Below are 144,179 nucleotides of genomic sequence, written 5' to 3'. Positions count from 1 at the left end.
AAAACAAAGTCCATTCCTTTGATAAATTGATCCAAGAGAAAAATGAATAATCCTGACAAAATAAATCTCAAAGAACCGAACCAAATATCAAGCTCTACGGCTTGGGATATCTCACTCTCAACGTCGGATCATCACTCATACAAACTGGTGCTATGCATCCATGATATGATACCATGAGGTGTATCCATGCAAGTCTAAATATGACCATCATGCTCAAAATAAATATTCAGCAAAAATCAGCAACGTGAACGTGTGAAGACAACTCTTTTCATGATTTCCTTTTCTATGCGAATGCTTCATTGCTAAGGGCTAGCACCAAGTTTCCTCGTGCTACTAGTCCCTTTAATTTAAACAACCACAAACTCTATATAAGATACAACATCAAACATCAGTATTTAACATACTTCAACCACTCAACAAACCCCTTACTCCCTACTGTTTAAGATTTTGCTTTTGTTGATAGGTGTACATTTGGTTTTTTATGTATTTTGCTTTATTAAAAGCCATAAAAATGTACTCTAACAAAGAAATGGGATTGAACTAAGGCTTAACCTCATGCTTCAAGCTCCATCATATGTCCACACACATTAATCTTTTTTTTAAGTTTTTATGATGTGAAAAACTTAAACTTTTTTTTCTCTCTATTTATTTATAGACAATTACAAAAAATGTACTGATTTCTAGATGTAGACTGATTACTCATATAGAAAATGTTTTTCTTAGCATATTTCATTCCATGGAAACGGAAAATGCACACCAAAAATCCAAAAATCGTATATTTTTTCTTAAACTGTCTAGTCTCGAGTCTTGCATGTTTTACATACAATTATTATAAGACTAGTTTTTTAATGATTCTTTCAATATGACTGATCAAATAGAGAATCAGCAATCAAATTTAAGCATTAGTTACCATTTCAAACAAGAATCCATCATAAAACGGTAAAATCTACATTTTTCTCATAAAACTACTCATTATGACGTACGTATCTCGATGTTGGAGGCCCACTAATGCTCTTCCATGACCATTGATGATCGCTCCAACTCCAAATCACAAGTCTCTCTAGTTTTGCTTCATCGTTTGATAAAAACTGTCCATCTAAGCCCATCCCCCTCTCTTTTACATTGATCCATAAGAACAATCCACAAGAGGAGAGAGAAGGGAGGAAAGAGAAAGACTAAAAACAAATGTATTTCTTTAATGCATCAAATCAAGTGATTTCAATGGTGATGAATAGTGAAAAAATAGTGGATCTCACATCCAAGAGCAATCCTCATGAGGTTGCTGATTAAAAAAATGGATTTTAAATTATTGGAGAGGGTGCTATGATGACGCTACGCATCCACCACTATGAACCTGAAGGTAGAGTTTTTTACTAAGAATTTGAACACAATTACATGGTGCATTGAATAGAATCTGAGAAAGAGATAGAGAGTACACAACAGATAATAGTAGATTTTTTTAAAAAAATTGATCCAAAGATGGCTCTATCCACCCATGAGCTTCCACTGTGAAGCTTAGATGGCAATCTAGATAGAAGATAAGTGAAGAGCTTAAGGCCAACTTGAGCAACTCTAAATGGGTGAAAGATAGATAATGGATGGTTGTGAAGGGGTTTAGCTTTTATATCCTATGAAGGCGATTGGGTCGGCCTGACCGACCTACCATATGAGCCTCCACTAGTTGGCCAAGGAATATTCCAGAGAATCTTCATTCAAGAGAATATTCCCTTTATCGTCAAGCTGGGGGCACTGCCCTTGGACCCCCACTAGGGGGGTCATTGGTCCCCCCAGGCTCCCCTAGCTAGGGGCCGCTTTCGCACGCCCCTAGACCCCAAAATAGGGGCACGTGATAACTCCCTTACCCGCAACTCGATGCAATGTGCCTCAAGTTGCTACCAACTTAACTAATCCATCTAACCCAAAGATTAGATCCACAATGGTCACCTTTTTGCCATTCAATCACATATACCTCATCTGACATATAAGTTAGGACTCAACCAATATCCAGGCTCACATACGGATTCTCCTCATAATGAGGGCATGTAAACAACTTTGAGCATCATGGATCATTGGTGGCACGTTATAAGGGTGGGCATTGAGCATCTAACACCCCCCCTCAATGTCCACCCACAAGTGAACTATCTCATTGGCCCAATGTCGAATCTCTAAAGATGAGAACTTGAAGTAGATGCTTCGTAAGTACTTTGGTGAAGATATCTGCTCCATTCTCCTTTGTTGGACAGTAGACCAGTTCCATTATCCCATCCTCGATCAAATCATGCACATAGTGATATTGGATCTCTATATGTTTAGTGCATGCATGAAACACTAGATATTTGGCAATGGCGATGCAACTCTAATTGTCACATCTTAGTACAATTGGTTCGTCATCCTGCACTCCCATATGCCATAGGATCTTCTCAACCATACTACTTCACATGCAGCAAAACAAGCTACCTTGTACTTTGCTTAGTTAGAAGAAAATGCTAGTGTTGGCTGCTTCTTTCTAATCCAAGAGAAAATTCCTAAACCCAAAGAGAAACAATAACCAGAAATTGACTTCTTAGAATCATTGTCTCCTACCCAATCCAAGTCATAGTTTCCCACAAGAAAAGTTCTGGAATTGTATGTGATACCATAGTCAAGAGTTTTCTTCAAGTATTTGAGCACTCGCATCCCAGCTTTCCAATGACTCTCATGAGGTTTGTTTGAGAACCTGCTCAAAACACCAACAAAAAATTTGATATCTAGTCTGGTGTTACACAAGGAGATCAAAGTGCCAACCAACTCCTTGTACCTTCCAATGTTTGCTAGTGCTAATGTATCCTCAATAGATAACTTTGCATTCACCTCCATAGGTGTAGCTATCTCCTTGCACTCGGTCATGCCAAATGCCTTCAAGATCTTCCATGCATACTTCTTTTGAGAGTTGAAGATCTTTCATGGCTCTTACCAGACTTCAATCCCCAAACAATAGTGTAGCAAGCCCAAGTCTGTCATTTCAAACTCAAAACTCAAAGCCTTTTGAGTTTGGTTGATCATATCTTCATAGTCACTTGTAATAAGAAGGTCATCCACATATAGGATAATCACTACAGACTTTTCACCATCCCTATAAACATAAAAGTTAGCATCTGAGGCACATCTTTTGAAGTTTAAGCTTAAAAAGAACTTATCTATCCGCTGGTACCATGCTTTGGGGGATTGTTTCGGCCCATTAAATGCCTTCTTTAGATTAAACACTTTGTTATTCAAATGGGAGGCCTCAAATCCTGGTGGCTAAGCCACATATATCTCCTCCTTGAGGTCACCATTTAAGAATGCTGACTTAACATCCATTTGGTAAATTGGCCACTGCAAGTACTGTGTGAATAGTGGTCATTCTGGCAATTGGGGAAAATGACTCTTAATAATCAAACCCTTCAACCTATAAAAATCCTTGGGCAACTAGTCTCACTTTGTACTTTTCTAAGGTACCATCAGCCTTGTGCTTTATCTTCAAGATCCACTTAGTGCCAATAACATTCCGCTTTCCTGGCCAATCCACTACTCCCAAATGTCATTCTTCATTATGCTATCATACTCGGCTTGCACAGCTTCCTTCCATGCTGGATTTGCTAGTGCTTCTTCTAAGTCAGTTGGCTTCTTTACTTCTCTCATAATCTCATCCATCAAGGCCATATTCACAACGTGAGCAGAAGTCCTCCTTTGCTTCTTTATTCTTTGAGACCTCATTGGTTTGCCATCTGCCTTCTCCTCAACAAATGTAGGCATAGGATTATTGTGGTCATAGAGCTGCTTCACCCAATGTGACAATGGCTTTTCCAGTGGGGTGATGTCAGATTGGTGAACTCTTTCCTCAGCATCTGAAGATGATGATTCCTCCTCCTTAAGGATAGAGACACTTCTCAAGCTCGGGTAAGTTACTCATGAATATATGTGTGCATCACTTGGATTCAAAATAATGTATTTTTAAAATACTATTTTTATACATTTTTTACATATATAAGGGTGCAATATAAAGGGTTTATTTACAAATTGAATAGAAAGGGTTATGTTTTATTCAAGAAAATTTCACAGATAAGGATATTTATAAATAGGCCTTGAATGCACATGATGTAGAGGATATACATAAAGTAACTTCCTCGAGCTCTCGAGAGACAGGTTCATAGTGGACTACTTCTTCACTTGATAATAAAGTGGAAGAACTTACCTTCTCCTCCTCCACTGTATGTGCTACTCCTTGAACACCATATCACAGCTCTCGATGATCTTCTTTACCTCTTGGTCATATAATTTGTAAGCCTTCTAGTCATCATTATAACCCAAGAAGATATGTTTTCTGCTTTTTGGTTTGAACTTGTTTCTCTTATCATCTAGAACATGTGCATAATACTCACATCCAAAAAATTTAAAATGTGAGATAGATGGTTTATTACGAGTGTAAGCCTCATGAGGTGTTTTTTCCTTGAGAGCCTTTATGTAGCTTTGATTTGGAATGTAGACTGTAGTATTAATAGCTTCAACAAAAAATGGTTAGGAAATCCCTTGCCCTTTAGCATGCATCTTGCCATCTCCACAAAGGTGCGATTCATGCGTTCCACAACACCGTACTACTGAGGTGTGTGAGGCATTGTCAATTGGCGCTTGATCCCTTTACTCTTGCAAAAGTCCTTAAATTCCTTTGAGTTGAACTCACCACCACCATCTGTTCTAAATTTATTCACACTTTTCCCTGTTCATTCTTTAAACTTACCAAAATCTTGAGCCTTATCACGAAGGAAGTAAGCCCACATCTTCCTTCGACATTTGTTGGCAATCAACATAAAATAAGAAAATCTCCCCAAGGCCTGTGTAGGCATCTTACCGCACAAGTCAGGATGCACCAACTCTAGAGGAGCCTGTGCCCTATTTTCGGCCATGTAAAAAAGGGGATAAGGGGATGACCACCCAAAAGGGATTTAGGATTTTGTATATAAATTTGAAAAGTGAATGAGAAGCTCATTCTTGTGTGTGACCAAAAGTGGGTCTCTTCTTCTTCTTCTTCTTCTTACTTACTTGAGCTTGTGTTTGAGAAAGGGAGTGTGAGAGTGTGAGGGAGTGAGTATGTGAGGGTGAGGAACCGGGAGGAGAAGCTCTCCATCTTCTCCTCTCTTCTTCTCTTCTCTTCTCTTCTCTTGTCTAGCTCGCGCCAATGGACCTTGGAGCGTGGAGCTTGAGGATGGAGCTTGCTTGAAGCTTGCACTTGAATCGTGGAGCTACCAAAATGCACAGGAGAGGAGGTAACTCGATCAGCATGGAGATAAGCTCACTACACCCGTAGATATGAATGGCACGTCGGCTATGTGAGAGGTAGCCATTAGCGCTCGGCTTAGAATGCTTGAAATAATAAGCGGTCCATGGGACTTGGCGGTTGAGCGAAAGCTCCCACATTTTGGTTCCGTTGCCGGGACCTACGAATTCAATCCTTGAGCACTTGTGCACTTGGAATCGAGCATCGAAGTAGGATTTTCCCCGAACCGGTGCTTGAGGTAGATAGGTAGGAATAGAGGGAGTTTGAAGAGTATTCAATCTCCTTAGCAAGTAGGTTTTTAGTTTTTGGACTTGGAAAAGCATGATGGACTAGTGTAGGTATTTTCCTTGTGATTTTTTCTTGCATTTAGGAAAGACATGAGCAAAACATTAGAGTACATAATAGGGTTTTCTATTGTTGTATAATAGATTGAAACAAGGAAAAGAATGGCAAAAAATGAAATTTTGGGTTAAACGTTGGTGAAGGGAGCAAGACCAAGGTGAGTGCAGGCCTGGGCAGGGTGATAAGGGGCTAGGAGTGGCAAGAAAGACCACATTTTGCATTGTAGGGTTTCAGGAGAGCAAGAGAGAGAGAGAGAGCTTCATCGCGTGGGCCTGCTTCGATCTAGTCATCTAGGAGTTATTTGCCAAGCCCAAGTAATTCCACACCTTCTTCTATATGAGTAGCTTGGATCTGGAGGTGCTTAGCAGGTACGAAGCCCTCGATCGCTCGGTGCAAAGAATTCTTTGAAGTCCGGCAAAAAATTGCATTGCGCTCGGCCCGTCCAAGTGACGGCGATTCTGGGCTGAGTCCTTGAATCGGCCCTCGGACCACTCGGCCAATCGGCCCTCGAACCATTCAGCCATGCGGCCCACTAACACCGGGCGCCTCTCGCTCAGCCCTCCGAGTGAAGCATTCGGACCAACTTTGAAATTCGACCCTCGGCCCACCTGACTTGGCCCACTTGACTCAACCCTCAGCGCACTCGGCCACTGGGCCATTGAACAACCACACTCAGACTGGCCGAATTTGACATTCGGCCCATTTACATTTGGCCCTCGGCCTTCGGACGGGCCAAATCAGGCATTCGGTCCCTATAATTCGAACCTATTGGGCCGAATTTGGATTTTTTCAAATTTTAACCTGTAGAATCTAAAACTGACCGAGAGACCTTATAGACCCAAAACCATGTCATAGATTTATCACTGGGCTAAAATTTAGAGCAAGTAGTTCAAATTTTGGCTACGAACGATCCTTCAAATTGCACATGGCATTTACTGTAATGGCCCTACGAGCTGGGGAAGACTGCCCCCTCGGACCCCCACAGAGATTCCATCCAAGGCTAAATATGGGCAAGAGACCGATAGCGAACAAGTACCGCGAGGGAAAGATGAAAAGGACTTTGAAAAGAGAGTTAAAAAGTGCTTGAAATTGCTGGGAGGGAAGCGAATGGAGGCTGCGAGTGCGCCACGGTCGAATGCGGAACGGTGCAAACTGGTCCGCCGCTCGACGCGGGGCGCTGGTCAGCGTGGGCCGGTGTGGCAGGACAAGAGTGGGCTTTAGATGGCTCGCCGATGCCGTCACGTCGGCCGAGGAATGAAGCGTGCTCTACCCCCTCCACACCTTTCCCAAGTAGGTTGGAGAGAAAATGCACACCATGACAGGTCCTCCAAATTAGATCCTAGTGTAGTCATAGCTCTACACAAGCATAGACTCGCACCTGCAAGAGAGCAACCAAAAGCCCGTACCCGAACAAAGACAAACAGAAAACCCTAGAACCTCAATGGGCCAATCTAGCCAACAAGGGCAAAAAGAACACACTGCAAAAACACATATGTGTTGCATTCGGACTGCATCTAGTCAAAGTGGAAATCAACAACATCAAGCTACAACTACAAGGATGACTAGGTATGACAGTTCTGATGATAGATGCTCCTTGAATAGCACTACACAGACGATCCAAGACATCAGTGGAGAATCCACATCTGGTCGTGCAGTTGGGGACTCAAGGGCATTTTTCAGAAGGCTTAAATTTACAAGCGAAGACCCAGAAGACGAAGACATTGTACCATCTGCTTATCTTAGGGTCAAACTCACTGCAAAAAGAGAGCACACTATCAATGCTCTGATCGATGAAGGAGCAGATTTTAATATCTTGACCTATGAGGCATAGACCCTACTAGGCCAACTAGAGCTCACACTGACTAATACAACTCTTAGTCCTTACGAGGGACACCCACAAGCACTTATAGGGAAGTACAAAATCCTCGTGACAATTGAAACTGAGAGCGTGCCTATCCTATTTCACGTTCCTCCAAATAGTGCTAATTGCGAAAAGGAAGCCCTCCTAGGAAGACCCTTCAAAAGGGCGACCAAGTGTGAGGCCGACTATGTAGCACAAAGGATACACTTGACACTACCTGGTGTGAGGATAGCCACAACCTTTAGCAAGGGTGACCTTATCAAACCTCAAGGGAAAGGCAAGGAAGGTGCTGACATAACAAGCAAGCCTATTAACGAGAGCAAGGAGCTGTTGATGGAGTTGCTACAAGCACATGTTGAACAGAGAGGACCAGTGAGCAAGGCCATGCTTGAAACAAGAAGGTCAGGAGCCAATGCCAAGGACAAGCTTTGGACTTACAAATATCATAGAAGACCACAAAAGAAGCCCAAGCCTTATAGACGAAGACATTGATGGAGAGCCAGCACAACACCGAGATGTATATCCAAAGCGTTGCTATGTGCTTAAGGGTATTACGCAGGTAACCGATGGATTTGGGTGTCAAAACCCCCTACTAAACCTCCTTTGTCGGCCGAAGGCCCGAACGTATCAAGAGCAAAGAAGCATAGGAGGAAGTCTAAATGAAAAACCAAGTCTCGAGTAAAAATCATTGGAGTGATCAAGCCCCTCACAATCGAAATCAAGAAACCAAAAGGGACTAATTGGAGGGTAGATCCTCCGCCTAGCGTGCTTGACAAGCAGATATCAGATCTAATCATTGACGATATGCAAAAGCCGCTAGTGCCCAAGGAGCCTTTGATTTCCCAAGAGGATAACAAGCATCATAGGCACAACATTGCTCATGGCAAGGCTAAATGCTCAACAAGGAAAAGGGAAAAATCATCTAACAGCCACGGGAAAATCTTCCAGCCAGTGTCAAGCCCACCTAAGAGTTCGAGATCTCCTACACCCTCTTTTCCTAAACAGACACAGGAAGCACAACAGCAGTCATCAAGTGCAGCTTCTCAATCCCAATCTCTATCTCTAGCTAAGCTTCCAAATGCCCAAGAGGTGGAACATGATACCACCCATGGCTCTCGACCCAAGGATATGCCTATGCAATCCACCATATCTAGCCCACAAGTTAATGCTCAAAGGGCAACAAAAGACACAATCACTTCCAATCGGCCTAAGGACTTGACATCGCAACCCACTGATGCTCGATCTACACAAGTTAATGCTCAAAGGGCAACAAAAGACACAATCACTTCCAATCGGCCTAAGGACTTGACATCGCAACCCACTAACCATAGCCAGTCCATTGAACTACCTGCTACTACTTCCAATCAGGGATCACAACAGTCATCACAGCCTTTGGCCGTGACGACACCCCTTGCTGAATACGTCCTTAGCAATTCACCCATGGAAGAGGCATCCCAACCAACATCCTTGACATCTCTAGCACTTCCAAAGCACCTAAAGCCTAGGCTTAAGGAGAAATCTCTCAAAGAGGTGGCCAAGGAGAGGACGCATCAAACCAATCAACCTAGCAAGGCCATTCAGCAGGTCACAGCTAAGTCCCATGAGAGCACACCAGAGAAAGAGAGTGCTAAGGCCCAACCAAGCACATCATTAATTGACCTACTTCACAGTCCTGAGTCCTTAAGGGAGACACCATAATTGACCAAGAAAAAGAGGACAAAATAACAAAAACAACGGCAGTTGCAAGTGGTGGTAGACGCCAAGACAATCGAGACCAAGAGCACGGAAGAACTTGTGAATAAAGCATTGAGTCCACCCACTAAGGAACCCAGTGCCATCTCCCCTAATAGCAGTGAAACCTCAGACACATCTGTGTATTCTGAAAAATCAAAGTAGTCATTACTATCAACGGTTTCTTCTTGCAACACTCAATCCACTGACAACAGAACTTGCATTGACCAATCAAGAGTGGATACAACAATGTCACAACATGGTGAAAAATTTATACCAGTCACATCCAAGGAGAACCATGACGCAATAACAAAGCCTCGGGAGAAACATGGAAACCCCAAGAGCATAAGCAATCCTAGCATTGACCAATATTGCTCATCTAGGCTGGAGCCCCCAGCTATGCTAAAGCCTAGGGAAACTCCTAGAACCTTGCATGAGATAGCAACCAAGCAAGCCCTCGTTGAACATAGAAGTGTTGCAAAATGCTTAACTCAGTTGGATGCTAAACTCAGGGTATTTGCACGTGTCTACATCCTTGCAAACATGGGCGCATTTTCTAGAGAGCAGCTTGAAGAATACTTGTGGTCCCCCTATCCTGGGGGAAGAGCAAGAACATCTTGAAGAACACTATGACAGGCTCCTGCATGAATGCATGCAACTCACCTCTGATGAGGAAGCCGACGAACTACGCTTAACTGTAACATTCAATGATGTGCTCTGCCAACCAAATCTCTTAGAGATGGACAAACTAAAGCAACAATCAGAGAGTCGAAGTCAATTTGAAAAACGTTGGTTTGAAAACCACATTGCAATGGCCGAACTAGGAGCCTAGATTATGACAGTCTCAGAGGAGCGATTGGCCAAATGGTAGTCTCAACGAGACCCAACCTATGTGGCACCAACTTCCTTTCGAGTGTTGACTGCCATTCGGGGTATGGACTTAGCTTAACCTAGCCAAGAGAACTCTCTGTTTGATAAGGTTCATACTGAGGAGGAGTTACATGTTGCCAGTAGACTCGAACAAGGTTCCATGCTACTCGATGTTGCAAAATATCTATCGGTATTGAGTAAGCTACCACGAATACTAGATGCATGTGCCACACTCCAGTACAATTTGGAGTTCTACAATTGGTTTTTGTCCTCGTGAAGTGACATGGATCCGTAAATATATACATAAATAAACAATGAATTTTGTGGCCCTGTATAGATAATATCAACACACACAAGAAATGATAGTCAAGCGCAGGGAGAAGAGTTGGCCCTTTCACAGAGCTCCTTAGGTCCTCCTCTCACCACACATTTAGAAGTCGTGTGACCATTCCTGCCTCCAGGTGGAGGGCATGCAACCCTCGTTACCGCCATAGGAAGACCTGACCAACATCTCTTATGGTATAGATGGGGCACCATCCCTTTCTATACACCTTTTCCCTTTCTGGTCTATCCTTCCGGGGATGAGCCCTGCCCCACTCCATGACAACCAGTCCACGCAACTTAGCATAAGCCAAGATCTGCTAATGGCTGGAGGCAAAATGAACATCATTACGAGGGTCGTCCCTCTACAACAAATACTACATGCCTCACCTCTCCCCTCCTCATCATATGTGCTTAATAACCCACTCTATAATCCCTCCCATGCGAATAGTTTTATCATGCCTCAGGGCCTAACCCTTGGTTCGCAATTTGCAAGTTTCCCTACGGTAGTAGTCATGGAGAACCACATAGTGCACTTGGCCTACAAGGAAGCTCTCCACCGTCGGAGGGAGCATAAGGCACTAGCGCCCCCACCAAAATGCTATGAGCCTTCTCTAAAGAGGTACATGTGGAAAAGAGACCCCAAACGACACCACCCAAGACACAAGCCGAAAACTACCCAAGCCAAGAGGACAGGGGCTCAAGGGAGCACATGGGGCATGGCAACACCGGTCGTGTAGGCCCCCACTAGACGCTCGGGCACCAGGTACTCGAAAGAGGAGAGGGCAACTCGAGACAATCAGGAATTTGATGTATGGTTCAAAAGCATTCTGGAAACAGTTGCAGCCAAGGACTACACCGTTTAGGTCACGACTGACATCTTTCCCGCCCAGCCTCACAGGAGCCCCTCACCGGCATAGCCTCAGTCGCCCAACCACCCAGACTCGCCCCGCCTCGTACAAATAGAGTAGCCCCTATGATGTATAAGTTGTTTAACAAAGGCCATCCTGCCAAAACTTTTTGTCTTTAAATGGTTAAAGGGGCATGCTCCCGACCTGTATACACTTTCCTTGCCTACTACTAATATATGCCATGTCTTTAACAAGCACCGGAATATGCAACACGCTCAGCATCATACAAAGTAATATCGTGTCGTGATTGCATCTGCTCGTTGTACTTGATGCATGTAACTTGCATATACTCTCATGAATTGACGAGTGGATGTAGGACGACGCAGGTCTTCATGCAAAAGCGTTCAACGCCCAAGTCACCGCAAGACCACCAACCTCACAAGAGCCATGACGGAAGCCTCACCGCCGAAAGCAAAAATCACCCTTGCAATTGTCCACATCGCATGGCCCACAACGTGATCAGTGGCAGCTCTCTCCTTTTTGGTCAAATTCTACACCTAGCACTCATGGCACGTGTCACCTCAATTGCACCAACAATCGCATGTTCCAAAGATGGTTACAAAATCTCAAGTGTATCTCCCCATCTCAACAACTATTTCTCTAATAACGAGGCTAGAGCACAATCATCAATGTATTATCCATTTCCTAAGCCTTCAAATCTCGATATTTTCCAACCCATTGAAAGGCTGATAGCCTCAAAATATTGCAACTCAGGCAAGTCCACAAAAAAAAGTGAGGAAAAGAAAAAGCAAAATAAAAGAAAAGAAAAGAAAATCCAAGAAACGAAAAGCTAAGAAGCACCCCGATCTCAGCACAACACGTAGGGGTCCTCAAATTAGGTACGTTGAGTGACCTTTGTCGGCTGGCTCCGTCCCTAGTCCCCTAGCCCTCTAGCATCACCTACAATTGTTCAGGGCATATCAAGGGCAGGACATACCTAGGAAACTTATCTCGCCTATGGTTAGACCTGTCACCCTGACCCATTTGCACGATTCTTTTTTTGCACTCTGCCTTAATACCGTTGCAATCCATCATGGTAAATAACGCACGAACAGCCATGGAAAGTACACCGTACTCGTCGAGCAATACAAGTAGCTACCAGCTACCCCAAGTGCGGTGTCCTTGTGTTCAATTATGCTATGTCCTGCAGTCACAACGCAAAGGATTTCTTGTACACCTTCACATGTACTTCTTCTCAACATGGACAACTTTGCTTCATCCACATGTTGTTACGAGAAACAAGCCCGCGGTCTTCTAGCTATGTAATATCTAAGTATGCACGAGCACTCACATAATATCTGCACCAAAATATATACACTGTTTGGGTCCTCAAGTACAGGACAATACTCTCAGCTTGCTTAGAGCTCGCGACCTGTCTCCCAAACTAAGTGAACTACGTCTTGTGCACGATCAAGAAGATTAGCACTACCCCTAGGAAGAGACCACATATGAGAGGTTTTCAATTGTAGGTATTGAAGACTCCAACGAAAGTGTCGTTAGCTCTTCATTGACACTCAACTCTGAATTCTTATCCTTTATCATCGTGCAAGCCCGCCCAGAATCGTCAGGTGCAGAATCCCCAAAAACCAATACATGTGCCAACCTAGTGCAATTCCAACAGCGAACAGCCCTACCCCCAACTCCAACCACCATCCACCCATGCCAACAATGTGGCCCCAACAACCTTCCTCTGCCCACCACCAGAAATCCTCCAAGACAACCACAGATGTCCTCGCCACCCACGTCTTCGATGCAGCCTAAAGCCTGCTATCTACGACTATGTGTGCCATGGGACTGGCACTCGTCTAGGAAGGGGGTAATGTTAACCCTCAAACGAACATGGAAAAGCTTGAAAATCTAAAGCAGAAGACAAGGCCAAGGCAAAAGTGAAACAGAAGATGAAGGCACGCCAAGAAGAATGTGGAAATACAATAAGTGCAGAAAAGTCCTAAATCAAGGAAAAAGGTGCATGAGAAAAAGCACAAGTCTATACTGTTGTAAAAAAGCGCAAGGCACACCATGGTTTAAATTAAGAGTGCCGAGCTCTCACCCGTGCAATTTGTAAAGGTAGATAGGTGGTAGGAAGGAAGCTAGGAAGATAGGAGGACAATGGGAAAAAGGGCCTAGGCCATGGCCGGCCATGTAAAAAAAGGGATAAGGGGATGACCACCCAAAAGGGATTTAGGGTTTTGTATATAAAGTTGAAAAGTGAATAAGAAGCTCATTCTTGTGTGTGGCCAAAAGTGGGTCTCTTCTTCTTCTTCTTCTTCTTATTCTTCTTCTTCTTCTTGCTTGCCTGAGCTTGTGCTTGAGAGAGGGAGTGTGAGAGTGTGAGGGAGTGAGTATGTGAGGGTGAGGGACCAAGGAGGACAAGCTCTCCATCTTCTCCTCTCTTCTTCTCTTCTCTTCTCTTCTCTTGTCTAGCTCACACCAATGGACCTTGGAGCATGGAGCTTGAGGATGGAGGTTGCTTGAAGCTTGCAATTGGATCATGGAGCTACCGGAGTGCGCGGGAGAGGAGCTAACTCGATCGGCATGGAGGTAAGCTCACTACACCCATAGATATGGATGGCGCGTCGGCTATGTGAGAGGTAGCCATTAGTGCTCGGCTTGGAACGCTTGAAACAATAAGCGGTCCGTGGGTCTTAGCGGTTGAGCGAAAGCTCCCACAGAAGTCAAGCTGGAATTGAAGCAAGTTTCTACCTATATGAAGAAGTAGTTGATCTAGCAAAGGAAAAATATTGGAAGATTTTTCCCACCTAGAGCAACTGTGAAGGGAGATGTAACAAGGTAATAAAGAAAAGGAGCAAAGATGATTATGCCTCCTACACCTGACAACACGAAAAATGGCTGAGGATGAGTTGAGAAAGAAAATGCATGAAGTTGTTTACATGTTTAAATATCTAAGACTTAAAATTTTAGGTTATGCTAGCATATGAGGGGAAAGATAATGGCAATCACCTTATGTTAGGCAAGGTCAATAGCAAGGGAAATTAAGAGGAGATACAAATCCTACACAAGGCATTGAAAGAGAAGGCTATTAACAATGGTATGAGTTGTATCAATGCTTTAATTATGGAACTAGGATCGTACCAATTAGACCAAATTGTGACAAACCTTGTGTGTGTGTGTGTGTGTGTGTGTGTTGGGGGGGGGGGGGGGAGGGGGGGGGAGGAGGGGGCATGTTTCCTCTTCCAAGAAATCTTACCAACCATGAAAATGAATACAAAACTAATATCAAGGATAAGCCTAGTACAATTTAATTTACTCCTAAACAAAAAGGGAAGTAGAGAGTGGATAAGGCCCATGCAACTATCTTTTCCATACACCTAGGAGAACCAAAAGTGATGCTAGTCAAAAATCTTGTAAGAAAAGGGATGGAAATGGACCACGCTGTCGTATTACTGCGCATTCGAGGTGTGAAAACCACCCAAAAGTTGTGTGTGTGATTTGAAACTTTGTACATACTTAGTTGTTGTGTTTACATTTATTTTCTGCGTATGAGAGAAGTTTGGAGGCATAGTGATGGGTATGTATGGGAATTTTGGAAATATTATGGATGCGGAGATCGTGTTTTGTGAACATGCTGAGCACAACGTTGTATTATGGACTTTATAATTTATGGCGAGAATGCTACTGTTGAACAAGTTCAGAAACTTTTTGGGATTATAGAAGGTGTTGATACCTCCATTTATGGGGACACTGTGAAATATGTCCTTAAGGCCAGCATGGATAATATCAAGTTGGATTTCTATGTGATTGGGACTTATAAACATGACAATCACATGTTTACTTTGGATGATTTTTATTCAAGACCTTGGACTGCGCTATGACTATGATAAATTTAGTCTAATGGAAATGGAAAAACCAGGGATGGTTATTTTTGACACGGCTATTTTTGAAAAGGGAGCTTTTTGAATCGAAAAGAAAGAGGGAAAAGCAAGGAGCCTGGAAAAGAGAAGAAAAGAGGACGATACTCTGCGCTGGAAAAACAGAGGATGGCATCAGCTGTGGAGGACGAGGCTTCAACGAAAAAGCATCGACTACAGAAGAGGATTGGAGGAAGTAGCTGAGAGGGGTGGTCTTGAATCTGGCAAGAAGGCTACTTCATGAAAAGCCATTCGGACATCGGGGACGATCACTTTGACAGGCAACACGCGATTTTGCTCTTCCTTTTTCGTCATCGCATTCCCCTACTCCAACTGGTTCTGCTACTCGGAATCAGAATGATGATCTGAATCTGGAGCTCCGATGCTACACACGCAGAAAAGAAAGGAAGCCATGTCGGACATGCAAAAGAGGAAAGCAACCTGGCAGACTGCGTCTCTTCGACACGAGAAGAGGGACAAACTAAAAAAGACACAGTGTCTTCGGAAGTGAAAGAGGAATGAAGGCGCGCATCGGGAGGAAGAAGTTGACGATCGATGTTTCGATGGACATTGCAGCTACAGAGAAGTAGTCGAGGAGCTTTGAGACATCGAGGGATGGGATGAGAGAACTACTTTGTTCAATCTTCGGAGGATATTGCTAAAGGTGAAAAAGAAGACAAACTGCCGAAAAAGAAGATGCTCAACGAATGCTGAAGAGGTGATGAAGATCGCGGCTATAGAAGGAGGTGCAGGTACTTCCCAGATAACGGAAGAAGCGGATGTTATACCAGATGCCCATGCCAAGATATTTCAGGATTTCCACAGAGTGGATCGATTGCTAGTAGTGGGACATCAAGCCATCGGAGCTGGGTTTCTCCACTAGCTCCTCCGACTGTGATGCCGAAAGTAGCCTCTGCAATCTGATAGAGCAGAAATTTACCAGACCGAGGATGCAACCTCTTCAATTGCTGCAGGAAAGAATCAACATTCTTTTGAGTAGCAACCAGCGGTGGAAAGCTCACAAAATGGTTCAGAAAGAGCCTTGTCGCCAGAAAAGGAGATTGCAGATCATGAGTAAACTCCTAGATTAACTAATGTATTGAAACATGTAAAAGGCTGGTAGATTCTAGCATGACTGGGCTACATAAGAAACCTCCCTACTTTATTTATCACCTTGTTAATTGAAGTACTCAACATCCATGGAGGTGGCAGACAAAGGTGCTGAATGAAAAAGGTGATCAACATCGACATGTGTGATTTGCATTATGGGTGATCGATGGCATCTGCAGCAAACCACAAAGGAAAGTACCTTAATGTATAATGAGAACTTTGTGAAGAAGCAGATGAACATCAGACAGGCTGATTAGTTCTTTATGACCTTAATTCCTTTTCCAAATATAACTACTTTGCCTTCCATTCTTTTTCCTATGCTTAGTAGAGATAGAATTGCCCTTTCTTGTAAACAAGGAGTCTTGAATAACTTTGGGAGAGACAGGCTGCTTGTTGTTCCAAGTGAAGCTTCATAGGGATTCAGACTACATGAAAAATTTGTTGACATGAGTTTTTGTCAAGCCGTTTATTGGAGATACTCCCAATCAGATGTAGCTAATTATATGTCTCAAATTATCTGAAATTGAGCTTTCAAATTGAATATAATCTCATTGGATTGATCTTCTATCTTGAAATTTGTCAAGGTCTTCTGTAGACGCGAGTTTGCTTTCGAAAACCCTTCGACATCTTTGGTGAACCCGACGTGAAAGCGTCGCAGAAATTTCAGGATGGGAGATACTTCAGCCTCTATTTCAGCTTCCTCTACAATTCCAGCTGCGTCTACTTCAGCTCCATCTATGACTGCTGCGTCAAGTACTTCAACGGAGGATCTAAAACAGATTTTGCAGAATATGTCCATGTATATGCAGTTCCAAAATCAGCAAACACAATTGTATATGCAGCAGCAACAACAATTGCATCAACAGCTGTTGTCTCAGCAAAGGCAACTCTATTCGGAGCAGGAGAATGCAAACAGCGCGACTAAGGCTATTGAAGCAGTTGAGAGTGAGAAGAAGCTATTTGACGGGCGTAATGTTTCAGCATATTTGAAGACATATGAGATCAAGATGGGGTTTTTTGGAGTTCCTGCTGGACTTATGAGTAAGTACTTCCTTCGTCTTGTCACACCTGCTTTGAGGACAAAAGTGACTGATCTTTTTATTCAAAATACACATTGGCAAGATTTTAAGAAGGCCTTGAAAGAAGAATACTTCCTTGAAGACTTTGGTATGGCTACTCGACGGTCATTCCGAGAGTGGATCTACATGCCAAACAAAGGTCTCGCTGCTTCGGAGTTGATTCGAGAATTTGAGGAGAGGTATAGTCAACTTGATGCTATTGAACAAAGAGCATTGGATGTTGAAAAAGTTGAACTTTTCTTGCAAGCTGCAAATCTTGCTCTTCAAGAAGAATTGGGTGAGCTTCTTGAAGATCGCATGAAGCCTATGGGTCTTAAAACTGATTGGCAGGATGCTCAGGATGCAGTCTCGACTTTGACCAAGAGGAGGATATGGAAGACTCGCCTACAGAATGGTTCCATGACACCTACACCATCATCTGCTCCTATGCCTACTTCTATCCCTGTTATTTCTTCTCCTCCTCAGCCAGTTTCTTGGCCTATGCCAGTGCCTACTGTTTCTACTCCACCTATTCCTCCTGTTCCACGACCGATGCCTACACCTGCTCCAAAACCATCCACTCCATCGGTGCCTACTTCTCTTGATGACATAATCAAAGACATCACAGATTTGACACTTGAGTCAGTCAAAGCGGAGTTGGTGGGTAAGTTGAAGAAGCAGTTTGCTTCAACTGTGCCTACTACTTCTTCTAGTGCTCCTACTGCACCTAGGAGTGCTCCTAGTGCACCTAGGAGAGATCGGAGATGTATTTGGTGTGATAGTACGGAGCATCAGCATTGCAGGGATTGTGACTCTTTCCAGAATGCAAGGAGGCAGAATTTGGTATATTGGGGGCAAGATGGTAAGATTTGGTTGACTGAGACAGGAGCTCCACTTGCTACCAACTTTGGTAAAGGTGGAATGAAGAAGTTAATAGAGGACATGGCTACGCGTACTTCTTATGTGACAGCTAGAGGTGATGCTTCTGCATATGGAGTACACATTGAGAAGGGATCAGAGACTCAGTCCGCTCTATGGACTTATGCTATGGAGACTGCAAACAAGGGGAAAATTCAGCAAACTGTTTTGACTAGTGCAGGCTCTAGCATCAGATCAGAGACAGGTTGGGACTCGCCTGTTGACAGGTACTCTATTTATGCTTATTTGGCTAAATCTCATGGTGCAAATGTATTTGTTGAGGAGAAGCGTAAGAGGGATGAAGAAAATCCAAGTGCAGCTAAGAAGACTAGAGGGGGTGAGTTTGTTACTCCACCTACTGCAGGACCGTCTTCAAGACCAGGGCCACATCGATAGATGGAGGATGCTCAAAAGAGAAAAAAGAGGCAAGAGCCTAGAGAGAGAAAGCAGCCAGGATTCAGATTGATGTCCGATATTGAGACATCTACAGGCATGAAGAAAATCTTTAATGATAGGATACTTGGCAGTGAGGTGACTTTCACTATTTCTGAGATTTTGGGCATCTCAAAAAGAGAGTTTCAGGATCAGTTTCAGGAGGTCCTGAAGAGGAAGAGACATGCATTGGCTACCACTGACACACAGGGAGTTTTGATTGGAGAGTTGGATGAGGATGATGATGAGGTTATGGTTGATAATGCTTCTGTTTTGCCTCAGGTAGAGAAGAGGGTTCAGCCTATGCATTATGCTGAAATTGATGAGCCTGTTTTGATACCGCGTAGTCACTTTTTGCGGAGCCATTGGGCTAGGGCAACTACAGAGACGATGGTAAAGGTTGGAGAGAAACAGGTGCCTTATGTTGCATTGGTTTATCATGGTTCAGAGATTAATCTCATAGTTCGTGGAGTTTATGAGAGTAACAGATGGCCTATGGATGTAGAGCATGGGTGGCGTATGAGAGCCGCCAATAATACTGCAGGTGATTTATATGCTGCTTGCCCTAGTGTCAGGGTTTCTATTGGTGATGTAGAGAAGGATTTTCATTTCTTTGTGCAGGATTCATGCTCTTATCCCATAATTCTTGGACAGCCATTCATTACAGAGATGCGCATGGAAACAAAGGTCGTGGATGATGGATTTGCTTATGCACGGATTCGCAGTAAAGATGGTATGAGAGCAGTTCAGTTTATGACTGTATGTGTGAACCATGTTAGAAACAGAGATACTCTCAGAGATGCACCCTTACCCACTGTGAGGGATTCGGGTTTTCATTAGGTACCGCCGTTTTGCGAGACGACGGTGGTACAGAGGAGAGGAGATTGGAGTTCTCGCCTCTTGGCAGCAGTGTTTTCTCCTCCGGTTATGTTGGGATTTCAGCAAACAGTTCGATGAGTTATTAGAAGACTTCTAGGTTGCCTAGAGTCAAGCAGTATATATGTAGAAAGGAGAAAATTTTGAAAAATGCAGGAATTTTGGAGGATGATGAGCACATTGATGGTATGTATGACAGTGTGATTTGTGCAGATACGATGATAGAGATGGGAGATATGCTAAAAACTGATATGCTGAATTGTCATGGTAATGTATTAGTGCAATCCCTGGACATGTTTCATGAAATTGCAGATTTTATGTCACAGATTGAGTCAGAGGCTGAGGTAACTCAGCAAAGAGTATTGAGTGCTGAAGAAATTCAGCAAACAGAGTTTCCAGCCGGTTATGATCAGCTTTCAGAGAGACAGAGGGCTGAAAATTTTCAGCCAACAGAGTTTACTGCTGAAATATTTCAGCATTCAGAGTTTGGGGCTGTTTCTATGCAGTCCATAGAGCAGAGGGCTGAGAATATTCAGCCATTGGAGTGCAGAATTGTTGATTTACAGCAAGGTTTATGTAATGTAGAAGAGCATAATGAAGCCAGGGTTGACACGAAATACAAAACCGTGGATAAGAAGGTGAAGCCGGTTGTTGTACTGCTTCCACCTGACAGTGATCAGCAAATGGAGAGGGCTGCTAAACAGCAAATTTTGAGGAATCCGAAGCATATTGGTCATAAATTTTCAGCAGAGACACTTGCTGAATTGAAAATTGGAAATGGTGATTTCTTGTTACCCATAGAGAAGCAATGCTTTCAAGAGATGCTTGAGCGTCATGGAAGGGGATTTGCTTTTGTCCCACATGAGATTGGATGTGTGAATCCTGATATTGTTGCTCCTATGGTCATTTTTACTATTCCTCATATCCCATGGAATCTTCGACCTATTCCAATGCCTAAAGCACACTTGCCAAAGCTGATTGATTTATTGAATGAGAAAATCAGGATGGGAATCCTTGAGCCTTCATCTGCACCATACTCAAACAGGTGGTTTACAGTTCCAAAGAAGAATGGTACTCTTCGATTTATTTAGGACATGCAGCCAGTGAACAGAGTTACTATCAGGAATGTTGGTATAGGTCCAGTTGTGGATGAGTTTGCAGAGGCATTTGCTGGACGTGCCATCTATTCTTTGGGTGATTTGTATTCAGGATATGATCAGTTTCAACTGGCTTTGGAAAGCAGGGACATAACCACCATGAGAACTCCTATTGGGCTTGTCAGGATGTGTACCTTGCCTCAAGGTGCCACTAATTCTGTTGCGCATATTATGAATGCCATGCATAAGGTCCTTCGTGATTACATACCTCAGCTTACTATGCCTTTCTTAGATGATGTGCCCATTAAGGGGTGTGCAGAAGAAGAGAAGAATGAGAGCCTAAATGAGCAGGGATGCAGATACTTTGTGGCTGATCATATTTCAGCATGTGAGAAGATTTTGGTCAGGTTAGAAGAAGTGAACTTGACACTTTCAGGGCAAAAATCTATTTTTGGAGTGAATGAGGTTGTCATTGTTGGGCATATGTGTGGATATTATGGCAGGAAACCCTCACCTGATAAGGTGAATGCTATAGGCAAGATTGCAGAGTATTGTTCTACCACTTCGGAGGTACGGAGATTCATTGGTGCTTGTGTGTTTTATATGATTTGGATACCTCATTTTGCACACATAGCAGATTGTTTGTATCAGCTGCTTCGAAAGGGGCAGAAATTCTATTGGGATGAGAGCCACACTAAAGCCATGCGGAAATTGAAGAAGTTATTGCAGAATGCTCCTACTCTCAGGAAAGCGGATTATAATTGTGATAGGCCTATTGTGTTGACAGTTGACACTAGTCCAATTGGCATAGGTTGGGCTGTGGGTCAAGATGATGCAGATGGAAATAGGTATGCTATTCGGTTTGGGGCGAAAGTCCTAAACGAGAGACAGAGGAGATATCCGCAAATCAAGAGGGAGTTATTGGGGATTGTCACGGCTCTCAAATGTGACAAGGAGTACTTTATTGGAGCTTCAGTTGTGGTAGAGACAGATTGCTTGCCATTGATTGGTATGATCATGAGTTGCTCTACTCTGGATATAGCTATGTTGAGATGGATTGCATACATCAAGTCATTAAATCCGGAATTTAAACACATAGCAGGGAAGGATAATCCAGTGGCAGATATGTTGTCTAGAGCCAGATATGATGATGAGGAGACTCTACTTGCAGAAGAGGATGATGCAGAAATTTCAGCCACTATGGTTGATCATGTTTGTCATGTCTATGATATTGTGGCTTTCACAGAAGAGCTCTATGTTGGAGATTGGTTGCAGATTGGCAGGTACCTTAGTACAGTAAGCAACAGAGATGAATGGACAGATGAAGAGTTCAAGAAGATCAGAAGGAAAGCCTATGGTTAGTTTCTCAAGGATGGATTTCTTTGGAAGCATCCGAAGAAAAGAGGCGGATTACCTTTGCGGGTTGTCTGCGATAGAGAGACACAGTTACAGGTAATGAAGAAGTTTCATGAGAGTCCTTGGGCTGGTCATAGAGGAGTATGGGCTACTTATGAGAAAATCAAGGAGAAATATTGGTGGAAAGGCATGTATAGAGATGTTTCTCACTTTGTTGAGACTTGCAGAGACTGCCAGATGTATTCAGTAGTGCGTCATCGAGATGAGCTTCATCCGACCTATCCGCTATGCATTCATTATAAGTGGGTAGTTGATTTGGTTACCATGCCTATGGGTCTATGGCAAATGAGGTATATTGTTTTGGCTAGAGAGGATCTTACCAATCATGTTGAGGGCAGATCTTTGAGAACAAAGACCACTAATGCAGTGTGTAAGTTCTTATTGGAGGAAATTTTCTGCAGGTATGGTCGTGTGGGTAAGATCACTGCGGATCGTGGTGAATTGGATGCAGATGAAGCTAGGGAGTTTTTCTCTCAGCTAGGAATCAAGTTGGCTCTAACCACAGCATATAATCCAGAGGGAAATGGGAAGAGTGAAAGAGGGCATCCGCCGATAGTGAAAGCATTAGCCAAAGCATGCAGAGGACGGATTGGAGAATGGCCAAGACTTCTACCATTTGCTTTATGGGCTGATCGTACGACTCATAGTGTTACCACAGGATATATGCCTACAGAGTTGATGTATGGTCAGAAACCTGTTATGCCGATTGAGACTTGTGCTTTGACTTGGTCAGTTTTACCTTGGCAGGAGGATTTGACGAGAGAGGAGCTCTTAGCTCTTCGGATTCGACAGTTGGAAAGGAGACCTGAGGATATTCAGCTAGCTATTGACAGGTTGAAAGTTGCTAGACTAAGGAACAAGAACAGGTTTGATAGCAGGCATCGCTTGCGGCCTAGAGCAATAGAAGAGGGAGATTGGGTATTGGTCTTTGATAGCAGCCTTGAAAATCAGCATACTGCACTTCGGAAGATGGTGAAAAGATGGTTTGGGCCATACATAGTCAGACATGTCTTTGATAATGCAACATATGAGCTGACAGAATTGGATGGAACAGTGCTTAGAGTGCCTATTGCTGGAAAAAGAATCAAGATTTTCAAGAAAAGAGATGATGAGGATTATGCATTGGAAGAATTTTCAAGAGAAGAGCAACGACAAGAAACTCCAATGGAAGAGACAGATGATATGGCTGATAATCTTGTTGATCTACCGGAAATGCATAACGAAGAGATTGATTTGTTTGTGGATCTTGATGATAATGATCATGGGTAGTTGGCCCATCCAGAGGATGCGCAGGATTAGAGGGGGTGGATGTCGTATTGCTGCGCATTCGAGGTGTGAAAACCACCCAAAAGTTGTGTGTGTGATTTGAAACTTTGTGCATACTTAGTTGTTGTGTTTACATTTATTTTCTGCGTATGAGAGAAGTTTGGAGGCATAGTGATGGGTATGTATGGGAATTTTGGAAATATTATGGATGCGGAGATCGTGTTTTGTGAACATGCTGAGCACAACGTTGTATTATGGACTTTATAATTTATGGCGAGAATGCTACTGTTGAACAAGTTCAGAAACTTTTTGGGATTATAGAAGGTGTTGATACCTCCATTTATGGGGACACTGTGAAATATGTCCTTAAGGCCAGCATGGATAATATCAAGTTGGATTTCTATGTGATTGGGACTTATAAACATGACAATCACATGTTTACTTTGGATGATTTTTATTCAAGACCTTGGACTGCGCTATGACTATGATAAATTTAGTCTAATGGAAATGGAAAAACCAAGGATGGTTATTTTTGACACGGCTATTTTTGAAAAGGGATCTTTTTGAATCGAAAAGAAAGAGGGAAAAGCAAGGAGCCTGGAAAAGAGAAGAAAAGAGGACGATACTCTGCGCTGGAAAAACAGAGGATGGCATCAGCTGTGGAGGACGAGGCTTCAACGAAAAAGCATCGACTACAGAAGAGGATTGGAGGAAGTAGCTGAGAGGGGTGGTCTTGAATCTAGTAAGAAGGCTACTTCATGAAAAGCCATTCGGACATCGGGGACGATCACTTTGACAGGCAACACGCGATTTTGCTCTTCCTTTTCCGTCATCGCATTCCCCTACTCCAACTGGTTCTGCTACTCGGAATCAGAATGATGATCTGAATCTGGAGCTCCGATGCTACACACGCAGAAAAGAAAGGAAGCCATGTCGGACATGCAAAAGAGGAAAGCAACCTGGCAGACTGCGTCTCTTCGACACGAGAAGAGGGACAGACTAAAAAAAACACAGTGTCTTCGGAAGTGAAAGAGGAATGAAGGCGCGCATCGGGAGGAAGAAGTTGACGATTGATGTTTCGGTGGACATTGCTGCTACAGAGAAGTAGTCGAGGAGCTTTGAGACATCGAGGGATGGGATGAGAGAACTACTTTGTTCAATCTTCGGAGGATATTGCTGAAGGCGAAAAAGAAGACAAACTGCCGAAAAAGAAGATGCTCAACGAACGTTGAAGAGGTGATGAAGATCGCGGCTATAGAAGGAGGTGCAGGTACTTCCCAGATAATGGAAGAAGCGGATGTTATACCAGATGCCCATGCCAAGATATTTCAGGATTTCCACAGAGTGGATCGATTGCTAGCAGTGGGACATCAAGCCGTCGGAGCTGGGTTTCTCCACTAGCTCCTCCGACTGTGATGCCGGAAGTAGCCTCTGCAATCTGATAGAGCAGAAATTTACCAGACCGAGGATGCAACCTCTTCAATTGCTGCAGGAAAGAATCAACATTCTTTTGAGTAGCAACCAGCGGCGGAAAGCTCACAAAGTGGTTCAGAAAGAGCCTTGTCGCCAGAAAAGGAGATTGCAGATCATGAGTAAACTCCTAGATTAACTAATGTATTGAAACATGTAAAAGGCTGGTAGATTCTAGCATGACTGGGCTACATAAGAAACCTCCCTGCTTTATTTATCACCTTGTTAATTGAAGTACTCAACATCCATGGAGGTGGCAGACAAAGGTGCTGAATGAAAAAGGTGATCAACATTGACATGTGTGATTTGCATTATGGGTGATCGATGGCATCTGCAGCAAACCACAAAGGAAAGTACCTTAATGTATAATGAGAACTTTGTGAAGAAGCAGATGAACATCAGACAGACTGATTAGTTCTTTATGACCTTAATTCCTTTTCCAAATATAACTACTTTGCCTTCCATTCTTTTTCCTATGCTTAGTAGAGATAGAATTGCCCTTTCTTGTAAACAAGGAGTCTTGAATAACTTTGGGAGAGACAGGCTGCTTGTTGTTCCAAGTGAAGCTTCATAGGGATTCAGACTACATGAAAAATTTGTTGACATGAGTTTTTGTCAAGCCGTTTATTGGAGATACTCCCAATCAGATGTAGCTAATTATATGTCTCAAATTATCTGAAATTGAGCTTTCAAATTGAATATAATCTCATTGGATTGATCTTCTATCTTGAAATTTGTCAAGGTCTTCTGTAGACGCGAGTTTGCTTTCGAAAACCCTTCGACAACGCCTAAAAGGAAAAGATGGAAGACTTGTACTAGTAAAAAGAGAGAAATGTGATTGTAGAGCCATTGTAGCACTCTCTATACTAGATATAGCTTTCTTACTAGTACCATAGTGATCCCTTTGCTTTGCAATACTACCTTAGATGCAACTATGTTTCTCCTTTCCTTACATTCTTTTTCCTTCTATGATGGATCTATTTTGGAAATTGAGGTTTTGAGAATACTAATGCCAACTTTCTCACTTTGTGCTTACATGATACCATTCAAAGGGACATGTATAGTGTTCTCATCATTCGAGGTACATATGAGTTATGTTGCATTTAGGGAATCATTGGTCTACTTAACAGTCCTTATGTGGGCTTGCTTTCTACAAGCATCTCCCATATCCTCATTGCAACCTTTGTAGTATATGTAATGACATTTTTTCTTTTCTATTTTGAAATATTACTATAATTTTTGGGCTTCATACCTTGCCCCAATTATTTGAGACCCAAAATGGTCATGACAATTGTTTTGCGCCAAATATGAACAAAGACTAATTCTAACATGTTTTCATACGTGAGTCTTTCACCAAATTCAAACAAACTGATTACGCATGCCTCTTTTGTAGGGCATGGATACCAACTATACAAATTTGCACACATGCAATAAACTTGTCCTATTGGAGGACCCTTATACAATGTTCTTTCCCTTATCATGCATGTAACTCTTCCTTGAGTTTATAGAAGACCCTTTCACATCCTAGTTCTTTATCCTAAAAGCAATTACAAAATACAATGTCTCTATGATGAATTATGATTCCTATAACTATACAAATTTGCACACATGCAATAAACTTGTCCTATTGGAGGACCCTTATGCAATGTTCTTTCCCTTATCATGCATGTAACTCTTCCTTGAGTTTATAGAAGACCCTTTCACATCCTAGTTTTTTATCCTAAAAGCAATTACAAAATACAATGTCTCTATGATGAATTATGATTCCTATAAACAATCACAAAATGCAATATCTTGAAAATGACCCTTTCGCAACCCAAATGATGATTCCCAAAAGTACACATGATGTGAATATTCAAAACTATTATCAGCCACACATGTATTGACTACATGCTGTGCAGCACAACCAGGGGCCAAAACATTCGAGGGACAAAGAAAATGAGACTACTACTTATAATACGTCAAAAGTCTAGATTATCCACTTTTGGAACCCCAAAACTATATATTTTTAACACCAAAAGTAGGACACAAATATGTGCTTTCATCCAATCCCATTTTAGATCATCAATAAATGTGAGATGAACTTGAAGAGTAGCCTCTTTATATTTTATTGAAAGCTGGAAAGTGCTAAGATGGCAAAGAAAATCAAACTAGGTGCCTAATGCTTAGGTCAGATTGATAAAAGCACTATGGTTTCAATTAAAAGTTTAGCACACATTAGGTTAAAGGAATTTGTTACTCCTTTTTCAAAAGACACATTGCAATAAAAGGAGCGGATGGACTTGTTATCTACAAACCAATGCTAAGTTATGTGGATCTACTATCGTTGTGTATTCTCAGTAATCTCTACAAGTAGTGGCTTCTTGGTGCATCTCAAACACAATCTCAACAACTAACTTCTTGATCTTCCAAGGACAGGAAGGATGAGGAGGCTTATATGATACTTGAATGTGAGAGTTGCATAAGTGGTGCCCACCCGCTTTTATAAATGCTACTATGGGATTCGCTTATTGCATTACTTAAATTATACCTTAACACTCATTGATTAATCAAGCAAGCATTCGTAATTTAAGTGATATCAAGCTTTTAAGGAGTGTGCTCTATAAACAATGTACTTAAAGAACAAGTGTGGCTCACTTGCTACTTTTACAAGCATTGCTAAACCCACCCCCCATTAGTGGTTACCAAACTTTCAAAGCTGATTGCATAGATATGCAGCGTTAGTGGATTTGTGCCCACAACTCCACTACTATGGCAATGGAAGAAATGACTTTGTAAATTGAGGTGATAAGGGAAATATATTTGCAAAGGCAATGAACCCCATTTCGATGAGAAGTCCAATTTAGGAATTTTGGCACCATTTCAATTTGACATAAAGTCGAACTTTGAGAGGTTCTTTCCACTTGAAGCAATCTAAGGTATCAAACTATTCTTGGAAGTATAGAGAAGAGTGCTTTGAAACATGCTTAGCATGTGACTATGCTAGATACCTCCTATGGAGTAGATGTTTTTCCACCAAAGGATTCGTTGTGCTTTTGGCCCAAAATCATTTTAGAGAGCTTATGCATTGGTGAAAACGTTACTACATTACACAAATTTCCTCACACGATGAAACATTCTTTCACTAGACGTGAGAGGAACTCGGGAGGCGACGGCGGCATGAGCATAAAGAGACTATGCTATCCCGCTGTGCCACAATGCGGCTCTGTTGCAGATCGGTTTGGCAAGCGGACTGGCCGCCGCTATAACGAGCTATAAATAACAACTAGTCTCGCAAGCCAAGCCTAATAAGAGTGCGATCCGTTGCTCAAGGTCGGCTTCCAAATTGAGCCTTTAATTTTAATAGGCCTTTTAACTCCTCTCTCGTTTGGATCAATTTTATTGTGAAAAGCCTTAGGCCCAATTTCTGAAAAAATTGGACTCCACTCCTTCCTTCTCAACCTCGATTTCAAAATGGAGCCCCCTTATAGAACATGTAAGATACTGGCACGTGAGTTCGAAAGAAATGGTCCTGTATAATTTAGTAAAATTTAAAGGATTATATTTATAAAATAGATTTTTTAAATTACAATTCAAAAAATTTCTATAAGTTCAGTGAGATAAAGGGGTTCATTTTAAGGCCATATAGCACATTGTAAAGAAAAAGGTGTTTCTCAATATCCTTTGAACACACGTTATATAGATGTTTCTTTATAGGCAGACTCCCCAGGAGGAATGGAGCCTCAACTTCCCTCCTTTTCGGCTCAATTTTGAGAACCAGTCTATGATTACTCTTCTTAGGCTATGTTGGTGATCTCGTGTGTACAACACCTCTCCTTTGCTGGGTCGAACGGACATATTTAGTCCCCCCTAAGAAGAGGATAGCCCCTCCTTCCTCCAACTCAATTTTGAAATTGAGCCTCTACAAGGATTGTACCTCCGATGTACTTTAGGCTCAATCTCAAAGCAAAGCATGTAAAGGACAAGCTTATACCCCTCTCTCCTTAGGCTCGGTTTTGAAATCGATCCTCCCAGATATATATGCCAACCTCAATTGGTATCCTATTACTCCCCTTCTCGAGCTCAACCTTTTTAAATTGGACCAACACATAATGTGATTCAGAGTCAAGAAAAGAGGTATTTGTCGAGGAATTTAGAGACTACAAGGTCCATCAGACGGAATATAAACTCAAAAAGGACCTCCTTACAAATTAGTTAATTAAGAATCCTTAATCTTAGATTAGTCCCTCTCTTCAATGGTTATTATTGCATACCTTTTTGTCGCCTCGCCCCCTACATTCCTAAGCTCCACCCAACCTTTTTGGTGGACCCTTCCTTAGAAAGGAGAGGGTCTCACTTTCTTTTTACCCTAATAACTAGCATTTTTCATCCTCTAAGTTGGAACCACCGCTCTTCTAGAAGTGTCATATCAGTAACTTAGATTTATTTTTGCTCCAGAAATTTGGCTCTTTAAAAATTTTCACAAAAACACAATTTCTTTCGCTTAAAAGATACCTAATCATATTGTCAATTGAAATACTCATTTTTCTGTTATTTACTTTTTTGCATTAAAGGCCCTCTAAATTAGTTCATTCTCCAAGAAAGAATACCACTCTGCCAAAAGTGCCACATCACAACTCACATTTTTTCAAATCCCAAAAAACGAATTTTTAGACATTTTCACAAAAAATACGTTTCCTTTTTCTTAAAATACGTGTGCATATTTCTTAATACCCACACATGTGATACTTGGGACCCTGCAAAGGTAGTTACATACCTACTTTATGCTCCACTGGTGCTCCTGATTGCCACATCATCAAGGTGGACTAATTTTGACCCCAATAAGTGATTTTTTCCCTCCCTTCACAACACACGGTCTTTTCCATCTGTAGTGGTGTTGCCTAACCATATTATATATGCATCTAAGCATTTTTCAATGCTCTCTTTTGCCCTCTAATCCTTCCAAATTAATATTATACCATGAAAACTTAATCTACTCCTTTTCCTCTCCTACTCTAAGGGAACCACTTAGGGACATAAGCAATCGTAAGAGGAAGGTGGATTTGTGTATTTGTAGAGATGAAGGGTATGTTATTGCAAAGTCCCCTTATAGCAAGTGTAGCCTAGATGCAATAATTGTTTTTTCCAATGTCGTTTATTATTGCCCTTTTTGAGAATACATATCTATGTATGACTCATGCCAAGTGGGTAACTATCATGCAGAGAGACATGCAGTTAGCTAGATGGATAAGAGGGGAGAGAGATTAGAGCGATCAAGGGCCTAGAGTTTTTATAATACACAACAATGTAATGTACTTTGTGAACTTCAACATGTAATGAAAAACCTTTGCTTTTTATTATGCCTCAAATGTCTCAAATTGTATTTTTGTATGGTGATGTAATTATTAAATTTACATCAATTGAAAACTCGATGATTTTTAAAAGCTTCATACATAAAGCAAGCTAGCTTCTTCACATAAAAGAGTGGTTTCCCTTTCATGTTTTTTCCCAAAAGGTGAATTATAAAGCTCCCTTTCACCTAAAAATAGCCTCAATCATGCAGAGAGTAACTAATGTTCTCTTTCCAAAGGCCCTCCTTCTTTTCCACATAATCTTCTCCTTTTTTCTTTTTCTCAAGCTAGATTGAAAGCTAAGCTTTAAGCTATGGTTTTCCTATTCGTATTGGAATACCAACCATTAAAACATTCTCATAGTTCAAGGCTAGCAAAGATCTTCCACACCATCCAAAAGCATGATGATGTTGGCTTCCTTTCCAAATAGAAGGCAAGCAATGAATAGTGCATTATTAATTGCAATGTACAATTTTTTGGTGGCTTATGTTTCTACACTTCCAGTTTCCTCTCTTCTAATGGCACTATTGCATTTTTCCCACCATCATGAAGCTATCCCAACACATATAGTATCTAGAGATTTCACAGGGAGGATGATAATCATCACACAACAACTCATCCTCCTTCACTCAATAAAAATTCTCCACATCATGGAGAAACACAAATTATTTATCTTCGATGAAGACTTTGCTTATGCTATCTATGTGACAATCTACATCAATGGTAGAGGATGTAGCCTCAACGTGCTCACCTGAGCCAACTTCTAAGGCATTATCCACAAGAACTATAACTCTAGCTATACATACTCGATTACAAAAGTTGACAAAGGCAACATCGTTGCTATTAATGAATGATATTTTCTCTTCTCTATTGGATGATATGGCCTATATCAAGCAAATGCAGAGTGCTTTGACAACGTTAAGAGCCATTCGAAAAGGCCAATTCCCCTCGGTCTGTGACAAAGAAAAAAAAGTGTATAAGCATGGCACCCAAGACCTTGCCTCCCAATTGTAAGTTAGATTGCATCACTTGAATATAAACATTTAATATACAATCCTTGAATTTTTAAAAATTTACATGATATCAATCTTGGGTTATACTAGTGGTGTATATAGACTTCAATTGAGTTAAAATCGCATGATATCATTTAGACATTGAATAATGAAGATGCAACATAGATTGCATCAAGTTGTTTTCTCATGAAAGCATAAATACACAAAAATATTGCTAGAGTTTTAAATATCTACACACGTGAGGACACTTTATGGTCAACTGTATGACCTAAATGCCCATCCCATCAAGCAACACTAAATAACTAGCATGTCAGGACATTACATAGCCAAAAAGACAACCAAATGCCCATCACTTATTTATTCATTTATAGCCCATCAGGACACTATCTAGCCGAACTCATGACCAAGTTCCCATCCATACCCAAGGGAGAAGGGAGAGTGTCACAATCAAAATGACACATCTATGATGAGTTTACGACACAATGCCAAGTCAATTGTGACATACTTGTCAAAAGACACTCACTTGCTGACTTCAAAATTGAGTGCCTACTTGACAAGCACCTTTCAGCCCTACACACACATACACACACACACACGCACATGCACACACGCCCATCACGAGACAAGTATCATGACATGTATATGTCAAATACACAACACATGCCAATCCATGAATCTCACAAGTGACTACAAAATACATATACACAAAGACTCAAAGATACAAATAATGCATGGCAAGAGACCCATCTCATGACACACATACATGCCAGTCAACGACCCCTTGCCATACACGTGTGTGAACAGTATAGACCTTCACATAGTGAGTCATAGGAGAGGATTGTCTTATGTATTCACATGACATGTATATATTGAATTCACAGTGCATGCAAATCAAACGGCCTCTCCTATCACACACGTGGATATGTGCACACATACACGCACACACATACATGCACACGTTGTGACAAGAAAGGATTGTCTCATGACATGCATACGCCAAATTCATGATGCATGCCAATTAAAGGGCATCTCCTACCACACACACCATGCTACCTACTTTCTAATATTTTTTTAATGGTATTCTTGAAAACAATTGGCATGTGATAAGGTATCCTATTGTCAATGGTAAACACCACCTCTTAGCAGTAAGCCCCAATCCAATCCCTATGTGGTTTGCTTCAAAACGCTTGTGTGTACTTAAAGTTGTTTCAAGAATCCCTTACCTTTGAATAGCCTAGAACGAATTTGTGCTAACAATACTTTTTTAGATTCATTGTTACCTTAAATGAAATTGGTTTTGCCAACATAAAGCAAAAAGTGTGTGCTACAATCTACCTAAGCAAGTCACACCCAAATAAAAGTCAGACCCAAAACACAATTCCTAGCACACACACACACACAGAGGGATATTTCTAGCTAAATATGTCCTCATAGATAAGGTGAGATTCATGATTATATGGCTTTGGGCTTGCTAAACAATATCACAATGCACAATTTAAAGATTGGCACATCCTCACTTGTGCAACTACTTGATTTAGACATTAGGCAGATGGTCTTTGTATACATACATTGAAGCAACCAACTCTTCCTTCTATGAAGCTATATTGAATTCATGCTTCCATTGACATGTCACACTTTCATGGGATGCCTTTGGAGTTCGTATGTGTAGCTATTTTATTATTTAGCATCTAGTCTCTTTACTAAGATTTCTCATACATGTTGAAGAAAAGGAAGAAACAATCAAAAGAAGAAAGAGAAGATCATTAAGTGTTCCATGAAACCTTGAAAAAGTTACAAAGAAAGTGTGAAAAGTAAATAATCTAACATTCATCTAGATCATCAAAAAAGAAAAGTCAGGACCCAAATGTCAAAACCACCATTATTTCATGGGAAAGATAATGGGGAAGATAACACTTTTATTAGAGCCAGCATACACATGGACTATACTTTTCCTTATTTTCTTACCTAGGAACCAGGATCGTAGAAAAGAGCCTATGGCTAAACATCCACATAATAAATCATGTAGACATCAGGCTAAGAAATCAAAGCACAATTGATGAGCTTTTATGGAATGTTGCACACCTACCTTGAGATACCAATGTTGTGTAGCATTTTCTCATTATTGAAGGTTGCATAAATACTAGCTTTTGCATTTGGAAAACTACAATTTCTGATTAGCCCTTCATCATTAAGGTATGGAGAAAAATTCGAATCCTTCAAAGGGATCACCTCTACACCAACATTGGCATCCAATCTCCTTTGTGCTGCTTGTCTCATTTTATATACTTCATGAGCCTAGTGTCGGGGCCTAAAACGGTTGTGACATTGGCTATAGACACTAGCCAAGACTCTCTAACACTCACAAGACAACCCCACATGGCCTCACGGCCAGGAGCATCTAAGGCCACACTGCCCTAATCACTACTATAGATATTGCGTTTGTAGTAGAACGTAGTCCAACGATTACCCTTCCCTACTCCTTAGAGGGAGATCCCATGCATCTTGGTATAATATACCATGTAACACAAACATAAAGGAGACACCCCTCTCTGACTGAATGTCGTGACCCCACCACTGCAGCTCTCCTACATCAAGAGGATTGGCGCCTCAATGCACTACTTTAGCATAAAGGACATATGAAAAATCTCCACTCATATATTTCGAATGATCCAAGAGATTTGACCTTTCCTTACCAAGCTTGCCCCAAGAAATTCTTCATCTACCCTACAACTCAAGTTTCCTTACACACTCCACGTAGGTCAATGTTTGGAAAGCATTTGCAATACGTCCAGCTTTGATACCATGTTATGCTCAATGCAAGTATGGATGACCATTGTGCTAAATAATTTGATCATTAGAAACTAGCTAGGTGAAGTGCAAAAACAAACCTTCAATGATTTTCCAACTAATCGTATGTGCGGCATTGCTAGAGACTAGCACCGAATTTCTTCATGCTACTATTTAAATTATTAATTACAACTATGTATGACTACGGGTTCTAATTTTTCCATGTAAAATCCTCAAACATACTTCAAATATGATTTATACAAATTTTATTTCCATGTGCACATCATTAAAGCCATCAAACATCAAAACAATGCAATTTTCTTTGTAAAAATTGAGCATACCGCTTATTTGCATGTTGCATGTTTTTATAAAATGGTTGGGCCAGCCATCCTCCTTTCAATCTTGGAGGAGCAATCCGGTCCACGCTGGATAAGCATCCTTCATCGCATCCTCTTCTTGATTTTCTGCATGTGATCAGTCCCTTAGAGGAGAGAGGAGGAGAGAGAAACACTAAATTTTGATCTCAGCAACCAAATAGCCATTGCATGAACGTAATGCGGCAATGGGGAGCAAAAAATGCAAGGAGGATATTGCCCTGATCAGTTTCATGGCTTCTTTGCAGGCCTGTCATGGCATCTTCTCCAAAAACCACGTGAAGGAGGGGGCGTCGATTTGTAAACTCCGCCAATTTAAACCCCCCCCCCCCCCCCAACCAAAAGGCATGACTAATTCAAAAAAAAAAATCCCCTTTTGGCCTCGACCGTGTCTGACTCTGCATTTTCATTGTCCGGCCTCCGAATCGAATTTCGAAAATTTCCGCCTCCCCAACTCGGGGTCCCACACTACCAATCACTTGCTTTAGCTTGATCCGGCGTCTAGAAAAATTATGAAAAATTCGCAAATGCTCTTCGAAACTGCTTTGAAATCTCGTCTTCCGCAGCTTGTAAAAATTACCAAATCTGTTTTTATTACTTCTGAACTAGGTCTAATTCCCACCTTAAACTTACTCTTCTCCGCATCTTTCCCACATTTTAACGGTCTTTAAATCCTACTCTCATTGGGGACCACGAGATATGGTGACCTAGCCCGTCGAACCCCATGAACAGATCTGCACATGCATAACCACAAAGAGCATCAAGCTACCATAAGAATTATGATCAACAAAGCACAAGAACAGCTCTCATCCTACCCCCTGACAAAATCAAGGCATGAAAATCCACAAGGAATAGGCCGAGCATAATCTGACAGAAAACCAGAGCAAGTCTCTAACCAACTGCTCAAACATGGACTAACTTAAAAGCCTATCAAATAGGTCATCCAAGTGGTGGTCTGAACTACCTACCTAATTGAACCATGACCTCCTACTAGGTGAGGACTCCTATAGTGTGGTCATCATATTTTTCTTGTAACACATTTTTTGTTTAGGGTTTTCATACTCGGGCGTGCAAAAATGAGGGAGCTAAGCATAAAGTGACCCAAGGAGAGCAGGGCATCGGCCTCAAGTCTTGTCTTGGTACCTAAGAACCTACCAAGCTCTCACGAGGTGACACTTAATCCTTTTTTGTCTCTCACTTTTATTTTTGCTCCAACCTTCCTTTCTCTTTTCTTTTCTTTTGGCTAGCTGCTACCCCTAGAAAGACAAGGCATCAACTAACTCATCCCTAGGGACATACCAAGTCTTCGCAAGGTGATAATCAACTGCTTGTATGAATTTTCTTCATTTTCCTTTTCTTATTGAGGGGTTAGAACCCCTTTTTACACACTACTGTAATTATTATTTTTAGATAGATTCAAAAATTTCTATTCTTTTGATATTTTGGCAAACTTCTCTAACTGCCTCACACTAGCATGGACTCCTGGGACAACTACCTAGCAAGCAGGAAGGACATGGTCACAAGGACTACCCTCTAGCACAAGTTTTGTTGCCTGACAATGTCCTAACAAGAGGCAGAAAACCACTCAAATCTCCCCCAAATATCCTAACCAAACCCTAGGACTTCATCCCTTAATTACCGATCCCCAACAATCAAAAATAAATTAACCCCTACATGCACATATAACATTATCTGCTTAAGGGAAAAACTCGGAAAGGCGACGATACCACCTGGAATGGCCACAAGAAGCTCCTTCGCAGCAAGGCTCCCTCCAGTGACATCTTCAACCTACATGATGCAATCACTAAAACAAAAAACCATCAAGCGTACCTACACCAAAGAGACATATGGCCCTCTTGACCTAAAATAAATATAACATTTCAATCAACTAGATATATGGTTTTCTTGGCGTATACCTTGCATTTTATCTCCCTAGCCAAGGCGAACCAAAAATGTCCTGAGATGTAAGGACTAGCCCCAACTCTTATGCCACACAGCTCAAGGCTTGATCTTGGGCTTTTGTAGATCCTCTAGCCCAAGCCTTTCTATTGATATCTCAGCAATAGGGCCCATCCCTCCTTGGGTACTATGAGCTGAATGAGTGACCTCCTTGGGCTTATATATCTCATCTCCTTAGTTATTGTTCAAACAAATCGATCGTTCCAACTTTCCAAAAACTCCCCACGTAGGGAGAATCATAGATTTACAATCATTCAACCCTTCCCTAATTGGATCATCACCTATGTCAATGATACGACCCAAGCTAGGTGGAGCTTCAAGCCTAGGCCCATCACCTAGATGCATCTTAGGGCGGTGCATATTGTCAAATGTATCAATATGACCTCCAATCACATCCACTTGGAAATCCATCAAAGCATGTCCACATGGAATGCTTGGCCTTTCATCTGCACACCAACCACACGTTTAGAAATTTTGGGTCTCCAAACCCATCTTATATTACTTTTTATACTCTTACATTTCCTCAATTTGCCACTTTAGTCTAATGGACTCAATGCGGACCTATTATTATGGCCAACTAGCCTCACATCCTTATGACTTTTATCGAGCACAAGTGGACCTTCAATATTCTGCATCTTCTTCATATGAGATTTCTTTACTTGCCTTTGTCCACTCTACAATTGCTTAGCCATAGGAACCATGCTTTTACTAAAAAAAATAGCATCTACTCAAAAGCATGATTCATCCATAAATTGGAAGGTCTCTCAAGAGCCTTGCTAGGAGCACAACTAGAACCACACATAGCGCTCTTATCCACACTTGTGGGCCCAATGGTTCTATCACTAGTGCTTCCACAGCTACCTCTCATGGAAGTGTTGCAAGCCCTAATGGGACTTGGTTGGCTTGAAGTCTTCCATGCAAAGCACCGAGAGAACATTGACATGAAGCGCAAGGAGGAGAAGCTAGGCACAAACCCCCTAGTACACATTATTAATTGTAAACAAGTACATTAAAAAAATAACATGTGTAAACACGCATTTACAAGACCAATACCAAGATTTTACCCTCTAATAACAATCACTTAGCCAATCAAACCACTTGCACCTATCTATGCATTTTTTAATTATCCTAGCTTAAGGCTTTTTGAGAACCTTGACCTTACATACATAAGGCACTTTAGTATTCAATATTTTTTTAAAAACATGTTATTGAAAAATTGGGTCAATATACGTATTACTAATCCTAAACAAGTATACCAAAAAAATAGCATATGCATAAACACATTAACTATATGCAAAAATGATTGAAGGAAAATGTCAAAGCCAACATGTCCATCATGCAAGACCAAGACTAAGATGTTACCATATGTGTTACAGCAAGAGACAAACGATGGTGTCATGATGTACATAAGCTTGCTTGCTCTCTCATGGTTTCATGTCTTTAAAGAAAAGGAACATAATAATGTTTTCTTCTTTTGAAGATATTAACTTGAAAAGTGTAAATGAAATACTTTCACTATAGCAACCACCATGACCTAAAGCAATGAGTTTTGTGCTAAGATTTTTGTCAGATTGATACCAACTCATTATCCTAAATACAAGGTACAAAGATTTGTGTAAAGGCTAGCTCAACCCCATAGATATAATGGTTTTGTAAACAAGTCCGATGGACTATTATACCAAACCTAATGAGGGGCTAGGTGAATGGTGATGCCTCAATCTAATCCTAGCAAGAAAGCATCCCTCCTGCTCCTCATCCTCTCAAAATCACCCTAGAGCCTCTCCCATCTCCCTTGAAGAGTATGGATAATCTCTATCCAAATCCTTGATGGTGTATGCAATAGAAACTTCTTAGAGATCTAGAGCATGGCGACAACTTGTAGTCCAAATTTACCATGTGGTAATATTAGCAATCAACTCCCTATTTGTGAAAGTGCCCCTAAATCCACTGTGTGTACAAGTAGACTAAAGTGAGGCCTCTAAGAAACTTCAAATACAACAAGTGCATGTTATCTAGAAAGTCCTTCAATTTCTTAGGAATTTTTGTAAACAAATTTTGATAATAACATCTCACTTGTTCAAGAAGATAAGTGTTAGAGAATGTAGAAGTGAAGTATGGCAACTCACCACTAGCAAGAAGAGTCTTCAATTCAAGTGAATAAATTAATTGTTATGTTGAACACTCTTTTGGGATTAAGTCACTAAGTACTTATACAAACATTTTGATTTGAGCATTACATTGGGATCATCTTCCTTCTAAAATTCATCCATAGCCAAACATATGGGTCAAAACACACAAATGCACCATATTTGAGCACTCACTAGCATGAATCCAACTATTTCGCACATTCTTACACACACACTCACTCACTCAAATAGGGGGGAAATTTTTGAATATCAAGGTTGTAAAGTGTACATCACACCAAATATCATGAGGTGCAAGGTAAATAGAGCTTCAATTTTCCATTTAGAGAAAAAAATAAGTTGAGCCTAACTTTTTCAATCAACGAGAAAAGGTATGGAGCTTACTTTTCCCACAAAGAGGTGAGGAGAGTGCAATAAGGCCTCAATTTCATAATGAGCCTCTTTGCATACTATGTAAGAAATAGAACACACTAGACACATATCTTTTGATGCCATGCATTTTTCGTGTGTGCATATGAGTGCCTAATAGCAAAGCTAATGAAATCCCATTGCATTTACCTCAAAAGAATTATTATTGGGCACACAATGTATTTGTTAGGAAGCATCGATGCTTAAGGAACTTTAAAAATCATATCATTAACCAAACGAAATGTAGATTTTAAATACAAAGGCCTAGTAGAATGGCCATTTAGGGACTTCATTAGAGCTATGGATCACATGTTTACCATATTTGATTCACTATTTGGTACATTGCAATATTGATGCTTGTGTGCACTCAAGATATGTCACAAATATTATATATCCTCCTCTGTGCATGAGAGATCATTGTCAAGACATGGAAACTTGATGGAGTTGTGGGCTAAGATTTAAACATAGAGTAGAGAACCTCTAGTCGAAAGCCTAGCATGGATACATGTTGCCTATATGGATGGACCACATCCTATCTATCAATCTCAACTAGTGTTGATTGAGATAAATGCTTGTTTTCTCTAATTTTGTATTGCATGTGGAAGAGGACTTGTAATTCTAATAATTAAATATTCTTATTTTTTCATGCTAGTGTTCTATGACATAAGGGGGGGCCATTACGTGTGCAAAGAAGACCCTATACTTGTTTGTTGGGTTATATGTAAGAGTTGCTTTGAGATGATCATAGGGAATTGTGTGCATGTTTTCCTCGTGTAGGATATTAGACCTTAGGTTTGAGAAGAAGTCACAAGGGTTAAGTATCAAGGCATCCAAGACTTTGGGTGGTGTGCTCTTGGAGACCAATACTTAGATGATTTAGGCTTAGATTGCAATTGAGTAGCGTGACGTGGTCTTAAGTTATATTTGAGAATTTTTGTCAACTTGGTTTTTTAAGATCCCTCGATGTTAATAAGGGTTTCACAGTAGTGCTTTTGATTGGATGTCAGGTTGAAACTCATCTCAATCATTGACCTTGCATAAGAACTCTCAAGAACTCCACATTGGCTAGGGGAGTTTGTAGGCAGAGGCCTAAGCTTCCAAGGTGAAGACTCTTAGTCTTTTAAGCATGAGGACCATCTAAAGCTGAACTTCGTGTTCAGAGATACACATTAATTATATATCTAGAGAAATATATGGGCACCATATCATGTAGAATGCCATAATATGTAATGTGATACATTTGGTCAATGACAATGATTGCCTCTAGCTCAAAGGATGGTACACCACCACTATCCAATAGGTACCTCTCCTTTTTGACCTCCAAACAAAATCAATGGTCTCGAGATTACAATCCTTATGTCAACTAACAAAATTTGGTTTTATAATTTTCTTGCACACCGTGCATATAAAAGAATGTGACAAATTGATTGACCAAGGGAATGAATTTAACGAACATCCACATGAGTAGCCTTTCCTCAACCATATGAAATCAATTTCCTCTATTAGCTTATGGTCAAGAGACTATCACTTATAGCAACCCTCTCTCTCTCTCTCTCTCTGTGAACCCTAAACCCTAAACCGGTATGCACAGACTAGAGCTTGGTTTGACAGACATGGGCTGGACATTGATAGACTCCCACCTCTTCTATATGATACTCAGGCTCCCACTTACACCCTCTCTCTCTCTAAGAGGAACAGAGTCATCAGACAGGAGATTGCATATTTATATACAGAGGACATGGGTCAGCCCTGCACAGCCACTGCCATCGAAGATGGCACATTATTATACACGGTTCTTGAGCATATCAGAGCAGGGATTCATAGAGATTCCGAGATGCCCGGCATACTCAGAGTTGAGATCTAGATACACATTGAGCAGCTCACTTCAGGGATGTATGACTGATATGGATCAGAGATCATTTGGCCGTTTTCTAGGAGAGGCATGGCACATCAGAGAGCGGAGCACACAGCGGATCCCAGTCAGAGAGGGGCCCACCCAGACGACTATTACACAGTTCTTTCAGACAGACAGAGTGAAAGCTATTGTACCAGCCTCCAGCCAGACCTCCAGGCTCACACTACAGCAGGCTGAGGACTAGCGTACCCGATGCCGCACGAGAATCCGTGGGTTTCGAATCCCACAGCCACACCGACAGGAGATCCGAAGGATTCTTGATCTACATCGACAACAGACTGAGATCCGACGACACTCGACACACTAGATCTCAGACCTCAAGTTTGCTCTTTCTCCACCGCCGATGTACCACATCCTGCATCCAGGAGGGATCACCTGCTATTAGCGACTTCGACGACTGCTACTATATCCCAGGATAGTATATCTCCCTGTATCTGTTACATATACACATTGCACCACTTTATCACAGCCGACAGTTGTTCCCCTATCATAGCCGACATTTGTTCTCCTTTTGTAGCCATTATCTAGAGTACCAGAGCTACATACGCACATACACATACACGACACTTATCACAGTCACAGCACCGTATTTTCAGTTTCTAGTTTTTAGCTTTTTATTCAACACTTTTATTTTGGATAGCTGGACCTCATCAGTTGTATCACAGTTTGTCTCATAGGCCAGTTTTGGTCTTTAGAAGACGTTAATATAACTTTCTTTCTTTCTTTCTTTCTCTCATGATGACCAAATTATATCAATATAAATTTATTTCATGGTTCATTACTTGCTCAAGGCTCCACATGCTTGAGCAAAAGCATTGCTATTAACTCGTTCATTTTCTTTCAAAGGAGAAAAAATCAAATGCCTTTGTGCCATGTCAATATCTCATGATTACATCTCTTCCTTAATACAATAGTTTGGCTTTTGAACAATTTAGACATTGATGTGGTCCTTGATTGGCATTAGTAATTTGTATGCATGATAAATATGTCAATAGCAAGCAAGCCTTTTCCTAAAGATCATTGAGTGAAAATTTCTTCACTTCAACTTTATCTTTTTTGCAATTTCAACAAGTGGCACCTGAACTTCACAAATTTGAAAACAATCAAGCCATATAATTTAACAAGTTTTAGAAAAAGCTTGTAACCGTTTAGAATAAGCACTTTGTGGAGATAAAACCTAGTAAGCTTGTGAGGTTTAAATGAAATCATGAACAATTACAAGGTTACTCTACAAAATTATTGTGGCTCAAAAACATTGAAGTTTACTCCAAACTCAAAGGCAAATCACAATCCTTTGTTGCAAGTGATGAAGGGTTTCAAAGTAAGGAGATGATTGTTTTTTATACTCTCTTGAACTTAAAACAACATTCCATGAAACAATACTACAAAAGTACATCTAGCAATCATGTTAATGACCACTAAGCATAATGAAAAAAATAAGTCGTAAGTATACCCATAGGTCACAATCATTGATCCCCTCTCATAACAAAAACATGCTTGCTCAAAGAAATACCGCATGCTTCCATTTCAATACCCTCATAGGAAAAAAGTTTCCTAAACCCACCAAGTCCTATTGATTGTGGAATCACAAGACACTCTTTAGTCAATGCCTAAACCTCACCGAGTAGAGAGATTATACAGTGTACACTATTCTATCCACAGTCCAAAAGATAATAAAAATGGCATATGGTCACTCAACAAGACTAGGAATACCTAAGCATAAGACTATGGATACCTAAACATGTGTTGCATGCTTCCATTCCTCAAGTAACAATTAGGGCATCCAAATCGTTCTTTTAAGCAACCTATTGTATTTCTGTGCCACAACTTCAGCACAAGCTACCTAGTATTCTGCACAAGTGAAAAATGCTCATCAACAATTTAGGGGGATGATACAAAGATAACATAAAGATCGAAAATAGATGAATTTAAATATGCTCATCACAATTTAGGGGGATGATGCAATGATAATATATAATGACCAAAATAGCTAAAAGTCTACTAACAAGCAGTAGCCCAGTTGGATGGGGCCAAGACAGATGTGAAAGGTCAAAATGATCAATACCCACAACCAGGCATCTCATGGCAAACAATAGTTAAATTCTGAGGGCATGACCAAGTCAAACAGTCTACTAGTCGAGTGCCACCCCTTGCCATGCACACTTTACAGATATGCACTCCACCTCTACACTACAACTATCTCTAGTGCAGCCAACCAGATTTCAGTTCCCAAGTACAGCCTTGAAATGTATCCAAGACCTCAACATTGGCATGGTTGATGGATACACGTTTTGGGATCATGAGGAAGCAATTTAAGCCTATTGGGTCTCGGTTTTGTGCAGCAGATTCCCAAAACAAGAAGTGATAGAGAAACTTCAAATAAAGTGAAGTCGCATATGACTTATTTAGTTGGAGACAATCACATGCACCGACCCAGAGAAACATCTTACCTTCAATAGACTCTTAAGGACTGTCAAACTTGTTTCTACAACACATTGACCATGCTTGAACTACAATGATAAAGAAAGACAGCTTTACTTTCTATCGTTTGAACATGGGATGCAGAACACCTTGAACATTCAAGATGATTCTTGTACTGTCACTGCACCATTGTTAAAATCATTCATTTTGACTAAAATGTCTGCCAAAAAAACTTCGTTTAAAAAATCAGTACAACCAATCACCTATATGACCGCTTTCATAATGCAGTGTGGTACAAAACAAAAAAATTCACACTTAAATAACCCCCATGGACAATAGTAAATCAATTTCCAAAGTATGTTTTAAACCCAGGTTAGCACATACAAGAGTAAACCTGAGTTTTCGGGACATTCAAAGCAGCTCTCACTAAAGCACAATGGACCATACGACAACCAACCACGCAATAAAAACCAACCACCGATGAATATGATTGAGAACAATATGAAACTATTCCCACAAACTTCCATAAAATGTCTAGATAAAACAAGCTTCTTTTTAAATGTAAGCAATAAGCAGCCATCCACTAGTCTATGTACCATTTGAAAGCTAAACTATGAAGCTGAAAATGTTAGAATGGCATCAACCTGCCTGGAGGATTCAAGATATTACACTACAACACTTGAAAACAAAACTTCCAAAGTATTATTTTCTACTTTTGTAAAAGAGAACCGCATCCTTTCAGTGATCCCTTCCATCACACCATCAGCTGAGCATCAGACACCACCTTTCTTCAAGCAATTCTTCCACAGCACATGCAGCCGTTTGCATTCTGGAAGTCCAAGAGTCAGCAATATTGACAAGAATGGAGCTTGTGCCTGTGTGGATGTGCATAATTGGCTTCTCCCAGGCATCTCTAACTGATGATGGTATGACTGCTCATCACAGACCCAAATGTCAACAAAAGTGAGCCACCATGCATACCTAGACACCTCAAGAATTTCAAAACACATACTTAAAACAAAACAAAACACATCTACACCCTTTGAAAGAGAAGGGTGTCACACCCATGATTGCACATGCACACCACAGAGAGAGAGAGAGAGAGAGAGTACTTTATGGTTGCTAGGAGCTTGCCTGCTTGTTTGTGTGTGGGACCCACACTACCCCACATAGTAACGTACTCTTCAAACAAATCTGCTCGGTACCAAGGTCACAAAAAACGACCCAGATCTGAAAAGCAGTCACGCTCAATCCTTCAATCCATGGACTCCTTTGACGTTATGCATGTGCTTCCTGCTATCCTTCTGATTTGTTAGACAATGAGCAGGTTTCATCACAATTTGGATGCATGCTCCTCTGGCTTCGGCTCCATCTCAAGTTCCAGCTCCAGCTCTATCTCCTCTTGCCAACATCATGGAAAGGTTACACCCTCCCTCCCTCAGGGTAAAGCTTTTGGTATGTCCATAAGAGACCTATTGAAAAAACACACACAATAATCACTACTGCTTTCAAGTACGGCCAGAAGGTCAAAGGTCAAAGATCCCCTACTTTAACATACCTAGATTTCTGTATTTGATAGTATTGTTGCTATGCCTCATGAACAGACAAGCTCCATCCATGACTTGTATCCTGTAAGAAGCACTGCAATTTTGCATCTATGAAAAGATTGTTGGACTCCAACGGTAATAACCTGATGCTCCAAACAAGGACCAAGCATCTTTGTCGTTCACACTTCGTAAAAATTGCGTAGAGCCTTGTTCTTGGATATCAACCTGAGAAGGATGGAACAGATCTGCTCCTCTTGCTGGTTGGCTGATACCACTAGACCAAAGACTAAAATCAGCACCATAACCTGAGGGAAAATTTTGACGTGTTTCATGCCTGTATGGCTGCTTTATATTAGCTGAGGGTTTATACTGATATTTTGCCTGCTGACATTTCATTTCATTGGAAGCCAGCTTAGGATACTCTAAACCATCTGCTAAAAGCTGTTTTGGTCGAGTATGAAAACCAGGAGGTGGCTGCATTCCTGCAGAAGCATAAGGATATGACCCTTTAAGGCGCATGCTCATAGGAAGGATTGTTACATCTCCATGAGAAAAGAGGCTTGTTTCTGAGGGAAGAGAGAACCCTGGATATCCAGCACCAGACCTATTTGCTACAAGGCAGGCTTCAGAGGGAGGAGATGAAGCTGGACCAAACATATTTTCCACAACTTTATTTGGGCTCTCGCTAGGCCACTTGAGTGAGCAACTTTGCTGCTGCTTCGGCTCTCCAATCACTCCTACAGATCTTGTAGGTGATGTGTCTGCAATAGAGCTAGGCATATTCCTTAACCGATCATCAACCAAGAGGGGCCCACTGCTAGGTAAAGAACATGCTTTTGAGTTATTGAAGAGCGATGCTGCAGCATGCAGGGTTACCCTTTCTAATGGAACAGTTGCAGATGTAAGGCCAAGTTCACTGCTAGCTTCAAACACAGAGCTATAAGGGCTTGTAGCAGGTGAATTCTCTTTCTTGCTTGAAATTGAGCTAATTGCCATTGGCTCTTGATTAAGAGCCTCACATTCATCAGGCCTGCACCCAGCAGTAATGGGCTGATCTTTGGCAACAGGCTTGAACACTATCAACTCATCATCATCATCATAATCTCCAGAAGCAAGCATGGGAAAAATCTTTCCTGGAACGTCTCTGGTATTGGATATTAAAGTTTTTTCTGAAACTTCTCTTTTGTTCGACATTAAATTTTGGCTCAAATTGCATGACTTCATATCAGATGTGTCTATAGTACCATAAAACTCTTCACAAGCAGACTTTTTGACCTCCATCTCACCTGCGAGATGGAACTTCCACGATCCTTCAATCAGCACAATACCAGTACCACTTCCGTCCAGAACATTGACAATAGCTTTTCCAGCAGCTAAAAGTCTGTACAAACGAACATGCTTCTCTCTCTCCATATCTGAAGTGTTAACAAAAGACCGTTTGGAGAAGTCCAGAGCAGCATGTGCTGCTGCCAAAGGTGAAAACCCCTCCAATTCATAGTCTTCCCAAAGACACAAACCAGCTTTGCAGTCCTCAAGTGAAGATGTCTGTAGTCCTTTTATTACATTTTGGTACTCAAACCTGTTCAAAAGACCAGCACATTGCTTCCAGAAGGAAGAAAGCAAATTCAGCTGATCACCATAAGCATTTGCCAGCTGCATTATCTCAGGCTTACATGCCAACCATTCCAAAACCACCAGCATAGCTGGTAGTAAAAACCAATTGGATGCATCTATAGCCTCCCCACAACGGTGCAAAAGTCGGTTTACAACCTCTAAAAAGGCTATTAATGCATACCAAAACAAGGCCTCTTTCAGTGAAGCATCAGCATATCTTGAGATATTAGCCTTCAAACCCCACTCAACATTTTCAATCGTGCAAATAAGGATTGTGATGAGCTGCAAAGCTCCAAATGCTCCAAAATTTCCAATTTGAATTCCAAAGTGACGGCCATGAGAAAATGCTTCTTCCAAATTTGTGTCATCGAGTTCAAGTAGCAGATCCAAGTTATTGCATACTGCTGAAAGCACTTCTTCAAACTTTTCCAAGCTGCATCCAATACACAAAGGCTTTAAAAGGCTGTTCTTTATAAACAATCAACCTAATAACCATGCATTAAATTTGGACCCAACAAATAAAACAAACAGACAAAGGCACATGCATAGCTCTGTAGTACATAATGGATGTTTCTATGTGTTTATTAATATGGCATAAGTTTCCTATATTTTCACTTTCCTTAAATTCAATTCAGCTATTATGGTTAGATTCCATACTTCACACTCAAACTAATCTGGTGGAAACTCTCATTTCTTAGTAATACAGATACTTGGTCTGATTAAGAAGGTAATGTTTGGATAGGTCAATAATTGTAACAGGGCCTAGCCATTTGAAATATAATATGCAACTCCACCATAGAGCCAAGTATAGGCAAACTCCCCAGCCTGGGACCAACAGCATGTCAGGCCTAAAGAGCTGATGTCCCATATATCACCCAGTCCACACCATCTAATGCATGGGGTCCCCAATGTCAAAATATGACTACTGTGCAAGCAAAAAAGAGAGATAGTAGGGTCTACGGGGAGAAACACACTATGTATGGCAAACACAGAGAGAGAAGAGAAACTCAAAAAAAAAAAACAAACAAACAACGAAGATGAACGATGAATTACTAAATCATGCTAAGTGAATCAAGCTGATACAATGGACCCAATGCTCTGAAGATAACTGCATTGTTCTATTTGAATCAAGGAGCATCACCTACAAGGAATTTGCACAATGAAAGGACCGAAACACAATCCTCCGGCAATAGGATATCGAAGGTAAATGCTGAAGGGTGAAGGAAAGGACAGAAACATCCATAAAAGGAGTCACACACCGTCCTTGAGCTGTCAAAGACTAAGGATATGCTGAAATCTCTCCGAGATGACGGCTGCTATCAAGGCGACTGCTGGGCAGCCAGCTGGAGAAGAAAACGCAAGAATATCTAATGAAGATCTCTCTGTGTAAGTGGTTGCAAATAGGCAACAGCTGGGCAGCCCTTCAAAAGTGAAGAAAACTCAAAAACGCAGGTATCTAATGTAGGTCTAGTAACCTACTTATAAACAGCCTGATTTTGCTGCAAACACAAGCCTGATGATGATGTCAAGTAAGGAGGGCTGACACCAAATGATGTACACTGCAAAATGCCGGTTGGAGATCGATGCGAAAACCATGAACTGTAATGTCCTCCTCGCGGGGTGTGAATGGCAGTGGAGAGGATGGAGAAAGGAGAGAAGAATATCGAAGAGAGTGATAAGAGTGTCAGAAGGAATGAATGTGTGGGATGAAGAATGAGGGAAGCCAGTGCCATATTTATAGGCACAAATTGTCTGGAGTGGAACCCCAACTCTCTCGAGCAGTGTCCATTGAAGTCTCTTGGGAGGTCCCAATACTAAATGATGATCCAAATGAAGCCATTTGGGGCTGTAAACATAAACCAAAATAGAAATGAAGTAGGGGAAATGTGCTAAATGACTTGGTTTCCCAACACCCCCTCTCAAGCCCAAAAAGGAGCAAAAAGGAGGAGTGCGAGGGAGAAGTAGATCAACCCGGGGAGTCCAGTGTTCCACCTACAAGGTAACATGTGGTGAAAAACATGTAAGGTAACCCAAGGAGCTCCGTTACTCCATGCTGGAAGGTATGTGTAGGCCTAGCCACCAAGCCATGGTTGAAACATCCATAGCTCGAACTAGGAAGAACCTGTAGATCTTGGGCGTGAATGGTAAAAAGAGGATGAGTAAATAGATTAGGAAATGGGTGATGTAGCATAGAGATATCAAGCACCCCAAAGATTGTCAACAAGGTGTGTGAAGAACCATAGGATCTTGAGAGAGGATCTCCTCTTAGGCCGAAGGATAGGATACCCCTCTAAAGAGAAAGATGATACACCTCAATGTGCTTAGTGCGTGCTATGAGGACATGTATTTTTGAAACTTCACTTAACATGTGGATTAATTTTTAATCACATGATTAAGTAAATGTTACACATGTGAGGTGCAACTGGAGTTAGAGTAAATTTACGAGCCCAAGACCCAAGAAAGTCATGGGATGTCAAAGGCAAAAGTTGCTATAAGTTATGTTGCACAGGTACATGGTGGTATCTGGTGTCAATTGTTGGCCTAGGTTATTCATTTGGCCATAAGTGTCAGTTTGGTTACACTAGAGATGTGGCGTTTAATGATACCTAAAACCGATCTAATGGTCAAAGATGGCACAGAGAGACTCAGGAGTGAAAGATGCCTAGCCAATTTAATTATTGGCCAGTCAAAATTTTTTTCTGGGCACCAAAATAATTATTAGATTAATTTTCAATAGTTAAAGGCTGAAAATTAATATTTAATGATGGATAATGTTAGAAAAACCATTGGAAAGGCTGCTACTTGGCAAACTTTCCCATACAGGTTGGTAAAAGACTGAAAAAGAGGAAAAACGAGATCATTCTTGCTATAGCAAACATGGGAGAGCTATGAGCAACCATGGCCAACCTATTTTCAACCATTATGGACAGTCACAAGTGAGTTTTGAGGAGGTGATTGCAGATTCGGACCATCCACAACTGCATGATTGCATTCAGGTACAAGATGATAGCTGATTTGAATGTCTCAGTTGTAGGCAAGAGCATTTAATGTTATTGTGGCAAGGCAACAGCTGCATTTGACTAATTTTCAATCATTATTCGCAACAAAACTCTGAATTTTCTCTCTCTACAGCTTTCTCTCTCATCTCCCAACCATTTCACAGCCTTGCTCCAAAGATCTTAGCATTTGGATCCTTGGAGGCTGAGAAATTGTAAATTTCTCTGCTGTAAACCGTAATTTACAACAAAAATTAGGGTTTAGCAATAGCCTCCAGAAGCGTAACAAATATTGGAAGCTCCAAGACTTGGATTTTTCAGGGTTAAAGGCGAATTTCAGCTAAATTTAGGTGGAAGACTAGCCAGCCATTGAATTTGGGACATTTCCTTGTCTATGAAGTGGGTGAAGGCCAATTAAGTATCCGAATCAAGGGGCAAAACAGACTGAAGACTTGTTGGTCACTTTGGACAGCAAGGGGAGTTTGGATTGCGATGGGGATTAGGAGAATCCCATTGCAAATTAACTTCTTCAATAAAGTTAAAGAAATACCGAAAGGGGCGTTAATTTTGGGGCCAATCGGGTGTGCATTGTCCAAGATCAGTAGGTAAATTTGTATTTTCAGATTTGTAATTATTATTTGCTGCTGTAATTAAGTTGTAATCAGGGATTTACCACCCATACATGGAATGAAAAGGCTAGTTTCATGGATCCATTGCCGAGATCATGGTTGTTACGTCCGATGGCGTCCGATAAGTACAGTCCGATGGTAGTACGGTATTAATCGGACTAATAAATCTTGGACCTACGTCCGATGAAATAAAAAATACATATAAGTCTATGCGGGCCACCGGTGGAGGGTGAGATGATTGAAGAAAGGAGCGGAAAGAGTAGAGAGCTTGAAGGAGTAGAGAGCTTGAGGGAGTAGCGAGAGACTATAGCTTGATGAAGGAGGAGGTTGGAACTTGGAAGGGTTGAGAGGTTAAGGGAGAACTCGTGGAGAGAGCTTAAGAGAGTATGAAGGATGGAGAGCTTGAAAGGAGTAGAAGGGGTGGAGGACTTGAAAGGATGAATGAGATGGTGGGGGAGGGGAGATTTTATAGAAAGGGAGAGTGCTTTGGAGTTTAGGGTTGACCCTTGGTGAGAGAGAGAGAGAGAGAGAGAGAGAGAGTCTTTAATCTTTTCTCTTGAGTCTTTGTGAGAAAGAAAGAAAGAAACGAAAGGTAAGAAAGAAAAGAAAGAAAAGAAAAAGAAAGGTAAGAAAGAAAAGAAAGAGAAGAAACGTAAGAAAGAAAAAAAAAAAGAAATGTAAGAAAGAAAAGAAAAGCGGGCCTGGGTCCTGGCCGCCTAAAAACGGTCAAAAAAGTGACCATTTACAACTTTATTGGCTGCAAGGCCCAAGCGTAACGGTCACTAAGAATGGGGCGCAATCGGACAGACCGCACGGAACAGACGATGGACTGGACGGGCGACAGCGGGAAGCAATCGGATGGGCGAAGGAGCGCAGCCAGACGGGTAATGGAGCGTAGCCGGACGGCTCGCAAGAAACGAACCGAACGGGTCTGGACGGGACCAAACGCAGAGGACGGGACAGGACGGGTCGGACAGGTTAATCCGTCCGTCAAACATGAATAACCTTGGCCGGGATAACTTCAAATCCTTTGAATTGGTGGGCTCGTGGTACTTGATTGCAACTTGGGACTATTGCATTATTGTTGAAATTGTTATCAGCAGTAAATTATAGCAAGCATGTCTTCACATGGTGATACGAGATCAAGTGGAGAGGTTGCATCACTCCTTGGTTAATCACGTGGTCAAGGGGGAAATGCAATGACTAATGTTGGGCATGGTTCTCAGCATGGACAACATGCTGAAAATGTGGGAAATGACCCAAATGTTAGCACTTCAATGCATAGAGGCTGATGACTAGCAAGGGGCTGAAGTATTTGATGATAGCTTCAAGGATCGAATGTGTACAGCAGCAAATCTTTTTGCTGAATTGGCAAAGGATACCCGGTTTTCTCGATTCTTGAATGCCCCAAAGAAGAACAGCAAAGGCAAAGAGAAGAAGACACCTTCTACAACTTTGGGACAGCCACAAGAACCGAAGGAAATGCCTAAGCCTTCTTTAGAAGAGCCCAAAATGCCTGATAAGCACAAACAATTGGTATCCGTGGGGCAGCAAGTGCAAATGCATGGCCAACTTGGTAGTGTCAATCCATGGGAACATGGGCAGCAAGACACTTATGCACATGCAAGCATGGGATAGCAAAGATACTTTGGTGGTGGTACCATTTTTCATGCTATGGTTGGGCAGGCACCACATACGAGAATGTATGGCACAAATCCCTATGATATGCAACAGCCAATGCATGGCTCACAACACCCAATGTATCCAGGTAATGCAAATGGAATGCCTAACCCCATGTATGGCAACATAGGCATGATGCCTGGGGCACAAAGTGAGACATATGGATATGTATCGGCACCCCCAGGGTCTATTGGAGCACAAGGATTTAGTGTTGGTCATGTAGGTGTTTCAAATAATGCTGGTTTTTATGCAAATACAACCAATGCACCCTTTTTGCAGCAGCCCATTTATGATAACTTAACTCCCATAGGTCCGCCGAAGGACTATGATGAAGGTGGCAAAAGCATGAAATTTGAGCCTTTCAGTGGTGCACAAGATAGGCTGAAAGCACTTGTTTTTATTCAACAGTTTGATGCAGCCTATTCTGGAGGCAACTTCACATAGGCATCTAAGATACGCAAGACAGCCACATTTTTTAAGGAAAATGCATTGCAGTGGTGGTCTACACTTCTTATTCAAGGGAAGTCACCTACCAATTGAGTCCAACTCAAGCAAATGTTTGCTTCAAATTGGTACCTTTGAAGTAGACATTATAACAACTTGGAATCAGTTGAATTCCAAAGACTACAAGAACTTGAATCAGTATAATAAGAAGTTTTGGGATGCATTGCTACCAGTTACTTCTTATCGCACAGTACCCCTCCATGAGCAAGTGGAGAAGTATATTTGTGGTTTGCCAAAGGGCATTCAGGATTTTTGCATTAAGTCCATTGTTTCCAACATATCTCAGCTTATGGAAATTGCTACTACAGCCAACACATTGTTATGTGGAAAGGATGCACGATTCAACATTGATGATGCCAAGTCACATGTCAAAGAGGCAAAGGCTGAGAAAAAGGGTAAATCTGAAAATAAAGCTGAAAATCAGGGCAGATCTGAAAATAGGGCTGGAAAGAGGAACAAATCGCAGAGAAAGAGTGGGAAAAGTGATGCACGGCATAAGGAACTGATGGCTGCAAATAAATGCTATATTTGTGAACAAGAGGGCATATGGCACGTAGCTATCCTAATAAATAACAAGCTGAAAAGGATGATAATAAGGGAAAGAAAGGCAAAACCACTACTGGTTTAGTGCTTCATGTAGTGGCAGATCAGCCTAATCAAGATAGTATTGAGCTTTGCAAGACATGGGGCAAAATCAGAGATCAGCATGAATTGATTTTTCTTGATCTAGGGGCACGGTCAAATTTCATCTCTCTTGATATGGTAGCCCGTTTAGGCATTAGAGCGGATGAGATGGGGCCCATGGGTGAGATTGGTATTGCATGCAAGGGACATGGAGAGCTGATCACTCCTATCATTGGAAAGCTTCATTTGCACATCCAGAGTTATGTGGACAGTGAAGAGTTCTTTATTGCTCCATTGGAAGGATGTAATGTCTTGCTTGGTACACCTTGGTGTCATCATGTGCATGCAATGATTGATACTCATGAAAAGATTGTGACCCTCTTCCATAGAGGCAAAGTTCATACTTTGGATGTAAAATTGAAAGGGGAATCTGCCCATGTTGTATCTGCTTCTGCTATTTCCAAAGTAATGAAAAATCATCTTTCAACTTATTTAGTTTTCACTAAGAATAAAAGTGATAATGGAAATGTTGGGAATGTGACTACTTTGAATAAAGATCGCATGTCATTTTTGCAAATGTATACTGATTGCTTTTCTCAGTCACTTCCGAGACACTTGCCACTTGAAAGGCCTAAGGATCACATAACATAGATTTGATCCCTCGCAATAGCCCACCTAATAAGCCACCTTACAGGGTTAGTGCAGCCCAACAGAAGGAGATTATGAGCCAAGTAAATGAGTTGTTAAAGAAAGGGTTGATTCAGCCCAATTCATCTCTGTTTTTCTCTCTAGTGCTTCTGGTGCAGAAAAAGGATGGATCATGGCGTATGTACATTGACTATCATGCTTTGAACAAAATCATGATAAAGAATAGATTTCTGATCCCTAGGATCCATGATATTTTGGATAGATTGTAGGGGGCAGTCATTTTCAGCCATATAGATTTGAAAAGTGATTAACATCAGATTTGGATTAGGCCTGAGGATGTATCCAAGACAACCTTCCGAACATCTTTTGGTTTGTATGAGTTTCTTGTCATGCCATTTGGACTTACGAATACTCCTGTCACATTTAACAAAATGATGGATCGCATCTTTCAGCAACATAGGGAATTTGTGGGCACTTTCTTTGATGACATGATTGTATTTTCGAAGAATGAGGCCGAGCATCGCATGCATTTGGCCATAATATTCAATGAGATGCGTAGGCATGAGTTGTTGATTAATGACAAGAAAAGTGAATTCTTTTTGAATGAAATTCACTTTTTGGGCCACATTGTATCAGCCGATGGCATTCGTATGAATCCTACTAAAAATTGTTGGCTATTAGTATGGTTTATTACACTGAGTTGGATGTCACGAAGGATCAGTATACTGTTGATTCTGACTTTGGAAATGTCTATAATCACCTTTGCAATGGCCAAAGACATGATCATTTCGTACTTGGAGAGGGCTGTCTGATGATGCATGGACGACTGTGTGTCACAAAGCATTTGAAGGCCAAGGTGATGGCTGAGTTAAGCCCTAGTTCGTGCGTGTAAGCACAATTTAGAATTTTGGGCGAATTTGTGCACAGTTTTGGGGATTTGTCCAAATTTGATACGAGCAAGACACAACAGTGATATTTGTCTCAGAAATTGCAGGAATTCGAGACATTTTGACTCCGACATTTGGGGCTTTTTATGTACATGCAAGAATTGGACTGAAATTTACCCAATTCTCAACATTGATGCACATTCGACCCCGTGCAATTTGGGGCTTTTGCTGTTTGGGTGAAATTTGTGTGTCATTTGGTCATTTTATGTACATGCGGGTTTAATTCCATGCAATTTGGACACCTAGCACTTCGAAAAATCTAGGGGTTTTGCTGAAATTGCTCTATTTTGGCAAAATTGGCATATTCTATGCATGTCAAAGACTGCAGATGTATGGTTTATGCTTTGAGCACAAAAACTTTGGGGCTTTTGACCGTGCGTGTCAAATTTTGTGCCCGTGGGTGCATGTACAACAAAAATTGCAGCTAAAATTTGGGACTTCTCATGTAATGTGATGTATTTGTCCTTGGAACAACTGTAATCAGTTGTGGAGTGCTGCAGCACAAGGTTTAGTGCTTCTGAAAATTTATTTGTAGATCTGAAATTTCTACTTTTATGTGGTTATTTATTGCTGGTTGGTACTTGTTTGTACCTTGGTCACTTGTGTGACAGTTTGGGCCTGCATTTGCTGAATTTTTTCACATTTGGGCTGAAAATCATGGCTGGCAGTAGTGACAGCAATCATTTCATGTAGATTAAGAAGCTTGAAGGAGCACATAACTTTGCAGTCTGGCAAAAACAGTGCTATAATATCCTGTTGTAGAAGAAGCAAGCAAGGCCGATTAAGACCAAAGGGGCAAAGCCCGCAGATATGGAACAGGAAGACTAGGATGAGTTAAATGAGCTTGCACGCTCAACCATCAAGCTATCGATTTCTAATGTCTTGTTGTTTAACATTGAAGATTTGGATTCTGCCTATGCTATTTGGACTCAACTGGAAGAACTATATGCCCAGAAGAGTACTTCAAGTAAAGTTTACTGGCTGAAAAAGCTTATGGATTTGCGTATGAAAGAGGGTGTTGAGGTAAAATATGCATTACTTGCTTATTAGCCTCTTAAACAGCTCCAAAACACACTAAAAATGCTCTTTTAGCCCTTTGTGTTTGTGTCTGTCTTTGTGTTTCTGTCATGGTCGTACACACTCTGTGTCCTCAGTGCAAACCCTAGCAGTCTTCTTAACATGGTATCAGAGCCGATGCTCTTGTAAAGAGTATCCTGTGGATATTGTTGAGAGCTAGTCTTTGTGCAAGACACACAATACGACTCGTAACCGAATCACAATGTCCCAGACACCTTCTTCTCTAGTTCCTATGATATCTTATCAGGCTTCTCCATCAGTGCACAGTTTCCAGCCCTCGCTCGGTGGTACACTACTACACTTACCAATTTCCAGCCTCCAGACTGCTGCCATTCACTATTCAGTACTCCTACACTCCAACTGGTGGTCACAGACTTGGAATCAGTCTTCGATGGACGTCACACTCCGACATTGCTCTGCCCTTGAGCACACTGTACACTCTTATATTCATTTACAGCATTCATTCACTTCAAAGTTATGTTCTCTCTCTCCCTTCTTCTGTTTGTGTTTGAGTTTTGAGTTTTGCGTTTAGGGTTTGAGTTTTGAGTTTTGCGTTTAGGGTTTAAGTTTTGCCTTCTGTGTCTGTGTCTGTGTCTGTGTCTTTGTGTTTCTGTCGTGGTAGTACACTCTGTGTGTCCTCAATGCAAACCCTAGCAGTCTTCTTAATAAAGGGTATAGCAATGTCTACTCACTTGAGTGAGTTTAACTCCATTTTCAACTAGCTGGTTGCCTTGAAGCTCATGATTGATGAAGAATTTAAGGCTACGTTCTTGCTTTGCACTCTGCCAAAGAGTTGGGATACATTCAGGACTGCTATGAGTAATTCTAATGCGATCCTTCTATATGCTAATATAGAGAGTACTCTATTCATGGAAGAAATGAATTGGCAAAACAATGCATCCAATAAGTCTTCCAGTGCTTTGCATACTAGGGGCAAATCATAGCAGAAAGAAAAATCTAATAGCAATGGACGCAGTAAATCACCTGGTAAGGATGTTGAATGCATCATTGTGGCAGAAAGGGTCACTTTAAAAACGTGACTACTACAAATGGAAGAAAGAGAAAGGAAAGGGTAAGAAGACAGATGATAGCAAGGAAGAGAAGAAAGAGAGTCAACCTAAGAAGAGCAGTGTCAAAATTGAAGGTGAATGTAGTCACTCATAACAGTGACAGTGGGAATGACGTACTCTTTGTCTCTTCACACTTTAGTACACATACTTTACTTACAGATACGGATGACGACATGCATACTTGGATTCTAGATTCAGGTGCTTCCTTTCATATCACCCCTCATCGTGAGTGATTTTCTGACTATACAAGGGATCGACATGGTGTTGTCCGTCTTGGGGACAACTATGCATGTAACATTGAAGGTATTGGCACTGTGCAGTTGCAGTTGCAGTTTCAGCATGGTTCTGTCTTCACACTTCAGCATGTATGACATGTACCTCAGCTCAAGAAGAGCTTGATTAGCACAGGGCAGCTAGATGACAATGGATTTCATACAACCTTTGGTGATGGAAAATGGAAAATCTATCAAGGGATCTAGAGTGATTGCCACAGGTTGTAAAAGTGATACCTTGTATCCTCTCCATGTATCTAGTGTGCATGACTAGGTTATTGCCACGACCAAGCAGCCAAGTGTTTCTTTGTGGCATGGCCAGTTGGGACACATGAGTCAAACTGGAATAAAAGTGCTTTCTCATTTGGGTTACTTACCTTGTCTTCGTTATGCTAATTTTGAGTATTGTGATCATTGTGTTTATGGCAAACATGCACAAACGTCTCATAAAAAGTCTCTTTCCCTGAAGTCTTCTTCTCTAGAGTTAGTACATTCCGATGTATATTAGATACCAGGGTTATCTTTAGGGGGAAAGAAATACTTGTCACCTTTGTCGATGATGCTACACGGAAGGTATGGGTTTACCCTATTCGTAGCAAGGACGAAGTGCTTGATAAGTTTCAAAAATTCTTGGCATTGGTTGAGAATCAGACTGATAAGACACTTCAATGTCTTTGCTTTGACAATGGTGGGGAATATGTATCCAAGGCCTTTCAGGCATTTTGTGGCAGCAAAGGGATAAAGACAGAGCTCACTGCCTCTCGTAATCCGCCCCAAAATGGTGTTGCAGAGCGTATGAATCGGACCATTCAAGACAAGGTCCGTACAATATTGTCACATGTTGCTTTACCTCATGGCTTTGGGCAGAGGCTATTATGACAGTCGTAAACTTGATTAATCGGTCACCAAACAGGTCTCTGGAGGGGAGGGAGTTCCCCAAGAAGCGTAGTTGGGCAAGCCACCTTCGTATACACACTTGAAAGTGTTTGGTTGAGAAGCATTTGTACACATACGTAAGAAAGAACGCAGCAACCTTGAGTCAAAGTCCTATAAATGAATTTTCCTAGAATATGGTGATGAAGGTGAAATGGGGTATAGATTATGGGATCCCGAGAAAAGAAAAGTAGTACGTAGCAATGATATTATCTTCCGAGAAGTTCGCATGCACAAACAGCCCGAAAGAACAAAGGAAGTCCATGGGGTTGTATTCTGGGAAAAAATACCTTTTGAATAACAAAATGTGCCCATTGTACAACAGCAAATACCTGCTATAAATGAACTTACAAATGCAAAAAATAATGCTGGAAATGATCAGCCAACCATTGCCCATGATGATGAGCCACTGGATGTGCAGAAACAGCTAGGACAGCAAGCTGTTAATGCCGATTTGCAGGCTGGAATGCCAAGACAGCAAGCTGAAAATGGAAATTTGCAGGCTCAACAGCACGCAAACAATGATCATTGGGTTAGGAGATCGTCTAGGGCTACTAGATAACCTAATAGATTCATTCCTGGTGCAAACAATGTGGCTACATTGAAAACCATTTTGGGCTTGGTTGCAGCTGAAGATGTGGAGCTCATACAGATGGATATTAAGACTGCATTCTTACATGGTGATCTGCATGAAGACATATATATGCAATAGCCTAAAGGGTTTGTGGCAAAAGGGAAAGAGAAGATAGTATATAAACTCAAAAGAAGTTTGTATGGGCTGAAACAAGCACCAAGAGAATAGTATCATAAGTTTGATACATTTATGCAATCTCAAGGTTTTCATAGAAGTCAAGTGGATCACTACTTTTACACCACAAAGGCAGCAGATGGCAGCCTGATTATCTTGGTTTTGTATGTAGATGACATGCTAATTGCTGACAGCGATACTCATGCCTTGGACTCACTAAAGCAAAGTCTTCATGGTAGCTTTGACATGAAGGATCTTGGTGATGCAAATCACATTCTTGGCCTACGAATACTCAGAGATAGGTCAAAAAGGATTACTCTATCTATCTCACCAAGAATATATCTCCAAGGTTTTGCAGCGTTTCAATATGGAGGGGGGAAAACAATTGGGGTTCCATTGCCTCCATATGCGAAACTCAGTGCAAAGAACAACCCTACATCGGATGATGAGAAGGCTGAAATGGCCAAGATAGCATATGCTTCAACTGTTGGCAGTTTGATGTATGCTATGGTTGCTACACGTCCTGGTATTGCCTTTGAAGTGGGAGTGGTTAGCAAATACATGGCAAACCCTGGTAAAAAGCATTGCCAAGATAGCATGTGCTTCAACTATTGGCAGTTTTATATATGCTATGGTTGCTACACGTCCTGACATTGCCTTTGCAGTGGGAGTGGTCAGCAAATACATGGCTAACCCTGGTAAAAAGCATTGGGAAGCAGTGAAAGGTATTATGAGATACCTCAAAGGCACAAAGGATTTATGTGTTGGATGTAAAGTCCCTTCGTCTCCGTGTAAATAGACTTAAGGGTGTGAACACACCCTTAATGTACCCTAACATATAAATACATTCTTTTTATTCTTTGTGTACCATCACATCAGTACACCTATTTTTCTACGTTCACTCTTTCTCTAACTCTGTGCTCATCTCTGCTCTTTAGCTAACACCTTGACCCTACACACCATTGCACACTCTCACCTCCTTCAATCTGGTATCAAAGCTTAAGGCTTCGTGCTTCTCGAGACCACCAAAAGGATACGAGTAGTTGGTAGCTCACAGGCGACAGTCAAGTCGCAGGTGACACTCCAGCGTGTGCATGCGACTTGTTGCGTAGTGACGAACAGTCCAAGCGGTGAACAGTTGAGCGACCAGGCGGTAGGTCCAACGTGACGGCAAGGACAGCATTGGACCAGTCCATAGGCAACTGCTTGTAACAGGTGGCACGGGGCAAACAACTAGAGTTCGTGTCCAGCGTGACGACTGGGACCAAGAAACGACTAGGCATTGGTAGGCAACTCCGTAGCGCAACAATCGGGACCAAGTGATGACAACCATCGAGGCAAGGTCAACGGACTCCCCTTTTTCATGACTTCGTCAATTTCTTTTTAATAAAAAGAAATAAAAAATTTCTTTAATTTCAAAGTTACCCCCTTCCTCTTAACAAGGGTTCACGCACTGGAGGCACAGAGCTCAGATTTGTGCAGGTTTATGCCTAGAAATTTAGGGCTTTTCCAGATTAAGTACTCTCATGCAAAATCGAGGCATCTACATCAAAAATTGCAGACATTGTGCGCGTTTGAATTGGGGATTTCACCAAATTTACTGAAATTTTGCTCATCCGAGAAAAGTTTCTCAACGTTGGACCCATAAAATTTGGGGCTTTTGCTCTATTGGCAAAATTTTGGTTAGCTGAGTCAGATTGGCTGACATTTGTGCACAATTGGACCCGAGAAATTTTGGGCATTTGCAAAATTTTGTGAAATTTTGCTAAATTTGCCCGTTTTATGCTTTCAAGAACATGTATTAATGCAATCAAGGCAGATTGGTCAGCGAAATTTTGGGGTTTTTACTGAAATCTATGGATTTTGGCAAAGTTAATGCGTGAAATGCACTTTGGGAATATTTCTGAAGCAATCTTGTTGCCATAAGCAGTGATTTGAGCATTTTTATCTCCCGCTTGTGCGATTTTGGAGAAATTGCAAAGAATTCTTAGTGTTTTGGGGTATCACAAGTTGATACGAGCACATATGTATGCAGCACACATGTTGGGCAGCTCCCATTGAGTTGATGTATTGCTGATTATTCATATTGCAGCAATCTTAGTCACCATTTGCAGATCTAGGATTGGTGTAGGTATATTTTTGGTGATATTGCTGAAGTGGGAATTATCTGACAGTGATGTATGCATTTATTGTATGCTGAAATTGCAGTCATACTGCTGAAAGTCATTCATTCTACTGTTGTACATGTACTTGGACTGAATCTTGCTATTATTTACTGAAAAATTGGGCTGAAATCAGCTGAATATTCAGCTCATTTTTGTTGTCATAAATTGCAGCACTGAATTTCTGGTATATTGCTGAAAAATGGCTGCAAATGCTTCTAGCAACAGTGACACAAAATCCCTCTTTGAAATCAAGAGGTTTGATGGCACTGGCTTTGACTTGTGGAAGGATAGGATGCAAGGCATTTTGTTTCTCAAGGACTGTGAAGATGCTCTCTCGGAGACAGCTTGCAACTATGATAGATGTGGATTGGGCTAGACTTAATAAAAAGGCCATTGCATACATTAAGATGGCAGTGTCTAATGATATACTTACAGACATCAAGCGTCTTGATACAGGTTATGCTATATGGAAAAAGCTTAAGGACACTTATGAAAATACAACTCCTGTGAATCAAGTGCATCTTATACGTAAACTTGTGAACATGGAGTTGGATGAGTCTAAGCCAGCATCTAAGCATTTGAGTACTTTCACAGGGGTTTTGAGTCGATTGCAAGACTCTGGTTTGACGGCTTTTGATGAAAATTTGAAATCTATTTTCTTATTGGTGACTTTGCCTGAGAGTTGGAAATCTTTGGTTGTGTCACTTAGCAACAACCCCGCTTTGACTTTTGATGGTGTTAGAGGTTCAATCCTCAATGAAGAAATCAAAAGAAAGTCTAGTGGTGAAAGCAGTGGCTCAGCTTACCATGTAAGAGGCACGTCTGAAAAGAGGGGTAATGCAGCCAGTAAAGGTAAAAGCAAAAGCAAAAGCAAGGGCAAACAGCAGGATGTCACATGCTATCAGTGTGGGCGTAAAGGGCATAAAAAGCCCAATTGCCGGTACTTCAAGAAAGAGCAAAAAAGAAAGAAACAGCAAAGTAAGAAAAAGAAAGATGATGATAGCTCTTCCTCAAAAGAAGTTACAAAGGCAAATGTTGCATCCAGTGTGATCACTGAAAAGCTTCCTGACACCAAAGAGATACTTGTTGTAGCCTCATCTAATGATGCAGATATTATGGCAGCAACAGGTGATATGCACAACACCAAAAAAGAGGTAATTGATGCCTTACTTTCAGCTCATGATGGGCTGTAACAATCATGGATAGTTGATAGCGGTGCTTCTTTTCATGTTACCCCCTCTTTGGAGTCATTTTCTGAATACATTGCAGGTTGCCTAGGCAAGGTTTTCTTGGGTAATAACTATGCATGTGAGATAGAGGGTGTTGGCACCATTCACTTGGCTCTTGAAAATGGCCAAGAGCTGATTTTGCAAGATGTCGGACTTGTACCTGTACCTGGCATAAAGAAGAGTCTACTTTGGGAAGCTTGATGCTAAAGGGTACTTTACTACATTTGGTGGTGGATCTTGAAAGGTCCATAAGGGCTCTATGCTGATTGTTAAAGGCAGCAAAAGTGGGACTTTATATTACTTGCATTGTAAAGCATTACCTGGCAAGTTCTTGGCTATGGCTAAAGTCCATTCATATATGGAGCTTTGGCACAAAAGACTTGGTCATATGAGCCAAAAATGCCTTCAAGTTCTCTCTTCTTTAGGGAGATTTGATGTAAAAGGCAGTATATAAAAAAAGGAATACTTTTGAGCTATTAACTCTATAACTTTCTAATTTTTCTATTTCGTGTTATTGCTTTTTTGCATCTAACAATAAAATGAGGAATAAGTTAGTGATGTTAGAAAAGCCCCTAAGATAAGTCTGTTACATAGATTACAATTAGTTAAAACATACTTAAACTTACAAAAACGTGTTAGTATCAATTGCTTTTTAGGAAAGAACACGAGAATTGCTTTTTAGGTACCTCCTCCAACACACCGGTCTCTCACTCTCTTTGAACCAAGTGCGATGTTAACCTCACTCCTACCTTTGATTGATTACAAAGTGGTCTTTCTTAGATGGCTGTTAGATCGTTGTGAGGGGTGACTTGTCCACATTTCCCTTGTGAAGTAGAGCTGAGATTCCCATGTTCAACTAAGTCCTAGGTTTCCCACAGGGAGACTGGATGGTGATGTGCATGGATATGAATTTCGGTCGACTACTAAGAGGACTCCTCCCAATCTGTTAGAGGAGACACCTAAAACGAAATTCTGATGTTCTTTTCTAAAAAGTAATTGATAATACTAACATGTTTTTGTGAGTTTAAGTACCTTCTAACTAATCGTACTCTATGTAACAAACTTTTCCTATGAACTTTTCTAACATTACTAACTTATCCCTCATTTTATCGTAAGATGCAAAAAAACAATAATATAAAATAGAAAAATTAGAAAGTTGTTGAGTTAATAGCTTAAAAGTATTCATTTTCTTATGTACTAAACCTGATTAACTCCGTTCGGCCATCCATCGTGATTACAGATTATGACCACAACCTCGATTTGTTGTGGAATAACCGATCCTTCAAGTTGAATGGATTCGGGGGTAACTTCCGCTTACGCTTCAACAGTGACTACTTCCTCGCATTGGGAAGCTCTCCGAGCATGACGCCGCTCAACATCTCAACATCTTGTGGGAGCCATGGAAGAAGCTTGATGGATTTGAGCAACGCTTCCGCATAGGTGTGGAGAGAGAGAGGCTCGGCTGATTGCAGTAGAGGTTCATCACGTTAACAGCAGGACTTCTGCATGGGTTGTTTTTTCTGACGTGACATTCTATCCATGTTTATGTAGTAATTGGGGAGGAGGGATAAAAAGAGAACACTTGCTTTTAGCGTTTTCGATTATATCATCGATGATGTCAGAGAGGGGCTCCGTTTTTGGAATGTAGCGTGGAGATAAAGAATTTATGAATATACAGTGAGCAGCGCGCATCGCGTCGTCGAGCGGGCGTCACTCCAAGGCTCATGACTAAGGGGGCAACCAAGGCATAGACCTTAGCATCTTAGCCTTGGCCATACGTGGCAACGGGCTACAAAGGCTTCATTGGCGCCGTTGGCTGTGTGCAAAAAGCTCCCACTTGCTTGTAAGAAAAGCTTCCCGAGAGGTCACCCATCTTGGCAATATCGTCACCCAAGTGCACTTAACTGCCAAGTAACTATCCACTAGGCTAGTTCTTTTTGTTGTTCTATACTACAAACATAGTTTTAATAAGCTTGTTGTTATATTTATAAGGTATATTAAGGGAAACATGCACAAGGCATGACCGTCCGGGGCCTTGGGCGCCCGAATGGGGTTTAGGGGACCCTAGAAGTAAAGAGAGTCCAAGAATAGTAGGACTCACCAAGATTTGACGGCTGGCAATCGGATCACGATGAGAGTGGCCAGCAATTAACTAGGCAAGGCTGGGAGGTGAAACGCATCTCGTGCCCTTTGAGTGTCAAACTGTATTCCTCAAGAATTCTGCTTCATCTTCTGAGTCGCCTGACATTGGTATCAGAGCCACCATCGCATCTCGTTGGAGCTGTCGGGTCTTCATCTTGCTAGTCATTCGTGAAGTTTTTTTTTCTGGCGATTACAAGCACAAGGGTCAAACGATTCGACTGCCACGACACATCATCTGTCAGTCTTTTAAGGTCGCCACCCGTCGTCCGTCAGTCGTTGAAGGTCACCACACGACGTTGTAAATCGTGGTCGTGTGACGTCATGAAAGTGTGACACGCAACAAGGAGACGAAAGGCGTGAGGCGAAGCGTGACACGCCTGCTGTAAGCCGTAACGAAAAGCGTCAGATAGTACTCAGGTTCTACACGTCATGGTACTTCAGGCCATGCACGTCACACGGCTGTCTTCCAGGCGCAGTTTTACAATAGGATCGTTTCCACCCGACTGAAGTCAAGACTTAAATCGCTACTAGTTGACTAAAATCAGTCAAATCTGCTTTATACCTAGAAGATATACCGGTCGTTCCCGTGATTCTTCCGTTTCTGCCACAGAACTTCATTTCCAGCATGACTGGTTTGCTGCTTTAGTCCGGGAAGGTAAAATTTGTTCCTTCCTCTTCGGGTTTATTTACAAAACCAGCAACAGTTGCCTGCCATTATAATCAGGGAAGTACTTTACCTTGTATGCAAATTTTTTATCTTTGCTTTCCAATTCCAATGTATTAATGGCAGAAAAAAGGGAGTAATGGAAAGTTCTAGTTCTGGGGATCACCCTATGGTAGATCCCCATGAAACGGAGATGCAAGAAGAACAGTGGGAAGAATTCTTTGCTACACGAGAACAATTTCATGATCTTACTGCTCGTGTGCAGGCTCAGGGGGTTCAAATGGAATTTTTAACCCAAACACTCACTGAAATAAAATCTCAATTAACTTTATTGTCAGAAAGGGATAAAAATAAGGTAGAAACCTCGGATATCCCATCTTCATCGAAAGATTTAGATGTGACTATGCGAGATCCTAAGGAACCCCACCACAAGTTGAGGGATAATCCAATTCTAAAAGACATGAAACCCCCTCAGTTTCACGGGGAGGAAAAAGATAGAAATAAAGATACAATCTTTAATTTTCTCCAAAAATGGAAAGATTTACATAAACTTAAAAATACTCCACCACATCTCCAAGCATTGGAGGCTAGTTTAACTTTAGGGCCCAAAGCGTATAAATGGTGGCAAACTTTAAAGGAGGCAAATAAAATACCTGAAACTTGGGCTCAATTTGAATCCGTCTTTTTGAAAGAATTCCTTCCTGAAAATGAAATGGAAAGAAATTGGGAAGATTGGGATTATGTCAGACAAAAGGAAAGACCCTTGCTAACATATTTGGAGGAATATCATGAGATAATCCTCGAATTGAAAGGAATAGATGAATTTCAAAAGACAAGAGCATTCATTAGGGGACTAGATAAAGCCTGTAAAAAGGAAGTAAAAAGGAGTTCACCTAAGACGCTGGAAGAGGCAATTAAATTTGCATTAATCAATGAAGATAGTATGCGTCCAAGTACACTCACTAGTCTCACTGATATGGAGCCCAAGTCTAAGGAATTAGAAACCTCAAAATTTGTGGGCAAATTTAAAAGGAAAAAGCCATTTTTTAAGGGTAAAAAACAACCTTTTGAGAAAAAACAATATGTAAGGCCAAAGTTAAGTCCAAACGACTTTGATAAGGCCAAAAAAGAAAAGTTGTGTTTCAATTGCCTATCCCCTAACCATGCTGCTTGGAATTGCCCTCAAAGGAAAAAGGGGAAAGACAAGGGAAAGGATAAGGACAAGGGCAAGGGAAAAGAAAAACAAATCCATGTAGTGCAGACCTTAGAATTAAAGGGGCATGAAAGGTATAAATCTTTAGAGGTCTTGCACATGGATGTACAACACAAGTGTTGTATGTCAACTTCTATGTGGCAGCCTACCTTTGGTCCACATGATTTAGTTAGAGTGCATGGATTGATAGTTGGAAAGAGGGTTAGAGTCATGATTGATGACTCTGCTACACATAATTTTATAAATTATGCACTTGTCAAAAAATTGCAACTTCCCCAACAAAAGAGTGGGCATCAATATGTTGTTCGTATGATGCAAGGTCAAGATAATAAAATATGGAATACAATGGTATCGAATTTGGAAATTGAGATTCAAGGATATAAAGATAAACTTGATTTCCAAATTATGAACATGGAAAGAGCTGATATTGCTCTAGGGAGGGAGTGGCTATGGGGATTGGAACCATCCTTAAAACGTAGTTACCATCATAATACACTGGAATTTGAAAGAGATGGTAAGACTTTTGTTAATCAAGGTGAACATGAAGTATCTGATAATCCTTTGCTGTGTTCCACTGAGGTTCAGAAGCTGATAAAGAAGGAAGTTTGTGAGGTATACATGTTATGGTATCTTCCTGTACAAAACACTTTTTACTTTTTGTAATATAAAGCAACAATTTTCTTATGTTTATGAGTTGAATGTAAATAATGAATTAAGTAGTCTGTTAGATGAATTTAAAGATGCGTTTTCTTTTGATTTACCAAGCGGCCTTCCACCAAATAGGGGTGATATAAATCACCCAATTGACACAAATAAGGATACTCACCCTATTTCTAAACCACCTTATAAGTTAAGTGAAACGCAGCACCAAGAAGTTGAAAGACAAATTAAGGATTACCTCGATAAAGGATTTATACAACCCAGTAATTCACCTTGGGCTTCACCAATTTTATTAGTAAAGAAAAAAGATAGTTCTATGCGACTTTGTGTTGATTATAGAGCACTTAATAAAATAACAGTAAAGAATAAATTTCCTATGCCCAAAATGGAAGATCTTTTTGATCAATTACAAGGGGCAAAATTCTTCACAAAGATAGATTTAAGATCACGCTATCACCAAGTAAGAATTAAGGCACAAGATGTTCCTAAGACAGCATTTCGTACTAGATACGGGCATTATGATTTTTTGGTGATGCCTTTTGGCCTCACTAATGCACCAGTTACCTTTATGAAGCTGATGAATAGTGTCTTACGGCCCTATCTAGGACATTTTGTAGTAGTCTTCTTGGATGGTATCTTGATCTTTAGTAAATCAAGAGAAGAACATTTGGAACATTTACAATTAGTATTCCAACCACATTCCCTTTATGCGAAGAAAACTAAATGTGAATTTTTTGCACAAGAGGTCAAATATTTAGGGCATATTATCTCGAAAGAGGGAATCAAAATGGATCCAAAAAAAGTTAGAGCAATTATTGAATGGCCATCTCCAAGGAACCTGGAAGAGCTGCAAATCTTCCTAGGTTTATCTGGATTTTATCGTAGATTCATTCGAGATTATGCCAAAATAGTTGTTCCAATGACAGACCAACTTAAAGGAAAAGGAAAGAGCTTTAATTGGGGAACAGACCAAAATGAAAGTTTTCAAAAAATTAAAGTAGCTATTGCTACAGCTCCAGTATTATTAATAGTGGATCCCAATAAACCATTTGTGGTTGAAGCTGATGCCAGTGATAAGGCGATAGGCGCGGTCTTATTACAAGAAGGTCGACCAGTTGCTTTTGAAAGCAAGAAATTAGACCGTGCAAAACAGAATTATTCTGTTTATGAGAGGGAGCTGTATGCAATAGTACATGCAATGAAGAAATGGAGGCACTATCTATACGGTGCCAAACTTTTGATTTTATCGAATCATGAAAGCATTAAGTGGCTTAATGATCAACCGGATTTACACGGGCGTAAAGCCAGATGGGCCGAACTCTTCCAAGAGTTCGACTATGAGATAAGATATAGAAAAGCAAAGTATAATATAGTAGCTGATGCACTCAATAGAATGCCCATCATAAATGAATTGAGTTTTACTCAGTTCACTTCCAACTTGCTTGAATCTTTAAAAGGGAAATGCCAGGTTGATCCGGCATATTCCAACATATGGGAAGCAATAAAAAATAGGATCCAAATGCAAGTGCTTCTACTGAGGAAGGAATATCTGAGGATGTTCAACAAGGAAATGGAGCATTAGGGGTTGCTCAAACCGGATTCAAGTGGAACAATTTTACCATTGATAATGGTTATTTACTCTACAGGGGTAGGGTATGTGTCCCGAAAGATACAAAAATAAGGCGCCAGATACTCTTTGAGTGTCATGATACCCCTAGCGCGGGACATCCAGGAGTTAATAAGACTTATAGTCTTATTAAAAGGCAATTCTATTGACCTGGAATGAATAAGGACGTCCTTAACAATGTGGTCAAATGTAATAAATGCCAGGTTAATAAAGCTGAAAGATTGAAAATGGGAGGACTTCTCCATCCACTAGAGATTCCTTTGGGAAAATGGGAGAGTATCTCCATGGATTTTATTGTTGCTTTACCCAGAACACAGAGGGGGCACGACTCTGTGTGGGTGATTGTGGATAGGTTAACCAAAATGGATAGGTTCATGCCAACTTCAACTGATGTTAAAACACCAGAATTGGCTAGATTGTTCGTAGAGAACATGTTCCGATTGTATGGCCTTCCGGCAAAAATAGTTTCTGATCAGGATAGAAAATTTGATAGTCAATTTTGGCGTGCGGTATTTAGGAAGTTGGATACTAAACTTAGCATGAGTACGGCGGATCACCCACAAACTAATGGGCAAACTGAAAGGGTTAACCAAATCCTTGAAGATATGCTTAGGGCATATGTAAGTAAACGGCAAACTAATTGGGAAGAGTATCTACCGATAGTAGAGTTTGCATATAAGCACTCTTTCACAGGATATAGTCCATTTATGTTAATGTATGGGTTTCAGCCCAGAGCTCCTTATGCAGTCCTACTGCATAAGGAAAAGGTTCAAGCAGCTAAGGATTTCTTGGAGGATATGAATAGTATGTTAAAATTTGCTCAAGAAAATATTAAAAAAGCTCAAAATCGAGCTAGAGCATATGCAGATCCTCACCGAAGAGACATCTTCTTTAAAGAAGGAAAATTGGTCTATCTTAAGGTGCCTGAACAAACTAAAACTATGAAAAAGGGACAATGTCCAAAGCTTTCACCTAGGTATTGTGGTCCTTTCACAATACTTAAAAAGGTGGGAGAACTGGCTTACAAGCTCCAACTACCTGCTGGTAGTAAAATGCATCCAGTTTTTCATGTAAGTTAAGGAAGAAGCTGGGTGATTTGGATAATTTAATTTTAAATGATAATATTGAGGAGCTATTAAATGACCAATCTAATCCACATGAACCAGAAAGAATATTAAATGTTCGTAATAGACGAACAAGGAATAATATTTATCAAGAATGTTTGGTTAAGTGGAAAGATTGTTCAGAAGAAAGCTCAACATGGGAGCGAGTAAGTACCTTAAAGAAAAGGTTTCCCAATTTACAGTTAGACCTTCCAACTATCGTTTTCGAGGACGAAACCAATTCTTAAGGGGAAGGAAATGTTATATTTATAAGGTAAATTAAGGGAAACATGCACGAGGCATGACCGTCCAGGGCCTTGGGCGCCCGAACGGGGTTTAAGGGAGCCTAGAAGTAAAGAGAGTCCAAGAATAGTAGGACTCACCAAGATTTGACGGTTAGCAATCGGATCACAATGAGGGTGGCCACAGCAATTAACTAGGCAAGGCTGGGAGATGAAACGCATCTCGTGTCCTTTGAGTGTCGAACTGTATTCCTCAAGAATTCTGCTTCATCTTCTAAGTCGCCTGACACTTGTCTTTGGAGATTTTCCCAAACCTTCCTTCCATTAACTTGTTGCACTTGAGTGCTAACTAGAATGCAAGCTCAGAGTGAGCAAAGATAAAGCAAAGAGAGCAGAGAGAGCAGAGAAAGCAGAGAATCGTGTTAGAGTGTACCAATGTATTGCACGGTACACAAAGATTAAAAATGTATTTATATGTTATGGTACAAGTAAAGGGTATGTTTACACCCGTGTTTATACACGCAGGAGTTTATACCCTAAGGGGCTTTACACCCAACAACCTCCCACTTAAAGGCACAAAGTGATGTCTGTAAACTATCCAACTCCCACTAGTTGAATGCAATGCTCATGCTGAGCCTTTGCAAGACTTTTAGTGAAAACATCTATAGGGTTATCTTGGGTTTTGATCTTAGTCAGTGTGACAAGGCCATCATCCAAGACCTATCAAATGAAATGATACCGAATATCTATGTGTTTGGTACGAGCATGAAACATGGCATTTTTAGCCAAACATACTGCACTCTAGCTATCACAACCAAGCATCGGAGTACATGAAGAAAGACCAAAATCCTTGACCAAACGGCTAAGCCAAATAGCTTTCTTGGAAGCTTCTGTGGCTGAAATATATTCAGCCTCTGTAGTATTCAATGCTACAATATTCTGCAATCTTAAACACCAAGAAATAGCTCCACCAGCCAAAGTAAATACATACCCATTGGTAGACTTTCTAGTATCAAGATCTCCTGCCATGTCCAAATCACAAAACCCCTGTAGCTCTATACCTTTTAAGTATCTAAAGATACATTTCACTACTTCCCAATGTGGTTTGCCAGGGTTAGACATAAATCTACTCGCAACTCCCATTGCATGGGTAATGTCTAGACAAGTTGCAACCATGGCATACATCAAAGAACCACAAGCTGATACATAAGGTATGCCTTTCATCGCAGTAGCAGCTACATCATCTTTTGGGCAATCAGCTTTACTAAGCTTTGTATATGGTGGTAAAGGTACACCAAGAGACTTAGCATCAGTCATATTAAATCTGTCAAGTACTTTACTAATGTACTTGTCTTGAGAGAGAAACAACAAGTGTTATCCTCTATCTCTTTTAATGCACATGCCCAAAATGTGTTCAGCTGGTTCCAAATCTTTCATTGAGAAGGCTGAACTCAGTTGCCTTTTAAGTGTATGTAAAGTACTCTTATGCTTTCCAATAATCAGCATGTCATCCACATATAAAACCAGCACAACAAGGCTTCCATCATCAGCATTTTTAGTGTATAAGCAATGATCTGCATGACCGCGTTTGAATAAATGGCTGAGCATAAAGATATCAATTTTTTTATACCACTGTCTAGGAGCCTATTTCAGCCCATATAAGCTACATTTCAGCTTACAGACTAGATGCTCTTTCCGTGGAATAATAAACCTTTGGGATGTTTCATGTATAGCTCTTCATCCAGCTCACCACGAAGAAAAGCAATCTTCATATCCATCTGATCCAACTCTAAATCCAAGGATGCAGTGAGAGCAAACAAAACATGGAGCGTAGTCATCTTCACCACTGGTGCGAAAACCTCTTGGAAGTCTATGCCTTCCTTCTGTGTACAGCCCTTAGCAACCAGACGTGCCTTGTATTTGGGCTTCCCATCAATACATTTCACCTTATAAACCCATTTGTTAGGAATGGCCTTCCTATCCTTGGGCAAAGGTATAAGCTCCCATGTGTTGTTCACATATAGAGATTTCATCTATTCCTACATAGCAAGCTCCCACTTTTTCTTGTTTTCACATGACTGTGCCTCTTTAAATGCCCAAGGCTCACCTTCATCAGTCAATAAAATGCAACCCAAAGATGGTTGAAACCTTTGTGGCTGCCTTCTGACCATTGTAGACCTTCTTACCCAATGATCCATGTTGATAGGCAATGGGCCTACATCCTCAGGTATGGGCATACCATCGACTGGTGGCTGATTTTCAGGCTTCAGCATATTCTACTGATGTAACCTGTTTTCAGCATGTTCTTCTTGCTGTCCTATTCCATCATGTGCATCAATTTGTTGTTCATTGTCTTCTGGCTGTAGCACAATAGGTTGCTGCTCATTTTCAGCATCAAAAGGGACAGTATCTTCAGCTAATGGTTGCTAAATGGCTGGCTGTTCATACTGAAACTTGACCTTCTTTTTGTCAGGGTCACCGTCTGTAGTATTTCTCAGCAACTTTGCCTCGTTGAATACTACGTCTCGGCTACATACTATCTTCCTATCCTAAGGAAGCCAAACCCTATATCCCATCTCTCCCTCATCTCCATATCCCATGAAGATGTCCTTTATGGATTTCATGTCTAGTTTAGTCCTCTCATTTACAAGAATATGCACAAAAGCATCACAACCAAAGACATGCAAATGGTTATATGAAGCAAGTTTGCCAGACCAAACCTCTTCAGGAATGCCATTTTTCAACGCACGATTGGGAAAGTTATTGCACGCATGAATTAGCTGTGGACAACATGCATCTAACTCTCTCACAAAGTGTGCGATTATATCTTTCAATCACGCCATTTGATGCACAATTGTAAGAAGCTGTCAACTCCCTCTTAATGCCATGTATCTCACAAAATCTTTTAAAAGCATCAAACACTTCCTTTTTGCTCTTTAGTGCATACACCCATGACTTTCTACTGAAATCATCAATAAAAGTGACAAACTATCATGTATCCCCATGTGAATTAACAGCTTAGTACACACATCTGAATGTATTAAGTTAAGAGCATTGGACTTCTTAACACCACCAGAGTAATAAGGAGACTTCACATATTTTCCATATATGCAATCATCACAAAAATCAAGTCCAAAGCCTTTTACATCAAATCCCCCTGAAGAGGAGAGAACTAAAAGCCCTTTCAGGCTCATATGACCAAGTCTTTTGTGCCAAAGTTCCATAAGTGAATAAACTTCAGCCATAACCAAAAACTTGCCAAGTAATGCTTTACAATGTAAATAGCACAAAGTCCCCTTTTTGCTGCCTTTAACAATCAGCATAGAGCCCCTGTGGACCTTCCAAGATCCACCACCAAAGGTAGTAAAATACCCTCTTGTATCAAGCTACCCAACTGATAGTAGACTTTTCTTTATGCCAGGTACATATCTGACATCATGCAAAATCAACTCTTGACCATTTTCAAGGGCCAAGTGAATGGTACCTACACCCTCTATTTCACATGTATAATTGTTGCCTAAGTAAACTTTGCCTAGACAACCTAAAGTGTATTCAGAAAATGACTCCAAACAGGGAGTGACATGAAAGGAGGCACCACTGTCCACTATCCATGACTGAGATAACCCATCATGGGCTGAAAGTAAGACATCAATCACCTCCTTTTTAGTAATGTGCATATCACCTACTACTCCCATAATATTTGCATCATTACATGAGGCTGCAACAAGTATCTCTCCTGTGTCAGAGAGTTCTTCAATAACCACACTAGATGCAACATTTGCTTTTGCAACTTCTTTTGAGGGAGAGCTATCATCATCTTTCTTGTCGTCCTTCTTTTTTCTTTCCTTGTTGTTTCTTTCTTTCTTGCTCTTTCTTGTAGTAGCGACAATCGGGCTTTTTATGCCCTTTATGTCCACATTGATAGCAAGTGACATCTTGTTGTTTGCCCTTGCTTTTACTCCTACTTTTATCTTTATTTCTTGCATTATCCCTCTTTTCTGACCTGCCTCTAGATGATAAGCTAAACCACTGCTTTCTCCACTAAACTTTCTTTTAATCTCCTCATCGAGAATAGAGCCCCTAACACTATCGAAGGTTAAAGCAAGATTGTTGCTCAATGAAACAGCCAAAAGACTCCAAGCTTTCAGGTAGAGTCATCAACAAGAAAATGGCCTTCAATTTATCATTGAAGGGCTACAAACCTTTATCATTGAAGGGCTACAAACCAGAGTCTTGTCATTGGCTCAAAATCCCTGTGAAAGCACTCAAATGCTCCGATGCGGGCTTAGACTTATCCAACTCCACGTTTACAAGCTTGCGCATAAGGTGAACTTGATTTACCAGAGTTGTATTTTCATAAGTGTCCATAACTTTTTTCCATATTGCATAAGATGTATTGAGACGCTTAATGTCCGTAAGTACATCAGATACAGCCATTTTAATGTGTGCAATGGTCTTCTTGTTGAGTCTAGCCCAATCCTCATCTGTCATAGCTATAGGCTTGACTTCCGAGAGAGCATCATCACAATCTTTGAGAAACAAAATGCCTCGCATCTTGTCCTTCCACAAATCAAAACCAATACCATCAAATCTCTCAATTTCAAGAAGGGATTTTGTGTCACTACTGCTTGAAGCATTCGCAACCATTGTTAGCAAAGTACCCAAAAAAAAACTCCAATTTATAACAGCAGACAATGAGCTGAATATTCAGTTAATATCAGCCCAAATTTTCAGGAATGAGAGCAAGGTTTAATCCAAGTACATGTACAACAGTAGGACTAATGACTTTCAGCAGTATAACTAAAATTTCAGCACATACTCAAAGCATACATCACTGCCAAGTGACTCCCACTTCAGCAATATCACCAAAGTACATCTGCAATAATCCCAAATCTGCAAATGATCACTAAGACTGCTGCAAAATGACTGTTCAGCAATACATCAACTCAATGGAAGCTACCCAACATATGTACTACATACATATGTAACCAAGTACTTCTAATACACAAAAGAAACCAAGATTCTCTGCAATTTCTTCAATTTTTCACAAGTGGGGAATGAATCTCACTACTTACAGCACCAAGATTGCATCAGCAATATTTCCAATGTACATTTCAGACATCATTTTTGCCAAAATTCTCAAATTTCAGCAAAACCCCCAAAATTTTATTGACAAATCTGAACCGATTGCATTATTACATAAACCCAAGACCATTAAATGTGCAAAATTGGCAAAGTTTGCCAAAATTTTGCAAAAGCCCCAAACTTTGGGGTCCAAGAGTGCACAAATTTCCAAGAAATTTGCTCAATCAAGCAAAAATTTCACATGCATCTGAAAATTCCCAAAATCTCCGAGACCTGCGCACTCAATGTTTGCAATTTGTGGATCAAGAATCACTGAAATATGTGTCAGGCACCAAATCTAGGAAAAGCCCCAAATTTTATGGAGCAAATTGGCACAAATTTGTGCTCTGTGTTTGCTCGCATGAACACCCGCATGAGGGAAAATAAATCAGGCTGGAATTTTTCTGATTTTAAGAAAAAGGTATTGGGTTGTTGACCTGCTCATCATCGGTGCAGCCACGTCGCGTGACGGCCTGTCGACTCATGCAGCACCCTGTCGCCCATCACACAGCACTCCCATCGCGTGGCCCCTCGTGAAGTCTCCAATCCTGTCATGCAGCAGTCAATCGCCTGGCCAGTTACGCCTGGCGCCCATCACGCTAGTCCCCATCGACTGGCTGCCTCACGTCGCAAACAGTCCCCGCCACACGCAGCCTCAGTCTCCTATTGCAGACCCCATCGACTTGCCTGCTTCTCGCCTGTCTACTCGCCTGTGGCCTGGTCACGCTCCTGCGAGTTGACTGCAGGAGTCACCTTAGTCTCCTCCGTCTTGATGTCACCTAGGTCTGACAAACTGTCGTTGTACCGTTGAGCTAGCAACTGGCGACTACTACTTGTGGCCTACGTGAACCATTCAGCTCTGATACCAATTTGTTGCACTTGAGTGCTGACCAGAATGTGAGCTCGGAGTGAGCAGAGAACTCAGAGAATCGTGTTAGAGTGTACCAATGTGTTGCATGGTACACAAAGAATAAAAATGTATTTCTATGTTAGGGTACAAGTAAAGGGTGTGTTCACACCCGTAAGTTTATACACGCAGGAATTTACAGCCAAAGGGGCTTTACACCCAACAGAATTGGCATATAATACCTCATCAATTATCTTCATAGTTAGAGCTAGTTTTAAAAATGTGCAATCTTTACCATTTCGTTTCAACGTAAATCAATTTTTGGAATGTATACGCATATTGTTTATTAAAATAAACTAAGTAATGGCGACATTACGTTCTTCCCTACTTAGAGGATGCCACTTGGATAGATGAGGCAACCCTTACGAAAGAATACCCCCAGTTTCTCCACCTCAGGTGCATCAGAAAGGAAGGTCAATAAAATAGGTGTACTGCTTCACATTTAGAAGAGCTCTTTGGAGCCTCTTCTTCCCATCTTGGCTAAAACCTCAATTTTTTTCCAGACTCATTTTCCCATGCTGATATTCTTGCCCCAGTTTCACCATACAACAATACAAGACAGCAGCATGCACAAATGAGGTAAGCCTATTAAAATAAGCAATAAGTCCAGGGGAGTATTAGATTCTAGGTAGTGGTAGCTCGTGCTAGCCTGAACACGGATAGAGACAAGTGAATACACCTCTTCTCCTCAAATAATATTTAAAAAGTCCAAAAAAATGAGAATATGATATATTACTAGGGCCTGCCTTACATGCACAAAAAAGTAAAAGATTGAGTGCTCTAAGACAGATGGCCGCTTTATTGAACTGCAGAAATAAATCTCTTTCGATCTTTGGTTGCATAACACAATCCATGCAGAACTGTTTTTTTCTCAAAAGCGAGCACCTGTCTCATCTTGCTTCTTATGCTCTTCTCCTTTTCAGTTCTTGTATCCACAAAGAGCAGCAACCACAACAGGTAGGTCTGAGGCAACTTGGGAAGCCTGGGAAATTGTTAGTGGTACTCAAATTACATTCTTACAAACATGAGTAGGCCCCATTGGCAGGGCAGAAAGCCAGATTCAGAAGTCAGTGAACAAGCACAGACCAGAGAGCGCACCACCAATGGAGAGTCTCTGCCCTGTATATTAACTGTGCAAGTGTAAGGCTATCAGCCCATCTTAAACTTTCTCGAGCCAAGAAAGTAAAATACTTCCATATGTTTCCGAATCATTCAAGTGCATCCAGGTAAGAGCTTCGCATATAAACAAGAAATCAATCATCTCGCAGACTTTTACAAGTGATTAATCCACTTCATTTTTTATAGCAGGCAATTCATTCTCAGATACCAAATATACCTTGTATTAGTGAAGATTAAACCATTCAATCGCACGAAGCTGGTTATAAAGTAATTGACAGTTTCCTCAAAACTTTTTGCTACATCTCTCTTAGCTGATTTTGCAGGCATTCTTGTACAGATGGCTTTGAGCCCGGTTGCTTTCCTTGATACTGAACTATTTGATAGCGATGATGGCATCTGACTTGCAACAGAAAGTCTCTCATACTTAACCCGATTCTGTAGTCAAAACAGGAACTCACAGCAGAAGTATCACATTGAGTAGGTTTCAGAACACAATAGAAATTCAAATAAGCCATAGTATACAAATTACAATGCAATAGAGACGTGGATCTACCTGATCAAACCAGAGAGTCAAATTTTCACGTGTTGTTGGAAAAGGTTTCTCAGCTGCCAAGCTCCTATAGTAGTAATAAACTGCCAATAGCTCATTCTCAACATAAGTTGCAAGCACTGCCAACTGCAATGTCCCAACAGAAAGTTAAATATCAAGTTATCCAGCAGTAAAACAGTTCATTTGAATACTCTGAAACTCCAGTATTCTTATGAGATCCTTCCAGTATGAGGCAGTGTGAAAGCCCCCAAGACATACCTGATTATGAGGGTGGCCATCAACTGGCCACTCAGAAATTGCTTGTTTGTAGAAATCTGCTGCTATTGAATAGTCAGGGGAGCATTGGCCACCACTATCGACAATCTTCTCCTTGTAACGAGCATAATCTCCCAACCTAAGGAAGCACCCAAAACAAAATTGCTTGCATCTCTTGACTTTATCACACTCCAGAGTTGATAGTCCATTACGAGAGTCAAGAAGAAGCCCACACTGCCCCCTGAGCTTTGACATCAAATCATGGTAGAAACGAGAGGCCTCTTCAAGGAAGCTTTTAAAGCCATCCTGCAGTAGAGTTTTCTGCTCGTCCCTATGGAAAGCACTATTTGCACGACATCCTTGTCCACCACCACTCACCCAATTAATCCGATGCCTAAAGTCATCAATTTGCCTGTAATGAAGTTGCCAAAGTAAATACTCCACTTCATGAGCCTCATCAAAAGAATGGTCTGCAAGCAAAATGCTTTTGTAACAATCTCGAATGCTGTTGCTCAACTTCCGCACATGATGGTCAAGTGGTCCTTTCGCCGGAAGCAAAGACAGAAATTTAGATTCCAGTTCTTTCACCTGTATTTCCATTCAAGCTTTCAGAGACCAGAGACAAAAATACTTGTACTGAACCAGAGAAAGAAGACAATCTGCATACCTTGATCCGAGCATCCCTGGAAGAACAGCAGACCTCACTTGCACGGCCCATTCTCACTTCAAGAGGAAAATGCTACAGCTTTCTACAACAGAATCATAAACATCAGAGGAATCAGTGTAGTTTTAATTTCTAGTGTTTTGTAAAATCGAAATCATATACATCAGATGAATAAGTGTGGTCCTGATTCCTCAAGCTTCCCTCCTTCACTAGGGGGTTTTAAGAAGAATCTTTGGTTTCAAGCTTTAATGTTTGGTTTTCTGCTTGCTCTGACTCATAAGACGTAATTCTGTATGGATGATACAGTAGATATGACAATATTTCCCTCCTCCCCTCTTGCCATGAATCCAAACCAAGTGGGAACCTGTGAAAGTGCGCAACGGAAAGAGAAAAGTGAACAGGGAGAGGAGGAGACAAAGAGAGAAAACAAGAGAGAGAAGGAACAATGCGACTTCAATGGCTGAAGGTATAAGGCAGCAACAGTCAGCCCGAACACATAGCTCTACACTTCAGTGTGGGCATCAGATGGTAGCAGGGGGAAGAGAGAATGAGGAGGGCTGGCTGATGATGAAGGATCAATGATGGATAATGTAAGTGGGAGGGCAGGCCACCTATATATAGGTGAAAAAGAGGGAAAACCCTAAATATAGTCAAACCCCTTAAAATAGCCAGAAGTGCACAAAAAGAAATGCACTAATGTGCCCTCCATCTAAAGTGTCTAAAACATATAAAATGACAAACAAATACAATGTCAAAGCTCCTAATGTCCTTGTCTAACTTAGACTAAGGCTAACAGGCAAATGACCACACGACACAAAACTACTAACAACCCCTCTCAAATCCTGGATGTGGAAGAAGACCAAAGGAGATGTGAATCCAAGGGTGGCAAGACGAGTGCCAATGCCAATGTAGTCTGTCGATGAAGAAAGCCAACCAAGGAGCAAGACCCCCTCTCCATACAAATATTCGATCAAATGAAAGGCCACCAAGGGGCAATGGAAACAAAGAGGTCTCGAACGGATCACTCCTGTAAACTCCAATCAGGGATGGGTGAGCCAAGCCTCTAACCTAACTATGAGACAATCGAGAGGAACTATTGAAGGCGCCATAAGCTGCATAGAAACACCAGGGACCAAGGGCCAAGCAATAGAGAATGGTGGCTCGAGGATGAAGAAAAGGGGTAGTTGCATAAGAGAAAGGCCCAAAGTAGACTGAAAACCCTGAAACAACTCCTCACAATCTTGGGAAGCCCCCTCTGAAACACAAAGGGCCAAGAAATCCACAGCCACATCACCAATATCATCCCCCTTGAAACGGATGGGAGATACGAGGGAACCACCAAAGGAGCTGGTGGGGGATGGGGTGAAACATGTGGAATAGATGGTGCATAATCGGGAACAAGTGCGGCAATAGAAAGTTGCATCAAAGAGCCATGCAACAAAAAAGGCGAATGGAACATAGATAGCCCCCTCTCCGACCAACCTGTCACAAAAATGGCTCTTGTACAAGAATCCTCAACAAAGATGACCGACTTGATAAAGACAACATGGGTCCCGAGTCTAAGAAGGCCATAAACTAAGAGGAGAGAAGCCAAGTCGGAAAAATGTAGGGCCTCAGAAATGGAGCTCAATGAAAGGTTAAACGATAAGAAGCAATGTACCAACACCACTAATAGGCACTGAAGAAATGTCACCAATAGTGATAAAACCCTCTAATGGACGGAGACCCTGTAACAAATCACCTCGGAGAGTCAAAGGACTCGATCCACCACTATCAAAGGAAGTAGAGGTAGGCACAAGCTCCGCTATAGATCCACCCTTCACTCCTGCACAAAGGTGAGAGTATATCTTCCAGCACTTTTCCTTGGGTGTGAGGTCTTTGCACAATGAGGACACATGGCATATCCTCTACGCTTTTCCACAAAAACTATATCAGAGTCGAATGATGACTCCAACTTCTTCCTCTTCTATTTCTTCTGCTTAGCTTGTCATGTTCCTATAGATAAAGCCGCACAAGCATGGCCATGTGCAAGGGCTCCACAAGAATCTCGCTCATTGTGATGTGCATCCTGCTCAAGCACCAATGGGACTAGCTCCGCCCAAGTGAGAGTCTTCTAGCTAGAAGAAGTGAGAAGACTAGTGTAGAACACATTATATGTCGGTGACGAAAGATGTGAGAGAAGTGTCACAGCTAGGTTCTTTAAAGAAATGTTTGTACCAAGGAATGAAAGCCCATCCCGAATCTCCTCCAGCATGTGGATGTGATTCCTCATTGTGGGGGAATCTGTGAAACAGAAAGTTGTCATAGCTTCAACTCAATATAATTAATGCCTAAATGTCTGGATTCAAAAGAGAGATGCTAATCTCCTCCAAACCTTTGTACCAATGTGGATACATCTAACATGTACAAGCACACAATCTGTACAACTCAACAGGAGAAAACAACGGACTCTATCATTCGACCAATCCCATAAAGCTGTCAATTCCGCAATCACACCATCATGAGGATCCACGGTATATGCAGGTATTGGGACAGTAACAAAAATCCAAAGGTCACAATCGTTGAGGAGACACTCCATGCGACATGACCATAGAGGGTAGTTCATCCCATATAGCTTGTCAGATGCGAATAGAGAGGGTTGGACAAGCACCTGCTTAGGAGATGCCATCAATGACAATCAAGGACTAGAAGTACCAAAAGAATATAGTGGAAAAGAGTAATAAGATGGTGGTCGGTCAAAATTGTCCTGAACCACATGATCCCCCATACCATACGCATCGGCCATATCTATCCTTCAAGAAATACCTACAAGAAAACAAACAAGATGCTACCGCTAGAAAGCCCTCCACCTGTACCACGACCATTGATATGTTGATTAAAGAGCAAGGTAGACAGGGTGTATCTGAGAGATGAGAGACGACTTGATGCCGAGCTGAAGAGACACATCTACAAAACGCAAATATGGCTACAATAAAGCAATCAAAACAGGTCAAAAACATGTTACCCAACCAAGAAAGAGGCCACCTCACAAAAAAAGAGTTCGTCTAATAGAAAATGCAACGTACAAAGGTCTATTTGCCTGTAAACAAACAGACAACAAGTACACAAAAGATGTCGCCCAGACTTTGAAGTATATTACCTAGCTTGGATAGGGTCTCCCACATGTGTATGAAGTCGCCCAAAGTTGAAGTATCACCAGGTGGTGATACTTTTTGCAATTGCTTTCCTTATTTACTTATATAAATTTTTTTTTTTCTTTAATTGTTTTTGCTTTTTACCCCCAAAGTTCTCTTGGATTAAGCCGGGATCTTTGCATGCCCAAAAGAGGCAACCATTGGGACAAATTGGACTAATGGTTTGTCCGAGCCTTGGGACCGGATTGAATGGGCATTGAAGAATAAAATGCCAGTGGTTTGGGATTGTGTGCTTTAGCCACTAGCGATGGTGCAGAACAAAGAACATGTGAGAATGCCCATGGAATAAAAGTCACCATAATTGAGTCACATTACACTTTTTGATGTCGTTGCAATGATAACAGTTGCTCAGAACAACTTGAGGAATGCAAGAGTCACTATCCCTAAAATTTAGGGAGTTACTATTTTTGAGCCCTAGAATCTGTTCACGTCATTATCTTCATTTTTGCACAAGGATTAATTCTCTGGTCTATGCCGAGGTCTAATTTTGCACCAATCATGGAGAATTTTAGACCGGAAGGTTTAAACAGGACAATTGCTACATGTATGCCATGTGTCACAATTTGGGAACAAATTCCCAAAAGAGAGAAAAAGTTTTTTTTTTAAAAACCTAATGGGCATGAGGGGCAAATCTGAGCGTGAAGTTTTCAAGGTCTGAGGGCAGATTGCTGCAAGTACATCAGCTATGGAGAGTACTTCTTCTGACTCATGTACAGAGGTAAAACTTGCTCCCTCTGGTCAACTCTCTCTCTATTCTCAAAGAAAATGCTCTACATGATGGGTTGATTCCATTGAATGTACAGTTCTCTATTTTCTTTGCACTTCTACTAAGGCAAGAACCTCGTTGTCCAGCTTCAGGAGCAGCTGGTTGCTTCTCCAATGCAGGAACTAAAGAAAGTGATGACCATGCCACACTGGAACAGGGTTTTCAGCTCTGATTTAGTAATGTTTGTGGGACTGTTTTACTGCTACAATGATGCCACGATCAAAGGATTTATAGTCCAACTGGTATGGAACAGATCTGAAATGGAATAAGACTGAGAACAAGTCAAGAAACAAGTGAAAAACAATAAATACAGAGTTTTGCAGATCGTAATTCTACACTTGAATTATTGAGTTATGCTCACAGAAAGTGTTTTTCTACTTGGGATGTTGTTTTGGATATGTTGTATTGTCCTTATGCAACTGAAATTTACTCAAAAAGGGATGTTCTGCATATGCAACTGAAATTTACTCAAAAAGGATGAAAGCCAACTGTTCATAGGTTTTGTACTTTGGAACATTTCATTTTTTTTGTAGCCTTCCATCTTTTAATTGATAAAGAAATACCGAGAGGGGCGCCGGTATTCGGGGCCAATCTGGTGTTGAGCGAGGGAGTGAGGTCTCTATTTGTGTCATAGAAACAAGGGACGAGGGACAGGAAAGGGGTCAGGGATGGGGGTTGGCCAAAACCAGGGAACGGGGACTGGGGGGAAAACAGCATATTAAAAAAATGCATTTTCACATATAAAACAGTTTTCAGCTCATCACATTGGACTCTACTGCAATGAAATATGTAAACAAGCGTAGTTTGAGCTTTAAAAACATCATTTTTCATTGAATTTTATCAACATATCGCATAACGGACATGAGATGAGCAAATCACAAATACAAACCATAAAAAATAAACTTTAACAATCAATGTATTACAAAAAAGCATGCGTCCAAACTCCACTATGACCTGTCATTGTTAGTGTGACATGAAAGCTTAAGAGTTCAAACTTCAAACTTCAAAGATAGGAACTAAAAACAAATGTTCAAGGAGGAAAAGAGTGAACATTGAGTAGTAAAAGACGAAAGATTAAAGTAGCTTTATCATACATGACATCATGTAGGCCCTAGGACGTAAGCAACTAGGCTGTAATCAGCCATAAAGCAATATACAAAATGAACTTTAGCATTGAATTAGTCCAATTCTAAAGGAAATTATAATCATCTGCAACAAAATGAGCATCTACAAGCTGTGCCATGTGGCAATAAATCATTACATCATATAGGTAGCTAGCAACTGGATACCAAGCTATAACTAGCCATAAACATGGAACCAACAAACAAAATGAACTCTAGTAAGAAATAAGGCCAAATCTATAGGGAATCATCATCATCTCCAGCAAAATGTGCATCTGCAGCTCTTGAAGTGCTAGCCTCATGATCATGGATGCCATGCATAGTCTCCATAAAACAAGTACGCTCCTCTTGTTTCATCTCCCACTGGGTAAATGGATTGGCCTGTGATGTAACACTTCTACAAAGCATTCTCAAGTTGGCACTAACAAAGACCAAATCATTTGCTTTTTCTACTCCAAGGCGATTCCTCTTCTTTGAAGCAATATGACTGTAGGTGCTCCATAATTGCTCCAAGCAAGAGGAGCTTACTTCTTGACTTAAGATACAAAAAGCCAACTTTTGCTACTCTTGCCCATCTGATCCAAAATCCTCCCACCACAAAGATGCCCCAACCTTGCATCGATCATGTAGAGTATCCACACAACCATAAGAGTTTTTTGCTCTCCTATAGAAAGCAAGCTGATCTCTAATTTTGCACCCGGTGTCAACATCAGGCACCATGTGCTCAAGAATTTGCCTCCAATGGAGACTGACCTCAGCATCATTTTCTTGATCCTTACCCTGAAACTCAAGGTCCAAAACAAATGCAACTGAATGCAAAGGTCAGCTATAGACATTCCACCTCTCAATACACACATCATGTATCTCCTCATATTTCTTGGCATCAAGCACTAAATCTTTCAACTTTTCAATCATCCTATCCATTGCCTCGTACACTTTGTCAATACATGGTTGCATATCATCAACGAGTCTCAATAACTGTACAATAGGCACAACCATTACATCAATTTTTTTACATTATCCCAAAATTCATTGCTCTCTGCATTTTCTCTACATATTATGCCTACAAGAGTGACTACCAATGAACAAGTACTAAACTTGTCACTGGCAAACAACTGTCTCACTGCACCCATACATTCTCTGAGGCGTCCCAACATCAAAAAGTTGTAAGCAAACCGTGTGTCTGAATACTTCAATAACATCTTTTTTGACCTTTTTGTAAACTCATAGCAAAGGTATTGGTAATTTAAAACAAAAGTAACCATTTGATTTGCATCATGTATCACAGGATAGACCCATGATAACTCACCAATATCCTTCAAAAGGTTATTCAAGCAATGTGCCATGCAATAAGAAAATGTGATATGCTTATACACTCCCTAAACAATGACACTTACTGCCCTATTAGTGGGCTCACCATCAGCCACAAAACCAACCGCTAAATGTGGCCCAACAATCTCAATGGCAAAGATCCACTCTGCTGCAAGCTGATTTGCAGACTTCCCAGTCCCTAAAGCGTCATGGGACAACATAAAATGCATCTCCCCTCGAGAATAAGCTACAATGCCATGGATAGACCTCTTTCTTGTGTCACTCCACCCATCAGCGATAAGTGTGACACCATTTTTCTCCCAATCTCTCTTTATGTTTACTATAGCTTGCTCCACAACACGCTTTTCCTTCTCGAGCAATGTAGTGCGTAAAGTCTCAGAAGAGGGGGGCACATAGTTAGGCCCATACTCTCCAACCTTCTTTAACATGGCTCTAAAGTACTCCGACCTAGGGACATAAAATAATAAACACAATAATTATCATGATGACATGATTTTAGAATAAGTTATAAGTTTATATTATATAAGTTATAACCAAGTTATAAATTTAAGGGGAAAAAAATGTAAATAGTAAAGATTCGAGCATATAAATTTGTCAAAACTCAAAACCTGGCTGTATGAAAGGCAATATGGTCGTGGTAGAAGAAACGAGCCACTGTTGAATCCGTCTCCTCTTCTTTTATTGGATCCCAACTTCCCTTGAGAGTAGTCTGGCATCTAATGGTCGAGGATGAAGGCACTGATGGTGAATATCGACTCAATCCAACCACTCCATGTGGTGTGGATACCACACTCGCTACTGTAGATGAAGCTCTAGGCCCATGAACTATTGTTGCTGCCGCTGCCGCAAGTGTAGCTGGATCGACCACGCCTCGATGCCAATAGAGCCTCTTGTCCAACCACACGATCTAGAAGCTCCCTTCTCTTCTCCGGTGTGACATTGGGACAAAATTGCACTTCCAATCTTGGGACATGCAATAAATGGACCCTTACTTTATTTGCGTCGCCTGTACGCCGGTATGGACACAGCTTGCATGACCAAGGGCATGATCCGCCTCCACTTGATGGGCATCCAATATTTACCTCATCCCACCACGACCATGTGTTGGAGCGTCTATCTCTCCCTCCGACCTGACGAGCCGGTCGTGAAATAGCCATGTTGGTTGCTCAGTTGCTCACTATGGCACCCACATGCCCAATGTAGGGAGGCTAGGAGCCCAAGCTACAGAAGCAAGAAGGAAGAGAAGATGATAATGAAAAAGAGGAGATGGAGGAGGAGACAAGAGAGAAAGAAGAAGAAGAAAAATAAGGGTTGCGGGGCGGGTTGCAAGGCAAACAGTAAGGTGGGCAATAAGGCGGGCTGCAGGGCCGGTAGTAAGGCGGGCTATGGGGGAGTAGGAGAAAGCTGAAACAGGTATCAAAGGAGTCGCAAGTCCAGCGGGAGATTCGCGAGTCAAGCAGCAGATTCGCGAGTCGCGCAGGAGGAATGACAGAAGTGGAAAACGATGATTGTCTGTCTCTTGACAGTCATGTCCCCAACCGGTCACACGTCCCCAAGATGAGGGAGCTGGCCGTCCCCTTGTGACGCTTCTGAACGGGGACGTCCCCCGTTCCACCTCCACGTCCTGCACAGGCGTCCCATTTCGGAACGGCATTCCGGCGTCCCAAGGGCCCAGGACGGGCATCCCCGGTTACTATGATTTATGTGTGTATGTGAAAAGACCAGGTATTAATTAAAGGGACTACTGCTTTACGTGAGTCATAGACTAGTTTCATGGTTCCATTCCTGGGATTTGAATTCTTTTCTGTAAGAATTTAAGCTCGGACAGTTTTGGGTGAAAAGGCCATACACATAGGTGTTACACAGATTACAGGTGAGAAAGACTACGAGATTTTTTTCTTAGATACAGTATTTGCTGGATATAAGACTAGAGAGATGGCAGACATGGACAAAGGCAAAGGAAAACTCCTTCATGAAGAAGAGAGTTCTTCTGCTCATAGACACCGAGAAGAGAGTATTGGTGCACAGGTGTCAACACCTTCTAGAACCGAGATTGAACCACAACATGAGGAGCAAGAACAGGAGGACTTGTTTATGACACAACTCCTCAATATGGTTGGCTCTTTCAAACAACTTGTAAACAATCCTCGATTGCAAAAAATTTTGAAGTCACATAATGAGGATTCTCAGGCTGAGTCATCACATCATACCATGGAGCACTCAAAAAGGCAAACCTCTAATGTGCATGAGCATGTGAAAAAGACACCAAACATGGAGACACGTCCAGTGCAACAAGAAGCACAAGCACAGGACCAGGAAGTGAATGGTCAAGGCAGTAATGCACAAGTGACACAGCAAACTATTCCTCCTCAATTTGCTACTTATCCTGGTTACTTTGGTGGTGGGTCAGTTTTTCGAGCAATGGATAGATTACCCACTGGTTATCAAGGATACTTTCCCAGAGGGCCACCAAGAATGATGCCTATTGAGGCAATGAACCCACTTTATACTAATATTGCTCTACAACCCGATTATAAGACTTTGCAGAGTCCTTATTTCATGCCTGGAGTACAAAATGCAATGGCTGGTTTTTCTCAACCTAGTGCGCATATGGCAGCTAAGATAGGTGAAATTAATACTAATAATGCGCCTAAGGAACTCCCCTTTTTACAGCCACATGCCTATGACAACCTGACACCAAAAAGTGCAAAGCCTAAAGACTATGAAGAGGGTGGTCAAGCATTAAAGTTTGAAACCTTCAATGGTATGCAAGATAAGCTGAAAGCTTTGTCATTTATTCAGCAGTTTGATGTAGCTTACACTGGAGGGAATTTTACTCAAACTTCTAAGGTGCAAAAGGCTGCAACTTTTTTGAAAGGTAATGCTTTGCAGTGGTGGAACATATTGTTAATGCAAGGATATGCACCTGCCACTTGGGTCCATTTTAAATAGTTATTTGCAGCTTCATGGTTAACTAACACATTTGAAGTAGATGTCATGACTACATGGCATAAATTGGATGCCGCAAATTGTGCAGATTTAGAAGAGTACAATAAGAAATTTTGGGAAGCACTTTTGCTCATGAGTTCTTACAAGGCAATGCCCCTATCAGAACAAATTGAAAAGTATTGTTGTGGTTTGCCCAAAGCCATCAAGGATTATTGTACCAAGACTAGGGTTACAAATACGGTACAGTTAATAAAAAATGCATGTGTGGCAAATGCATTGTTGAAAGAAAAAAACTGACAGCTTTAAAGGCACTGGAACGAAGGATTCTCAATTTAAGTAGGATCCTGGCAAGAAGAAGAAGCAATTTCCAGAAAAGACCAGCTTTACAAAGAAGTCTTTTTGGAAGAAAAGTTTTCAACAATAGCCTCAGACTTCTTTTAAACAAGGCAAAGGACAAAAGAGGCCACTTTTTGGCAAATCATTTGAAGAAAGAGAGGCTTTAATGATGGCTGGGAAATGCTTTATATGTGAATAGAAAGGCCATATTGCTTCTTAGTGCCCACAGCAATCTTCTAAAGATGCGGAGGATAAAGATGCGCCAAGTAAAAAGAAGCCCAGCATTGGCTTAGTGCCTAATATGGTGGGAGATCAATTAGCTGATGATGCTACAGAATTGTGCAAAGCTTGGGGAAAAATCAAAGATTCCATAGTGCTTATTTTCTTTGATTCTGGAGCTCGTGCAAACTTTATCTCACTCGCATTGGCAGCTAAGCCGGGTATACATCCCGAGGAAATGGGACCAGTTGGACAAGCTAATTTGGCATGCCTAGGACATACTGAACCTGTGACCCCCATTCTTGGCAAACTCTATATGCACATTCAGAGCTACATGGACACACAAGAGTTCCATATTATGCCTTTAGAGGGATGTGATGTTCTGTTGGGTATTCCATGGTGCCACACGAAGCATGCTATCTTGGATACTTACAACAGAACGATTACTCTTGTACATAAGGGCAAGACTCATGTGTTAGATGTGAAGCTTTAAGGAGAGTCTGTTCCGAATGTTTCTGCTTTTCCAATTACTTCTGTAATGAAAAATCATATTTCTGCGTACTTGGATTTTGCAAAGCAAATTAATGAAGTTGACAGTAATGTGTCCGTACTAGATGAAAGTAAAAGGGCTTTCTTGGATAAATTCAGTTACTGTTTCTCAAATTCGTTACCAGGAGTATTAACCCCTGAGAGGCCTGAAGATCGTACCATAGATCTTATTCCAGGGACTAGTCCGCCCAATAGGCCACCGTACAAGGTCAGTGCAGCACAACAAAAAGAGATTATGACACACGTTAATGAGATTTTAGAGAAGGGAATAATTCAACCTAGTAGTTCTCTGTTTTGTTCACCTGTGTTGCTAGTTCAGAAAAAGGACAGTTCTTGGCAAATGTGTATTGACTATAGAGCCTTGAATAAGAACGTGATCAAGAATAGGTTTTCGATTCCGAGGATAGATGACATTCTTGATCGATTACAAGGAGCAAGAATGTTTAGTAGGATAGATTTAAAAAGTGGGTACCATCAGATCATAATCAAGCCAGTGGAGATCCATAAAGACTGCTTTTAGAACGACATTTGGCCTCTAAATTTTTTGTCGTGCCATTTGGATTGACCAATGCTCCTAACACATTTAAGAGCATGATGGATAGAATTTTCCGCCCTTATCGACGTTTCGTTGGCACATTCTTTGATGATATGATTATCTTTTTAAAGAATGAAGAGAAGCATAGAAAACACTTAGTTATAGTCTTTAATGAGCTTGAGCGTAACAAATTGCTCATTAATAGCAAGAAGAGTGAATTCTTTTTGGAAGAGATTCACTTCCTTGGGTACATAGTTTCTAAAGATGGTGTGAAGATGGATCTTGCAAAGATAGAGGCAATTGTCTCTTGGCCAGACTTGAAAACCGTTCATGATGTCCGCAGTTTTCTTGGTCGATATTCTTACAACAGAAGGTTTATAAGACACTTTGCAGAGATTGCTTCTCCTTTACATGTGCTTGAAAAGAAGGATGTCAAATGGCGACAAAGAGAAATCAGCGTTTAGATGTTTGAAGGGGAAATGACTACATATCCAGTACTTATTTTGCCAAATCTGTCAAAGCCATTTGTAGTGCAATGTGATGCATGTGGAAACAACATTGGAGTTGTATTAATGCAGAATGGCCGAGTTGGTGGCATACAAGAGTAGAGTACTCTATCGTTGAAAGGACTTACCAAATTTATAAGAAAGAGTTATTGGCTATGATCCATACACTTTCTAGTTGGAAGCACTATTTGCTTAGTGCTGATTTTGTAGTGCAAATGGATCATCAAACACTTAGATACTTTCTCACACATGCTAAATTGTCAAAGAAACACATGCGTTAGGCAAATTTCCTATCTATGTTTCATTTTCAGATAGTGCATGTGGAAGGCAAGAAGAATGTAGTTGTAGATGCTTTATCTCGCAAACCACAGGTGTCAATTGTTTCAATTTCTTATCACCATGAATTGGATGATATGAAAGAGAAATATGCTGATGACGAAAATTTCTTTGAAATCTATGAACACTTGATCAATGGCAAATATCATGATCATTATGTGTCCAAAGAAGGCTTTAACATGATGCATGAAAGACTATGCGTTACAAAACAGCTAAGGCCAAAAGTTTTATTAGAAAGTCATGCTCCACCATATGTAGAACGTCGTGGTATAGATGCTACAGTCAAAGCGGTAGCGACTTTCTTCTATTGGCCAGCCTTTAGATCTAATGTTGATGCATATGTCAAATCTTGCCTTGTATGCCAGAAGGTCAAATTTGATAGACAGAAGGCATCGGGGTTATTGCAACCACTGCCTATTCTAGAAAGGCCATGGGAAAGTATTGCCATGGATTTTATTTTTGATCTTCCAAGAACAATCAGGCACATTTCATTCCTGTAAGGAAAAAGGTTAAGTCATAACACATGGTAAAGATATTTATGCAAAATATCTTCAAGTACCATGGAATGCCATGGTCAATTGTCAGTGATAGAGACCCAAGAATAACTAGCTTCTTTTGGAAAGCATTGTTTGAAAACATGGGCACTATGCTGAAATTTTCATCTTCTTTCCATCCACAAACTGATGGACAGCCTGAAGAAGCAAATTCGACTATTTTAGATCTATTGAAGTGTTATATTTCAGACCATAAGACTTCTTGGGAACACTACTTGCCATTGGTCGAGTATGCATACAATAATACAGTGCACTCATCTATTGACAAAGCACCTTTTGAGATTATGGAAGGTGGAAAGAAACAACCTCTCATTTTGCAGACAAAAGATAACATTTTTTAAGTAGATCGTTATGTAAAAGATTGGGAAGAAGCATATAAAAAGGTCAAGTATGCCTTAGAAAAGTCACAAGCTAAACAGAAAAGTGCTACTGATAGTCATCGTCGGAAACTCTTGTTCAAAAAGGATGTGGCTGGGTCTTATTGCGTTTTGAAAAGGCACGTTTAAGAAAATAGAAGGGCAAAAAACGTCTGTTTCCAAAGCTGAGTATGCATTACTATGGCCCTTTTCAAGTCTCAGAGAAGTTCAATGGCATGGCATATAGACTGAAATTGCCAAAGAATTGGAAAATTCATAATGCATTCCATGTGAGCCTGTTGAGGCCTTTTATTGGTGAAGTGCCAAAAGATATGGTTCAAGAGAAACAGCTTGAAGTAGAGAAATTAGATGAGATTCTAGTTCTTAAGCAGATCCTGGCACATAAGGATAGAAAAGTGAAAGATAGAGTTATAAGAAGATTTTTGGTGAAGTTCAAGAACTATTCACCAATGGATGCCAAATGGATGGAAGAGGCTGAATTGGCAGATTCGCCTCAGTTATTGCAACTTTACCAAGAAGCTTTCTTGTTGGAACCTACAGTGACTTAGAATGCTTTTTGAAGAAATGTGCATTCTCTATTATACAGTTGAATATTGCATCTCATTGAATAATACACAATGTATGGTTTACACTTAGCATTATCATGTGTATCATTGAATGAAATCTCAATGCTTTGAAGTTGTATTTGTTACACTTCAGTTGAATGAGTATACATGTTGTGACACTAATAGTTCGGGGATACATGCTATCGCTCTGTGTTGCATCCGAAAACATGTATATTAGAAAGGCTCCTAGTAACCATAGTAGGATACATGATGTGATCCTCCACCTATATGAAACTTGAACTTGCAATGGCACAAATGGTAGTGAAAAAGCTCCTGCCACCACCCCATGTCATCCGTTAGCCAGTGATACATGCGATGGCACTAATAACATGGAGAATCTTATGTCACAAGGTGGTGATACTTCTTGCAGTTGCTTTCCTTATTTACTTATATAAATACTTGTTTTTATTTTTTTTAGTTGATGTTGCTTTTTATCCCCAAAGTTCTCTTGGATTAAGCGGAAATCTTTACATGGCCCAAAAAGGCAACCATTGGGACGAATTGGACAAATGGTTTGTCTGAGCCTTGGCACCGGATTGAATGGGCACTGAAGAATAGAATGTCAATCGTTTGGGACCGTGTGCTTAGCCACTAGAGATGGTGCAAGACAAAGAGCCTGGCCAAGACAGAAGATGCACATGTGAGAATGCCCATGAAATAAAAGTCACCGTAATTGAGCCACATTACACTTTTTGATGTTGTTGCAATTATAAAAGTTGCTCATAACAACTTGAGGAATGCAGGGGTCACCATCTCTAAAATTTAGGGAGTTACTATTTTTGAGCCCCAGAATCTATCCGCGTCAATGATCTTCGTTTTTGCATGAGGATTAATTCTCTGGTCTGTGCCGAGGTCTAATTTTGCACCGATCATGGAGAATTTTAGACCGAAAGGTTTAAATGGAAAAGTTGTTACATGTATGCCATATGTCACAATTTAGGCACGAATTCCCAAAAGAGAGAAAGTATTATTTTTTTTTTAACATAATAGGCAAGAGGAACAGGTCTGAGCGTGAAGTTTTAAGGGGCTGAGGGCAGATTGTTGCAAGTACATCAGCTATGCAGAGTACTTCGTCTCTGACTCATGTACAGAGGTCGAGCTTGCTCCCTCTAGTCAACTCTCTCTCTATTCTCAGAGGAAATGCTTTGCATGATGGGTTGATTCCATCGAATGTACAATTCTTTGTTTTCTTTGCACTTTTGCCGAGGCAAGAGCCTCACTATCCAAGTTCAGGAGCAGTTGATTACTTCTCCAATGCAGAAACTAAAGAAAGCGATGACTACGCCACACGGGAATAGAGTTTTCAGCTCTAATTTAGTGATGTTTGTGGGACTATTTTACTGCTGCAATGATGCCACGGTTTGTAGTCCAATTGGTATGGAACAGATCTGGAATGGAATAAGACTAGGAACAGGTCAAAAAACAATGAAAAACAATAAATACAGAGTTCTACAGACTGCAATTCTACACTTGAATTATTGAGTTGTGCTCACAGAAAGTTTTCCTACTTGGAATGATGTTCTGGATATGCTGTATTGTCCTTATGCAGCTGAAATTTACTCAAAAATGAATGTTGTTTCGCATATGCAGCTGAAATTTACTCAGAAAAGATGAAAGCCAATTGTTCACAAGTTTTGTACTTTTGAAATTTCATTTTTTTTATAACCTTCCATCTTTTAATTGATAAAGAAATACCGAGAGGGGTGCCGGTCTTCGGGGCCACAATCTGGTGTTGAGCGAGGGAGTGAGGTCTCTATTTGTGTGTGTATGTGAAAAGACCAAGTATTAATTGAACGGACTACCGCTTTATGCGAGTCATAGACCAATTTCATAAAGACTGCCCTGCAACATCAAAACGAAGATGTGGCAGCAATACATCTACCTAAAAAGCATAGTATCCCGAAACGACATTTCAGGGCTGCCAAAATGGACCAGCCGTTTCAAACCAAAATGAAAATGGCAGACTGTTGTTTCGACATCCTACGGTCTGTTTTGGGCTAGGTTATCCGAGGGCTAGTCGCATTACGAGGGGCGCATCTGAATCGCAATCCTAGTCCGCACTTAGGTCACTCCAACTCCCACGGCCTGCCTCCTCCTCCTCTTCTTATCATAGCGTCGGATCCATATTGGAGACACGTCACTCCAATCAAGGGATATAAGGGCTCCGATGGATCAAAGAAGTGGCAGTGCAACTATTGTGGATTGGAGAAATCACGGAGGGTAATGCGCGTGAAAGACCACTTGGCATGCGTTCCTAACAAAGACATCAGGCCATTCGCAAATGTGCCGACAAAAGTAACAGAAGTTTCCGTCTTTGGCACCAGAAGCGAACAGGTATTGAGCTAGAAGAGGATGAATCCTCTCATCCAATACCACATCAGGCTAATGAAGCACAAGTGGGGCAAGGAGAGGCTAGTGGGTCTAGTAGTACTAGCCAAATTGGAGGTGCCAGTGGCCCATCAAAAAGAAGTGCATCCATATCCGTATCGGGTCCAAGTGCAAAAAGGGCCCCGTTGCCATATTCTAATGGTAGTGGCAAAAGAGCTCCTTGCATGGTGCAAATATCCATGCAAGACTTCAGAGGCAGGCAATTGTGGAGGCAACTAGGCAACTCATGTTTATTTATTTGATGCGCTATCCCTTTCAATATGGCCACTACACATCAGTGGAAAAAGACAATCAAGGTAGTAAGCCGCATAGGGTGTGAGTGGAAAAGCCGAGTCACATATGCATTACGCACACGAGAGCTTCGAAAGGAGAAAGCATCCATAGAGACTCAATTGGAGCCCTTGAAGGAAACATGGGCAAAAAATGGATGCATAATATTACGCGATGAATGGTCAAATATACACTGAAGAAATGTTTACAATGTTTTGATGTCTTCATGTAAAGACACCATGTTCATTAAGGCCATCGATGCCTCTACCTCAAGTCTTATCATCATGGGAGCTTTCATTTGGGAGCACATGTAACAAGTCATCATGGACGTAGGAGTCCAAAATGTGGTGCAAGCGGTGACAGATAATGGAAGCAATTGTGTGTCTATGGAATGTATGCTTGAAGAGGAGTTTCCTAACATAGTATGGACTCCATGTGCATCCCATTGCCTTGACTTGCTTATTGAAGATGTTGGGCAAATATCTTGGGTGGATAACATTTTCAAGATGGCAACAAACATGGTAACATTTGTGAAGAAGAGGCCATTTGTCACAAACATGTTTCAAGCCAATAGCACACTTGAGCTATTTAAGCTCTCTACCACTGGATTTGCTTATATGTTTATTGCATTGGAGAGGTTGATACAGGTCCATCCAAATTTAACACGGCGAATTGCATACCAAGAATGGCTCACATGAAGTGAGAGAGAGTCTCTAAAGGCTCTTTCTTTTAGGCACAATATTTAAAATGAGTTAGTGAGTTGAGGCAGAGGCATTTGTGAAAAGTCTCTACTCCTATTTACACTGTATTGCGCATCACTCATGATAGCCTTGCTAGGATCGAGACTAAGCAAGCTAGAATCAAGACTACATACTGAGTGCAAAAAAAAGCATAGAAAAGAGTCAGTAGCAAAAGTGAGAGTACGACACAATCAATATTTTGACAAATGTACCACTTTTAGGTTTAGATAATATATAAAGTATAAGAGTATAAGGGTGCATTCACAACCGAACACTATGAAAGACACAATAAGCCTTTATTCCCAACAACCTCCCACCTAAAGGCAACGTACCTGAAAGTAGAGAAAAGAATCGGCTAAGTCTATGTATATACAAAGCTCAAATACACATATACTATCCAACCCCCATCATCCGGCAGCAATGAGCAAACCGCTCTACTAGAAGACCCTTCGTGAGAAGGTCTACAGGGTTATCATCTGTATGTACCTTGACAAGCTCAATCCTCTTGTTGTGAAGTACATCCCTAATAAAGTGATACTTCACCTATAAAGTGACTACCTTACTCTCTTGGTTTAGATAATATATAAAGTACAAGAGTGTAAGGATACGTTCACATCCGAACACTATGAAAGGCATGGTGAGCCTTTATTCCCAACAATTGATATGGAGGGAGATACTTTGGGCCTTCTATATGATTATATGAATAAAATTTGCAAGGCCTTGCTTCACAACAGTTTTTTTTCCCGAGACAAGTAAGTTCTTGTTTAACTTTTACACATGTAATGATTTGGTATTAACGACTCCTTGATGATTGATCATTATTTTAACTTCTAAGTTTTTAACTTATTTTATCTATGATCCATCATTCGCTCTGAAGGGTTGATGAGATTTGTGCAGTGTGGAATGCACGATAAGATTGATTCCATAAACCAATCCATGTTGTCGCACATATCTTGCACCCCCCTTTGACGCCGCAAGGAGTTAGAGGACTTTCATTTGTTGAGATATCGAGCTCCACTCGTGATACGCCAGGGTGACCGTTGTGTATTTATGTCACCGACTTGTCAGTTGCAGACGCGGTTGGTACACCGCCTATGAATAATAGCTACATGATAGCTATCCTTATCTACTCTAGTTTGTGGCTCAGTTAGTATGCCACCTTAGTTAGTTAAGTTTGGTTTTGAGACCCATATATAGGGTTCTTCTATTTCTTTGTACTTGAGTTCTTTTGGCTTACACAACTAAGAAGAGAAAAACTATTTTCAGCCTCCACCCTTGTGTGTATTCCCCCATTGTGCAAGCAAGAAAGCTTCAAGTGAGACTCCTTCCTTCTCTCCCACAATCTTGACATGGTATCAGAGCCTTGTTCGTGGTAAGGAGCTCAAGAAAGCAAGCCAAGCTCGCGGTGTTCTGGTAAGAGGAGCAGTGTTGCTTTCATTTTCTGTTTTGGGAGCAAATCTCTGCAGGTAGCACAGCCGGAAAGTACAGGAGTGCATTGTCTCAGGTTGAGACGCCCTTCGCGGTGAAGCAAGAGGGCAGTATATGCTGCGGGAAAGGGCTTTAGCCCTTGGCGACCTTGTTTTTTTTATTTGAGGCCATTTCAGGGCCTGTTTTGGAGGCGGAAGTTTTCTGCACGCACTCAGGAAAATGCCCAGTTTTATGTTGTGCAACCACTGCTCTACAGGTCGGTGAATAGTTACTGTAAAAATTGCATTGTATGCTTGTGCGCAGAGACATTGGGAGTTACAGAATCATCCCTGTTGCCTGTTGATGCAAAATCGTCACTAGAAAGTGACTGTGTGGTCAAATACCACTTTCGCCAGTTTTGCAGATTTTCCCTTGTGAGGGTGAAGCTGTGGTTTTTGCAGTGACAGAATTTTTTGCAGTCTTCTGTAATGGCATCTGATTCTCTTTCACAGATTGTCACTGAAAAGCTTGACAAGAACAACTTCCAAGCATGGAAGTTTAGAATGACGAATTTCCTTATGGGAAAAGGATATTGGGAATTTGTTGTAGGAAATGAAGAAGAACCAGTTCTTCCTGATGTTCCCAATCAACAGCAAATGCAGGCATTTAAAGCATGGCATGAGAGAGCCAGGAAAGTTATGTATTGACTGTCTATCAGCATTTCAGACTCTGATTGTGCATATTCAGGATGCAAGTACGCCAAAGGAGGCATGGGATACTTTGTCAAAAATGTATAGCACAAATACGCAAGCTAGGAAAATGCAACTCAAGCAAGAGTAGCACAATGTGCAAAGAGAAAATATGAGCATCAACGACTACCACATGAAGGTGAAGAAGATTGCAGATGCACTTGCTTCCATTGGGTCACCAGTGGAAGATGATGATTTAGTTTCTGTGACCTTGAATGGTCTAGGAAAGGATTATGCACAATTTCGGACATCCATTTCAGTTCGTAAAAGATTTCCTGATTTTGAGGAGTTGATTGCTCTTCTAATTTCTGAGGAACAGAGAAATGGTGGTGCATCTTCTTCAGGAGAAACTTCAAAAGAAGCTGTCTTCTACTCAAATGCTGGAAGAGGTAGAGGCAGAGGTAGAGCAGGCCGATATGGAGGCCGTGGTAGAAATCAGAATATGCAGCAAACTCAAGAAAACCAGTCCTATGAAGGAGGACGTGGTAACTCTAGAGGCAGGGGGAGCCAAAGAGGTCGTGGTGGATGGCAAAGAGGCCAAAATGCAAACAGCAATGTTGAATGCTACTACTGTGGTAAAATGGGTCATATGGCTAAAGACTGCTATAAAAAGCAGAATGACATCATGAATGGAAAACTGCAACAAGGGAATTATGCATCTTCTAGTAGACAGGGTGATGACAGAAATGAGCACTTGTTTATGGTGCAGCACATGAACAATTCTGTGACAAGTGCAGAAGAAAGCAATGATGTATGGTATGTTGACTCGGGTGCATCAAATCACATGACAGGTCATGCAGAATGGATGGAGGATGCAAGAAAAATGAAAAAACCAGGATTTGTGGAGACTGGTGATGATACTGCACATCCTATTGTGCAGATTGGAAAAATTCCTTTGTCTATGCAGGATGGGAAAAAGAAATACCTCTCCGATGTATTTCATGTTCCGAATATCACCAAGAATCTGGTTTCTGTTGGTCAAATGGTTGAGCAGGGCTTGCAGGTCAGATTTAATCCTCATGGATGCTTTGTTAAGGATATGAAAAATAAAGGTCGCTTGATAGCAAAAGGAAAGAAGAAGGGCAGAATGTTTACATTGGATACAGACATGTCTGAATTGAGTGCAGCAATGTTTGCACATGAAACCGGTGTAGTTGCAGATATTGATATCTGGCATAAACGCATTGGTCATGTTAATGTACAGCGACTTAAATCAATGCAAGCCCAAAATACTGTTGCAGGTTTGCCGAAATTTAAGGTTGCAGAAATGCATAAGGTATGTGAAGCCTGTCAGTTTGGAAAACAGGCAAGGAAACCATTTCCTAGACATGTTCAAGAGAGTAAAAAGCCATTGAAATTAATCCACTCTGATGTGTGGACAACTAAAGCTGCATCTCTTGGAGGCTGTCATTATTTTGTCAGTTTTATTGATGACTATAGCAAAAAAGTTTGGGTGTATTTTATGAAAAAGAAAAGTGAAGTTTTTGGGCATTTCAAAACTCTTAAAGCGATGGTTGAAAAAGAAACAGGCCTGCAAATAAAATGCCTAAGGTCAGATGGAGGGGGAGAGTACCTCTCAAATGAGTTTGCAAGGTTCCTGCAGGAGCATGGCATAAAGCAGCAATATTCATGCAGTCATACCCCACAACAAAATGGAATTGCAGAAAGGAAAAACAGGCATATTGGAGAGGTATCTCGTGCCATGCTCAATGAAAAAGACTTGCCAGATTTTTATTGGGCTGAAGCAGTTGCTACAGCAGTCTACATAATGAACAGGACTCCCACTGCAGCAATACATGGAATGACTCCAGAGGAGAGGTATACTAGTAGGAAACCAGATATTTCTCATTTGAAAATTTTTTGTTGTATTGCCTATGTACATGTGCCAGATGAGTTGAGATCCAAGTTGGATCCAAAAGCTGAGAAGTGCATCTTTATTGGTTACTCTCTGCAGCAAAAAGGGTATAGATGCTATAACCCTTCTACTCGTAAGTTTACAGTGAGCAGAGATGTTTTTTATGAGATGAGTAACTGGTATAAACCAGTAAATGTGATTGATGATGTAGATGCACAAAATGGTAATGCTGCACAAAATTCACAACAGCAGTCACAAAATATTAGTGGACCTGGAGCGTCCTCTAGTAGTGGTTCACATTCTACGCCATGGACAGGCAGATTGAGATCAGGAGAATCTTCTCAAAGTAATGCAGATAGTGGTATGCAAGTATCACGAAAAGGAAAAGAGAAGGTTGATCAGCCCATGTTTGATGTGAATGCAGGTCACTCTTATGTGGATGGTGAATCCAGTGGCTCAGAACAGAGCATTGATGATGAGTTGGGTATTCCTTCTATTGTTACACCTGAAGTAAGGAAGACCAGGGATGTTTTGAGAGCACCTGGGAGTGAACCTACTTTGCGCAGGTCTACGAGAGCTAGGTATCCTATGGATAGACTGAAATATGATGGATTTACAGCCATTCACTATGCATATATGGTTAAAGTGATACAGGAACCAGAACCCACTTCTTTTGAGGAAGCCATGGGAAAAGAAAATGGGAGAAAGCCATGGATGAAGAAATGGATGCCTTGGAAGCAAATGCTACATGGGAATTGTTACCTTTGCCTAAAGGTAAAAATGCAATTGGCTGTAAGTGGGTTTATAAGGTGAAGCACAATGCAGATGGTTCTGTGAATAGATACAAGGCAAGATTAGTAGTCAAGGGGTATGCACAAACATATGGCATTGACTATGAAGAAACATTCAGTCCGGTTGCAAGGATGGCAACCGTAAGAGCAGTCATTGCTATGGCTGCATCAAAGGGATGGTCTTTACATCAGATTGATGTAAAGAATGCCTTCTTGCATGGTGATTTGCAAGAAGAGGTCTATATGGAGCAGCCACCAGGTTATGTGCATGCTGTTCATCCTGAGTTTGTTTGCAGGTTGAAGAAAGCCTTGTATGGCTTGAAACAAGCACCTAGAGCATGGTCTGACAAGATAGGACAGTATCTTGTCACTATTGGCTTTCAGATTTCCAAGGCAGATTTCTCACTTTATGTGAGAAAAACAGAGAAATGTATTATGCTACTTGTCATTTATGTTGATGATTTAATTATGACAGGTGACAGTGATGAAGATATCCTTCATGTGAAAATGCTATTGAAGCAGAAGTTTGAGATGAAGGATTTGGAAGAGCTGCGTTATTTCTTGGGCATTGAGGTGATTAGATCACCAAGTGGGATACAGCTCTTGCAGAGGCAGTATGGATTGGACATGCTGTCCAAATATGGGATGACAGGCTGTAAGCCTATTTCAATTCCTTTGGAGCAGAATGTGAAGCTGAGCACAGATACAGGTGAGCTTCTAGAAGACCCTACTATGTACAGACGCATAGTAGGAAGTTTGATTTATATGACTATTACCAGGCCAGATTTGAGCTATGCTGTTGGATTGGTAAGTCAGTTTATGCAGGCTCCAAGGAAACCACATTTGGATGCGGCTAGACGCATACTCAGGTATGTAAAGTCCACATTGCAGTATGGACTATTTTATGAGACTGGGATTCAGATACAGTTGCATGGATACACTGATGCTGATTGGGCTGGTAGTATTTCTGATAGACGATCTACCAGTGGATATGTGTTCTCTTTTGGGAGTGCTGCAGTCACTTGGAGCAGCAAGAAACAGCCTACAGTTGCCTTGTCGAGCACAGAGGCTGAGTACAGGGGTGCAGCAATGGCTGCATGTGAGGTAGCTTGGTTGCATAAGCTACTTTATGATATGCATCAGTCTACAGATGGACCAGTTGTCATTTATTGTGACAACATGAGTAGTATACACTTAGCCAATAACCCAGTCTATCATGCTAGAACAAAGCACATTAAGGTGCATTATCACTATGTGCGAGAGAGGGTTTTACTAGGTCTTATTGATCTAGTTTATGTCAGCACAGAGGATCAGGTAGCTGACATATTCACGAAGGCATTGGGCGCAAAGAAGCTGCGCAAGTTCAGAGACCTGCTTGGTGTGCAGGAATTGGGATTGAGCTCGAGGGGGAGTGTTGAGATATCGAGCTCCACTCGTGATACGCCAGGGTGACCGTTGTGTATTTATGTCACCGACTTGTCAGTTGCAGACGCAGTTGGTACACCGCCCATGAATAATAGCTACATGATAGCTATCCTTATCTACTCTAGTTTGTGGCTCAGTTAGTATGCCACCTTAGTTAGTTGAGTTTGGTTTTGAGACCCATATATAGGGTTATTCTATTTCTTTGTACTTGAGTTCTTTTGGCTTACACAACTAAGAAGAGAAAAACTGTTTTCAGCCTCCACCCTTGTGTGTATTCCCCCATTGTGCAAGCAAGAAAGCTTCAAGTGAGACTCCTTCCTTCTCTCCCACAATCTTGACATCATTGAGTACATGAGGTGCCTCACAGGGGATGATATAGATATGATGAGAAGAGTAGAGGATGATTTGCTAACATTCCGCAATCATTCTCTTCATTTTGGCCAACCAACAACTAGACTTCGAGAGACACAGCTTCAGTCTATCTCTTGGTGGAAAAAATATGGCAATTGTGCTCCTACTTTGGTATGTGACTAGTGACTGTCACGAGGACGTGAAATTTTGATGCTTTGCTTATGTTTAATTGACATTTGATTAAAGGATTAATCAAATGTGCAATTAAAAGATGCACATGTATTGCATATGCGAGGTGCAAGCTACTTTTTTTTACGATTAAAGGCCCAAGGACCCTGTGAAAAAGATGGGTGTCAAAGGCAAAAGTTGTTACAAGTTATACTTGTTAGGTTCTTAGGTGAACTATGGTGTCAGTTTGCCCCTAGGACCATTATTGGCCATTAAGTGTCAGTGGTGACACTAGGGACTAGGCATTAATTAATAGATTAATGCTTGTCCAAGGATCAATTAATGCATGGGACCACTTTGGGTTGCAAATGGCCTAGCCAATTAATTTTTGGATGGGCAAGGTCAATTTTCTGGGCATGGATTAAGGGCTGAATTAATTTTCAGAATTAATTAATTCTAAAAATTAATTAAATGGTTGGAAATTGCTGAAAAATGGATTAAGAAAGCTACCACTTGGCAAAACTTTCCCATGCAAGTGGGGGAAGGCTAAATAGGGATAAAGGGAGAGGGAAATCTCGTTTTTTCATTTTGAAGCTGTTGGGAAGAGATGTTGGACTGTTGCTGCCAACTTTTGGGGCCATTTCCCAGCCATTGGAGACCATTTTCGTGATAGAGATTGCATATTCTTGACCTTGAGAAGCTGGCAATTGCTGCTGATGCACTTTCTCCTGAAGATCACAGTCTCTGATGCTCCTATTGTTGTTGGTGCATCTGTTTGGGGCTGGTACAGCAGGGCAGCAGCTGATTTTGATCAGTTCTTCCCGACAAATCTCAGAATTTTCTCTCTCTACAGCATTCTCTCATCTCCCTCAACCTATGCTCAGCCATTCTCAGCAATTCTTAGCCATTCGGAGGAGATCTCAGCCATTTTTGGTGGGCTGATCTGTAAGTTCTGCAGTAAACCCTAATTTACAACAGAAATTAGTCATTTCTGCAGTAAACCCTAATTTACAGCAGAAATTAGGGTTTAGCAATCACCTTGGGATCCGTGCCAGAGATTGAAGGCTCAAGGGGCTGAAATCAGCAGCTGATAATTGAAGATTATCAAGGGATTTCAAGAGCTAGCCCATCCCGAATTGATTTGGAGCAGCATTTGGCCAGCCAAGGGTCAAATTGGAGAAGAAGTCCTAGGTGAATCAAGGGGCAAATGACTCAAAAGGCTTGCTGGTCATTTATGACAGCAAGAGCAATTGGTTAGCAGGAGGAGATTGAAGAATCTCGAGTTGTACTCCTTCCAATTGAATGAAAGCTAAAGAAATACCGCAAGGGGCATCAATTTTGGGGCCAACAAGGTGTCTACTGTCCAAGAATGTTATGGTAAAGTGTGTTTCATTTTATGTGCATTTATTTATTGTTGTAATTAACTCTTAAATCAGGTTATCACCACCCATTCCAAGAAGGAAGGCTGGTTTCAAGTGACTTTTATATTTTGAATCTTGATTATCTAATGCATTATGCAACCTAGGTAACAGGTTCTATAATCTATTGCCTACTCAAATGTTGATTATACGGCTTGCATATTAGTAATCTCTTAAATTTGGATAGAAACGCATTGCCATTCAAATCCTCTCACAAGATTGTAGTTCAAGGCCTATTGAGAGGAACTAAAGCACATGGGCCCTCTTGCACACCAAAAAGAGAAACAAGCTCACAACTGCCTAGCTAGAGCATTTAGTGTTTTGCCATTGTAGTCTCCAGCTTCTTGAGAGGACCGCTCTATCCCCTAAGCCTTCAGATGTAAATTGGTAATGATAAGTATTATGTATAATTAACTTTTTAACCTTGACACTTAAGATTGATATAGAGAAGTTGACAAGATTGATATAGAGAAGGTGTGTGACATCCCACAAATACCACAAGAGAAGGATATCTACTCCATGCTCTATGAGGAGCTATCAGCACCAATGCATGAGACTAGTACACAGAGGAGGGTTAGAGCGAGAGCCACAAGTGGTCGTGCATCACAGGCAAAGTCAGAGCCAGAGTCTAAGGTTAAGGTTGAGACTGCTTCATCAACTTCTCGATCAAGGTCTTCGAAGTCGGATGAGAAGATAATTCATAAATCCTCAAAGTCCGAATGAGTCATGACTCGTGATATACAAAAGTCATTTTAGCATTGCAGAGTCCAGAGACTATAGTTGCCAGTTGTTCATTGATGCTGGTACTTATTACACAGTAGTTACTAGAATCTAGAGACTAATACACAATGCTCAATGCTCACTGGACTTTGAAGTTTTGACAGATTATTTACATGACATAGTTACATGTATCATTGTATCTTGATTTCACTTATTATGCATCTTGATTCTTCTTCCATTGTTCTTGATATCAATCTCCACTATTCTTGATATTAGTCGTCACTGCTCTTTAGATTATGGATGATTCATGCTATCAAAATCAAATCATCAACATACAACACAAACAACACACGACCAACCACGGAAGTGTGCACATAAAGCTATAGATCGGTCTTGGAGTGCCGATATCTCAACTTCGACTGAAAAACGAGTCACCATGCACGCGGAGCCTGCTTGAGGCCATACAAGGCCTTCTTCAACCTGTAAACTTTCCCATCCGAGGATCCAAAGCCAAGAGGTTGCTTAACATATTGCAGAAGAAAGGCCAACTTCACATCCAACTAATAGATAGGCCATCTCCTATAGCCAGCCAAGGCAAGAATAGCTCGAATAGGTGCTATACGAGCAGTGGGGACAAAAGTATCATGGAAATCAATGCTTGGGCGTTGAGCAAAACCTTTAGCAACAAGGCAAGCCTTGTGCTTGTCCAAAGAACCATCACTAAGGTACTTGGTCTTGAAGACCCACTTGACACCAATCACCTTCTTGTGAGAGGGACGAGGCACAAGAGACCAAGTGCCATTCCTCTCAATAGCCTCCAACTTGGCTTCCATAGCCTTCTACCAATGATCAGACTACAAAGCCTCCTTCACTAAAATGGACTCACGATCCTGCATAACATGGGTCAACAAACAATAGTTGGAGCAAACAAGCTCCGTAGAATGTGTCTAGTTCCTCCATGATCTCTGCGGCACATCTTGCGGTTCCCACTCCTCAGGGACCCCCTCAATCCTTGAATCTCGAAGTGTGTCACAGGCCCAACGAGGAGGAGGCCAGACCTCTCCCCGTCGCTCTCCATCTGCTGAAGACTCAGGAACATCCACCAACAGAAGCTCCACGAGAGTGGCCGATGGAAGTGAAGACTCTGAATCAGAAAAAGAATCTCCATCAAAAGACTCTGGCTCCAAAGAAACTGTCTCGAGAGCCCAACTCTCCCCTAGATCTCCAAGAACGGGATGCTTCTCACCCCTCTCTGTGGCCGGAACTTCCACGAACCGCAAATCTCGGCTCGTGTAGACATCCTGCTTAACGGGATCAAACAGACGATAACCTTGGGACTAGGAGCTGTAGCCAACAAAATCCAATCGTCAGGAAGCCGCCTCGAACTTGTCACGCTGCGTCTTTGGGATGTGCACATAAGCGTCACACCCAAAGATCCTGAAATAAGAGACATCAAGCTTAGTCCCAAAGTAAGCCTCAAAAGATATCATCCTATCAACGGCCGAAGTGGGAGATCAATTGAGAATGTGAACTGCAGTAGCCACTACCTCGGCCCACAGAAACTGAGATGTCTGTCAACGCTCCATCATGGTGCAAGCCATCTCAATCACACTTCGGTTTTTCCACTCCAAAATGCCATTCTCTTGGGGAGTGTTGGTGTTAACTCCTAGTGAATGCCCCTATCTGCACAAAAGAGAGCAAACTCATTAGACATAAATTCACCTCTCTTGTCTAAACGCATGATCTTCAATCATTGGCCAGAACGGTTCTCCTCAAAGAGAAGCCAATCCTTGAAGTGAAAGAAAGCCTCTGACTTCAAAGTCAAGAAATAGGCCCAAATCATCCTACTATAGTTATATACGATCAACATGAAGTACAAGCTCCCCTTCAAGGACTCGGTCCTCATCGGGCCACAAAGATCCGTAGATACAAGCTCCATGGGTGAGGTAGACCACCTCAAAGCTTTGTGAGGAATCGCATCCCGATGCAATTTCCCACAAATGTAGGAGACACATGGCTAAAGGCTCACCGCTATATCCAGCAAACCTTGGACAAATGATTCTTGTGACGCCTTCTGAAGGTACTCATAGTTCAAGTGGCCAAACTAAGCATGCCAAAGCTCGGACTGTATCTAATGGTAAGAAGAAGAGAGGTAAGAGCTATAAAAGACTTCAACTTGTAGATGCCATCCTCCTCATACCCTGCAAAGAGAACCTTCCTCGATCCACGATCAATAACTCGAATAGTATCACTGTCAAACTCCAAGATACCAAGAGAACAAATCTTATGGACCGAAAGCAAATGATACCCCAAGCTTGGCACGTGCAACACCTCAGAAGTGTGGGTACCACCACATCCATCTTGTATCTTACCCCACGCAGCAATAGACACAAAAGAGCTGTCTCCAATGAGAATATGCCCACGCGAAAGTCGCAAATGGGCAACACCATCGAAAGGAGTCATGTGCCGTGAGGCACCACTGTCCACAATCCACTCTCAAGCCTAAGAAGCTGTCATCGCCGCATCAGAAGTCTTCGATGTAGAGTCCTCAATGACTGCTAAGTATAGAAAAGCAGCTGATGAGGGTGCAACCACCGCTCCAGAATCCTTTGTGTCCTTCTTCTTGGTATCCTTCTTGTCTTTGTCGGGACAATCCTTCTTCCAATGACCGGTCTTACCATAAATATAGCAAGTCGATTCCTTCTTGTCCTTCTTGGATTTGTTATCCTTCTTCTTCTTTTGGTCCTTCCCCTTTTTCTGAGAGGCTTGACCAACCAATGCCTCCGATTTAGAAGTATTATGTCCCTCCAATTGTTCCTCTTCGTCCAAGACCATAGGAACCAACTCTTCCCACCGAAAAGTCGACTTCCGCCCTGAAGCAACAAGGACGGAATAAAAAGTACCTGATCGTGGCGGCAACTGAGACAGTAAAATGATCGCCATATCTTCGGAGGAAATAGGCTTCCCCGCATTTTAAACCTGCATCTTAAGCTACTAAAGCTTGTTGATGTGTTCCCAAAGCGAAGAAGACTTATTCACAGACAAGGTCCACATCTGCACCTCCAAAGAAATCCTCTTTATCAAGGTCATCTAATTGTACATTTGCTCGAGCTCCAATCATATCTCTCGAGCCACCGACAAGTGCTCGATGTGCGCTATCAGACTATAGTGCAAGACAGAAAAAAAAAAAACGAATCCTAGCATTCAGTTTGTCCCAATGAGATTAGGCCTTGGTCAACTCCACACGAGCACTGGAAGAGAGTTTGGACTCATCTAGCATCGAGGGCCAATTGATCTTCTCCAACACAAGCTCCTCCAAATCATAAAACTCCAGAATGGCCAACATCATCACCCGCCAGATGCGGTAATTGTCACCATCAAGCTTCTGATCCGATGGAAGAGCCGGTGGGACAAGCAACTTCTTCTTCATGATCGCCTAGAACTCCAATCAGCCTCTATAGACATGTTCACCTGCAATGCCTACACAAACGCAAAAGCAGCCCCCTCTAACTATGTAAACACAGCCTGATAGGGCTGTTTCCGTCTCTGCCTGTACCTTCTTCATCCGCTAAAGGCAATGAAAAGGTTAAATATGCAATGGAAGGCCTAAAACGCAGCCTTCCTCCCCATCAATCAACAAAAACCTGCAGCAAATTTACCAATTGGACTCCTTCCCCACACGCCCACGCTCGCTTCAACCTTAATCAAATCCGCAACCGTCCCGTTCGCCCTCGAATCCTAGAAACACAGCCTTGTGTCGTGCTGAAATCTCCTCTTCAGATAGGTTCAGCCCTCAATCAATCCATCTTCACCGCTCTGATACCATGTCAGAGTGCAGCGATGCGGAAGTGTAGAACAAAGACTGAGAGAGAGTGAACACAAAGAGAAGAGAGAGAAAAGGAGACTGTAAACGCAGAAAATCTGCAGTATAGTATGTCGTATAAGAGTGCAGAAATATACATGAGAGCAGAGGAAATATCTGCATGTGTCTCCAACTTGCTGATCTCGATCTCCATTTGCCCGAGCACAATATGTCTCAGCCAACAATTCTCAATATCAGAATCTGAATTAATGAATGACTGAGTGTGCCACCAACTAGCTATTTATAGCCAAAAAATAGAAAATGCTTGAACCAGGTCGATCGCAGTAAATATAGCCGACTAAATAAAATAATGATAAAACAATCCAATTGCAGCCCGCATTGTCCAACTGCAACTGCTGATGTGGCACTATACTGCCTGCCGCTAACGTGTCCTTTGTCTGGCCAGGAAAACATGTTGTACCAAACCCTACTATACAGAAACCCTAACACAGCCTATCCAGGGATGACGCAACCTCTAACACAAGAAGCATCAAAGATGCAAATAGAATCAAGGCTTATTCTACCCTCTCTACCCATATCCAAGAAGCTGGAAGGACGAACTATCCTCTATGGTCTTGTAGAGTCAAGCGCATTCTTCATACTTACAACCTTAAGGATTTTTTTGCAATGCATATACCATGCCAACCTACTATGCATTCTCATAATGGTATGACTTCATGCTCTCTACCAGATCCAAGCATTTGGACATTGTCTCTCCCTCGAGATGATACTACAATAGCTCTCTGTCACGCAAATTCCCATGCGATGAGGGATCACAAGAGATTCAAGATGAGCTCCCATCCCTTGGTCAGGACATTTCCCCAAAGGACTTAGCTTTGACACTTCTCTCACTTCTTCCATCATGACATATGATGTATTCTACACCAATCTTCTCACCTCTCATACATAGGAGACTATCAATTGGGAGGAGCTAGTTGTATTTGTGCTTAAGGAGGATGCAAATCACTAAGGGAGAGATTCTAATAAAGTGTGTGCACATAACCGTGCTTTTGTGGCCTTATCTAATGTATCAAACCAGCCCAACAGAAGAAAGGGAAGAGAACGAAGTCAAAGTCATCTTCAAACTCTGGTACATACATTGTAGGGAAGCATAGAGGATATGCCACATGTCCTCATGTGGGATGGCCTCACTTGGCATGACTCTCCTAGTACCCCTTAATTATATATTGTAAGGATACCCTCTACAAACAAACTTAAGTTCCTAGCATATTTAGAACTAGAGTGAGGAATCCTCTCTTGCAAAAGAAAACTCCCTTTTATAGGCTTCCTTAATCCCCTTGCAAGATAACCACAAAACATTTCACACCCGAAATTCACGGTTACCATGCCCCTATCTTTATCGCCTCATCTTAACATTCTCAAACGCTGACTCTAGGCATCACACAATGACATTGGCATCAGCTACCCGGTTGGCATTGCTAGATGCCTAACCATGATTGGGCACGCCTAACTCTAGGGCTTGGGATATTGCACCCTATTAGAGCCAGGTAGCGAGCGGGACTTTTTAGGTATAAGGTAAGTGAAAAAAATACACACTCTCTCTACCTAGAACAGATGTACTGGGGATACGTTGATCGTACTGACTGACTACGGACTAACTAGATTACTCTCAAGACATGTTTTGTTTTGCTTTGTTGTGTGTAACCAGTATAATTATATCAGAGTGGTAATACCTTGCTTGTGATGGCCTGTGGAAGATAATCGTATGTTTTCGTCTGTGAATCCAAGAAGCCGGGGATGCGGGAAGGATTCTTCGAATCTCGATCTCACATGTGCACTTACAAAGCAACGAAACATGCATTATGGACCGGTCTTGTGCAAAGGCAGAATTAGAGAAATCGTTTGTGACAACAGAAACCTCAAGTACGCCATGCCATCCGCACCGAAAACTCCTGCGAATCACGCGTGTCGAGATCCAAGGATTTGAATCTGTGAAGAAGGGCTGGTCTCTTCAAGAACAGACCACTCGAGGCCGAATGGATTGACTGGTTTCGCGGCTTCGAACGCGGAGCGAGGAGGGACCGAAAGCCCAGACAGAAACCGTCCTCTGCGCTTTTGTCTTTCTCGCTCCCCGCTTTTCGATCAAAGGTTTGGTGTAGCTTTTGTATGGTCTATTTATTAATAGTCGATGTTTACACGAAGACCCAGTGCCCCTGGAAAACATCTTTTCCCAGCTCGCCTTGCATGGTCAGGACTATAGGTGCTTTTTCTTTTTTTTCCTCCCTCCTCGTAAGACAAGGACCATAGTTTTCATTTTCAGGTGATAACTTTTGCTCACTCGTTCTCTTTTTTTAAACAATGTCATATTTATTAAAATTCACTTTTATCCTAAGGATTGAAATCTTCGTAATTTGATTCACTTTCTATTGTGGGATTATTCACACCTTTCTAGATTATACTTGCCTATTTGATCACAAAAAGAGAGAGATTATTTGCACCTTTTTGGATTCTTCTAGTCTATCTAATTGAGAGAGAGAGAGAGAGAGAGAGAGTTGTAGATGAAAAACAAGACTAATCAATGATCATACCATATTTTGAGAGAGAGATGGCATAGGTAGGACCTACTACCACTGCCAACAGTGATGGAGCTGGCGATATAGATGTGGATCATCTCAAGTCCATGGCAAATTAATGCCTCCTTATCATTACATGGAGGATCATTGAACACCCCCTCATCAAAGTAGCTACAATTTTCATTAACACATTGATTCCATGTGCTTTCGCATGCATTATCACATATAATGATGAAAAAGCTACCTATTGCATGTATCTTTGACCTTAAATATAACTCTGTGCTATGGATCTGTGCTTGTACACGAAGAAAGCCCATGACGATTCTTTACTGATTTTGGTACTCTATGTGGATGACATGCTTTTAGCAGGGACAACTCATGAGGAGCTAGATGCTCTTAAGGCTCAGCTCAAGAAGAGCTTTGAGATGAAAGATCTAGGACAGGCCTCTCATTCATATACTTGGTATGCGTATTATGCACGACAGATCTCAGGGACTACTCTATCTGTCACGAGGGAGTACATTCATAAAGTCCTTGAGCGCTTCCGTATACAGGATGTTAAGCCTATTGGGTATCCATTACCTTCTCATGTGAAGGTTTCACAAGCCGATTGTCCGTAGACAGATGAGCAGAGGGCTGAGATGGCCAAGATTCCCTATACATCAGCCGTGGGTAGTCTTATGTATGCCATGATAGCCACCCGTCCAGATATTGCTTTTGCAGTTGGGGTTGTGGTACGTTATATGGCTACACCTAGCAACAAACATTGGGATGTCATGAAGGGTATCATGCAGTACCTGAAGGGCGCAACAGATATGTGTATTTGCTATGGCATCCAGGATACACGAGTTGTGGGGTACACTGACTCTGATTATGCATGATATGCAAATAGTATGAAGTCCACTTCTGGCTATGTGTTCACTTATGCTGGAGGGGCTATCTCTTGGATGTTTAGGGCGCAGAAGTGTACAGCTCTTTCTACTACAGAGGCTGAGTATATTGTAGCCACAAAGGCTTGCAAGGAGCCTATCTAGTTAGGCCATTGCAAACCTTGGTATGACATATGCTATGCCTACACTGCATTCGGATTCTATGAGTGTCATTCAGTTGGCCAAGAATCCGGTCTTCCATGCAAAGATGAAACATATTGAGGTGAGGTATTACTTCATTCATGAGGTCGTTGAGGACAGGTCTGTTGACCTTATTAAGATTCCAACTGAGCAAAATCCTGCAGACTTGCTCAAGAAGAGCCTCACTATAGAGCGCTTTGCCTTCCTCAGGAGATTGATGGGCATTGGATGAGATGATGTCTCTTTTCTCATCCTATTGAACATGTGCACATGTTGTATTGTCTTTTCTTTTCTTTTCTCTCTCACTGAGGTAGATTCACCTTTAAGTGGGAGGTTGTTGGGGATAAAGGTGCCTTCACCTAGCTGCTCATGTATTACTACACTTTACTACACTGACAGTACCCGCCACTACACACTGTAGGTGGCGGGCGCATATCATAGTCACTTCTTTTTTATTCTTTTAGTGACAATTTGAATAAAGGAAGGCCTGGCCACACATTGTGGTTGTTAGAGTTCCCACTTTTGAGTCTCTCTCTCTCTCTCTCTCTCTCTCTCTCTCTCTCTCTCTCTCTCTCTCTCTCTTGCTCTTGCTCTTGCTCTCTATCCGCCATAGCTCTCACCGCCAAGCTTCTTCCTCATGGGTTCTACTTCCCTTTCAACTAGTATCAGAGCAAATGCATTGGAGCTTGCCCAGCATTCTCTTCAGTCCAGATTTGAAGAGCTTCAACTCGAGCTTCAATGGCAGCCATGGCACCTTCATTTGCAGGTATGTTTTAATCTCATGCCTCCTCCCTAATCTTTTGGCCTTCATTCGACACCTTGCAGGGCCCCCTAATCATTGCCAAGTGCTCAGTAGCACTACTGAAGACCCCCCAGCCCCACCAGGAGCAGCCAGCACAAAATGCAGTGCATTTTTAGGGGACTAGACTGATCTACTCCTAGCATTTTCAACTCCTTCCCCGACTTCCCGACATTGTTTGCAACCTTTCCAATCATCTTTGAACTCCCCAACATTGGTTCTTGGCTCCCAACAATCGATACAAATGCTTCCACCTTTAGCCATTGCTGTATACAAAGGCGCCTCTGCCTGGCCGCCCGTGTATTACTATACTTTACTACACTAACAATACCCACCATTGCACACTGCAGGTGGTGGGTGCCTATCACAATCACTTATTCTTTGTTTTTTTTAGTGACAATTTGAATAAAGGAAGGCCTGGCCACACATTGCGGTTTTTGAAGTTCCCACTTTTGACTCTCTCTCTCTCTCTCTCTCTCTCTCTCTCTCTCTCTCTCTCTCTCTCTCTCTCTCTCTCTCTCTCTCTCTCTCTCTCTCTTGCTCTTGCTCTTGCTCTCCATCCAACATAGCTCTCACCGCCAAGCTTCTTCCTCCTGGGTTTCACTTCCCTTTCAACTAGTATCAGAGCAAATGCATTGGAGCTTGCCCAACATTCTCTTCAGCTCGGATTTGAAGAGCTTCAACGGCAGCCATGGCACTTTCATTTGCAGGTATGTTTTAATCTCATGCCTCCTCCCTGATCTTTCAGCCTTCATTCGACACCTTGCAGGGCTCCCTAATCATTGCCAACTGCTCAGTAGCACTACTGAAGACCCCCCAACCCCACCAGGAGTAGCCAGCACAAAATGCAGTGCATTTTTAGGGGACTAGGCTGATCTACTTCTAGCATTTTCAGCTCCTTCCCCGACTTCCCGACATTGTTTGCAACATTTCCAATCATCTTCGAACTCCCCAACATTGGTTCTTGGCTCCCGACGATCGATACAAATGCTTCCACCTTTAGCCATTGCTATATACAAAGGCGCCTCCACCTAGCCACCCGTGTATTACTACACTTTACTACACTAACAATACCCGCCACTACACACTACAGGTGGCGAGCGCCTGTCACAATCACTTAGTCTTTGTTCTTTTAGTGACAATTTGAATAAAGGAAGGCCCGACCACACATTGCGGTTGTTGTCAAAGTTCCCACTTTTGAGTCTCTCTCTCTCTTACTCTTGCTCTCCATCCGCCATATCTCTCACCGCCAAGCTTCTTCCTCATGGGTTCTACTTCCTTTCAATTGGTATCAGAGCAAATGCCGGTGCGCAGATCGGTCGCTGTTTGCTCACGTAGTGAATCCCAGAAGGTCCCCAAGAACAATGAACTCTACTTTTTTGCACAAAAAACAATGTAAAAGCATGAACGACAAGAAGCAAGAGACCAATTGGGTTCAATCTCCCCCCATGCCTTGTGTGAGCGCTTCACAAAGCATGTATTTTATGTATATTTCAATCTTTATGCTCAATAATAGCCCAATTTACAAAAATATGACAAGCTTTTAGCTTTTGAGTTTGCTTTCTACAAAAATAGGAAATAAAGCTAATGGACGTGCCCATAGAGTCTGGCACGCCCAACACAATGTCCAAATAGAAATAACATATCCGTGTGCATATGCGCATACAAAATAATAATCAATAATCAATGCCTCAATAGACATAACAAAATATAGGCGTGATACCTATCAAAATATAATCCAAAGGTTGAATACTCGCTAGACTCCAATGCTTTCCTCCGCCACTGCTGCTATCTCTACACATCAACTGAAGCATTCACAATCGTTAGTAAAATAATACAATTAAACCGACAAAAGTGAATACCCAGCAGTCTTCAGCTACATAAATAAATCAACTGGTTAGAAATAAATCCTAACCTTAATTTATTACGAGTGCGCACTCTAAACTCATAAACGTTTATTAATTTAATATGCATTTTGCGGAATCACCCGCTATGGAATCACCCATGTACACACTAAATTAATGAAACGCCCGAAAAGGACAGGCGTCCCCATCAACTTCTCGCACAAAGAATCCACTTTGTGTATGAGCCCCGGTCATCTAAGTTTACGGAATCCACTGTAAAACCTCACGGAATCCACCGTGTAATATGCCTCCTGGCATCATACCCCCGGGGTGGGATAGCAATTGACCTCAATTGCTATTACCTCAATGTGGAGCTAACAGAGTGGGAAAAGCATTTAAGTCTCTAGCGTGCATCGATTGTGCTTCCTCTATAGGATGGTTCTTAAATTTTACTAGATATTTAGAATACCTTCGGCTAGCTCTAGTGGTCATATAGTCAGTGTCTATGATGGCTTCTGGTTCAAGTATTTCAGTCTCTTCCTCTAGTAAAGGTGGGTTTTCATAAACAGGGTGGACAGGTAATTGGCCTCTAAATGGTCTCAATAAACTAATGTGAAATGTATTGTGAATTTTCCAATGAGATGGTAATTCTAATTTGAATGCATTATCATTAATCTTATGAATGATTCTAAATGGTCCATAGAATCTAGGAGCTAATTTGACAACTAGATGTCTATCTACACTTTGCAGTCTACGTTTTTCTATTCTCAGCCAAACATAATCATCAACTTTGAAAGTGATGGCTTGTCTTTTCTTGTTAGCTTGTTTGGTATATGATTGTTGGGCTTTAACAATCATATCCTTAACCTCATCAAAAATACTGTTATGCATACTAGCAATATCATCAGCACTCTAAATTCTATTGGACAAAGATGCAACAGGTGTAGATAATCTATATCCATAAATGACTTCAAAAGGTGCTTTCTTTGTTGATGTGTATGGTGTATTGTTGTATGCAAACTGTAATAAACGCAAATGAGTGTCCCATGTCTGAGGTTTAGAGATAGTATATGCATGTAAAAGATCTAGAATGGTGCTGTTTGTGGCTTCTGTTTGTCCATTAGTTTCTGGATGAAATGCAGATGAGAAATCAATCTTTGTGCCTAGATTAGCAAACAGTGTAATCCAAAAATTGTTACAAAATCTAGAATCACGATTTGAAATGATAACTTTTGGCAATCCATGGTTAGTAAAAACAGTTTTAAAAAATAATTGTGCTGCTTGTGATGCTGTTAAAGTTTTCTTACATGGAATGAAATATGCTTACTTACTAAATCTATCTACAACTGTCCAAATTATATCATGGTTAGATTTAGTATTTGGTAAACTAGTAATAAAATCCATAGAAATATGTTCCCAAGGTTTAGATGGAATAGACAAAGGCATTAGTAATCCATACTGTTTACCATGATGTCTCTTTATTCTTTGACAAATCAAACATTCAGAAACGAAATTAGATACATCTGCATCCATATGCGGCCAATAAAAATCTTCAGTTAACATACGTAATGTAGATATGATACCTCTATGACCTTGATATGGGGGACAATGAATTTCATTCAAAACAAAAGATCGGAATGGAATAGTAACACACAGTCTCTTTTCATAAAACATAAATCCATCATTATATGACAATGAATCAACAGGAATGAAATTATTTTGAACTAATTTATTCCAATCAGAATGAAAAGTAATATCCTGGTGATATGTATCTTTCATAGCAATCAAAGAATCAAAAGATATGACAGAAATATTATGAATTGCACGTCTTCTACTCAATGCATCAGCAACTACATTTTCTTTTCCAGGTTGGTATTGAATGATAGGATGAAAACTTTGAATGAAGGAAGCCCATTTGATATGATGGTCAGAAATTTGGGGTTGGCTATGTAAATGTCTAATGCTTTGATGGTCGGTCTTTATCATGAATTCTGAACCCATTAATTAGTGTTTCCACTGTCTTAATGCTTGTACAACTGCTAATAGTTCTTTGTCATATGTTGAATATTTCAGCTCAGAGGGTTTCAGCTTACAACTAGAATATGCTATAGGATGATTGTCTTGCATTAGTACGGCTCCTATTCCTGATCCACTAGCATCGGTCACAACTAGAAAGAATGGTCTATTAAAGTCAGGCAATTGTAAAACAGGGGCATTGGTTAATGCACGTTTCAGTAAGTCAAAGGATTTCTGTTGGTTTTCGGTCCATTGATAAACAATTCCTTTCTTGAGAAGTTTGGTTAATGGTAAAGCAAGTAATGAAAAATTACGTACAAACTTCCTATAGAAACTAGCAAGACCAAGGAATGAGTGTAATTCATGCACGTTTTTAGGAACAGGCCAATGCAATATTGCATCAATTTTCTTAGGATCAACTTTAATTCCTTCAGATGATATAATATGACCTAAATATTCTATTTCTGTCTTAAAGAATTCACTCTCTTCAAGATTTGCAAACAGTTGATTTTCTTTCAATAATTGAAAAACTAATGACAAATGCTCATAATGCTCTTTCTCATTTTGACTAAACACCAAAATATCATCAAAGAAAATAATCACACAGTACTGATATTTCAAAAAGATACGGTTCATCATTCTACTGAAGGTAGCAGGTGCATTAGTCAATCCGAATGGCATGACTAAGAATTCGTAATGGCCAAACTGTGTTCTGAATGTAGTCTTAAATATGTCAGATTTATCTAGCCTCACCTGATGATATCCAGACTTAAGGTCAATTTTACTAAATATAGAAGATCCTTGCAGTTTGTCCATAAGGTCATCAACTCTAGGTATAGGATACCTATTCTTTACAGTGATCTTATTTAAAGCTCGGTAGTCAATACACATATGATAGGTATTATTCTTTTTCTTGACTAAGAGTACAGGTGCACCGAATGGAGAACTGCTAGGTCGAATTAAACCTCTATTTAGTAATTCCTCAACTTGACTCTGGATTTCTTTTTGCTCTATTTGATTGTGCCTATATGGTGCTTTGCAAGGTGGTTGTGTGCCAGGTATTAAATCAATCTTATGGTCTTCTGGACATGAAGGAGGTAAACCTGGTGGTAGGTCTTCTGCAAAACAGTCCTTAAAATATGCAAGAAATTCCTTATGCCTAGGGTGCATATGATTTTCCTTTGCGTGCAATTCATTCACCCAAATGAGATATGATTTAGTACTCTTGCGTAATGCACATTTTGCTTGAGTATGCGAAAGCAGTGGAAAAATATTAGATGCATACATACCATATAATGTAATAGATTTTCCTTGAAAATTAATATTCATTATGTGCGTGGAATAATCTATATTTGGATTATGCTGGTGTCTCCAAGGCATTCCTAAAATAATGTCACTCGACTGTAATGGAACAACTAAGAAATTTCTTCTTTCTGTATATAAACCAATTTGAATCTCTAAATCTTGAACTTCTTGTGTACCATTATATCTAGTATCTAAAAATGCAGCTTTTATGCGATAATGCATAGGTACAGTCTGTAATTTTAATTCCTTTACAAATTTTGCTGAAATAAAGTCACGAGTACTACCATCATCATGCAATATAGTCTTTTCCTTTCCATGAACCAAACATTTCATAGTCAATAATGAATGTGGAGTAGGCATACCTGGTAAAGTGTCGGAAGTAGTAGTAGTGTCATCCTCATCTTTAGTGAAATCAGGCATATCCTCATGCTCGTCTTCGTTCATGGCTCCAAGATAGTTGATATGTGCTGGTGGCTTCTTTGAATGACAATTTGCTGCGAGATGCCCAGGCTGGTGACATTTATAGCATACTATTGGCTTGGCTTTGGTTACATTATTTTCAATGGCTGGAAGTCTGGGTACATTTGGATTGGCTTGTGGAATAGGCTTAGGATTTGGATTGACATTGGATGGTAATGTAGGTGGTTTAGCCCAATTCTTGCGGAAAGATGGTAAAGAGAAACGACCTGGATTAAACCTTCTAAAATTGGAATTGAATTGTTTAGATCCATAATTACCATTGACTTGGAGTTGCTGTGGTCGTGAGCTAGTGAGATGGCGTCTTCAAGGGTAGCAGGCTTGAACATGTTCACTTTAGCGTAGTAATGTCCAAGAATTCCAGACATATACTTCCGCTTATGTGTCGTCTCTGGTACGTCTTCAAGCATGCGTAGTTGTAGGAGTGCATTCCAAAAATGCTCTGTATATTGTGGTATAGGCTCACGATCCCGTTGTTGAAGTAGATCCCATTACTTGATAGCCCTCTCATGAAATTGCGGTGGAAGGAAATTCTGCATGAACTTCTTCTTGAAATCTTCCCAAGTAGCAGGATATTCTATGCTCTTGCGTACTACAGTCCACCAAAGTGATGCTCTGTCTACCAGATGATTAGTAACACACTTGATTTTATCTTTTTCTGGATAGGTTTCCTCATGGAAATAGTCATCAAACTGGCTAATGAATGATAAAACAGTCTTTCCTTCTCGTATGCCATTGAAAGTGCGAAATTTGAAACTTCGTTTACTTATCTTTGATTCCTTGCGAATGGTTTGAGCTTCAAGGGTGGCGTCGATAGTACATCGAATCAAATCTTCAGCTTGAGGTTATTCTTTGTCGGTAGACGCTCTTTGTAATTTTGTCAATTGCGCTTGCAATGCTTGCCTAGCCCTTCATTCTTCTTCCAATTGCAGCATGATTAGATCTAGCTTTTGTTCCATAGTAGGCTCAGGTAGGTCGTCTTCAGCCATAGGATCATCCATATGTGGAGTCGTCATCCTGTAAAACTCAAAAGACCTTTCTTACTTAAAATCAGGTTAGCGGGATGAGCGTAGCTCAAATTCGGGGTTACAAGGCTATGTATTTTTGGGTATTTCTTTCTCAATTTTCAGAAAATCTGCAATATTTCCTTCTTCTTATGCTGAAAATACTTCAGTGAACCTGCGGATAGGTAGAATACTTTGCCACGAACAACTTTGCAGTTCAGAGTTTTTGCGCAGGAACAGCCCTTCTAGGAGTTTTGAGCACTAGTCAGTTCTGACTCGAGTTGACTAGTCTGACTTGCAGAGTTGCAGACTTAGCCGACTTGCAGAGTTGCAGACTTGCAAAACTTAGGGAACTTGCAGAACTTGATTCCAGTCGACTTGCAGGACTTGACTTCGGAGGTGCAGGACCTGAAGTTTATTGACTTACTTGCCTTGTATGACTTGACTTGAGTAGTTTAGCTTTGACTTAAGGGATTAAGCTTGAGAAGCTTAATCAAAATCAATCGTCTGATTTCGTGGGGGGGGGGCCGTTTTCAGCACGGCGCGAAAAACGCGGACACCTCCTGAGATACCATGGCGAAAAAATTTGAAGCTTCTAAGCTTAGTCTTAAGCCTTGTTGAAGTAATTAACTATGATATGAAGAAAGCTTATCTCTCTGTTTTGATAACTTGATGATGGAGATGAATGCGTGGTCCTCCGCCTGTACAGCCTGGTCCTTCGCGATCTGAGAGTAGAAACAGGGGTTCTTGATTGCCAGAAGTCTGTCTGTATCAACGGTTCGCGACGAAATTGACTGTAGAGCCCGATCGTTCCTGGAGCTCCGCCTTCGCTCGAGATGGGTAGCGATTGGAAGCTCTTGATCTCGGCTCCGCTCTGATACCACTGGTGCGCAGATCGGTCGCTGTTTGCTCACGTAGTGAATCCCGGAAGGTCCCCAAGAACAATGAACTCTACTTTTTTGCACAAAAAACAATGTAAAAGCATGAACGACAAGAAGCAAGAGACCAATTGGGTTCAATCTCCCCCCCATACCTTGTGTGAGCGCTTCACAAAGCATGTATTTTATGTATATTTCAATCTTTATGCTCAATAATAGCCCAATTTACAAAAATATGACAAGCTTTTAGCTTTTGAGTTTGCTTTCTACAAAAATAGGAAATAAAGCTAATGGACGGTGCCCATAGAGTCTGGCACGCCCAACACAATGTCCAAATAGAAATAACATATCCGTGCGCATAGGCGCATACAAAATAATAATCAATAATTAATGCCTCAATAGACATAACAAAATATAGGCGTGGCGCCTATCAAAATATAATCCAAAGGTTGAATACTCGCTAGACTCCAATGCTTTCCTCCGCCACTGCTGCTATCTCTACACATCAACTGAAGCATTCACAATCGTTAGTAAAATAATACAATTAAACCGACAAAAGTGAATACCCAGCAGTCTTCAGCTACATAAATAAATCAACTGGTTAGAAATAAATCCTAACCTTAATTTATTACGAGTGCGCACTCTAAACTCATAAACGTTTATTAATTTAATATGCATTTTGCGGAATCACCCGCTATGGAATCACCCATGTACACACTAAATTAATGAAATGCCCGAAAAGGACAGGCATCCCCATCAACTTCTCGCACAAAGAATCCACTTTACGTATGAGCCCCGGTCATCTAAGTTTACGGAATCCACCGTAAAACCTCACGAAATCCACCGTGGAATATGCCTCCTGGCATCAAATGCATTGGAGCTTGCCCAGCATTCTCTTCAGCCCGGATTTGAAGAGCTTCAACTTGAGCTTCAACGGCAGCCATGGCACTTTCATTTGCAGGTATGTTTTGATCTCATGCCTCCTCCCTGATCTTTCAGCCTTCATTCAACACCTTGCAGAGCCCCCTAATCATTGCCACGTGCTCAATAGCACTACTGAAGACCCCCTAGCCACCAGGAGCAACCAACACAAAATGCGGTGCATTTTTAGGGGACTAGGCTGATCTACTCCTAGCATTTTCAGCTCCTTCCCCGACTTCCCGACATTGTTTGCAACCTTTTCAATCATCTTCAAACTCCCCAACATTGGTTCCTGGCTCCCGGCGATCGATACAAATGCTTCCACCTTTAGCCATTGCTGTATACACAGTCCTAGGACTGTCAAAAATAGGGCAACACTTGACATTTGATGTTTGATGCTTTGTTGTTGTAATATAGTGGGTTAAAGCTCATTTACTTGGTGTATGCATTGGTTCTTTGATACGGGGTGCTTACTAGAGATTTGAATGATCATACCAATGTATTTGGAGATTGTCAAATGCTTATTTCTGGTTTCGGAATGCTTTTGAGCTTGGATTAGGCTCTGTCTTGGTCGTTATTCACTGGCGTTGGGATTGAGTTGGCATGCTTTGGACTGACTTATGCCTATTGTCACTGCTTGACATTTAGGCTTCTTGCATTTATACTTTGGTCAGATATGGATGCTAATTAGTTTGCCCATGCTTGATAGTCACTTGGAGCTTCATCTATGGATGTATTTGAGCATTTTGAATCTACTGGGCATTACATTTGGTTGTCAATTACATGCTATTTGAATGCTTTCAGGCTCATGCATTACGGGTCTGATATAGCTTGGGATTTACGCTCCCGATGTATCCTACTAGGATTTGGAATGTCTGATGCTATGTACTCTATGTATTTGAGCGTTGCTTGCTCTATTTGCATTTGACTTTACTTCCAGTGGGAGCCTCTTGGCATATTTAGATGTACACAGAGTTTTACTTACACTTGAGCTTGAGCTTGTGGAACAATTACATGCATTTGCTCTCTTGAGAGCTTTATGTCAGTTAGTCTGTAGTGGGTTAATTTGATACGCCTATTGGGGCATGCACCTATCTCTATCATAGATTTGTCAGTGTTGTATGCATCTTGGATGGTTATGCATTGAGCTTCTTGCTCTATTAGTTGTGCTTGTGCTTGGTCTCTTCTCTTATCCCGAGACCCATTACATGCATGACTTCTAGACCTATGAGATGTATCTTGCCTGATAGGTTATTGGTTTGACAGTTCTTGGTACCTTCTTGCCCCTTGACACTCACTATTGGATGTATCTTGCTACTTGGCAGTGCAGTGACATTTGTATCAGTGATTGCTTCACTTTGAGACAGTTTTACATACTGCTGTAATTTATTCTAGCAAGTTGAAATCTGCAGATTTCGAGCACTTGTATGAGGGTAATGCTTACTGTTTGATGTTCTCTTGGTCATATTTGGTGGATAGGTGGTTCTCTTGGTGATATCCACTCTTTCAGCCAATTTTAGCAGTGGTTTTAGTGTATTTCCTACTAATTATAGCAACCTGTAATTTTGCATTTTTGCTTTGATTTGGGACAGTATGGCTAGTCATTTAAAAGACACGGCTCTCTTTAACATTGCCAAGTTGGATGGTATCAACTATGGGTATTAGAAGTCCCAAATACGACAGGTTTTGGTGCAGAAGTTGCAAATTAAACCATTGTGTTTCAAAGGTGTTAAACTTGAGGATATGGATGATGATGTTTGGATGGAAGTTGATGAGCTATGCAAGTCTACCATTATCTTGTCACTCTCAGAAGAGGTCCATCATAATGTTATTGAAGATGAGAATCAAAGTGCATGGGACTTATGGGAGAAGATTCATGAGCTTTATATGCAACAGAGTCATGTGTCACAGATGTATTGGTTGAAGCAGTTAATGGACCTTCGCATGAAGGAGGGGACATCCCTATCATCTCATTTCAGCTAGTTTCATGCTGTCATGAAGAATTTATTGTCACAGGGTATTGAGTTTAAAGACAACTTGCACACGTTGCTTTTGCTTGGCACCTTGCCTGAATCATGGGATGTCTTCCGTACTGCCATATGCACAAATAAGCTTGATGGGCTGAAAATCAAAGATGTTGAGAGTGCTTTATTCATTGAGAAAATCAACAAGAGAAACAATGATGCTTCTCGCTCTTCACATGCATTGACCGTTAGAGGTAGCAAACATGGCAGGCATGATAATGATCATAAGGGCAAGGACTCTCCAAGTCAAAGTCACGTAGCCGCAGTAAGTCTCGTGGACAAGAGTCTGATCTTACCTATCATTATTGTGGGAAAGCATGATATATTAGGCCACATTGCCATAAGATATGCGATGATAAGCGCAAGGAAAATGAAAAAGAGAAAGTGTAGGAAAGGTCTTCTGACCGCAATATTGCACCTGCAAAGTCCAATGTGAAGATAGAAGAGGTTAATGTCATGCAGGCCACTAATTCAAATGAGGATTACATACTTGCAGCTTCCTCATGCGATGCCTTACAAGCTTCTAAGACACATTCTATGTATGCGCAGTGTTGGCTTTTGGATTCGGGTGCGTCATTTCATGTGACACCCTATAAATATTGGTTTCATACCTATCGTACCATCTCTAGTTCTATGTGTCTTGGTGATGACAAGTCTCTTGACACTATGGGCATTGGAGATGTTAGGCTGCAGTTTTCTTCTGGCAGTTCTTTTGTTTTACATAATATACGCCATGTACCTGCGTTGACTCGCAGCCTTATGTAAACTAGACAGCTTGATGATGTAGGGTATTTTGTGTCTTTTGGAGACTCTGCATGGAAGATTACTCATGGCAGACTTGTGCTTGCAAGAGGTGCAAAGTCTGGCAGCCTCTATCCCTTACTTGTATTTGGAGCTACCTTGAATCATGTTTTGTCTGTGGGTTCTATTCTCCATGTATCCCTTTGGCATGCTCATTTAGGGTATATGTCTCTTAAAGGAATGAAAATGCTCCGTGCTTTGTAGTATCTTTCACCTTTTGACTCTTCGCAGTTTGACTCTTGTGATCATTGTTTGTATGGCAGACAAACTAGGAATATGCATAAAAAGTATGGTAAGAAACGCATGGGTGAGCCCTTGGCTCTTGTGCACTCAAATGCATGTGGGCCCATACCCTGTCAATCACTAGGTGGGGCAAAGTATTTTGTTACTTTCATAGATGATTACTCACGTAAGGTTTGGGCTTATCCCATAAAGAGAAAATCTGATGTCTTAGACACATTTCAACGTTGGCTTGCATTATCAGAGAACCAGTCTAGGAATAGGCTGAAATACCTAAGGTCGAATAATGGGGGTGAGTATGTATCATGTGCTTTTGAGTAATTTTGTGATGAGCGAGATATTAAGCATCAGTTGATCGCCCCTTACACCCCTCCCCAAAGTGGTATGGCTGAACGCATAAATATGACCATTCAGGAAAGTGTCCGTAGCATGCTTAACCAAGCTAGCTTACCGCATCACTTTTGGGCTGAGGCAGTTACTACTGCAGTCATCTCATTAATATGTCATCTAGCAGTGGCATTGACTTTTAGGTTGCAGAGGAGGTATAGGCAAGCAAGCCCCCTCACATGATCATTTGTGTATCTTTGCATGTGAGGCATTCTGCCATGTGCCCAAAGACAAACGCAATAAGTTGGATCCTAAAAGTGTCAAATGCATTTTCATTGGCAATGGAGATGCACGAGAGATGGGTTACTTTCTATGGGATCCGCAGGCGCGGAAAGTGATCCCTAGCCATGATGTCATCTTTCATGAGAAAAAATGCATATCCAGCATGAGAAAGTGGTTTAGGTACATAAAGTTATCTTTCAGGAGGAGCCACCTGCTCTCGTACAACTTGCTCCATAGCTAGCTAGACAACGTGCAGCATCACCTGATGCTCATGGCCTAGATGTTAGACATACTGATGTTAGACAAGATGTTGGTCAGGCAGCAGAGCCTGGGTTGAGGCATTCTACTAGAGATAGACGACCTCCTGATCGTTTGCCTCTATGGATTATGTATTGGTTACAAATGCAGGAGAGCCTCTCACTTATGATGAGGCTATACACAGGGGTGATTGTCACTCTTGGGAGAGGGCTATGTAGTCTGAGCTTGACTCATTACATAAGAATTAGACTTGGGATTTGGTTTCCTTGCCTCAGGGTAAGAAGGCTTTACCATGCAAGTGGGTGTACAAGCCGAAAAGTACCCCTAGACATCCCAAGCCGGCATACAAGGCTCGATTGGTTGCTAAGGGCTTTAAGCATGAGCATGGTATTGACTTTGATGAAGTCTTTTCTCATGTGGTTAAGATGACCACCCTACGCTTAGTCTTGGCTTTGGTTGCACAGCTTGACCTGGACTTATACCAGATGGATGTCAAGATGGCTTTTTTACATGGGGACTTGCATGATGAGATTTACATGGAGTAGACTAAGGGCTTTGCAGACCCTAGCAGGGAACACCTAGTGTGCAAGCTAAAGCATAGTATATATGTCTTGAAGCAGGCACCTAGGTAATGGTACCATAAATTCGATGCATTCATGCAGTCATAGGGCTACAGCCACAATGCTATGGATCCGTGCTTGTATACGAAGAAAGCCCATGACGATTCTTTACTGATTTTGGTACTCTATGTGGATGACATGCTTTTAGCAGGGATAGCTCATGAGGAGCTAGATGCTCTTAAGGATCAGCTCAAGAAGAGCTTTGAGATGAAATAACTAGGACAGGCCTCTCATATGCTTGGTATGCGCATTATGCGCAACAGATCTCAGGGACTACTCTATCTGTCATAGAGGGAGTACATTCATAAAGTCCTTGAGCGCTTCCGTATACAGGATGTTAAGCCTATTGGATGTCCATTACCTTCTCATGTGAAGGTTTCACAGGCCGATTGTTCACAAACAAATGAGTAGAGGGTCGAGATGGCCAAGATTCCCTATGCATCAGCCATGGGTAGTCTTATGTATACCATGATAACCACTCGTCCAAATATCGCTTTTGGAGTTGGGGTTGTGGCACGTTATATGGCTACACCTAGCAACAAACATTGGGATGTCGTGAAGGGTATCATGCGGTACCTGAAGGGCACAACAGATATGTGTATTCGCTATGGCATCTAGGATACAGGAGTTGTGGGGTACACTGACTCTGATTATACATGATATGCAAATAGTAGAAAGTCCACTTCTGGCTATGTGTTCACTTATACTGGAGGGGCTATCTCTTGGATATTTAGGGCGCAGAAGTGTACGGCTCTTTCTACTACAGAGGTTGAGTATATTGCAGCCACAAAGGCTTGCAAGGAGCCTATCTAGTTAGGCCATTTGATTGCAAACCTTGGTATGACATATGCTATGCCTACACTGCATTCGGATTCAATGAGTGTCATTTAGTTGGCCAAGAATCCGGTCTTCCATGCGAAGACGAAACATATTGAGGTGAGGTATTACTTCATTCATGAGGTTGTTGAGGATAGGTATGTTGACCTTATTAAGATTCCAACTGAGCAGAATCCTGCAGACTTGCTCACGAAGAGCCTCACTATAGAGCGCTTCCTCAGGAGATTGATGGGCATTGGATGAGACGATGTCTCTTTTCTAATCCTATTGTACATGTGCACATGTTGTATTGTCTTTTCTTTTCTTTTCTCTCTCACTAAGGTAGATTCACCTTTAAGTGGGAGGTTGTTGGGGGTAAAGGTGCATTCGCCTAGCCGCCCGTGTATTACTACACTTTACTACACTGACAGTACCCGCCACTACACACTGTAGGTGGCGGGCGCCTGTCATAGTCACTTATTCTTTATTCTTTTAGTGACAATTTGAATAAAGGAAGGCCTGGCCACACATTGTGGTTGTTAGAGTTTCCACTTTTGAGTCTCTCTCTCTCTCTCTCTCTCTCTCTCTCTCTCTCTCTCTCTCTCTCTCTCTCTCTCTCCATCCACCATAGCTCTCACCGCAAAGCTTCTTCCTCCTGGGTTCTACTTCCCTTTCATTTATTCACCATCAAGTTTATGCAAATGCTGCATGCCTAAGGTGATGGTTGCAGCTATGGTTCTATTTTACATTAGAGGGGGATGTGAGCATGATCTATAAGGATTTTGGCTTTGATCCACTAAGTTGGGAATTTTGCTCAAAATCTAGTAAGTTTATTCCAAGTTACTTCAAGACCCGGAGCCAAGATGCCAAGTTTGGGTGGATTTTATGCCTTAAGAAGCATAAGATGGATTCTTATCTATCTATTGTGGAACTAAATGCTCTTGATACTACTAGTGTTTAATGTCTATATTTGTATCATTTTAGTCCCTTGTTAATTTAATGATGATTGACATGTTCAAATTCTGTGCACTAAAAGCCACAATATATATATATATATATATAGAGAGAGAGAGAGAGAGAGAGAGAGTACGTTTATGGTTCCTCCAATAGCTCTCTTGTGAGTAGCACCTTATTGTCTTATCACTCAAAGAATAAAGAATGAGTGTATACATATACAGTTAGGGTTAGTAAGTAATAGAGGTGATCATCCCATCCATATTAACCTTTATCCCAACAACCTCCTACTTATAGGCCAATGTGCCTTTAAGGGAGACAAAGAATGAGAGAATATGTGAGGTATATATATATGTGAGTTACCCTCGTTCAATGTCCATCACTCCTTGCAAAAGCTTGGTGAGAAAGTCTACAAGATTATCATTAGCATGCAATTTGATAAGCCCAACTTGCTTATCCTCAAGCACTTGAAGAATGAAGTAAAACATCACTTCTATATGCTTGAATTCACATAAAACACAAGATTGTTTGCCAACACAATGGCACTTTGACTATCAAGAGAAAAGTCTTTACCTAGGCTCAAATCCCCACTAGACGAGTAATATATGGCTTCTTTGCATGCCTTTGTGGTGACTGTAATATACTCAACATCAATGGTAGATACTGCCATGCATTTTTGCAAGCAAGATATTCGTGAGATCGCATCATCATACAATATAAAAACATATCTTACAGTTGGTTATTTTTTGTCATGTGTTTATGTATCCTAGTACATCACTCTACTTCTCTAAAAGGCTATACACATATCTTTTGTACCAATCAAGTACCTCGAGATACCTTTCAATACTTCTCAATGCTTCTTTCTAGGATTTGACATGTACCTACTTATCACTTCCTTGTAAATGCAATGTCTAAGCAAGTGGCAATCATAGCACACATAAGACTACCCATACCTAATGAATATGAAACCTTGGTCATTTCAGCTCTCCGCATCAGATTTGGGATAGTCATCAACATTAAGTTTCACATATGGAGGGAATGGAGTACTAATTACCTTCCCCCCTCCATATCGAAATGCTACAACACTTTGTTCACATCATTTTAGGATAGATAGAGCAATCTCTTTGTTATTTCCCTAATTGTGTGTATACCAAGAATGTGATTCCCGTGTCCCAAATCCTTCATTTCAAAGGTTTTCATTAACCTTTTCTTCAGGGCATTAAGCTTATACTTGTTTTTCCAACTATCAACATATCATCAACATAAAAGATCAACACTAAAGCTACTGTCTTTAGTCTTTCTAGCATATAAGCAATGGTTCATCTCACTTCTCTTATAGCCATGAGACTACATAAAGGCATCAATTTTTTTGTAGCATTCTCATGGGGTATGCTTTAATCCATAAAGACTCTTTATAGCTCATAGACAAGGTTTTTTTGCCATCCTATGCTTTCCCTTGTAAATAAACCTTGCACAATAGGACACATTGCTCAATGGTTACTTTTGCTTTTGGAATTTGACTTCTCCATGGTTGTACGTAAGGGTAAACAACATTATATGGTAGATCATATGTCTTGCATACCCACAGGAGAGGCCGTTGAACAAGGGATGCAGACCTTTTTAAAATGTTTGGTGAACAAGAACTGTTTAGAGTAAACTTCACATCGTACTGGGCAGAGGACATAGTCCACATACTCGAGCACAGACTCCCAAAATGACCAATAGAGAAATCTAGATTAAAAATGCACATCTTTAAGATCCAAGGGCAAGGGTGCTAGCCATAGCACCAAGGATGGTAGGAGGAGAGTCCCCGGCGACCACTGCAAAATCTGAAAGGAAGAAGCCTACCTCTAATGCCTCAACCATAGGCTTTGGAGGAGTATTAACAACCATCATCCATGAAGCACTACATGAGACAAAGAGAGAAGTCGCAAAGGAAACCCCGAAACCAATCTTGGGAAATTGGCGAGATGAGCCTAGTGAGAGAAGACATACTGAGTACAAGCACAATAACGGAGAAAGCTAGACCAAGACTAATCGTGGAAGGCAAGGGCAATACCCCAATACACCCCATCTCACTAGTCTTGGCCACATCGACCATCACTCTGACATAGGGTGTTGCAGAGGGGGCAGTCAATGAAAGAAACCTCATGGCATGGGTGCAGTACTTAGTTAGCAAGGTTCAAGAGATGGCACCTACACCCAGCAAAGCCAAGTCACACCAAGGGCCAAAGATACTTGTAAGTCTCAACCAATTCGATACCTTCGGCCATATGGCATAACAAAGATCAAGATGAATTGGTGAAAGAATTTCAAAGCCAACTCCACAAGGCAGCTGAAGACAAAAAGGCTGCCCTTGTCAAGCTCGAAAAAGAAAAGGTTGCATTCAAAGACTATAGGACGGAGCAAGCAAGGGTGATGACAATTATTAATAGAGAAATGATTTCATTAAAAGAGGCCTTGAAGGCAAGAGAGGGAGAGAACTGCTTCTTTTGCTCTTTGAGTATGTCTTGCTCATGGAGAACTGCTTGCAGCTGCCTGGTTTTGGTACTAGGCTAGAGTGGCAATTACTTGCTCTTTCTCTTGCCATTGTGTATTCATTTGCTCGAGCTCTTGAATTTTTCTCTTCTTGCTCTTTGAGTATGCAACCTTCTCTTCTCCTCTTGGATGCATGCAAAGTTATGCTTCCTCTACCTCCCTCACACCCAAGGAGAGCCTCCTCTTTTATAGGCTTTCAAGAGCTTCTCTTCTTGGAGAGAGACTTGAGTTGATCTTCATGCAAGATGTGGTTGTTCCAGGACCTACTCTGGAGCACTAATTTCAAGATATCTCTCTGTGAGTTGTTCGGATGAAAAACGTCCAACGCAAAAGTTGTAGATCTCGCAGTTTTCGATAACTCTCGTGGCTCGTTTTTAGAGATCGTCTTTCTATCGCGAGATATTTTAAAAACTGGATTCACCATATCTTTTTTTAAAAGAACAGCTTCTCAAACTGTAACTTGTGGTCCATTCAACCATCTTAAGAAGAGTTCATTAAATTGCCATGTGTTAAGCCCAAGCCAAGAAGGCGGAAAAGAATGAATGAAAAAGCGGGAAGAAGATGGAAAAAGAGCAAAGACACGTAGGTGGCCTCTAAAGCTAAGCTGGGGCCAAAAGCGCAATTTTAAATGAAAGACGCCTTAAAAACTCTAAAAACTCTTGTAAAAGAGTGCCAGGCTCCCTCTTGTGCCAATTGTAAAGTATTAAATGGGTGTAGGTTAGAGGCACAAGGCTAGAAGGGGGAAATAGACAAAGGACCTTGCCACAATGGCTGGTCATGTAAAAAGGAATGGGCACCCATGGGGTTTTTAGGGTTTGTATATATAAAGTCAAAAAGTGAATGGAAGCTTATTCTTTGGTGTGTGGCTAACAAGAGCTCTTCTCTTCTTCTCTTCTTCTCCTCTCCTTGCTTGTGTGTGCTTGAGAGAGGGAGTGTGAGGGAGTGAGTGTATGAGAGCGAGGGATCAAGAGGGTGAAGCTCTTCACCATCTGTGGGAGCTTTCACTCAACCACCAAGATCCACGGACCGCTTATTGATTCAAGCGTTCCAAGCCGAGCACTAATGGCTACCTCTCACATAGCCGACGCGCCATCCATATCTACGGGTGTAGTGAGCTTACCTCCGTGCCGTTCGAGTTACCTCCTCTCTCGCACACTCCGGTGGCTCCACGATCCAAGTGCAAGCTTCAAGCAAGCTCCATCCTCGAGCTCCACGCTCCAAGCTCCATTGCCGCGAGCAAGACAAGAGAAGAGAAGAGAAGAGAAGAAGAGAGGAGACGATGGAGAGCTTCTCCTCCTCGGTCCCTCACCCTCACACACTCACTCCCTCACACTCTCACACTCTCACACTCCCTCTCTCAAGCACAAGCTCAAGCAAGCAAGAACAAGAAGAAGAAGAAGAAGATGAGAGCTACTTTTGGCCACACACAAGAATCAGCTTTTCATTCACTTTTCAACTTTATATACAAAACCCTAAATCCCTTTTGGGCTGCCATCCCCTTTTCCCTTTTTTACATGGCCGGCCATAGCCTAGGCCCTTTTTCCCATTGTCCTTCTATCTTTCTAGCTTCCTTTCCACCACCCGTCTACATTTACAAATTGCACGGGTGAGAGCCCAGCGCTCTTTTACAAGATTTCAGGGTGCGCCTTTTTATTTTAAAATGCGCCTTTCCCCTTTTGCCTTTGCCTTGGACTTTTAAGGTTGCCCTTGTGCTTTTGGCATTTTCTCCTTTTCTTTCTTCAGTCGGGCTACCTTTTTTCTACCTTTGCCCTGCGTCTTTTCCACTTCCTTTTGCTTTCTTCGTGTTGGGGTTAACACCATCTCCTCTTCTCTTCTTCTCCTCTCTTCTCTTCTCTTGCACGCTTGAGCACTTGCGGATTCAAGCTTGAGCACTTGCGCGCCTCATATCGAGCATCGAAGTAAGGGATTCATCCCCAAAACAGAGCTTGAGACAGGTAGGAAGGTTGGGTGTTTTGATCTTCAAAACAAGTAAGTATTTTGGGTTAGTTAGTTAGTTTGATGATTGGAAGACATGGAGAAATCATTTCAGTTTGTTGCTTTTGATTCTTGTTGCATTTAGCATAGAATAGGATTAGGAAATCGAATTGGGAAAGGGTAGGGTTAAACTATTGTAAAACAGGGCATAAATCGTGCAAAAAATGGCAAAAAGCTTGCTTGGGATGCTTAATGTCGACAAGTGAGTGATTGGGAGTATCAAAACCTTACCCAGGAAGGGGTTTAAGAGCCAAGAGGCCAAGGGAGAGCTCATTTGCAACCATTGCAGTGAGAGAGAGAGAGAGAGAGAGAGAGAGAGAGAGAGAGAGAGAGAGAGAGAGAGAGAGAGAGAGAGAGAGAGAGAGAGAGAGAGAGAGAGAGCCCCCACAAAGATTCGATTCGATCTCGTCATTGGAGGGCCTACCGCTCACCCCACGTATACCAATCACTTCCCTTCGTGCCTTAGTTGGGATCTGGAAGTTTGTGCTTGGAGTGATTGCTTGAATTGTGAGATTTGATTGAAATTGTCGTTGCGCAGCATTCGTCATGCCGTGTTCGGCCCGTCTGAGCGGCCATTAGGTCGAGTCCCAAACTTGGCCCTCAGACCCTGCCATTCGGCCGGCTCAACCCGAAAACCCTAATCAGCCCTTGGTCCATAGTCCACTCGGCCCATTCGAGTGACGGCACTCGGCCCTTTGACCAACTCGACACTTGGCTCGAAGTTCACTCGGTCCCATTTACCAGTTCGACCCTTAGCCCAGGACCCGACTCGCAATACTTGACTCGGCCCGTCCGAGTGAAGCCACTCGGAACTCGGCCTGCGAAAAATTTTGTACTCGGACCAACGCAATTTGGCCCGTTCGAGTCACCCACTCGGCCCCGGCAATTTGGACCAGTTGGGATGAGTGTGTATTTGCCTTAGCTTTTCAGAAATTTGACCTGGCTCAACTGGAGCTCCAGCAGCACAAACTATCGCAAGCTCTTCTAACACTCAGAACTTGATTCTGGCGCGCAGAATAGACAAAATCATAAGGCGCAGCTGCTTAGCAGTTTGAGTGGGCTGTCATGAGACCTGGAAACCTAGAGCCCTAGAGGCAACCCACTGAGCCATAAAACCCTGATTGGACCCAAAAATAGGCAAGGCAACGTAACCGAAAAGCCCTAAATCCCGTCAAGACAGCCAGAGAATTGATCGACAAAACCTATCAGGCCCAAAATGAAGCGAGGGTGCGTAAGATGCTTAGAGGCTGTTTGTCGCATTCACCTTGAATTTTCGCACTTGAAGTGCACTTAAGGAAAACTGAAAGCCTAATTGAGCACAAGTGCACTAGAAAGAACATACACACTAAGTGGAGATAAATTGAGGACTGTATTTAATAAGTCAAGGAACTCACTCTGATAAACCACTCAAGGAACCCACGAATAGGAGAGAAACCACAGACGGAGACAAACCATCAACACGCGAGGTAGGACCAAGCAAGCGGCACAAACGAAGTGGATTTGACAAACCTACTCAGCCTAATCGACAACTTGGTGGAGCACGAGAACTCGACTATGGCAGAAGAAAATTCAGGCCGTAGGTCTAACGAGGAACTCGACTTAGGTGTCTTCCTAGAGGCTATTTAGCAGCTGGTTAGTAGCTACAATTCGCATGCCCGGTATGAGCACCACGGCCGGACAACAGATGCTATCATCGCACACTTAGAAGAAGAAAGAAAGCTAGCCCACAAAGCATTGCAAAGCATAACCACATACAATAGAGACCAACAGACCAAGAGTCACCAAAACCAAACTCAATATTGACCGTAGAAACTAGATATTCGCAGCTAATATCGCAGGCGGCCGATTCGTCATCCTCATCTGCATCTGCGCCATGCCCCGCCTTCTCTCCCGTGTTGGCCTTCGGCGACTCCACCACCGACACCGGCAACAACCCAGGCTTGATCGCATCCAGCCTCCCCTACGGCTCCACCTTCTTCCACAAGGCCACGGGGCGCTGGAGCGACGGCAGGCTCATGGTGGACTTCCTGTGCTAGGCTCTCAGGGTGCCTTTGTTGCCCGCTCACCTGCGGCAGCAGCAGAATACGAGTACTAGTACTACGTCAGAAGCTGCACCGTCGATCGTGCAGAACGAGAACTTTGCGGTTGCGGGAGCCACTGCTCTAGACTTAGCCACTCTCCAGTAGCTCGCATGCGTAAGCTCAAGCACTCCCGACTCTCTCGACGTCCAGGTGGGATGGTTCCTGGCGGACCTTGAAGCAGCCAGTAGGCGCATCTCCGTGCCCGTCGATATGACCAACGCTCTGGTGTACATCGGCGAGATCGGGGGCAACGACTACAACTACGCTTGGTCTTCGCCGCAGCCCGACTCCTCTGTCGCCGCCATGGTCCCTTCCGTGGTGCAGAAGGTGGCCCGCCAGCTGGAGGATCGCATCCTAAACACAGGAGTCAAGAGAATGGTGGTGCAGGGGGAGTTCCCCATGGGCTGCATGGCCACGTATATGTCTCGGTTCTCCTCCTCCATGCACAACTCCCACGGTTGCATCACCGACGTCAACGCCGTGAGCGACCGGCACAACCAGCTCCTTACCTCCGCCCTCCACGACATCGCCTCCCGCCATCCTGGCGTAGAGATCGTCTACCTTAACACATCGACTGCCTTCTTGCACGTGCTCGACCACGCCTCTGACTATGGGTTCACCAACATCCAAGGGGCCTGCTTCCCACGCTTCATGCCCAGCTCCTCCTTCAACCCAGTCAGCCCGTGCACTGACCCTAGCACCTTCATCATCTAGGATGGGCTCCACCTCACAGATGCCATGTACGGGGCCATGATGGACCTTATGCTCAAAGACCCTGCCTTCTCCTCCCCCTCCCCCTCCCCCTCCCCCAGCTTCCTCACCACCGCAGCTGCCGCTTGCGGTACTCATTGATCTCATGAGCATGTACACGAAGTTACAGCACCACAGCTTCTGTTCTGCCCCTCTCGGCATGCAGAGCTGCTCTACTACATAATTGTCTTTTTTAAGAGTGGGAGCAAGTGCCGTCTCATATTGCGCACATATATATATATATATATATATATATATATATATATATATATATATATATATATATATATATATATATATATATATATATATATATATATATATATTCCCAAGTTCTCATTAAATAATTGCAATCCGCCTTCCAACTCTCTCTCTCTCTCTACCCACGTTTAAATCTCGACCATATGGGAGCTTCTCATGGATCTCTCAAGCTTTGCATGCAAGTGGCAATACATGGTAGTGCAAAATTACATGCACGAAATGTATCCTTCGGTGAACTTTGCTCTTATTCCATTCCCATCAAAGCTGAGTGCTTTTTATATCCTAACATTGGTCGGTTCGCTAGTAGTAGTTTAGCATACGGTTTGCTAGATCCTCACTGAACTCCAATTGCATCATTGAAAAGCTTAACTTTGGCTCTAAGTGGTAAAGTATAATTGTTGGAATGAACTAATGGTGAAGTGTGTACACATGTTAGATGTAAATGTGTTCTACATTGAATAGTTGTATGTGTGTGACTCTTCACATTCAAGCTACACCTATTGTATTTGTCTCTATCATAATAATGAACACAACTATTATTCTGAGCATGCTTTGTCTGTGAGCAATGTCTCTATCTATTCTCTAGAAGCAATGCAGTTCTTTCTCTTCTCCACATGGTATCAAGGGGCCAAATCATCTCCTGTAGGTGCCCCTATCTACCTTGCAAGTACCATCAATCTCTTTGAGAGATTCTACACAGGAAGAAGCCTTGTGAATGGCGACGGATCCACCACTGGCCAAGATGAAGGCGCATCATCCTCTGAGCTAGCCAACAAAATTACTGTTGCAGAAAACTTTGACTTGCAAACAAAGGGCCAAAGTGCAGTACAAAGAGTGGCACACTTTAAGCCCTCAATTTCTGCAATCGGCCAAGATGTGGCAAATACATCCTCTGATCCAATCAATGAAAAGCTTTGTTCAAGCAATCCAACGATTTTTGTTCGTCTTCCTAAATCTAGAGAAATCTCGTCAAACCAGAGTACCATGCCATCTATGCAAATTGGCAAGAGGTCATTGGATACATGATTTCAACAATCGATTCAAATCCTGCATATCGTGGACAAGGCTATCCATCTGCTAGCAAATGCATTTCAATCTTGGAAGTAGATGGTGTTTTTTTCAAGGTGTTCGACCTTGGTGGTGCTCCAAGCACCATTGATGAAATACGGGAGCAGTGGTGTTTGACTCGAGTGGCCCTTTCTGTGATTTGTGAGCCCTCTTTGTTTTCGATCCAATTGCAGCACACAATGTGGTCTTCGATTCAAGACCTGTTCTTGCCATGGAGTTTGTTGAAATTGAGAGCCATTGCCTTGGTTTTATTTTCAAAGCTCAAAGATGCAGCGTTTTCACCCAAGGATCTCCAGGTGGTCTCGCTTTCTTTTGAGATGATTGGCGAGATAAACTTGACAGGTTTTATGTTCCACATGCTGCATATCATTCCTAGTTTGCTCTCGAATGAGCTCTTAGTGCTGTCTTGAGCCTTTGTTAGGCTATCTTTTCTTTTGTGAGCGTGTTGGAATGATTCGCTCTTCTGATCATGCTGAATTTGGAGCAGATGATCAACCTATCAATGTTGGAAATGATGATGTTGCTTGCATCCAAAATGGTGGTCAAGGTTTTTTTGCAAGAAATGAGGAGGATATTGCAACCCATATCCCTTACCTTTATACTGGAGATCAAGTTCAGGCTCCTCATTATAGGGGTGTTTTTGCCACATACGACAATGGTATTGGTTGTGGCCCTAATGCTATTACAAATGCTTCCAATTTGGTTAGTGGATACCAAATGATTGATTGTGGATCTATGCACGATATGTCTGAAGTGGCTATTACATTGGATTCTTCAAACATCCAAGGAAAAAAACAGGCCAAAGCTATCCATAATGATCTAGGAGATGAATTTTTAAATGATATTAATGTTTTATATGTTGCAAATCAAATGGTTTCTCAACAACCTCATGGTTTGGATCCCTGTGAAGATGGTGCACAGCATAATGTGGTTCTTGCTGCCATAAGTGATGATACTATGCAAACCATGATATTTTGGATAGCAAATAGCTATCATTTTCATTCAAACTACTGGAAGTTTTTATCAGAACGCCAACTCCATGTCTTAATTGCTACATTTCTCTCGCTTGAGGGGGAGTAAAGATCAAGTGCAAGCAAAAATGCAAGCTCAAGCAATTTGAATAATTATTCATGGAGTGATGAAGATGTTTATGGATGTATGAAGTTGAATAAAAATCTTTGTATGTTGGTGATCATCAATGCAATTTTAGATCCGAATGATTGCATTTCATGCTTATAACAAACTTACAGCATATAGTTTTAGGAAATGAAGCACCATGATCCTCTTAAAGGGAAATGGGGTGCATCTTGTTTGCTTATGCACAATAAAACTCTTGTTCACACTTTTCCCATTAAGAGGGAGTGCTGGAACAAACTAATGGTCAAGCATGTGTAACACGTCTTCCATGCAAATGTTCCTACATTGAACGGTGAGTTGTGACTCTTCACATGCAAGCAACGCACGTATTGTATTTGTTTCTATCATCATAAGGAGCACAGCTATTATTCTGAGCATGCTCTGTGTGAGCAATATCTCTATCTATTCTCTACAAGCAATGCAATTCTTTCTCTTCCCCACAATAATTAACCTTTTTTTAGTAGCGCCCAAGTGGAATTTTTGTTTACTGGTGCATTATAGAATGAATTTAAAAATAAAACATTATGTGTACCAATCATTTCTAGGGATTCCTTATTTGTCTCGAACCACATATTCTATACACTCATTTCGAGTATTCTAGATAAAATGGAATCCAAGTTGTAATATCACCTACGAGATGCTATCCTGTTGAGTGTTGAAATGACTTGCTTTTTTGGCTGATTTTTGTTGTTTTTGAGAGCTGAATGGTTGATTTTATGAGATGATTGGTTGGTTTGGAAGTGGTTTGAGAGTGTTTTGGAAGTTCATGATGTTTATTAGTAGAGATATGAGGTTTTGTGATGTTTTGATAGGTTCTGATTGGTTCTGTATAGCTTCTGTTTTGTTCTGATTGTCTTCTGTAAGGAGGGATGGAGAATTGATTGATGAAGATTGAGATATTTTGAAAGCTTATTGAATGGTTAGTGAGAGTTTGGAATGGTTTGAGTATGAGTTATGAGGTTTTGATGACCTTCTGTAACCTTCTGTAGGTCTTTTGTAGAGCTTCTGTCTCTGTTCTGTTCTGTACTGTAGCTGTTCTGGTACTGTACTGTGACTGTTCTGTATACTTCTGTATGTGTTCTGATGGATGAGAGTGTAGCTTGGGAAAGTTTTCTAGCCTTGGAAAGAGGTGAATAAAAGTGCAAAAGAGCTGAAAGAAGTGAAAGAAGTAGCTGCTGAAGACTCAAGTGAAGACTGGAGTGAAGTGACAGTAGTGAGCTGTGAAAAGACATTGTAGTGACTCTGGTGACTCTTCATATCAGACATACCTCTTGGGAGGGGTATCCATGACCTAAGAAGGATTATTGAGAGTGATTTTTGAGAGATTGTAGTAGGGATATGATGTACTATTGAGAGAGAGAGAGAGAGAGAGAGAGAGAGAGAGAGAGAGAGAGAGAGAGAGAGAGAGAGAGAGAGAGAGAGAGAGAGAGAGAGAGAGCCAATTCTATTGAAACAGAGTGATTGTATGTGAGAGATTGAGAGAGAAGACTATGAAGATATTGAAGATGAATACTATGCGATGTATTTCCATTCAAAGATGGTGTATTCCTTTGCTTTCTTTGTTCTATTGATGGATTTTGTGAAGATGTTGAAGAATATGGTTGATTCTATCAAATCCGTGGGAGATCTACATGATGCTGCATGAAGATTTGTTGTGCCTGGTGTTCTTTTCTTCATTGTGATCATATAAAACATAATAAACAAGCTTGTTGGTGTTACAAAATAGATTTTCTTGCAAGAGAATTCCCTTTTCCTTGGTTTTCCTCTTGGGGCTCCATGTTTTTGGTGCGCAGCCGGGGAAAGCTTGCCATCACGCACCAGAAGAGGCTGAAAATGAAGGAATTGGCATTGCCAAGAAGAGAAGAATTGAATGGATGTTTGTAAAGTTCCTTCTTCCACTGAAGAGTTGGAATTTCTCATAATCAAAGCCGCTTTCCACGAGAAGTTCATCCCACAATGGCGGAAGCACATCACCATCATGATGCATGCTCTATGTAGTGGACAGTTTCCTCTTCTTGTTGAAGCAGCAGAAACTTGCATCTTGGTGGCAAACTGTTTGGGGACAAATTGAAGAGCAGAAACAGAGAGAATGACTATACATGGAAGATTTGGCATTCATTGAGAAGTTTCCAGACATCATCAAGTGGGAGATTGTGAAGAAGCTTCCGGAGTCTTGGTCTGTAGAGGTTCACAAAGACAAGAAGGAAAAGAGTTGGAATTTGTTCGTGGATGCTCAACAGCAAGATATGTGGGATGCTTGGTGCACTGATAATCTTCTGTTTGTTCAATTAGCAACCAACTGGAAGTTGGTGGACAGAGTGTTCTTCACAACATACACTGTTGAAACCATCAGAAGTTGGCACTACTATGATGATGGTACCACCACAATGCTCAGATGCATGCATTTTGACACCTTCAGAACCGAATACCTTCATCTGTGCAGCGGCATGAAAGCAGAATTCAGAGATGTTGAAAAGGAAGAACTAGAAGAAATGTTGGCAAGAGAGTCCTCCAGAGACTGAAGCCTTCTGTTATCCCTCTGTGGAGCACTAACAACATAGTGGAGCCAACCCCCTGATGAATGACGCAATAAAGAGGCAAGCGTTAGAACGAGTCCAGAGGTACATGAGAAGAGAGAAAGCAAAATTCAAAGTTGAGAACGAGCTCGTATAGCAGAAGCCGCCTTTGACGCCCTTGCAGAACTCTTTGCAGAAGTCCCAATGGCACACCAAGCACTTCCTTCTCCTGCTGGAGGTCCACTTCCAAGCCAGATCCGTCCTGGAAATATTGATGACAGACCAACGAATGTAGTTCCATTGCCAGCTTTTAAGGGAGAATACAATGAAGACCCCGATCTTCATGTAGTAGAGTTTATGGTAGTATGTGTGGCTAACAATGCCATAACCCCTGAGCATTGGTTAGCAATATTCCCCGCCACTTTCAAGGGCGCGGCATTTCAATGGTATGAGACACAAGCAGCAGGAACTTTTGGCACATGGGACGACCTGAAGTTGGCCTTCCTCACTAAATTCAGGTGTGAAGGTTATGAAGAGCGGATGCGAGAGGAATTTATGAATTTAAGTTAGTTCTCTGGAGAAAGAGTAGAAGCTTATGTCTCACGAATGGAATCCATCCTGAAGAGATGGACTAACCATAATTTAGATGATGGCATTCAGAAGGGGGTGTTTCTCAGAGGATTACACCCAGAAGTCCGTAAGTTTGTGGAGCTGCAAAGACCAGCCACACTGCATGCTGCAACAGAAGGTGCAAGACTGTACGATGAAGTGGAAGCTAGATTGGCGATGAACCCAGGAAGAGGAGTCCTACCTCCTCTGATGCCAGAAATGATGTACCCACCAAATGCAGTCCTAGGGACAGCCCCTACCCCTACCAACAGATGCCCCCAGTATCATAGTACAGTGCACCAAATCCACAGTGGCCACAATCAATGCCTCAAATGATGGTTCAACCACAACAACAATGGTCCCAACCAATTTCCTCAATGCCAAATCAGCAGCAACAGTGGAACCCTACCAACTGGAGCCAACAGCCAACAGTTCAAACAGGAGCTTTGAATCAGAATCAGAGCAGAGACCCCTCTACACCAGCCCAATCTGTTTGTGCAGTGATTACAGAGACTCCTCAAAACCCTACTACCAATATCTCAGGAGGAGAAAGCTTGAAGGATTACTTATCCAACTCAGTTGCAAATATAAAAAAGGAGTTGATGGATGTGATTACAGAACAGCTACAGATGCTTAAAGTGAATATCGCTAGCATATTCGATGTTGCAGGAGCAGGAAGAGATGTGATGCGATCAAATACTTGGTGTGGTAAGTGTCATCAAGCAGGCCATTTAGCCACTGAATGTATACGAAAACCAACCATCCCTGGAGCTTTCTGTTCCTACTGTTTGCGGAAGAACCATACAGAGGACATTTGCTCTCTGAAGGAGATGCATGATAGGAGAAGGAAGGAAGAAGACACAAGATTTAACTTGCTGGAATCCAAAATGACAACACAGGATATTAGACCATATGTGAAGACTACAGTGGCTGGAAAAGATTATTGGCTAACCTATCTGGTGGTGAAGCCAAACTCTTATGGTACATCCTACCCTCTGTTATTGGGCAGACCATGGCTTTTTGAAGCCAGAGCAAGGACAGATTGGTTCAAAGGAACCTTGACCTTGGGTAAAGGACCCAACAAAGTGGTGCTGAAGCTATATGGTGCTCAAAAAGGACATGGATCCACCTCCTTGGAATTATCTTCTAACTCGCCTAATGAGGCTACGGATGGAACATTAGCAGCAGACGAAGATGCTGTCAAACAGATCCTTCCCAAGAAAACAGTGGCACGTTCCTTAACAGTGGATACTGTAAGCCAACTCCCAAGAGATGCAAAGCCATTATCAATGGGTGAATACTTTCTGCTTGAACCAGGAACGATTTCGGAAATCACTTCTGACAGTGAGATAGAAGCATGGATGTAGTGCTCTCCCTGTTACATGGCCAAAGCAGAGCCAGAGACAGAGGTAGTAGATGAAACATAGAACCTGTTCTTCTCTTACAGAGCTCCCAAAGAGACAGAGACAGAGACAAGGATAGAAGCAGAGACAGAGACAAAGACATAAGAGGAGGGAGATGATATTGAAGAAGAAGGTTATGAAAGTGAGTCAGAAGAATCTATCCCACCTGCAGAGGATACATTTAAAGAAGAAGTTCTAGAAGCCTCAGAAGTAGACGAGCTCATGCTGTGGGACAGAATGGCGATGGTACCATTTGGTTTGGTAAATGGGTCTTCTCATATGCAAAATCTTTTTAAGAAATGGATTAAGAAGAATAAGCCGTCTTTCAGTAGTGGCTCTTGTCGTCCTCAACCACCTTTTCCAAGAGAAGATGATGATGATGCACCGTGCCAACAAGCACCAGTCTCACAATTCCAACATGCATCAGAGGGTCCCTGTTATGTGATGTTCCTGGATGTGTCATCAGAAGATGAGTCTTCAAGCCGAGGTAATTAATCTTGAAACCAAACTCGAAATGGCTCTAATCCCGTTCCAACATCTCAAGGAGCAACCTAAGTCTCCACCAAAAGAAGAAGTTGGGTCTAGTGGGACATCAGAAGAGGACATCACTCCCTTGAAGGAGTCGGATCTATACCCAGAAGCAGTCCGTGGGACCTTCATCCATGAAGTAGAATGTGAAAGGCAGTTAACTTTTGTGGATGTAGATGGCACTGAACGCCACTTGAAGGTGGGTAGCAGCCTCCCAGAAGAGGAGTTGTCAACCTTGTACAACTTGTTGAAAGAAAATTTGGATGTGTTTGCGTGGTCCTACACAGACCTAAAGGGGATTGATTCCACAATATGTCAGCATCATATTGACTTGGAGCCTGATGCCAAGCCAGTACGACAACGACAGAGGCGAATGAACCCGAATTATTCCACATTGGTAAAAGCAGAGCTGCTGAAGCTTCTGGAAGCCGAGTTCATCTATCCAGTGGCAAATAGTGAATGGGTCTCATCCATCGTGGTTGTACCCAAGAAGAATGGCAAGATTCATATATGTGTGGATTTCCGAAAGCTCAATTTCAAGACGAAGAAGGATCACTTTCCTATCCCTTTCACAGACCAGACCAACTGTTGGACACAGTGGTAGGACATGAGCTTTATTCCCTTCTGGACGGGTTCAGTGGATAAAACCAAGTCCAAATCGCAGAAGAGGACCAGTCCAAAACAACCTTCACCACAGAATGGGGGACCTACGCTTACCGAGTGATGCCGTTTGGGCTCTGCAATGCCCCTGCTACTTTCCAACGAGTCATGATGGCCGCATTCCAAAATCATTTGCACGATTTTATTGAGGTATATTTGGATGACTTCTGTGTCTATAGTTTGATCCGTGAACACTGGGGACATTTGGAACAATGCTTTGACCGATGCCAGGAGTATGGGATTTTCCTCAACCCCAACAAATGCATCTTTGGGGTCTCTTCTGGAGTTCTGTTGGGCCACATTGTCTCTGCACAAGGGATATCAACAGACCCTGCAAAGATCGAAAAGATCGCAGCTTTGACAGCACCCACCAACCTCAAACAGTTGAGGGGATTCCTAGGCCATGTGGGTTACTACAGAAGGTTCATAGCCCATTTTACAACAAAGGCAACCTCCTTGCACAAGCTTTTGATGAAAGATGCAGAGTTTACTTAGACGGAAGAATGTGACAAAGCCTTCAACACTGTGAAGCAGTGTCTGATTGAGGCACCCATTCTTCAACCTCCTGATTGGACGAAGGAGTTCCATGTACACACTGATGCATCAATTGAAGGCTTAGGCGCAGTTCTATGCCAAAAGGGCTCCTGAAAGCTAGATCAACCCATCCATTATGCAAGCTGAAAAGTCATTGATAGGGAACGGAACTATATAATGACAGAGCTTGAGTGCTTGGCAATGGTGTTTGCCCTATAAAAGTTCCGCCACTACCTCCTATCTACCCACTTTAAATTTTATGTGGATCATGAGGCCCTGTCCTTCCTGATGAACAAAGCAGATGTGAAAGGACGAATGATGAGATGGCTCCTTCTATTCTAGGAGTTTGAATTTGAGGTACCAAACCTGGTAGTTCCCATGTTCTGGCTGATCATCTATCGCGTATCCCACAGACTGCAGACGAGGAGCAGGATGATCCAGACCTCCCTGATGCTTCCCTATTCTTGGTAGAAACTGTAACTCCCTGGTATGTAGACATTGCCAATTTGCTGGCAACCCAACAGTATCCTCCTGGTATTTCTAGTCAGGAGAGGAAGAAGCTTATGTTAGAATCATCCCCTACACCCTGTTAGGCGGTGCATTATACTAGAAATGCAAAGATGAAGTGCTCAGAAGATGTGTTGCAAGAGATGAGATTGGGATTGTTCTAAAGGCTTGCCATGACGAGCCATGTGGAGGCCACTTTGCAGGAGAAGCTACATCCAAGAAGGCTCTGCTAGCAGGATACTGGTGGCCTACCATTCATAAGGATGCCTATGATTATTGTAAAAGATGTGATGCTTGTCAGAGAATGGGGAAACCCACCAAGATAAGTGCCATGCCACTATAGCCTATTCTTCCCTTGAAGCCGTTTGAGAAGTGGGGCATCAACTTCGTAGGCCCGATCGATCCTCCTACTAGAAGGAAACAGAACCAATACATCCTTGTATGTACGGATTATGTCATAAAGTGGTGTGAAGCTAAAGCCCTAAAGCGGGATGATGGTAACAACGTAGCCCTGTTCATGTATGAGAATATCATCACCCGTTTTGGCAGTCCCTTAGAGTTGGTAAGTGACAGGGGTACTCATTTCCTTAACAAAGTCATGGAAGAGTTGACAGAGCTGTATAAGATCCGGCATCGCAAGTCCACTCCTTATTACCCTAGAGCCAACGACCAAGTCGAAGTCACGAATCACATCCTCTGCTCGATTCTGACAAGGACGATTGCCGCACATCGTTGTGATTAGGATGATCGACTT

The 144,179-nt window shown here is 41.6% G+C and overlaps 2 protein-coding genes across 4 annotated transcripts; both read right to left on the bottom strand.

Moving 5' to 3' along the window:
* Positions 1 to 43,537: 43,537 nt before the first annotated feature.
* On the bottom strand, positions 43,538 to 109,803 carry LOC148014711 (nonsense-mediated mRNA decay factor SMG7-like). Of its 3 annotated transcripts, XM_087666748.1 has the most exons (10): positions 109,548 to 109,803; positions 109,363 to 109,466; positions 78,149 to 78,230; positions 78,007 to 78,069; positions 77,485 to 77,893; positions 77,230 to 77,352; positions 76,894 to 77,111; positions 44,751 to 46,786; positions 44,327 to 44,664; positions 43,541 to 44,124 (listed from the first exon to the last, which is right to left on the bottom strand). In XM_087666748.1, coding segments are annotated over exons 4-8 (2,691 nt in total). In that variant the 5' UTR covers positions 78,009 to 78,069; positions 78,149 to 78,230; positions 109,363 to 109,466; positions 109,548 to 109,803; the 3' UTR covers positions 43,541 to 44,124; positions 44,327 to 44,664; positions 44,751 to 44,847. The 3 variants fall into 3 exon arrangements, with proteins under 3 accessions (XP_087522873.1, XP_087522874.1, XP_087522872.1); XM_087666747.1 differs by having other exon boundaries at positions 43,538 to 44,124; positions 44,305 to 44,664; positions 77,485 to 78,069; XM_087666746.1 differs by having other exon boundaries at positions 77,485 to 78,069.
* On the bottom strand, positions 83,788 to 84,986 carry LOC148014712 (uncharacterized). The gene is made up of 4 exons (XM_087666577.1): positions 84,624 to 84,986; positions 84,306 to 84,542; positions 84,082 to 84,204; positions 83,788 to 84,006 (listed from the first exon to the last, which is right to left on the bottom strand). The coding sequence occupies exons 1-4, from the start codon at positions 84,984 to 84,986 to the stop codon at positions 83,788 to 83,790; spliced, it is 942 nt and encodes a 313-aa protein (XP_087522703.1).
* Positions 109,804 to 144,179: the final 34,376 nt, after the last annotated feature.

This window comes from Lygodium microphyllum, chromosome 25 (assembly GCF_053477565.2).
Source record: "Lygodium microphyllum isolate KBCC chromosome 25, Lygodium_microphyllum_v1.1.10, whole genome shotgun sequence".
Taxonomy (NCBI): Eukaryota; Viridiplantae; Streptophyta; class Polypodiopsida; order Schizaeales; family Lygodiaceae; genus Lygodium; species Lygodium microphyllum.
This window is presented reverse-complemented; position numbering and strand designations above follow the sequence as displayed.

What these genes read in the sequence shown, in the direction of transcription:
- LOC148014711 (XM_087666747.1), bottom strand. Translation starts at nt 78,199, where the DNA reads ATGGGCCGTGCAAGTGAGGTCTGCTGTTCTTCCAGGGATGCTCGGATC. An exon ending in ATGGCCACCCTCATAATCAG is followed by an intron (nt 77,353 to 77,484) that starts GTATGTCTTGGG and finishes GGGACATTGCAG; the next exon opens with TTGGCAGTGCTTGCAACTTA. An exon ending in TTAATCTTCACTAATACAAG is followed by an intron (nt 46,787 to 76,893) that starts GTATATTTGGTA and finishes TATTGGATGCAG; the next exon opens with CTTGGAAAAGTTTGAAGAAG.
- LOC148014712 (XM_087666577.1), bottom strand. Translation starts at nt 84,986, where the DNA reads ATGTTAAAGAAGGTTGGAGAGTATGGGCCTAACTATGTGCCCCCCTCT. An exon ending in AGTTTAGTACTTGTTCATTG is followed by an intron (nt 84,205 to 84,305) that starts GTAGTCACTCTT and finishes CCTATTGTACAG; the next exon opens with TTATTGAGACTCGTTGATGA. An exon ending in AATATGAGGAGATACATGAT is followed by an intron (nt 84,007 to 84,081) that starts GTGTGTATTGAG and finishes CTTGAGTTTCAG; the next exon opens with GGTAAGGATCAAGAAAATGA.